The 124,335-nt window shown below is 36.8% G+C and overlaps 4 protein-coding genes and 3 non-coding genes across 8 annotated transcripts; 1 reads left to right on the plus strand and 6 right to left on the minus strand.

Moving 5' to 3' along the window:
* Window positions 1–29,390: 29,390 nt before the first annotated feature.
* On the minus strand, window positions 29,391–29,484 carry trnar-ucu. The gene is made up of 2 exons: window positions 29,447–29,484; window positions 29,391–29,426 (listed from the first exon to the last, which is right to left on the minus strand). It is a non-coding gene; the product is annotated as a tRNA-Arg (tRNA).
* A 7,859-nt stretch (window positions 29,485–37,343) lies between these two features.
* Window positions 37,344–37,437, minus strand: trnai-uau. The gene is made up of 2 exons: window positions 37,400–37,437; window positions 37,344–37,379 (listed from the first exon to the last, which is right to left on the minus strand). It is a non-coding gene; the product is annotated as a tRNA-Ile (tRNA).
* A 1,500-nt stretch (window positions 37,438–38,937) lies between these two features.
* Window positions 38,938–39,031, minus strand: trnak-uuu. Its single transcript has 2 exons — window positions 38,994–39,031; window positions 38,938–38,973 (listed from the first exon to the last, which is right to left on the minus strand). It is a non-coding gene; the product is annotated as a tRNA-Lys (tRNA).
* Window positions 39,032–50,729: 11,698 nt separating this feature from the next.
* Window positions 50,730–87,907, minus strand: LOC109078807 (GTPase-activating protein and VPS9 domain-containing protein 1-like). The gene is made up of 27 exons (XM_042763038.1): window positions 87,725–87,907; window positions 78,390–78,594; window positions 76,935–77,202; window positions 76,012–76,602; window positions 73,338–73,472; window positions 70,703–70,895; window positions 68,622–68,776; window positions 68,113–68,242; window positions 67,676–67,801; window positions 67,408–67,581; window positions 65,368–65,493; window positions 63,834–63,968; window positions 62,976–63,095; window positions 62,008–62,085; window positions 60,938–61,284; window positions 60,290–60,377; window positions 59,425–59,457; window positions 58,564–58,635; window positions 58,346–58,486; window positions 57,632–57,761; window positions 57,345–57,457; window positions 57,053–57,212; window positions 56,688–56,875; window positions 56,073–56,286; window positions 54,752–54,824; window positions 54,463–54,660; window positions 50,730–53,900 (listed from the first exon to the last, which is right to left on the minus strand). The coding sequence occupies exons 2-27, from the start codon at window positions 78,572–78,574 to the stop codon at window positions 53,760–53,762; spliced, it is 4,314 nt and encodes a 1,437-aa protein (XP_042618972.1). The 5' UTR covers window positions 78,575–78,594; window positions 87,725–87,907; the 3' UTR covers window positions 50,730–53,759.
* Window positions 87,908–92,014: 4,107 nt separating this feature from the next.
* Window positions 92,015–96,836, plus strand: LOC109107632 (4-hydroxyphenylpyruvate dioxygenase-like). Its single transcript, XM_042762506.1, has 14 exons — window positions 92,015–92,092; window positions 92,184–92,210; window positions 92,452–92,514; window positions 92,902–93,006; window positions 93,141–93,183; window positions 93,265–93,347; window positions 93,447–93,536; window positions 94,010–94,113; window positions 94,277–94,354; window positions 95,150–95,312; window positions 95,405–95,476; window positions 95,620–95,742; window positions 95,937–96,053; window positions 96,235–96,836. The coding sequence occupies exons 1-14, from the start codon at window positions 92,090–92,092 to the stop codon at window positions 96,343–96,345; spliced, it is 1,182 nt and encodes a 393-aa protein (XP_042618440.1). The 5' UTR covers window positions 92,015–92,089; the 3' UTR covers window positions 96,346–96,836.
* A 405-nt stretch (window positions 96,837–97,241) lies between these two features.
* On the minus strand, window positions 97,242–109,707 carry LOC109107633 (histone-lysine N-methyltransferase SETD1B-A-like). 2 transcript variants are annotated; one of them, XM_042762509.1, is made up of 18 exons: window positions 109,500–109,707; window positions 109,234–109,376; window positions 108,986–109,083; window positions 108,402–108,667; window positions 108,039–108,160; window positions 105,642–107,573; window positions 105,376–105,531; window positions 105,046–105,130; window positions 104,574–104,758; window positions 104,364–104,445; window positions 103,421–103,846; window positions 101,998–102,216; window positions 99,666–100,856; window positions 99,343–99,509; window positions 98,436–98,561; window positions 98,182–98,301; window positions 97,889–98,026; window positions 97,242–97,741 (listed from the first exon to the last, which is right to left on the minus strand). In XM_042762509.1, the coding sequence occupies exons 1-18, from the start codon at window positions 109,540–109,542 to the stop codon at window positions 97,568–97,570; spliced, it is 5,673 nt and encodes a 1,890-aa protein (XP_042618443.1). In that variant the 5' UTR covers window positions 109,543–109,707; the 3' UTR covers window positions 97,242–97,567. The 2 variants fall into 2 exon arrangements, with proteins under 2 accessions (XP_042618443.1, XP_042618441.1); XM_042762507.1 differs by lacking the exons at window positions 108,986–109,083; window positions 109,234–109,376; window positions 109,500–109,707 and having other exon boundaries at window positions 99,666–100,826; window positions 108,402–108,661.
* An 8,407-nt stretch (window positions 109,708–118,114) lies between these two features.
* Window positions 118,115–121,265, minus strand: LOC109107207 (rano class II histocompatibility antigen, A beta chain). Its single transcript, XM_019120486.2, has 5 exons — window positions 121,087–121,265; window positions 120,581–120,850; window positions 120,215–120,496; window positions 119,629–119,742; window positions 118,115–119,510 (listed from the first exon to the last, which is right to left on the minus strand). The coding sequence occupies exons 1-5, from the start codon at window positions 121,142–121,144 to the stop codon at window positions 119,440–119,442; spliced, it is 795 nt and encodes a 264-aa protein (XP_018976031.1). The 5' UTR covers window positions 121,145–121,265; the 3' UTR covers window positions 118,115–119,439.
* Between the last annotated feature and the right edge of the window lie 3,070 nt (window positions 121,266–124,335).

Below are 124,335 nucleotides of genomic sequence, written 5' to 3' on the forward strand. Positions count from 1 at the left end.
CAAATAAGTGCATGTAAAAAATTATAAAAATAAAAATAAAGTTAAAAAAGCAGCACAAGGCACATGGCAGATAGAGTGCAAAATAGTGAAGTGAACAAACAGTGCAGATAAAAAGACTGTAGTGCAAAAAAAGCTTATTCAGTCTCATTAAAGTGACAAAGGGCTCAGAGAGCAGTTATTTTATTTATAGAGGTATTTATAGAGCAGTTATTTTATATATAGAGGTAGTAGAATGACATCAGTTCTATGCTGAATGAGGTAGTAAGCAGACCAATGCTGCACAAAGTGACTGGTGCATGTCACTGTATGTTAGTGGGAGGGGGGAGTGGAAGGACCTGGGGATGTGGGATCTGGGAGGTTCAGTGGTGCCTGGGGCAGAAGATGGAAGGTGGGGGCAAGTTCAGCTTCCTGACAGCCTGATGAATGAAGCTGTCGTTCAGTCCGCTGGTCCTGGACTGGAGACTCTGCAGTCTCATCCCTGATGGCAGCAGACTAAAGAAGCAGTGTGACGGGTGAGTGGGATCACCTGCAATGCAGAGGGCTTTGCGAGTGAGACGGGTTCCGTAAATGTCATGGAGGGAGGGAAGAGAGACACCAATGATCTTCTTAACTGATCTCACTATGCATTGAAGGGTCTTCCAGCAGGACGTGTTGCAGTGATGCAGCTCGTTAGAATGCTCTCTATGGTGCCTCTATAGAAGGTGCACATGATGGGGGCCGGGCTCTAGCTCTTCTCAGTCTGTGGAGGAAGTAGAGACGCTGCTGTGCTTTCTTGGCCAGTGCTGGTATGTTTTCAGTCCAGGAGAGGTCCTCTGTGATGTGCACACCCAGGAACTTGGTGCTGCTCACTCTCTCAACAGTTGCACCGTTGATGGTCAGAGGAGCATGCTGAGTGTGCACTCTCCTCAAGTCAACAACAATCTCTTTCATCTTCTCCACATTCAGAGAGAGATTGTTGTCACAGCACCACCCAGCCAGGCGGCTCACCTCGCTCCTGTAGTTAGTCTCATCTCTGTTGCTAATGAGAGCCACCACAGTCGTGTCATCCACAAACTTAATAAAGAGGTTGGAGTTGTGTGACGGTGTGCAGTCGTGGGTCAGCAGAGTGAAGTGGAGGGGGCTCAGCACACATCCTTGGGGGGCCCCAGTGTTCAGTGTGATGGTGCTGGATGTGTTACTGCCGACCCGTACTGCCTGAGGTCTTCCAGTCAGAAAGTCCAACAGCCAGTTGCACAGCGAAGTGTAGAGTCCCAGCTGGACCAGTTTGTAAATGAGGTGTTGAGGTATGATTGTGTTGAATGCTCAACTGAAGTCTATGAACAGCATTCTGACTTATGAGTCCTTTTTGTCTATATGTGTGATTGCTGAGTGGAGGGCAGTTGCGATGGCATCATCGGTCGAGCGGTTGGACCGATATGCAAACTGGAAGCGGTCCAGGGACGGGGAGAGGGCAGACTTGATATGGTGTATGACTAGCCATTCAAAGCACTTCATGAGAATAGGAGTAAGTGCAACTGGACAGTAGTCATTGAAGCAGGATGGAGACAGCTTCTTCAGGACTGGAATGATGGTGGTAGCTTTGAAGCATGTGGAGACAACAGCCTGACTAAGCGAGGTGTTGAAAATGTCTGTTCCGTTGCACAGTCTCTCAGTACACGCCCAGGAATGTTGTGAGGACCCGGAGCTTTGCGTGCATTGATCCTGCTGAAGGATCTCCTAATGCTGTCTGGGGTCAGCATCATTACCTGGTCACCAGGAGGAGGTGGAGTCTTCTGTGCAGTGGTGCTGTTTTGTTCCTCAAAGCGAGCGAAGGCGGCATTCAGCTCGTTCAGCAGGGAGATGTTGCTGTCACAGGTCCGCAGTGGGGGCTTATAGTCAGAGGCGGACAGAGTACACAGCTTCATTACTTGAGTAAAAGTACAAATACCCCTTGCTAAATTTTACTCAAGTACAAGTAAAAGTACTACAGTCAGATGTTTACTTAAGTAAAAGTACTGAAGTACTTGTTTTTAAAAGTACTTGAGTATCAAGAGTACAAGAGTACATTTTCTAAATATTGCATTACTACTGCCACAGTGCTTACATTTATATACAGAAACGTCCTACATGGAGTTATGATGAAAAATTAAATTAACAACCTATAAATAAAAATCACCTATTAACAGTAATGTTAATACCTTGAAGAATGTAAAAGGAATTGAAAGTAAAATCAAGTCATTTTCATCTTTTTACCATGTTGCTTTATTTGACATTTCTCACTTGCGCACAATGGCAACGCTCTGACAAACCTCTGCTAAAACCTGAGTTTTAATGGAATTTTTGCACCACCATTTGAACCTGACTGTGTTAAACACACCACATACTCAAGAACATCAAAGAAAATGCTCAGCTTACATTAATGTGTAATATCAGAAAAGAAAATTCAGTTATGAATTGTGTGTACATGTGAGTTTCTCTGTTTTTTTTCAATCAATCAAATCAATAAACCTAAATCAGCAAAGAAGGCAATAGCAATGTTCTGACACACCTCTGAACCTGACCGTGTTATACACGCAGCATAAAAGAGAAAATAATAATTATTAAAGAAAATCAGCTAATCAGCTGTGTTTAGGTCAGCGTACAAAGAAGGAAAAATAAAATTCAGCTAATTTGAGTGACAGTATTAAGTCCCTTCCTCTCACAGACATACAGGCAAAGGCAGGAGAAAATACTTTCAGCTGAATAACACCATTCTCACACACACAATCTATATCTCACTGCTCTGTGTGTGTGTGTGTGTGTGTGTGTGTGTGTGTGTACTGTACTTCAATTCAAATCAAATGTCATGAAGTCTTTGGCGGATAGCTGAAGGTGATTGCTGATAGGCTGTGTCCCAATCAGTGGCGCCTGCACAATCCAAACACGTTTAAGAGGGAAACAACACATTTCCGAGATTTTTCTTTTTTTCTGTCGCACAAATTTTTTATTGGATAGGCGTTTCGTCCACACAGAATCCGGCGTTTCGGAAGAGTGAAACCGATGTTTTTTGAAAGAGAGTGGATACATTTGAAAACGCCGCCTTTGCGTTTTCGTCTGGACAGCAAATCCGTATATTTTCTGAAATGATGAAGTCATCAGCCCACGTCTCACCCTAATCAGACACCGCTACGTCACATAATAGCAACAAAAACATGAACAAACACTGAATGATTGTCTTTTTATTAACTAACATTAACACAGATTAATAAATGTATTGTTCCATGTTCGTTTGTGTACCACACGCAAGGTTAATGAGCATAGTCCAAGTCTTCTTCTCCGTTTTTAGTGTATCTCTGTGGCAGAACTACAGCGCCACATGCTGGTCTGGCATGTCGTTTTGCGGTTTCGGACTTCAATATAATCAATTCACAAACAAACAGTTTATCATTATTTCTCCAAGATAAAATAAAATCAATTTATAAAATTTGAAATTTTTATCATTTGTCACATAACTGTGATTTTTCTGAAAAAAAAAAAAAAATGTTCAAATTGGCTGACCATATCATGATTTCGGCTTAATTTTGATTATCAATTATTATCAATTTTGATTATTCGGACCCTTTCAGAATGAGCAGAAAGCAGCATTTCATTCCTGCCCACATGCAAAGATCGAACATTCAAGCCATTTATTAATTTTCTATCCCTGAGCGTAAAAACGAAACGTCAAGCAGAATTTTAGTTTTTTCATTAAAAAAAAAATAATAAAAACGATATGGATGATGCACGGACCGTAAATGTAAGGAAAAAGAATAACTCGTTCTATGGAGCCACTAAATATGGTTGATGCATGGCCTAAACATAGTTAGCCACTTGCTAGCGGTAGCCTGCTACACTAAAGTACATAAAATTTCACTTACCACACAAACAGACTAAGGATAGATGACTGATAAGACGAGGATGAATGATTTGCAGATCCTAAGCACCACTGACAAACATCTCATCTTATAAAATATGTGGTAAGCACTGCCCCTCCATAGTTTACACAGAGTAGCCTACATGTGATCGCAACTCTCGAGAGTGAAAAGCAAGCACGCATTCAAAAGTGATTTCAATGCCCTGCAAATTCCAGCAGCCACAATTTATATATAATTAACCAACTATATAATTGTGAGAGAAAGCATAAAATATTTTTCCTCCCATCTCCTATTTATTCCCTTTAGGGGTTTTGTGGTACACGTCATTTCCTTTCCAAACACGGTATTCGGATTCAGGCTTATTCCTATTCCTATTTCTGACCCTGATTTGGCTTCTTTTTATTACATTGGATAATTTACATTGCATGCATAAACTAGATAAAATACTGCTTTTGTCCAGTTAGATTCTTATTCCAAGATAAAAAAAAGTTCAGACAAAGACAATTATCATAATTCACCAGATACAACTGAATCCGAAACAACTTAGTGTTCATTGACAACAGAAAGCTGACACTGTATAAAATGATTTTGTTACTCTTAAGTGTTTGGCTGTAAGACTCACATCAGTTAGGGTGTCTTACACAAAGGAGCTTTTACGATTTGACTTTCAAGGGAAACTTTTGTGTCTCTCAATGCCACAGCATTATCATTTGTTTTCACCCCGTGAAGATGTCACTTCAGAAGCATGAGTGAGAACATGTGTACGCTTATGTGCATGTTCATAAACTATCCTGAGGATTGCGTCTGCATGTCCCTCACTCTGATTAACTGTGATTTTTAGACAGTTATTAAAAACAAAGATGCCTGCTAGACGTCACATATTCTCCCAGAACGCAGCTGACTCTTGCGAGTGCTCTCGCCTTCTTGCGGCCCCCGTCTGTTGTGCTGAAGAGACGGGGGCCACAGCCATCTGTTCCCTATCCTCCTTCTCTTTTTCCTTCTTTTCAGCCCCCATTCCAAAGGTCTTCTCCATCCATCCACCCCTCCTTCTCTCTCTTGCTCAAATTGTCTTTGCCTTCTCCTTGTAGGTCATGCAATATTCAAGCTCTCATATCTCAACCATCATGACTAAATGCCTCTTCTCTTTCGGTCCAGTGTCTGAATATGACCAAGAGTCTGCTTCCGCCCTCCAGAATAAACTGTTACATTGTTAATGGAAGAAAGGCTTGCTCTGTGTTAATTTGTCCATTTACACAAGACATTCTACACAACTACAGTAATATAGTTTACCCAACACTATGATTATGAAGCAAATTAAATTGTACATACAGAGCCAACTTTATGGGAGTGACATCTGCATTTGTGCCAGAGAACTGAGGGAAATAATGAACAAATCACTGATTTCAGGAAAACAAACTTTGAATTGACCATTTTAGTTGTTTAAGACAGATAAATGAACTCTATTACAGACTCAATCTTCTTATTAATTATTAATTAATATTAAAAGTTTTGAAAAAAAATGTTAAACACAATTTTTTAAAATACATATTAATTATAAAAATGTCTCTTTTTTGAAAGAAATTAATACTGTAATTTAGAAAGGATGCATTAACTTGATCAAAACTGATAGAAAAGACATTCATGATGTCTTTAATGTATAACGTATAATTTCTATTTCAAATAAATGTTTGTCTTTTAAACTTTTTATTTGTCAAATAATCTAAAATAAATCCACAAAAATAATAAGAATCAGAACCGTTTTCAACATTGAACATTATAGGAAATGATTCTTGAGCAGCAAATCATATTAGAATGATTTCTGAAGGATCATTTGACACTGAAGACTGGAGTAATTGCAGCTGAAAATTCAGCTTCACATCACAGGAATACATTGCATTCAACAGTTCTTTTAAACTGTAATAATATTTCACAATTCTTATTTAATTTTTGATCAAATAAACACAGCCTTTACCGACCCCAAACACATGGCTTAATGTGTTGGTAAATGGTAAATACATGGCTTTAATATCACTAGCTGAATTTTTCAGGTCTGAATTCAGTTAGAAATAACCAAATTTAGTGTGTAAAGAACAGAATTTATCACTCAGAAAAGAGTAGATATCCTATTTATTGCAGCTGCAGTGGGCCACACTGATACACTCATTCTCCCTCTTTTAATGAAATGGAGAGACCAGCAGTGCAGCATTAGGGCTATTCTAGACATGTGAGTGAGCCCCTGTGTCTGTGGTCCCCCACAACCGGGCTCCTCTCTCTGCCCAGGGGTCTGGGAAAGTAGGCCAGAGAACAGAGTATCACTACCACTGTCTATGAATGAGGTGAAATCTGTGCTTTGTCTTGCAACAGATCCAATGGTTGCTTCTATGGGTGTTTAAATTCATTGATTAGTGGATGAGTCAGTCTACAGGGGATTTCAAACTGATGTCCAAGAACCCCCAGGAGGCCATAAGAGAGGTACTAGGGGGTCCAAAAAAATAAATCTCCAAATATGTGTGTGTGTGTGTGTGTGTGTGTGTGTGTGTGTGTGTGTGTGTGTGTGTGTGTGTGTGTGTGTGTGTGTGTGTGTGTGTGTGTTGTTCAATTGTAATATTACAATTAAAAGCAAATAAATCAACATACAGTACTGTCAAATGCTATCCTTATTTTGTAATCATCATGAGCATAAGCTGCAGTCATCACCAAACATGTTTATTATGTCTACTTAACTAAATACATGATGTTAACTAGACACATAACCTGTATTTTCTCATAGTATACTACTGCAATGCATACTCTTTGACCAATAACAGAATATTTCATGATTGAAACACATTTTTTTAAGCTGCTTTGAAACAACACGTAGTGTCAGAAAAGCTATACAAATTTGTTGGCTTTAACTTAAAAGTCAAAATAAAATATATTTTATCTTAAAAACAACATGTTATCTTTATAATATTAAGGTTCTTGTTTTTCATACACAATATAAATATATAATCTATATGTACATAATTATGTACTTCTAGCTTTATAGTAACAGGGTCTCTTCAAGGTAAACTTATTATTACTTATTATTACTATATTATTAAACTTTAACAATCTTTATTTCTCCATTATATACGTTTTTTTTTTTTTTTTTTTTTTTTTTTTTTTTAAACTACATGATCATTCATTTTTAGTCAGAGTACATATTTATTTCTCAATGCAAATTGCTGTTCAGACAGAGTGCGTATTGTGTTTGAATGGGATAGATCACTGTACACTGATTAATTGTGCATCTGTGCTGTGTTGATTTTACGAATAACCAGGTGGATTAGAGAGGTCAGAAATGCCCTGGTAAACATTAAAATTTTATATTGCTACACATTTCTTATAGTAGAAAAGACAGTGAGCATACATACACTGGAGGCCAAAGTCTCACACGTGCATGTGAATATAAATTACTCATGCAGCTTTGCACAAACCGAATCCGAAAAGTATGCTGGGATGCTATTAATAATGAAGACGACAGGGCTCCATTTATTAAAATAGTGAAAAGTCATGTTTTCTCTGATGTGGCCTATTTAGGAATGAGCAGCACTGGGAATAATGTGGCCCACCAATTGCCAACTGTTCAGTCCCTGGCCCTGAGAGAGAACCAGTGAGGATGAGATGCTACAAAGAACCTCTGCACAATTCAGCACTCCAGAGGGATCTTAAATCTTAAGTGATGGGGAACTGTTTGAACACAAGTTCCTCGCAGACAGTACTTAGGTTTATCTGGACTACACGCTCTTTCTTTCTCTGAGCTTCTCTTTCTCTCTTTTTTTCCCTTTTAGTCTCTCCCTGTGTCATGCATGGATCTTACATTTTATTATCCATGAAAATATTCAGTATATTTTTATGCCTTATGCTATAAAGCGTAATGAAAGGGGAACACCCCACGGTGCATAAAATACTTGTTTTTTTCTTTTTTTCTTTTTTCCAGCCATACTGTAGACAGCTCTCTCACAAAAGGCCAAAGGCTTTGGATTTTATTTTTTGATTCCCACATTAACCTTCCATTAAAAATTATCTATGTTATCATCACCTCAAATTTGAGCTCATAAATTGCCATTTTATGAGCCATCTTAAAAGGGAGAATTATCCTGATGTTATAGTTTAAGCAACATATGTTCCAATTTACTGACATCTACCAGATTTGACGCGACACCAGCCATCCATACACATCAGTGTCATTTGGTGGCACTAAATTGCCCCGCAATAAGTCGCCCCGTGGAATTTTTTGGTGATCAGGCAGCACATGGAGCTAGAAATTAATAGCCTGCAGCCTTTACAGGGGAAACGGGGCCAAATCAGCTCCTCTCCAAAAAACTGCTCCCATTCTCACAGACTGTCCCGTATGGTGCACAGTTTCCTTGTGGCACTCTTTTTTTTTTTCAGCATTTAATCCTTTAACTTTCTCTAACAGTTAAAGGATTAAATGCTGAGACATTTTTATCTGGTTTGGATAGTCTTATTAAACATTTTATTATTTGGACTATCAAGTGATTAACCAAATTTTTATTTTAAACTAAATTTAACATTTATTTATTTGTTTATTTTTTTTTTTTTTTTTTTTTTTTTTTATTTATTTATTTTTTTTTTCTTGCTAAGTGTGTTTGGTTTGGTTTACATGCGATTCATTGTTATTGTGTTTTTATTATTATTATTATTATTAATTACACTGAATGAAAAAAAAATAAGTTGGCAGTTATTGTATTCTTTTGGTACATTTTTTTTTTCCTTTCTAAAAACCAAGAACATTAGATTTTCACTACCTAATTCATTAGTAAACCTTAAAAAAAAAAAAAAAAAAAAAAAAAAAAAAAAAAAAGAAGAAAAAGAAAAATGTTTTAATGGACTTCAGGGCCTCATCGTTTTGAATGAGACAAGACCCATAAAGTGGTAGTTTTGTACCCTTACTTTATTGCACATACAGTCATTCTGTTATAGTGATATTATAACGCATTGAATTCAAAATCTATTCCAGTTGGGTGACCTCAGACTAAAAAAGGTGAATGGGTCAAAGATTAGGGTCATTCTTATCCATTTCTCTGCTCTCATGCACACCCTGGGACGGGTTCATGAGTAGGAGAGAAACAGGCACCAAGCGGGAAATGAACCCTCACTGGACAGCTGAGGCAATAACCTGAATAAATGTTGTCTCCCAGTGCAATTAAACCCTCCCTGATTACACCTCTCTAGCTATCGATTGGAAACTTTCACTTAATAACCACTAGCATGGTCTCTTATGGTAACCCAAGGTCCAGGCTTCAAGAGCGGGACTGCTTGAGATTTATGTCCAATGGCTTAGTGACCCCTAAGGGAGTCTGTGTCATTTCTTTATTCCAATGTGTAGAGTGGGACTAACTCAGCTTTTTACACCATGTTATTAAGAGTAAGAAATCTGTCGACAACAGTATATTGTTTTGAGTACAAAGATATATTGTATTTCAGTAAAAGGTGTGCTGTTACATTATTAAAGACAGTGCATTACTGTTTATCCTTTTTAATAATGTAACTCAACACCCCAAACAACAATATATCTGTTGACATACATAACTAATGAATTTGATATATATTACTTGACACACATTGTATACATTGTATATTCCCAGGTAGTACAAATAAGGGCAAATCGAATCATATCAAATAAAGGCAAAAAGCAAAAAATAAATAATAAATTATTTTAAATAATAAATACAAATTATATATATACAGTATATATATATATATATATATATATATATATATATATATACACACACACACACACACATTAGGTTAATATGAGAAGACTGCAGTAACAGAGTATGGTTATAGTGATGGTATGGTAAACTTAACTGAATATGGTTAAAATGTGAGCAAAATAGCTGAAGTGCACACAGACTACAACCAACAGAATTAAGGATTGTGAAAAGGGCATGGCATAATCAAAAATTCATGCCATTTACACCCGTGAGGCAATTTTATTCAAAACAGTCAGTTTGCAATGTGTGTAAAGCTTCTTGAGTCAGGTCCAAACAGCAAGACTGGCTCCAAAAGCAACATTACCTCCATGTAAGAAAATTCACCCTTCACAGCCTGTGTCTTCCCACCATACACCTGTTTGGCTGAGCATGCCAACTCGGATCCCTGGTTCGCTCGCCGCTCACTCATGTGAGGAGAGCACAGGTTGTCCATGGTACTGCCCTCAGGCACTGCAATGTGTTCACAGCCTCGGCTGGGGAAAAGAGGCGAGGGATGAGAGGGCTAGGAAGAAAGGATTAGAGGAACAATGCTATGGCCTTCGTGTCTTGCTGGATGAGGACATTAAAGAAGGTGAATCTAACATTGAGCATTTCACAATATTCCATGCACATAGATGTAGGGGTCATGGTCTTTTAAAATTGTGTTCGTAGCACTATCTGGACAGAATTTGATTTCTAAAAGACTCTTGTGCTTAAAATCGCTTGACTCAGCTCGGTGGGATAAAAAAAGAAAGCAGGGTTTTGAGAAAGTTCTTCAAACTTGACAGTGTCTTAAAAATGTGGTGCTCTTAAAGACGCCACTAAAACAAATTTACACAGAAAAATTATTAAAACTCCATTCTCTCCAACGCAAAAATGCATTCTGTGTGAAACTTATCAGTGGCCCTATTAACCGTCTGCAAATGAAGCTGAATATGAGTTTTTAATGCACCTGTTACAGTTTATGGATAACAGCCACACAGTCTATGATAACAACCAGGGCAGGGAGAGAGTACAACAGATTCAAACTCATAGTGTTTCCAAGAGAAGGGCAGCTGGTCATGCTAGCAGAAGGTGATGAAGGAGAAAGTAAGTAAGAAAATCGTGAACAATAAACATGTTGGATTCCGCCATGTTTTAGGTCACGCTCAGTAAACACATTCAAATCACCACAAAAAAAGCAGACCGTTTTCTATATATATATATATATATATATATATATATATATATATATATATATATATATATATATATATATATATATATATAAAATGCTCAGTGGTTTGTCTGAGAGGCTGCAATTTTTCATTATTCAGTCTCCTTCATTACACAGTGGTACTGATGTATGCTAACTGCTAAAACACTTTGGTTAAAGTAGCAAAACCATGACTATTTTTTAAAGAGGAAAATACAGCTAGAGCTCAAACAGTGGATCATTTATCATTGTTATATATCGTCATACTGCTCAGTGTAAAGAATTAAGCCATTATAGAGGTAACAGAGCTTACTAGAAGCTGCTTTAAAACAATCTGTATTGTGAATGCTATGCAATCAAATGTCTTGAATGAACCATGGTGAAGATTCTTACTATTAGAGATGCCGAATAATGATGCAAGCGATCAAATAAATTAATGAATGAAACTTAATTCATACAAACAAGTGGATGTGTATCAACGAGCTGCCACAAGCTAATGTTTCCATATATGATTTGATTATTGATTATTAAAAAATAAGCTGTAATAATGCAGGCTGATGCCTTCAACAAAAGCATATACCATTGATTAACAAACTTGTCTTTAACGGCTTATAAGGTATCATTCAATATCAATTCCCATATGGAAAAACTTAATGTAATTTTTACTTCTGTTGCACTCTAACGGCTGATTTCAGCAATAAGGCCTAGAGTTTCATGGGATTCTTTCTTAGTTTCTTTCTTTTCATGGTAGAGTACATTATATATTGTGTAAATCCGTCTGGCATGGTCCTACCTGACAGCAAGCTCTGTGCTCTATATAATGGTTAATCTTCATAAAACATCAATGACTTCCTGTATTCCACACACACCAGTGATTTCACCATTAAGATCTGCTTTTATGACAAATACAGTGAGGCTGATGGGAGCTCATATATAACGCACTGACAGACAGGAGCGAGTTTGAATATTTTAAACTACTAACCTATAGACACATTAAAATGATAAAATATGTGAAGACTCATAGAGAAAATGAATATGTTGAATTAAACCAGACTTGTTGAGGATGCTCCTGTTCTTTTTTGAACCGTCCGAGGTGTTTTTCTTTGGCATGGCGGTGTAGCAGTGACTGCTGCATTTATCACAGGGATCTACGGAGAGTGGAAGACAATAGCTAATGAGAGCTTGCTCCCCGTTGGGCTGGAGCTCCAGACAATGCAACAACATCTGTGCTGGCGTGCTGAAGTGCCTCTTCCCCAGAGTCGCAGGACAAGAGGAGGGAGGCAGCAGCTCACCTGTCCTGTGCTTCCAGACACCCCTTTCCTCCCAACCCCCATCCTCCTCAATCCTTCTCCTTCTTCCCTTCATTCCTTCCCTCCATCAGCCTGCTGATCGAGGAGCCAAGCTTGTTGAGGGGACTCCCAGGTCAAATCCATAAAGCATCTTCCTCCAAGGTCACAGCTCACGCTTGTAACCTGAATCCCAGAAAAGAAACATTTAAAATGTCCAGAGTTTTGAGTTAGCACTGTGAGGAGAGAAGGATGGCCTACCCCAAGAGGGAGAACAAGAGAGAGGGAGAGAATGTGCAAACAAAAAAAAAATGAGAGAAGAAAACCAGGTGTGGACTTTGGTTTTAAGTGTTGTTTAATGAATGGGCCCCCACAGTGGTTTAACACATGAGCGAGGCTCTACATTTCCCCCTTTCCTCCAAGGAAATGCACTGGACATACAGTACACATGATTTAGGGACTGAGGAGTGCAAGCTGTTAATATGTCAAGTTCTCTCGCAGTTTGTGGATAACTCAGGAATCGCACTCGGACTGCCGCCTTGTGGATCGTCACAATCCAAAACACAAATTTTTGCCATTGCAAAGCCAAAACTTTTACCTCTGTGGAAAAACATGAGAGTTTATTTAGGATGCCTAAAGTTTTCTCTCTTTTCTGCCAAAGAAGGGATCACAGTATAAACCCTGACATGGTGATCAGGGCTTTTGAACCACCCTATATCCCAACTACCTACTGTTCAGAAGTTTGGGGTTGATAAGACTTTTTAATGTTTTTTAAAGAGGCCTCTTATGTTATCTAAAGTTGCATTTATTTGATCAAAAATACACTAAAATCAGTAATATGGGGAATATTATTAAAATTTATAAATAATTACAAAAGTTTTCTATTTTTATATACATTTCTTATTATAATCAATATACAATGAGTATGGGTCACCATACTTGGCCACATGTCATGTCAAGCCCACTATCACAGTCAAGATTATTAATACAAAAGCATTAATTAATTATCTATGTTGAGCCTTATTGCGGCCTAATGTTCTTATTCCAGAGGCCCATACAATCTCACAAACACCATATCCATATATTGTGAACATATAAACATTCACAAACTTTACCTGCACCACATCTCCCTCCTTCCACTCCAAGAGGCACATGCAGGCTGTGACCCCTGTAAAGGACGGAGAAGAAGTGGTTGGTAATTAAAATGCAATCTCCACCACTTCAACCCCCCAGAGCGGGGCACGCTGCAACAGCGGTGCCGCCCAGGAGCCCCAGGGCGTGAGGTGCCACCTGGCCAGCCGTGCCACCTGCGCCCATGTCCTCCCTTCATTAAAATGTGTATCTATACCACTCCTCCTGGCCCCCCACTCCACAACCCCATTCCTCCACCCATACAGGACTCTCGTCCGCTAAAGTGAGGCTTTATTAGAAGTAATGTGCTGCCTCAGAGACGCATGAGCAGGCCTGGAGCTGGGATGCCAGAGGAGAGGGTCCCCAGCCCTTGTACTGTCACTTTGAATAAAGGCGAATGGGCAAGCTGAGCGTGGAGATGAGCGTGGACGGGCACATGACAGCCGTGTTTTCCACTGGGCAGAGGGGAAAGCAAAGTATTTTTTCTGTACAATCTGCTCCCATGCACATGATGAGCTGTCGCATGCGCAGAATAAATGAGTGGATTGAGCACAGGATTGAACAAGTTTCGAATTTGATTGGTCAGTAACAAGGTGATAAAAGTTGATATCTGGCTACACAACAAATATGTTTTAATAAAAACAATAATCATGCACTTTTATGCTGCAGGGGTTGATTTTTATGACAATCAAGGGCCAGTTGCATAAATACAGGCATTATGCTAAGATTTAAGAACTAGTCTGTGAGCTAAAACTGAAATCGCATCATATTACCCCTTTAATCTTTGTTGATTTTTTTTTTTTTTTTTTTTCAGAAATAGTATGCTAAACATATTGTGTGTAATTAACATGTTTAAATAGTCTGACAACAGAGCATTGAACATGGCAAGTGCAGGCGGAGTTCCTTCAGATGTGCAGATAACTACTCTAAATTGTTTCATTTGTCTTATAGGATAGACTATCTGACCATTACATGTATGACAGCTTCTGATCAAAACAGACTCATGATTTGATGAAATCCTTACTGCTTTATTTATTCAGAGAACTAACTTATTGATATTTGTGAATTTTATTATTTCATTTGGTTAGTGTACAGTTAGTGCTGCTGTCGGAAAACAACTTTTGTTATGTAAGATTACAAGAAAATTAGGTCATGATAACAAGAATACAACTTATGTCGACATCATGAAAAAACAAAATTGTGATTACAAGAAAACAATAAAGAAAAATAATAACAATCAGTGGCATCTTAATGCTTCCATAGCAAAGTATTTCATCATCCAGGCCACACAGGAAAAAAGGGGCCAGAATTTTACCTTTTGGGGTACAACAGCTTGTCACTGGAGCAGTACTCTTAAAATGACATCTTTTTTACCCCTAATAGGTACATATTATTACCTTAGAGTAGTAATTTGTACCCTTAAGGTACTAATATGTAGGCCTACCTATTAGGGGTAAAAAAAGGAACAAAGGGTAACAAAGGGTTCTGTTCCAGTGACAAGCTGTTGTACCCCAACAGGTGTGATTTTGGGCACTTTTTTTCTGTACATAGCCTACACATTTTTGGAAAATTGGGACGCCATGTCATCCAGACTAAAGAGGAAAAGGACAACCCAAGTTGTTATCAGCACTCAGTTCAGAAGCCTACATCTCTGATGGTATGGGGTTGCATGAGTGTGTGTGGCATGGGCAGCGTACACATCTGGAAAGGCACCATCAATGCTGAAAGGTATATCCAAGTTCTAGAACAACATATGCTCCCATCCAGACGTCGTCTTTTTCAGGGAAGACCTTGCATTTTCCTACATGACAATGCCAGACCACATACTGCATCAATTACAACATCATGGCTGCGTAGAAGAAGGATCCCGGTACTGAAATGGCCAGCCTGCAGTCCAGATCTTTCACCCATAGAAAACATTTGGCACATCATAAAGAGGAAGATGCGACAAAGAAGACTTAACCTTTTGAGCGGTATGGTCCCACATATGGGATTCTAATTGCCGTGCCCCTGAGAGTATGGGCCCACATATGGGATTTAGAACGTTCAGTGACGTCACATAACTGTCAAATTCAAACTGCGTTTTCGCGCGTTGGCTGGCGCTGAGCCAGAGACAGACGTCCACTGCTCTTGTCATATTATCACAACTATGCAGTGTTCTTAACCACATAATGCATATTTTAGGTTTCAGACATTTAAATACACATAAGTACTAGTAAAACAATAAATTTAGAGTTTGAAAAATACACGCATATGTCTATGGAAGCAACAATAACAATCCATTCAAATTTAATTTTCAGACGTGTTTTATTCATATCAGATACACATCGAATAAGTAACTGTAAAGTTCACTCTATTCATCACCCAGTTCACCTGCCACTTATTACTTGTATTTCGGGAGAAATTGATGAATTCACGTGCTGTAAATCCGACTGACAGGACTCTCTGAACTGCAGCGCGAACAAACATGGCGGCGCCCGTCTCACATTACAGATCACGATCAAGATCATTTAGAAAGCTTTTTAAACGAAAAAACACACTCATTTACACATATTTGTGAATCGGAATATCAGATTGTTCATGACATGGTATGCAAGTTTGTGAATATTTTAAATAAAAAAAGGAAAAACGAAATAAATGCGATCCATCGTCTGTCACACAGTGTTATTGTAGAAGCGGTGTGTCACGTGACAAGCCTGACGCGTCGCCATGGAAACAGTAAGGGGAACGTTCTAAAATAACGGTCGTCTTAAAAAAACTCACTCTGGGGGGACCGGTGCAACATATAAAAAACACAAATTAAATGCCCAAAACCATTGAGCAACTAGAAGCCTGTATTAGACAAGAATGGGACAACATTCCTATTCCTAAGCTTGAGCAACTTGTCTCCTCAGTCCCCAGACGTTTGCAGACTGTTATAAAAAGAAGAGGGGATGCCACACAGTGGTAAACATGGCCTTGTCCCAACTTTTTTGAGATGTGTTGATGCCATGAAATTTAAAATCAACTTATTTTTCCCTTAAAATGGTACATTTTCTCAGTTTAAACATTTGATATGTCACCTTTGTTGTATTCTGAATAAAATATCATATAAAATATATATAAATATGCGTTCGGTTTTTATTCACAATTTGTACAGTGTCCCAACTTTTTTTGAATCAGGTTTGTATTAATAATAATAATAATAATAATAATAAAACAAATAATAATAATAATAATAATAAAATAAAACGGTGCAGTGGGACAAATCAGCGCCAGGCCACTGGGAATTCTCCTGGTGCTACCGATGGCTAGTCCGGGCCTGAGATGAGATTTGGCTTGCAGATTGTCTCTTTAAGCACAAATATTATTTTGGCATGCTCATTATGAATGTTGCCTGGTCTGCTTTTTACATGCGGTCAAGTGTTGCAACTAGTTGCGTTATGTCCAACTTGAAAATTCAGCATTCATCAGTAATGCACATTTGGGCCTAATTGGAGACAGCTGCAATGCATAATGCAATTATTGAAGAAGTTTCCACATTATAGTCCGAAAACGTGTCCATGTGGTCAAGTCGAGAGCGCCGGGGCAATGGAGAAGCTATGAGTGAGCTTGCGATGCTTAAAAGGGCATTTCAGTCAAGTCATTATCATTCCACCACACCAATTAGACACAAATAACCTCCATACAACTCTATTCTGAGAAAGGGCAATCTGTGGCATGCCATACTCTTGCACCATAGTCTAATCCACATTTCATGTGCACACTCACATCTTAACACCCACCAAGACACTATTGACTTCATTAGTGTTAAAAATGGCTAGCATTTTATAGGCAGATGTAGATTTTAGCATTATTAGCCCTCTGTAATGTTCTCCTAAAGGGCACATGAGGCAACCAATTAAACTAGAAACTCTGCAAGAGAACAGACAGGGGAACTCTGAAAGATAATATTTATCCCCCACACCCTCCGGAATGTGACTGTATTTTATTTCCTGAGGAATGAATAGCTCGCATTGGCCTTATCAGATGGAAAAATCAAAGAGGGTATATGGATTCTTCACTCACAAATAATACAATGCCCACTTCGCTGGGATTGCCTCAGATTGAATTGTGAGATTACACGGTAACCTGAGAAAGGACGCACATAATCTTTCCATTACCACACAGATGTCTTGCTAACATGGTCAATGCATTTGAAGTGTCTTTATTTTCTCACACATTGGGTCACTAACTGTGTGTACACATGTATTTGTATTTAAACTCGTGCAGGCATGTTTTAACACAGTGATTATGTTTCATTTGAATTTAAACTTGAGTGTTTCTTCACCTTCAGGCACTTTTATGCCCTAGGTGTTGATTTTTATTAAAATCATGGGCCAGTTGCATAAATACAGCCATTATGTTATGACTTCAGAACTAGTTTGACAAACTAGCAGTTAGCCAGTCATACTTTTCAGTCTTAAATTCTAAATTAAAAACAGTTTTAAAGAAAAAAATGAAATGAATAACTTGTTATACTGCTTTAAGCAGTTTATGATACAGATCTCATCTTTTTTGTTTACCAGGTCACTTTTTTGCTACTTTTAAACACCTTTTATGTATACTTTCAATCTTTCAATCATAATATGTTAAACTAAAATACTGAAATAAACACAAACCATTTCCGTATTCATTGTGCAAAAAAAGATTTTGAACATTTTTTTCAGAAATTATGCCTGTTGCACAGTCCTTTCGATAAACACTTGACCATCGGCAAAAATCTGGCAGTTGAACAATTTATGTGAATATACACCTGTTCATGTGAGGATATTTTGTACACAGATAGTAAAAACATTTATGCACAAATATTATTAAATGGAACCTCAGTTACATTTCTAAAGCAATGGTTCTCAACTAAGGGTAAAGGAGGCCTCAAGAGGACTTTATTTATGAAGACGACTTTATGAATGAATGAATGAATGAATGATAAGCTAAAACAACTAAAATTCAAGATATTACTTATTTTATTTCACCTCCTATTTTATTTAATTATTTAAAATATTTTATAATATAAAAATAGTTTCTAGTAATAATAATAATAATAATAATAATTATTATTATTATTATTATTATTGTTTTATTATTGTTGTTATATTTAGTATTATTATTATTATTTATTATTAGATAGTTTCATTACGTTTAAGTATTGTCATTAACAAAAATAAAGCCTTAATTCCTGGAATGTAATTTGTGCAAAAAAAAAAAAAAAAAAAAAACCATATATATATATAAATATATATATATATATATATATATATATATACATATACATCAGTCCTTCCACCTTTAGTCTTAATTTAAATGCATCCTAATATGATGGTAAAGTAAAACCTTTTAAATTAACACAGCCTGCCATGACAGTGGTCGGTGTGAAGACCTCAGAGAGTGAGATAAGCTAAACACAGCACCAGCGTGACGTGCAGAGGGATCCAGACACCTGCTTTCCTCCCCTGCTCTGCGGTCTCAGTACTGTTACAGTGCTGTCACTTCTCATTGACTGTGCTGGTTTCCATTGGGTGCCTCCACCTCAACAGTGGCATCACTGCTGATAGAAAACACAGCATGTGATTTGTGAACTCTCACCGTCTTTGTAATTTCATCAGGGTAATGGGATTATATTTCAAATCACCGCTCCTTTCTTCATTACACCTCTAAGCTCCTCTGACAGACCAAAAAAACTTAAATAAAATGTGTGCGTCAGCCCCGCTTGACTTCGCCCACTGCTCGCAGTTGATTAGACAAACAGCGCAGAACACGAAGGGGGGAATAATGTGCTCATTTATTCATTTTCCCGACGAGTCACAATAGATTTTTAACGACCAATGTCTGACCTCCCTTAGGTCCCCCGTGCTTAGGAGGGTTAATAAAACCCAACAGTCTGGAGCTGAGAAGAAGTGAGCGAGAGAGTGCTGAAGAACAGGAACAGACTGGGCTCCTGCAACAATATAAAGACAGCCACGTCGCAGGCCCCAAAACAAACTGCCACTCCTTCCTCCATCTTGTACACCACCACCCTAGAGAGATGGAGAGAAGACGAAGAGACAGAGGGATGAAGAGTTAGACTGCTTTTCCACTTAGATTCCAATTCCACTGGTCTCTGAGGGACAATTAAAGGCAGTATGGTAGAAGTGGAATCTTTTCTGCGAGCTCGCTGGCGTGCATGTTAAAAGTTTTTCTTTTGGTATCTGACACGGAGACTCTGTAGAGACAGGGTGGACGGGAGAGATAAGGGGAGAAGAGAAACTTGCATCTTAAAAACAACTGACATCAGACGCTTACCAGCAGAGGGTAATGAATGTTTAGCAGGACCAAAACCTGTTTGGTTTTTGGAGGTCTGAAAGAAGAAAAAAATTGCATTATTTACTTGAGTGCAATGTATTTTTTTTGTTTGTTTGTTTGTTAGTTTTTTTTTATACAATAATAATAATATATATATATATATAATAATTATTATTATTATTATTATATTTTTTTTTATACAATAATAATAATATATATATATATATAATAATTATTATTATTATTATTATTAAAACAAAGATTATTGGAGTACGTTTTACAAGAAAGTACTATTTTATGCTTCTAAACTTCATGTGTTAATTGTTTCTTTGAAATTATTTGTCAATTTTACTAGCAATTTCCGAGCAGTACCATTTTTTTTTTCTCTCCACTAATAGAAATGGCTGCAGGAGAAGCTAAACCATCAAGCTTGTGTCATCAAAACAACACATAACCAATTCGAAACATAGTACATAATACAGGGACTAGAATTAGAGAATCATTTTTGTGAATCTGTTCATGAATCTACCAAACAAATTGATTCACTAGACTGAATTAAACTGAATTAATCATCTAGGATGAACTAAAATGAATCTGACTTTCCATCACTACATATCCACCTTCTTATTAAGTAACCACAGAGTGTCGCATTGATGGATTCTAACTTCTATTTGGATGCTGTCCTGTTCCGGTAGGATACGAGACAGCTTTATGGAAGATATGAGCGCTATCTGTTTTCAATGTCATCTACCCACTCATTAAACTTTCACAGTTGAGTCACTGCAAAAAGACTGTCATGCTACATTGTAAAGTGATGAAACTATGGAGCAACATGCTTTTTAAATCTTTAATTTTCATAGGTTTAACAATACATTATCAGCTCAGAAAATATGTTACTAGAAACACCAGAGACTGGAAATGTAAAGCATCATTATGGTCAGGCAAGACTTCTGTGCTCAGGAAAAAGGTGGATAAGAGGAAGAATCATTTTGGATGAACCGATTCATTATAATAAACAGACACAACTGAAAATCACATTCTGACCAAACTAAATCTCAAAAAGCTTTTACATTTTTGCTTCCCTCAGCACTGCTCACACATATTCTGTGGAACGTTGCAAACACAGACAAGTGGAGTGATACAGTAGGATGTATCCATTAATCTTAATTCAATAAAATACATAAGATTATGTCTACTCATAAGAGAAAACAACAATACTATTATATATTATTTGATTGTGTGTAACTGTACACAGTTACTATTTGACTGTGTGTATGTGTAGTGTGTAGAAAAGAGTGAACTATTTAAATCTTGAAAAACACTCATATATGGGAAGAAACTGTAACTATGCTCAGGAGCTAGAAATGCATGTATGACAAACTATTGATCATCCTTTAGGAACTCATATGTGGTAAAAATAAAGTGCATATATGGAATTCTTTAAACAGCTCCGGGTGTATATAGGAGAGTTCAGAACAGATATTCTGGAGTGGTGCTTGCAAGAAATCATTTGACTTTTGTTAATAAATGTCTTTCTGGCTTCAAAACCTCTTCAGAACAATTATTTTGATCAAGAATTACTCCACAACAATACAACCAGTGAAAAGTACCAGTGTCCTTAGACTGTATTAGAACAGTTGGAACAAAACTCAGCCAATCCAATTTGAGGACCAGAACTAACTGTTCTATAATTATAATTAAATAATTATTTAAGATTGTCTTCTCTTTCTCTCTCATGCCGCCCCTATCTGATAGGGTGTCCTGCTATTATGAGGATCCCCTTGGGTGTTTAACAATCACATAATTTTTCCATGATAATGCTAAAGACTTTGAAATGGCTTGTGATGTTGACACACTGAACTTTAAAGGCCACTCAAGAAGCAAAGACCATTACCAAACTGGCATGAAGTGACACAGGGTGTCCATTTAAAAGACAGAACAGAAATTTTATCCTGGCACGTTTGGCATTTGAATGTATAAATGGGTTAATGCAGATGGCAATGTCCTCATAAATGTCCTGGCAAATTCCTGAATCCTGATTTTATCATGTCATACCTCCTCCATAATAGATCACAAAAATTAACATGCACAAAGCCATTCAAAGCCATTTGCTAGTGCACACACTTCTGCTTTCATATTTCTCACACTTTTCCATCCAAAATGACTAAGTTACATTGCTAGCATGTGCTACAGGTTGAGTGTGCTTAAATGTATTGAAAATATTCAAATCATGAAAGTATATATATATAATTTTTGTGCTTTCAAATAATATATTACTGAAATAAAAGGCAACTCAGGCGTACTTTTGAGTGCACATTTATGACAATTTTTCATAACACTTTTTAAAAAGTGCACTTTGTAATAATGTCTAAAGTTTTCATTTAAATTAATAATTAATTATTGTCTTAATAATCTTTGAAGGAAGTACACTTTTTTGACCAACATACTAGAGCACATGTACTGTTATTATATTATTATAAATTTAACTGTAGTGCATTAATTGATATTACATTTCTTTAAAAAGTTATGTTTTAATATTACAACATCATTACAGTATATATTAAATGTATATTTAAATACATAATTGTTTTAATGGAAATTATATATTTTATATTTTGCATGTCAATGTCAAAATATTATATTTTTTGTTTTGCATATTAAGTAAATTTTAGTTACCAGAAATGACCATATTAGCTACAATATTTCAAAGACAATAGAAGTAATTATGAAATTGCATATAAAAATGTACATAAAATCTTACTTAAGTGGATCAAAAAGCACTCTTAAGTTCAACTAATGGCATCTAATATAAATGAATACATATATTTGTATTTTTTATTTAATAGCAAATAACATGTAATTAACTGTTCAAAAACATTACATTCAATTTAACCTAAAGTATATTATTATTTTAAAGTAAAATATGTCCATAATAACTACTTTTTTTAAAAGCATGCTAAAGTGTCCTTATTTAACTATGAGTGGAACACTTGAGTGGAAAAAATTATATGATATCATATAATCTGCTATCGACTTATCTTTAAATACATGATAAATGCTAAAGTAAGTTTCATCATTGCATCATTGGCACAACGAGCCATCCCACCTTTAGATGTGCATGTAAGTCGAAAAACTAATGTGTTATGATGACTCCTTCAGAACACATTCATGACTTTAAAACAATGAGCACTCACCAGGCAGCCAAGCATATTCAGAGTGGAATATGAAATATATCCACAAAAAACACATTGGGGAAGTCATAGCCTAATGGTTAGGGAATTTGACTCCTAATCCTAAGGTTGTGGGTTCAAGTCTTGGGCCAGTAACACCATGACTGAGTGTGATGTGACCCATACTCAGAATCTGTGCTCTGCATTTAACCCATCGAAAGTGCACAAGCACACACACACACACACTCTCACTCTGTGAACACACACCCAGAGTGGGTAGTGGGCAGCCATTTATGCTGCTGCGCCCGGGGAGCAGTTGGGGGTTTGGTGCCTTGCTCAAGGGCACCTCAATCGTGGCATTGCCGGCCTGAGACTAGAACCCACAACCTTAGGAGTTCGAGTCTCTCTCTAACCACTAGGCCACAACATCCCCTGAGGTGCCCTTGAGCAAGGCACCGAACTCCCAACTGCTCCCCGGGCGCAGCAGCATAAATGGCTGCCCACTACCCACTCTGGGTGTGTGTTCACGGTGTGTGTGTTCACTGCTGTGTGAGTGCACTTTTGATGGGTTAAATGCAGAACTTGGTTCCGTACAGAACTAGCGGCTCCACGCTAGAGCCGGCTTTTTCTTAGCAACAAATTAAGTCCACCTCTGAGGGCTCCTACTGTGGTGGAGGTACTGTAGATGCTGCAACAGCAAAATCAAAAAAAAAAAGAGAAGAGAGAGAGAGGAAGGGAGAAAGAGTGAGAAATAGTTAGACTTGCTTTCGTCTTTCTTTAAACCAAGGAATAAAACTGACTCTAATGCTCCTGGTGTTTTATTATTTGTTTCAGACGTAAATGGATTTCTTTCCCAAATGAAAGTATCAGTGGTGGTCAACATTACACACCACTCCAAACAGTGAGGCTTGTTCAGCTCATGACACACTTTAATTATTATAATGGCATTATCCATATCCTTCAGTGTAACAAGGAAGAAAGGAACAGCGCTGAGCACAGTGGGCGTTAAGCGGAGGTTTTTAATCCCCTGCAGTTGAATTAAGTTTCTATCTAAAGAAGACTTTATTTGTGATGCTATCATCATCACTGCAACAAATTATTAAGCGGGATGCATCAGCAAATGTCATCACTCGTATACGTCGGGTGGTGACATTATCAGGGGCCTTATTGGATATAATTATGACTTTTGTGTTTGTTTGTTTTCGTTTAGTTCAAAAATTTTCTTACCCTGCTGAGCAAAGCAATGTTTTGCGCTGAAGTGCCATATGCAGCATGTCACTTCCCTTGAAATGTGATAGACAGACAGACAGACAGACAAATAGACAGACAGACATTTAAAAACAATATATCCATCTGGTAAAACTCTCCCAAATCTTTCTTGGAAGTCGCTGCTGTGAACCCGAGGGCCAAAAGAGGACAGTTGAAGCCATCCAGAAGTGATGTCTGGGCATTTGTGGCCAGTCTGACCTGACTCTAGTGACACGGAGGGATTGTTTGGATTGCAGTCCAATAGAGTCGTGTCTAGTGAGCGAGCAGACGATGCTAAAGCAGAGGCAGTCATTATTTTCTGTGCAATTAGAGGAAACCTGAAGTCGTTGATAACGAGCGCAAAAATGCCACATAATTAGAAATACACCACAAACAGCATTATTGTCAGGAGAACACAGCCATATAATGAAGCAATTATAAATGAGCAGCTGAGCTCCTGTCATTAATTTCGGCTTTTAAGGGTGCGAGAAGATGAGCAGAGGCTAAATGTTTAAGAGAGAGTGAGCACTGAGAGGGTGCTTAAGGGAGTCAATGCCTTAAAAACCACTTGAGGTTCCCCTCAACAGCCAGATTAAGCCTTAAGTGCCCTGTGGAAGACTCCTCTGAGCCCAAGTGTGACGGAAAGAGCTTTGAGCGTTAACTCCTAAGCCATTATGGCTGTCACAAGCATGGAGTTTATAAATGTTTGTGCACATGTTTCAAAGCACAAAACTAGGGAACTGACCTTGATGTAGAACCTCAGTCCTGAGCTAACCAACAATCAACCAAATCAACATTATTAAAAAGCGTTCCAGAGAGCCAGCAAAGGATTTGAATGATCTACACTCTTCAAAATCAAGGGTTCAATTTGGGTGTTTTTGCAGTAATGCCATTGAAGAACCATTCTGGGTTCCCCAAAAACCTTTCAGGTAACAGTTCTTATATGAACCAAAATTTTCTTAGTGTAAAGAACATTTAAATCATCTAAAGAACTTTATCCACTATAAAGAACTTTATATGCATTGGAAAGGTTCCATGGTTCCATCAATGCCAATAAAGACCCTTTATTTTTAAGTAATGTAATGTGTAATGTGCACTATCGATGGTAAAATGGGTGAGTTACACTCTTAAAATTTACAATAAAGGTTCTTTATTGGCATCTTTGCTTCCATGAAGAACCTTTAACATCCATGGGAACTTTCTATTTTATATAGGTTCTTTATAGTGGAAAAGGGATCTTTAGATCATTAAAATGTTCTTCCCACAAAAATTCTTTAAAGAATGAATCACTGAGATGTTCTTTGGGGAACCAAAAATGGTTCTTCTGTGTCATTGCTCTAATGGAAACTTTATTTCTGATTGTACGTTGCTAATCGTGATAGCCTGTAAACTTAAAGGCAGAGAGAAAGCTTAATTACAGCCTTACATAGACTTTTTCCTCACTTGGAGGAAAGAGAAAAACTGCTCATCCACAAAAATAACTTGAACGTATTGATCTCGCTTTGAAATGCACATGCTGCTCTCCTTAAACCCCTCTAATTAAAGTGGGGACGAATTTCATTAATTCCACCACTACAACCCAACCAGCGCAAACAGGCAGACATAACATTTTTTCTTCTTTGATTGCCCTCCTGCATCAAGACAATCATGATGAAATCCTAGGCCTCTACAGTAAAGAACAGCAAGCAAACTATGTGCTAAAGTGTTGTGCTGTAAACATGAATTCTTGTTCTCACACATGCACACACATCGCGGATTGAACTCCAAAGACGTTGGCGTCATCTAGCACACTTGGAAATACAATCTTATAAATAGTTAGATTGATTTTAAAAACGACAACGTAACCTTTCTAAGTGATAACAGGAATCTAATTTTCAACTGATCATTTATGTTAGGCTTTGAACTCCATTGCTACTGAAATGTCTTGCTTTCTAAAACCTTGCTACAGTTGAGGCTCAAAATCACAACTTCAACATTGCTCGGCTGCATACTGCCTTAAAAATACCAGGCACAGACCAATTGCGCCACTGGAGCTGTTGACTCAAACGCATATTACCAAAAACTATGGTCTTCAGTTAAACTGATCTTAAAAACTACACCATAACCTTTCTTCTAATTGATAACAGGAATAACATTTTCAGCTGATTGTTTATGTCTCTTGCTTTCTAAAACAATGCTCCAGGTGAGGTGCTCCATTGAATTTATTTAATACATGCGTTTCACAATTTGAGTTGAATTACTGAAATAAATTAACTTTTCCACGACATTCTAATTTATTGAGATGCACCTGTATTTTATGCTTTGAAATCCATTGCTACTGAAATGTCTCTCGCTTTCTAAAACCTTGCTTCAGGTGAGGCTAAAACTCATAACATGGGCATTGCTCTGCTATGTACTGCCTTAGAAACACCACACTAACTGGTTGCATCACTGAAGCCGTTGATTCAAATGCATAATACCAAACACTATGCTCTTTAGTTACGGTGCACTTTCAGATTAATCCATTAACTTTCCTCTAACTCAGTGGTTCTCAAACCTGTCCTGGAGTAACCCCTGCCCTGCACATTGTATTTCTCCCTCAATTATCACACCTGATTCAACTCATCAGCTCATAAGTGGAGACTGCAAGACCTGAAGTGGATGTGGGATGTGGGATATAGGGAGAAATACAAAACGTGCAGTGCTGGGGGTACTTCATGGAGAGGTTTGACAACCCCTTTAATGACGGGAAAATGGTCGATGCGCCTGGGCGCATGGTCTAAACAGGTTGTCCCTATTCTCTAAATAAGTAATGGGTGTTTTTTGGGCGTAACGTGCTGTTTAAACAACGCGGTGCAGGATGGGAAAATGAGAACTGTGTTGGGTTGAAACTAGCAAAAACATTTGCACTGCATTGCACTGGGTGTATGATAGGACCCTTAGAATCAGCTATAGAGTTGGTTTATTGTTTACATTCTTGCCCTTACGAATTAGTTTGGTGCAGCATTCTATATGTATATAGGTATATGCTTGGGCTGTTATAAATGTAAAAAAAAAGTCATTTATATATTGTAGAGTTGTTTGCAGTGGGGATAAATGAAACGCGATCTGTGAGGAAGTCACAATCGTGTTGCATTGTGATCTATGAAGTGGCCAGAAGTATCCAATTCAAGTTTATTTGAATATCGCTTTTTTACGATACAAATCGTTGCAAAGCAGCTTTGCAGAAAATTAAGTTTGTACAATATTTAGTAGAAGCTTATCAGTAGTGACTGTCAATTTATGTACATATGGCAGAAATGTATGGAAACATTTATTAAAGATGTAATCAAACACTATTAACAGCAATTATCTTATGATGCAATCAAACTTAAAACAAAATTTGGTGGTTCTGTATGTTGTTTCAGGGTTTGCATCATCTGAGGTCCTCTGAGGGGTTGGCATCATCTCATTTCAAGTGTTCTGGATTCAGGCTGAAGCTTGTGTAAATCCTAGTAACCACGGGATGTCAATCCCATGACAGAAACAGAGAAACAAATAGGGACATAATTAGCATAGCTGCTGTTCCAACAAAGTCAAATTCATTTGTTTACCCCAAGCTAATGAATAATAATGTGCATTTGATCAGATTTAACTGTAGTCCAAGATTATGAGATACATTATTTGAATGCCTGGCCAAAAAATGAATTTAAACAGAGAGAGTCTGTCTGAACCCCGAACGTTATCAGGAAGGCTATTCCAAAGTGTTGGAGCCAAATGTGAAGAAGCTCTACCTCCTTTAGTGGACTTTGCTATCCTAGGGTACTACCAAAAGTCCAGAGTTTTGCAACCTTAGGGACCGTGATTGATTGTTAGAAGACTAGTTAGGTATGCAGGAGTGTGCATATGAAGCAGACTCGCTCCCACGGTTCAAATCGAGGAGTCGAGGTTCTATCCATATAAACTTCACTCATTCACTTCACAAAGTGGAACGCACTTAAAAATGGCAGCGGTGATTCCCCAGAGGGAAGTGATTAGGGAATTCTGTGAGTGCGCGTTAGATTTCTAAAACCTTACCTTGCCTCAAGCTCATAATACCAAACATAGTACCATATCAGTCTTTAGTTACTGTGATCTTTCAAATTAATCCATGAACTTTCCTCTAACTGATTACAGCCATCTACTTTTCAACTGATCATTTATGTTGCGCTTCAAACTCCATTGTTACAGAAATGTATCTCGCTTTCTAAAACCTTACTCCAATTGAGGTTCGTACTCACAACCTCTGCATTGCTCTGCTGCATATTGTCTTAAAAGTACTAGTCGCTGACCAATTGCACCATTGGAGCTGATAACTCAAATGCATAATACCATACCAGTCTTTAATTACAACACCATTCAATTAAACCCACCAAACACCCCACAACTCATATTTCCTCAACCCCTGTACACCCCCCCAACACTGCACATTTTGTATGTCTTGTCTCCCTTATCTGACACACCCATTTCAGTTCCTGGAGTTTCTTTTAATGAGCTAATGAGTTGAATCAGGTTTGTTTGATTAGGGAGACACACAGAATGTGCAGTGGGGGGCGCTCAGGACCAGGGTTGAGAAACACTGCTCTAACTGATTAGAGCCATCTACTTTTCAACTGATCGTTTATGTTACGCTACAAAAGCCATTGCTAAAGAAATGTCTCTCGCATTCTAGAAACCTTGCACCAGGTGAGACTCGAACTTACAACCTCGGCATTGCTCTGCTGAATATTGTCTAATAAGTAGGGCTGGGATGATCAATCGATGCAGAATCGATTCGTGGATCGATTCTCAGGTTTTCAGAATGCATCGCAATTCCTCTGGAATCGATTCTGAGCTTTGATTTTAACAGCAGATGGCGCTCTAACCTACTTTTTATCTGAACACTCAAATGCTCATGAAGAAGAGTGCTAAAGAGCGCTTGTGCACTCGGCTGAGTCATGTAATTTCACCTCAGCTTAGAATGCTTTTATGACGCAAGATTAATGTAAACACAGCCCAATGTGTACACCTTTGTAATTCGCTTCAGCCTTTTCGAATTTCATGAATTATTATTTTAGGTTCAAGTGTGTGTAAGGATTTGGAAACAAGCACAGTATGGCTGTTTCTAAAGCATGCAATGCCACCTGATGTACAAAACTAAGCTCAGAATCAATTCAAGAAAGAATCGCGATGCATTCGGAAAATCTCAGAATCGATGCTGAATCATTTCTCGATTTGTGATGCATCGATTTATTTTCCCAGCCCTACTTATAAGTACCACGCTGACCGATTGCGCCACTGGAGCAATTGCCTCAAGCTCAAATTACCAAACATAATACCATACCAATCTTAAAAATAAAACCATTAACTTTCCTCTAACTGATTACAGACATCTACTTTCCAACTGATCGTTTATGTTACGCTTCAAACTCCATTGTTACAGAAATATATCTTGCTTTCTAAAACATTGCTCCAGGTGAGGCTCGAACTCACAACCTCGGCATTGCTCTGCTGAATACTGTCTTAGAAGTACCATGCGCTGACCAATTGCACCACTGGAGCTGTTGATACAAATGCGTAATTCCAAACATAATACAATACCAGTCTTTAGTTACGACGATCTTTAAAATTAATCCGTGGACTTTCCTCTAACTGATTACAGCCATCTAGTTTTCATCTGATCATTTACAAGTGCATCTCAATAAATTAGAATGTCATGGAAAAGTTAATTTATTTCAGTAATTCATCTTTAATTGTGAAACTCATGTATTAAATAAATTCAGTGCACACAGACTGAAGTAGTTTAAATCTTTGGTTCTCAACAAATTAGAATATGGTGACATGCCAATCAGCTCATCAAATCAAAACACCTGCAAAGGTTTCCTGAGCCTTCAAAATGATCTCTCAGTTTGGTTCACTAGGCTACACAATCATGGGGAAGACTGCTGATCTAACAGTTGTCCAGAAGACAATCACTGACACCCTTGACAAGGGGGGTAAGCCACAAACATTCATTGCCAAAGAAGATGGCTTTTCACAGAGTGCTGTATCCAAGCATGTTAACAGAAAGTTGAGTGGAAGGAAAAAGTGTGGAAGAAAAAGATGCACAACCAACAGAGAGAACCGCAGCCTTATGAGGATTGTCAAGCAAAATCAATTCAAGAATTTGAGTGAACTTCACAAGGAATGGACTGAGGCTGGGGTCAAGGCATCAAGAGCCACCACACACAGACGTGTCAAGGAATTTAGCTACAGTTGTCGTATTCCTCTTGTTAAGCCACTCCTGAACCACAGACAACATCAGAAGCGTCTTACCAGGGCTAAAGAGAACAAGAACTGGACTGTTGCCCAATGGTACAAAGTCCTCTTTTCAGATGAGAGCAAGTTTTGTATTTCATTTGGCAACCAAGGTCCTAGAGTCTGGAGGAAGGGTGGAGAAGTTCATAGCCCAAGTTGCTTTAAGTCCAGTGTTAAGTTTCCACAGTCTGTGATGATTTGGGGTGCAATGTCATCTGCTAGTGATGATTCAATGTGTTTTTTGAAAAAGTCACTGCACCCGTTTACCAAGAAATTTTGGAGCACTTCATGCTTCCCTCTGCTGACCAGCTTTTTGAAGATGCTGATTTCATTTTCCAGCAGGATTTGGCACCTGCCCACACTGCCAAAAAGCACCAAAAGTTGGTTAAATGACCTGGGTGTCGGTGTGCTTGACTGGCCAGCAAACTCACCAGACCTGAACCCCATAGAGAATCTATGGGGTATCGTCAAGAGGAAAATGAGAAATAAGAGACCATAAAATGCAAATGAGCCACTGTCAAAGAAACCAATGCTTCCATACCACCTCAGCAATGCCACAAACTGATCACCTCCATGCCACGTCGAATTGAGGCAGTAATTAAAGCAAAATGAGGCCCTACCAAGTATTGAGTACATATACAGTAAATGAATATACTGTCCAGAAGGCCAACAATTAACTAAAAATTTATTTAGTTTTTTTTTGGTCTTATGAAGTATTCTAATTTATTGAAATAGTGAATTGGTGGGTTTTTGTTAAATGTGAGCCAAAATCATCACAAATAAAAGAACCAAAGACTTAAACTACTTCAGTCTGTGTGCATTGAATTTATTTAATCCACGCGTTTCACAATTTGAGTTGAATTACTGAAATATTTTTTTTTTCCACAACATTCTAATTTATTGAGATGCACCTGTATTTTATGCTTTGAAATCCATTGTTACTGAAATGTCTCTAGCATTCTAAAACCTTGCACCAGGTGAGACTCGAACTTTCAACCTCGGCATTGTTCTGCTTCACACTATCTTATAAGAACCACACTGACCGATTGTGCTACTGGAGCAGTTGATGCAAACACATGATACCATACCAGTTATTAGTTGCTGTGATCTTTCAAATTAATCCACGAACTTTCCTCTAACTGATTACAGCCATCTACTTTCCAACTGATCGTTTATGTTACGCTTCAAACTCCATTGTTACAGAAATGTCTCTTGCTTTCTAAAACATTGCTCCAGGTGAGGCTCGAACTCACAACCTCGACATTGCTCTGCTGAATACTGTCTTATAAGTACCACGCGCTGACCGATTGCACCACTGGAACTCTTGATACAAAAGCGTAATTCCAAATATAATCCCATACCAGTCTTTAGTTACGATGATCTTTAAAATTAACCCATGAAATTTTCTCTAACTGATTACAGCCATCTACTTTTCAACTGATCGTTTATGTTACGCTTCAAATGCCATTGCTACTGAAATGTCTCTCGATTTCTAAAAATTTGCTACAGGTGAGGCTCGATCTCACAACCTCAGGATTGAACTGCTGAATATTGCCTTTTCAGCACCACACTGACCAACTGCGCTACAGGAGCAGTTGACTCAAGCACATGATACCATACCAGTCATTAGTTGTGGTGATCGTTCAAATTAATCCAAGAACTTTCCTCTAACTGATTACAGCCATCTACTTTTCAACTCATTGTTTATGTCACGCTTCAAACTCCATTGTTACTGAAATGTCTCTCACTTTCTAAAACCTTGCTTCAGGTGAGGCTCGAACTCACAACCTCAGCATTTCTCTGCTGCATGCTGTCTTATAAGTACCACATGCTGATCAATTGCGTCGCTGGAGCTGTTGACTCAAATGCATAATACCAAACATAATACCATACCAGTCTTTAGTTAAGATGATCTTTCAAATTAATCCATGAACTTTCCTCAAACTGATTATAGACATTTACTTTTCAACTGATTGTTTACTGGACAGGTCCTTCTCAAAAAATTAGCATATTGTGAAAAAGTTCATTATTTTCCATAATGTAATGATAAAAATTAAACTTTCATATATTTTACATTCATTGCACACCAACTGAAATATTTCAGGTCTTTTATTGTTTTAATACTGATGATTTTGGCATACAGCTCATGAAAAACCCAAAATTCCTATCTCAAAAAAAATTAGCATTTTTCATCCGACCAATAAAAGAAAAGTGTTTTTAATACAAAAAAAAGTCAACCTTCAAAATAATTATGTTCAGTTATGCACTCAATACTTGGTCGGGAATCCTTTTGCAGAAATGACTGCTTCAATGCGGCGTGGCATGGAGGCAATCAGCCCTGTGGCACTGCTGAGGTGTTATGGAGGCCCAGGATGCTTCGATAGCGGCCTTAAGCTCATCCAGAGTGTTGGGTCTTGCGTCTCTCAACTTTCTCTTCACAATATCCCACAGATTCTCTATGGGGTTCAGGTCAGGAGAGTTGGCAGGCCAATTGAGCACAGTAATACCATGGTCAGTAAACCATTTACCAGTTGGTTTTGGCACTGTGAGCAGGTGCCAGGTCGTGCTGAAAAACGAAATCTTCATCTCCATAAAGCTTTTCAGCAGATGGAAGCATGAAGTGCTCCAAAATCTCCTGATAGCTAGCTGCATTGACCCTGCCCTTGATAAAACACAGTGGACCAACACCAGCAGCTGACATGGCACCCCAGACCATCACTGACTGTGGGTACTTGACACTGGACTTCAGGCATTTTGGCATTTCCTTCTCCCCAGTCTTCCTCCAGACTCTGGCACCTTGATTTCCGAATGACATGCAAAATTTGCTTTCATCCGAAAAAAAAAAGTACTTTGGACCACTGAGCAACAGTCCAGTGCTGCTTCTCTGTAGCCCAGGTCAGGCGCTATCCTTCTTCTGCCGCTGTTTTCTGATTCAAAAGCACACGCCTGTGCACGGTGGCTCTGGATGTTTCTACTCCAGACTCAGTCCACTGCTTCCGCAGGTCCCCCAAGGTCTGGAATCGGTCCTTCTCCACAATCTTCCTCAGGGTCCGGTCACCTCTTCTCGTTGTGCAGCGTTTTTTGCCACACTTTTTCCTTCCCACAGACTTCCCACTGAGGTGCCTTGATACAGCACTCTGGGAACAGCCTATTCGTTCAGAAATTTCTTTCTGTGTCTTACCCTCTCGCTTGAGGGTGTTAATGATGGCCTTCTGGGTTAACCTCTTACCCATGATTGCGGTTTTGAGTAATGAACCAGGCTGGGAGTTTTTTTAAAAGCCTCAGGAATCTTTTGCAGGTGTTTAGAGTTAATTAGTTGATTCAGATGATTAGGTTAATAGCTCGTTTAGAGAACCTTTTCATGATATGCTAATTTTTTGAGATAGGAATTTTGGGTTTTCATGAGCTGTATGCCAAAATCATCAGTATTAAAACAATAAAAAGACCTGAAATATTTCAGTTGGTGTGCAATGAATGTAAAATATATGAAAGTTTAATTTTTATCATTACATTATGGAAAATAATGAACTTTTTCACAATATGCTAATTTTTTGAGAAGGACCTGTATGTTAAGCTTCAAATTCCACTGTTACTGAAATTTCTCTCGCTTTCTAAAACCTTGCTCCAGTTGAGGCTCGAACTCACAACCTCGGCATTGCTCTGCTGCTTATTGTCTTATAAGCACCACACACTGACCAATTGCACCACTGGAGATATAGGCTGAAACGTGTAATACCAAAGATAATACCATACCAGTCTTTAGTTAAGATGATCTTTCAAATTAACCCATGAACTGTTGTCTAACTGATTCCAGCCTTCTAATTTTCAACTGATCATTTATGTTACGCTTTGAACTCCATTGTTACTGAAATGTCTATCACATTCTAAAACCTTGCACCAGGTTACACTCGAACTCACAACTTCAGCATTGTTTTGCTTCAAATTGCCTTATAAGAACCACACACTGACTGATTGCACCACTGGAGATGTTGATTTGAATGCGTATTACCAAACATTATGGTCTTTAATTAGATTGATTTTAAAAACTTCACTGTGACCTTTCTTCTAGTGATAAAAGGAATCTAATTTTCATCTGACCATTTACGAGAGGCTTCTAACGCCATTGCTACTGAAATGTCTCTTGCTTTCTAAAACCTTGCTCCAGGTGAGGCTCGAATTCAAAAATTCTGCATTGCTCTGCTACGTATTGTCTTATTAGCACCGAAAGCTGACCAATTGCACTATTGGAGTATTTGACCCATGCGCATTATACCAAACATACTACCATACCAGTCTTTAGTTACTGTGATCTTTCAAATTAATCCTTGAACTTTCCTCTAACTGAATACAGCCATCTACTTTTCAACTCATTGTTTATGTTACGCTTCAAACTCCATTGTTACTGAAATGTCTCGCGCTTTCTAAAAACTTGCTCCAGGTGAGGCTCAAACTCACAACTTCGGCATTGCTCGGCTGCATACTGTCTTAAAAGTATCACACGCTGACCAATTGCACCACTGGAGCTGTGAACGCAAATGCATAATACCAAACCAGTCTTTATTTATGGTGATCCTTCAAATTAATCCATGAACTTTCCTCAAACTGATTACAGCCATCTACTTTTCAACTGATCGTTTATGTTACGCTTCAAACTCCATTGTTAACTGAAATGTATCTCGCTTTCTAAAACCTTGCTCCAGATGAGGCTCGAATTCAAAAACTCAGCATTGCTCTACTGCGTATTGTCTTATAAGTACCGAAAGCTGACCGATTGCACTACTGGAGCATTTGATCCAAGCGCATTATACCAAACATAATACAATACCAGTCTTTAGTTACTGTGATCTTTCAAATTAATCCATGAACTTTCCTCTAACTGATTACAGCAATTTACTTTATAACTGATCGCTTATGTTACACTTCAAACTCCATTGTTACTGACAATACATGTCAGTAACAATGGAGTTTGAAGCGTAACAGAAACGATCAGTTGCTTTCTAAAACCTTGCACCAGGTGAGACTTGAACTCACAACCTCCACATTTCTCCTCAAAATATTTTTATACACACAACACTCTCCCATATTGCTACAATAGAAAAATCCCCAAAATCTCAAAACAACACACAATATTCACAGATCTATCAAATAAATTAATTCATGAACTTTCCTCAAACTGATTAGAGCCATATACTTTTCAACTGATCGTTTATGTTACCCATCAAAAGCCATTGCTAAAGAAATGTCTCTCGCATTCTAGAAACCTTGCACCAGCTAATCAAATCAAAACACCTGCAAAGGTTTCCTGAGCCTTCAAAATGATCTCTCAGTTTGGTTCACTAGGCTACACAGTCATGGGGAAGACTGCTGATCTAACAGTTGTCCAGAAGACAATCACTGACACCCTTGACAAGGGGGGTAAGCCACAAACATTCATTGCCAAAGAAGATGGCTTTTCACAGAGTGCTGTATCCAAGCATGTTAACAGAAGTTGAGTGGAAGGAAAAAGTGTGGAAGAAAAAGATGCACTACCAACAGAGAGAACCGCAGCCTTATGAGGATTTTCAAGCAAAATCGATTCAAGAATTTTAGTGAACTTCACAAGGAATGGACTGAGGCGTAGGTCAAGGCATCAAAGAGCCACCACACACAGACGTGTCAAGGAATTTGGATACAGTTGTCGTATTCCTCTTGTTAAGCCACTCCTGAACCACAGACAACATCAGAGGCGTCTTACCAGGGCTAAGGTGAACAAGAACTGGACTGTTGCCCAGTGGTACAAAGTCCTCTTTTCAGATGAGAGCAAGTTTTGTATTTCATTTGGCAACCAAGGTCCTAGAGTCTGGAGGAAGGGTGGAGAAGTTCATAGCCCAAGTTGCTTTAAGTCCAGTGTTAAGTTTCCACAGTCTGTGATGATTTGGGGTGCAATGTCATCTGCTAGTGTTGATTCAATGTGTTTTTTTTGAAAAAGGTCACTGCAACCCGTTTACCAAGAAATTTTGGAGCACTTCATGCTTCCCTCTGCTGACCAGCTTTTTGAAGATGCTGATTTCATTTTCCAGCAGGATCTGGCACCTGCCCACACTGCCAAAAAGCACCAAAAGTTGGTTAAATGACCTGGGTGTCGGTCTGCTTGTCTGACCAGCAAACTCACCAGACCTGAACCCCATAGAGAATCTATGGGGTATCGTCAAGAGGAAAATGAGAAACAAGAGACCATAAAATGCAAATGAGCCACTGTCAAAGAAACCAATGCTTCCATACCACCTCACAATGCCACAAACTGATCACCTCCATGCCACGTCGAATTGAGGCAGTAATTAAAGCAAAATGAGGCCCTACCAAGTATTGAGTACATGTACAGTAATTGAATATACTGTCCAGAAGGCCAACAATTAACTAAAAATTTTTTTTATTTTTTTATTTTTGGTCTTATGAAGTATTCTAATTTATTGAAATAGTGAATTGGTGGGTTTTTGTTAAATGTGAGCCAAAATCATCACAAATAAAAGAACCAAAGACTTAAACTACTTCAGTCTGTGTGCATTGAATTTATTTAATCCACGCGTTTCACAATTTGAGTTGAATTACTGAAATATTTTTTTTTTCCACGACATTCTAATTTATTGAGATGCACCTGTATTTTATGCTTTGAAATCCATTGTTACTGAAATGTCTCTAGCATTCTAAAACCTTGCACCAGGTGAGACTCGAACTTTCAACCTCGGCATTGTTCTGCTTCACACTACCTTATAAGAACCACACACTGACCGATTGTGCTACTGGAGCAGTTGATGCAAGCACATGATACCATACCAGTTATTAGTTGCTGTGATCTTTCAAATTAATCCATGAACTTTCCTCTAACTGATTACAGCCATCTACTTTTCAACTGATCGTTTATGTTACGCTTCAAACTCCATTGTTACTGAAATGTCTCTTGCTTTCTAAAGCAATGCTCCAGGTGAGGTGCTCCATTGAATTTATTTGATACACGCGTTTCACAATTTGAGTTGAATTACTGAAATAAATTAACTTTTCCACGACATTCTAATTTATTGAGATGCACCTGTATTTTATGCTTTGAACTCCATTGTTACTGAATTGTCTCTTGCTTTCTAAAACAGTGCTCCAGGTGAGGCTCGAACTCACAACCTCGGCATTGCTCTGCTGAATACTGTCTTATAAGTACCGCGCGCTGACCGATTGCGCCACTGGAGCTGTTGATACAAATGCGTAATTCCAAATATAATGCCATACCAATCTTTAGTTACGATGATCTTTAAAATTAACCCATAAAATTTTCTCTAACTGATTACAGCCATCTACTTTTCAGCTGATCATTTATGTTACGCTTCAAATGCCATTGCTACTGAAATGTCTCTCGATTTCTAAAAATTTGCTACAGGTGAGGCTCAAACTCACAACTTCAGGATTGCTGTGCTGAATATTGCCTTTTTAGCACCACACTGACCGATTGCGCTACTGGAGCAGTTGACTCGAGCGCATGATACCATACCAGTCATTAGTTGTGGTGATCTTTCAAATTAATCCACAAACTTTCCTCTAACTGATTACAGCCATCTACTTTTCAACTCATTGTTTATGTCACGCTTCAAACTCCATTGTTACTGAAATGTCTCTTGCTTTCTAAAACCTTGCTCCAGGTGAGGCTCAAACTCACAACCTCGGCATTTCTCTGCTGCATGCTGTCGTATAAGTACCACATGCTGATCAATTGCATCGCTGGAGCTGTTGACTCAAATGCATAATACCAAACCAGTCTTTATATATGGTGATCTTTCAAATTAATCCATGAACTTTCCTCTAACTGATTATAGACATTTACTTTTCAACTGATTGTTTATGTTAAGCTTCAAACTCCATTGTTACTGAAATGTCTCTCGCTTTCTAAAACCTTGCTCCAGTTGAGGCTCGAACTCACAACCTCGGCATTGCTCTGCTGCTTATTGTCTTATAAGCACCACACACACTGACCAATTGCACCACTGGAGATATAGGCTGAAACGTGTAATACCAAAGATAATACCATACCAGTCTTTAGTTAAGATGATCTTTCAAATTAACCCATGAACTGTTGTCTAACTGATTCCAGCCTTCTAATTTTCAACTGATAATTTATGTTACGCTTTGAACTCCGTTACTGAAATGTCTATCACATTCTGAAACCTTGCACCAGGTTACACTCGAACTCACAACTTCGGCATTGTTTTGCTTCAAATTGCCTTATAAGAACCACACACTGACTGATTGCACCACTGGAGATGTTGATTTGAATGCGTATTACCAAACATTATGGTCTTTAATTAGATTGATTTTAAAAACTTCACTGTGACCTTTCTTCTAGTGATAAAAGGAATCTAATTTTCAACTGACCATTTATGTGAGGCTTCGAACTCTATTGCTACTGAAATGTCTCTCGTTTTCTAAAACCTTGCTCCAGGTGAGGCTCCAACTCAGCATTGCTCTGCTGCGTACTGTCTTATAAGCACCGAAAGCTGACCAATTGCACTATTGGAGTATTTGACCCATGCGCATTATACCAAAAATAATACCATACCAGTCATTAGTTACTGTGATCTTTCAAATTAATCCTTGAACTTTCCTCTAACTGAATACAGCCATCTACTTTTCAACTCATTGTTTATGTTACGTTTCAAACTCCATTGTTACTGAAATGTCTCGCGCTTTCTAAAAACTTGCTCCAGGTGAGGCTCAAACTCACAACTTCGGCATTGCTTGGCTGCATACTGTCTTAAAAGTACCACATGCTGACCAACTGCACCACTGGAGCTGTGAACGCAAATGCATAATACCAAACCAGTCTTTATATATGGTGATCTTTCAAATTAATCCATGAACTTTCCTCAAACTGATTACAGCCATCTACTTTTCAACTGATCGTTTATGTTACGCTTCAAACTCCATTGTTAACTGAAATGTATCTCGCTTTCTAAATCCTTGCTCCAGGTGAGGCTCGAATTCAAAAACTCAGCATTGCTCTACTGCGTATTGTCTTATAAGTACCGAAAGCTGACCGATTGCACTACTGGAGAATTTGATCCAAGCGCATTATACCAAACATAATACAATACCAGTCTTTAGTTACTGTGATCTTTCAAATTAATCCATGAACTTTCCTCTAACTGATTACAGCAATTTACTTTTTAACTGATCGCTTATGTTACACTTCAAACTCAATTGTTACTGAAATGTATCTTGCTTTCTAAAACATTGCTCCAGGTGAGGCTCAAACTCACAACCTCAGCATTGCTCTGCTGAATACTGTCTTATAAGCACCACACACTGACCTATTGCGCCACTGGAGCTGCTGACTCAGACATGTAATTCCAAACATAATACCTTACCAGTCTTTAGTTACAACGATCTTTAAAATTAATTCGTGAACTTTCCTCTAACTGATTACAGCCATCTAATTTTCAACTGATCATTTATATTATGCTTTGAACTCCATTGTTACTGAAATGTCTCTCGCATTCTAAAACCCTGCACAAGCTGAGGCTCAAACTCACAACCTCAGCATCGCTCTGCTGCATAATGCCCTATAAGGACCACACACTGACCGATGGCGCCACGGGACCTGTTGATTCAAAAGTGTATTACCAAACACTATCATCTTTAATTAGACTGATAGACTGATTGTGTAAATCCTAGTTACCATAGGATGTCAATCCCGTGGCAGGAGTGTGCATATGAAGCAGACTAGCTCCCTCGGTCCAAATGGAACGCACCCCTTGAACTTTCTTCTAACTGATTACGGACATCTGATTTTCAACCAGTCTTTTATTAGAATTAACTGGTGACCTCCAGTCATTTGTAATAATTGCAGAGGTTGTCTGTGATCTTAATCCCATGCGAATCAGCCATGCCTGTAATTTATAAAGTAAAAATTCCCTTGCAAATTACTTACCATATTTCGCCGAACACCGAGGTCCTGTGATAATATTAGTTCCGTGCGAATCGACATCTCCGTGATTTAGCCAGTATTTTGCGGGTCATAGACTATAAAATTTTTCAAGTTTTTTGTTTCATGTGCTGTAAAAGGTTGAAAAGGTTTTGAGGTTAATGTGTTACAAATAAATCAAGCATAAAGCTTGAGATGTTGTTTCAACCTGGTGAAATGTAAATGACACAGGGCACAAAACTATATTAGTTTATTTTTATTTTATTTTTTTTCTATTTTTTAAACCCATCTAATCCGACCAAAGAACGGGACTCTCAAAAAGCCTTGACATTGTGTCCAGAAGACAAGTCAGTAAATTCCAGTAAAATCAAAGGCTTAGCTTATCCCGTGTGAATGCACCACATGAAATTCAGATCACACAAGGTACCCAGATAATACAAATCCCATGCAAATAGGGCTTTAAATGGTAAGCCATGACTTCCTTTGCTACTGAAATGCCTCTCAATATTTAAAACTTGCTCCAGCTGAGGCTCAAACTCACAACCTCAGCTGTATACTGCCATACAAGTACCACACTGACCGACTGCATCACTGGAGCCATTTACCCAAATGCATAATTCCAAACATTATGCTCTATAGACTATGCACTATGGCCAGTTTAATGCCTCGCCTGAACGACGCTCCTTTTCACAGGTCTAATGCTTTATCAAATGTTTGATTCTTTTTACACTCTGAAGTGTGATTCCTTATGCTTAGGGTGACCATACGGGCCATTTTTATGGGACGCACCCTTGCCAGGATTTCTATATTGCCTAAAATATCCAGGTAAGGATATTAATAAAACCTTAATAAAACTAGCTCCACCAGGAAGGCAGGCCTTCCAGCTTCAAAAAGAAAACAAAGCCGAACTCATAATTTGAGGTAAGGTACTGATGACGACAGAATGCCAGGAATCCAGTTTAATGCCTATGCTGAAGGAAGCCCAAATCCACAGTCAAAATACTAGGACTTTATAACAAAACCAATCCACACAATCAAAACAACGAAAGATCACCCCCTGCTGGCCGGATTAAAAGTAGCTGCAGCTGCAAGCTACATTTTCACAAATGGTCTCCCACCAGTGCACTGACCAGGATCTGACCTGCTTAGCTTTAGTGAGGGACAAGACTCTGCCTACTGCATGCAGCAGCTGCATTCATAGTCGACGCCTTAATAGAGCTGCTCTAATAGAGGGGGAGTGCATCCTGACATCAGGATGTGCTACCCACTTAAACAATGCGGTCAAATTCATGATTAAGGTTGGGAATTAATGACAACAGAATGTCAGGAGGCCGGTTTAATGCCTGACCTGAACGATGCTCCTTTTTACAGGTGCCGGTCTAACACTTTATCAAGAGGTTACTTCTTTTTATGCTCTGAAGTCCGATTGCTTTTGCTAAGACTTTTGCATCCATACAAGTCAGGGAATGCACCTCCTGCAGGCCAGGCTAAAGCTAGCTCTAGCAGCAAGCTATTTATTTATTTTTTTCACAGCAGCCTACCAGCCATCAGAATGTGCTACCAGCTTCAAAAAGAAAGGCTGGTGCTACAGGCACACTACATCATTATTGTCTTGAGAATGCAGTGCTAAAGAAGGAAGCAATTAGGCTGAGGAAGCTGCAAGGTTTCCATTATTTTAGCATTTAATGACCAGGCGCTACGGCAGGGGCTTGATGCAGAAATGAGGGTCTCAGCTCTGAAATTATGCATTATCTGGCAGATCTTAGTGCACCCTCCTAAGACTCCCTCTCCTTCACCATGAATAAATTTACATGGGAATGCTTATTTATCTAATTTAGGCATTAAAATTAGAATATACAATACAAATCTACCCATGGAAGACAAGCATCTACTCGCTGTTTTGGTTTTAATGACCCAGTTTCATGTCTTCCTGCACTTTTTTTTTTTTCTTTTTTTTTCTAGTCATGGGGTGGGGGCGGGGCTGGGACAGACTTGTGGAAGTGAGAATCATGTCTTTCCTCCATTAGTTTAGATATGATTTTTGCAAAATGGAGGAATATTTTGAGGCCTATGTAGGAAGTCAGCCTCATATTAGTGGTAGAAATTATTTAAAAGTGAGAACACATTTACTAAAACAGCAAATGCTGAAGGAATGGTAACACTGATAATATGATGAACTAGTCTCTCCAAAAAGTCACAGCCCCTTTAGTCTGATCTAGGTGAGAAACTAATAAAAATTACAAAAGCACACAACAGAATTACTAAAACTTAAAAATGAAAATGAAAACTGAAAATATAAAAATAATAGTAATAAATACTATAATAGTATATACATAATATAAAAAACAACACTGGTGTGCATGTGTATAAATTACCTAAATGTATTGTCAAAGTTGGCATTATTATATTTTTACAAAAAAATAAAAACATAATTTTGCCCTAATACAACATCAGCTATGACTATAATATCACTAAAACCAATTTGTCTGATGTTGTCTGCTACTTTTCACAACCCAGACGTGTCGACATGGCCCTCGTCTGCACTGTCAGCTAGTCCTCTTCTATAAGCAGATTCCTGCATAAAAAGTTTTAGCCGTCTCTCACTGCTAAGAGATGTTCATCATTCTTGATCTGAGTCTGTCAGGCCCTGGTGTTTTAGTGCCTCTTGCTATTAGGCAGAATTGACAGGCCAAGAAGGTTGCAAATAGCAGAAATGCGTGAAATTAAGGAGGGCATCGTGTGTGTGTGTGTGTGTGTGTGTGTGTGTGTGTGTGTGTGTGTGTGTGTGTGTGTGTGTGTGTGTGTGTATGTGCATGATGGAAGAGAGCAAGTGAAGTGAGGCCATCATTTAATCTGCAGTTTATCAGTTTAGGCTGCACCTTGTTTCAATGGAGCAAAATTGTTGCTGCCTTCAGGAGAGATGAGATGGCATCTCATCTCTTCGATTGCAGCCTATCTCTCTCATTCGCTCTTTCTCTGCATGCACCTCTTAATGTAGTTTGACAGCATGGGGCCGGATGGAGTGGGAGAGAAATGGTGGAGAGGTATTTTTTATTGTTATTATTATTATTTCGGAAAACCCTCAATTAATAAATAGTGTTGTCATCCCCTCCATGTGCGAGAGAGAGAGAGAGAGAGAGAGAGAGAGAGAGAGAGATGCCTGTGGAGGCTTATGTGTCATATAGGGCTGAGGTCACACACTCAGGTCGGTTGCTTCGGGAACATACATGCACAAACATACACACACATCTCTTCTATACCACTGAGAACATTCATTTCAGGGCAATCAATGCTTAATTGGCATTTTTCCCATTAGGCCTCTCTATTAATGTCTTTTTAAATCAGATTTGTATGAGTTGTGAGCTAGTTCATGTTATATTTCCCATTTTAGAAGCCTAATCAAATTACCTCACTGGGCTTCTGTGGAATGGTATTTTTCTATATCCATGACAATATTCAATTTAAATGGCCTCCCTGCTAAATAGGTTGACAAGCATAGTGTATTAATCTTAGTGCAGTGTCTCCTGAAATGACATGCAATCTGCAACCCGCTTTGTTGCGTTTATGCAGCCAGATGTTTGCGAATGAAGTGTCCATCATGACGTGGAAAAAAAAGACACCCATGGTTTTGGTAAAAATCGCTATGAGTTGTCCGGTTTTGTTTTGCAGTACTTAGTACTACTTTTTTGAAAGAAATTATTAGCAAGGATTCATTATTGACAATTGGTCAAAAGTGACAGTAAAGACATCATGACATGAAAAAAAAATAATAATAATTCTTCTTTGCGATCCCACCCATGGTTTTGGTGTAAAACACTATCAGTTTCTTCTCCAGGTTTTTTCTTTTTTTTTTTTTTTTTAAGAAATGAATAATTTTACTCATCAATTATTAATTAAATTGATCAAAAGTGATACTAAAGACATTTATAATATTACAGAAGACTATGTGTTGTCCAGTTAGAAATTAATACTTTTATTCAGCAAGGATGCATTAAATTGATCAAAAGTAACAGTAAATATATTATTATTAATAATAATAATATTACGATTTGCATTTCAAATACTTTTGTGAATGAAGTGTCCATCATGATGTGAAAAAAAAAAATCCTCATAGCAATCCCACCTATGGTTTTGGTGTAAAACCCTATCACAGTTTGTTGTTGTCGTTTGTTTGTTTGTTTGTTTGTTTGTTTGTTTGTTTGTTTGTTTGTTTTTCTCAAAACAATGTAATAGAAAGCATGTAGGAACCTAAAGAAGGGATCTAAAGAACCTAACCTTTTGCAAAATGGAAAGGTTCCATGGATGTTGAAGGTTCTTTCATGGAACCATCAATCCCAATATAGAACCATTATTTTTAAAGTTGTATGTGTTATCCAGTTTTGATTAGCAGTCCTGCCCATAAGACAAAGTGCCGGGGCATTAATGGTCAGCAGGACACTGGATTGGACTAGACCAGACCATGGTGTCGCTATCACACAGCACTTTTTCAACAAGAGCCTCTTTAATACAGAGCAAATTCACCTTTGTTATCCTGCTGGGCTGACAAGCAGGGCAGGGAAGCCAGGACCAGCGCTGTTTAATGCTTGTGCCCTGTAAAACAGCATTGCACAGCAGAAAAGTCAGGCCTGTGTTAAATACCTGCAGGGCGTACTCCAGGCAACCAGGGGAGAAGAAGAGAGAAATGGAGGGAGTAAAAAAACTAGGGCATCTAAAAAAAGGAGAGATGGGGAACAGGAACTCTCACCTGGCAGGATTTGATGACACACATAAGTTGCAGGATGTAATTCAAACTAAGTTTCAGAATAGCAACGGATTGAAACACATCAACAAAACATTAAATTACTCACAGGTTTGTTACATGAAACATAAATCTTAGTAATAGTTTAGTGAGGTTCAAAATGTTAAATATATTTACCCTGTAGCATAGCTTTAATAGTATCAGGACTTTTAGACAAGGCTTTGGCAGTTATACTGTAGTAAACAAATACTTTCTGCTAAATAAATAAATAAATACTTGCCTGTTAACTTGTAGATTTTTTTTTTTTTTTTTATTTTAACACTGCAATTTTACTAAATAACCTGACAACTTGTGCTGCTCATAACAAATATAAACACTAAGGTTTGGGGTCAAAAAGATATTTTTCATATCAAAAATGATCAAAAGTGATAGTAAAGACAATTATAATATTGCGAAAAGTTTTCTATTTTAAATAAATGCTGTTTTCCCTCAGGAATAAATTACATTTTAAAATATATTAAAATAGAAGCTGGTTATTTTAAATTATAATATTGTAATAACTGTTATGCCCTTTGATAATACTGTTTACTATTTTACTGTATTTGTGGTCATATAAATACATCCTTGGTGAGCATAAAAAGGCATAAAATATCTAAAAAATAATTACACAATACAGTTTCATGGTTAGTAAATAATATTTAAGTAAAAAATGGTCATCAGTGGCATAAAGTTTTATAACCTACAAACTGTCACTTATTTTGCCATTACATAGTCTGTAAAATTTTGTTGCTTTGTTATAGTCCATTAAAACCATATTATATATATAATATATATATAATATATCTTCATCATGTACCGTCCCTTTCATTTCCTAGTTGCCTGCTCTCTGGCACCATTCCATCTGCAACTAAAATAAATCACACAGTAGTAGAGAGGTAAAGAGAAGTAGAGTTATGAGTAGAATTATATATAATAATGAGATAAACAATAGTTATATGATAAGATTAATTATTTTTAGTTTTTTAGTAGGCTACTGAAACAATAAAACAACAATTGTTTTAAGACCATCTACTATTGTAAGAAAAATACAAAAGCTTCCTATCAGTAATATGTCTCTGCTCTGAAGGTCTGTGCGACTCTGTTTTGAGATCAGATCTCTTCAGCCATGACAACTGTTTTTTTTTTCCCCCTCAAATGTGGATTAAACTCTTCTCCAATGAAGACGTGACTTGACATCCTCTGCTCACTGCGTGTCGGGAGTCGAGACAGCTCACTTTTGCATCGGGCACGTCGCCAGACAGCCTGCCCTGGGTCGGGTCCTCATAGGAGGGCCGCTGTGGCCAGAAACACATTTTCTTGTAACTTCTGTCACCTGTTGCTTGAGGGACAAGGCAGCATGACTGAGAGCAGTCACATCAGTGTAGAAGAAGCTACGGAGGCCCTATCTGATACCGGAAAACTGTGCACGTCGATTTAGTTTCTTTAGGCATATCAGTGGCACAGCTCAGAGCTCATTTCTCATATTAATGCTGACAGAAATCAGCAAAGCAGGCGTCAAGCATACATACTTAGGCCAGATCGCTCTCACTCGGAGGGAGCCATTGGCTACAGATGATGCATGTCTGATTGATCGTACTGGTGGACTTTAGAAACGTCTGAGATAAAATATATCAACATCTGAGAAAAGTATTCTATAGGTGAACACTAATATAAAGGGATCTTAAAGGGACAGTTCACCCCAAAAATCTTTTATCAGCCTCATGTCATTCCAAACCTGTATGAATGTCTCTCTGTGAAACACAAAATACGATATTTTGAAAAATGTTTTTCTGTCAAAACAACAAAAACACACACACAAAATCTCAAAATATGTTATTTTGTGTTTCACAGAATAAAGTACTATATTTTTGGAATGAGGGTGAGTAAATTTTTTATTTTATTTTATTTATTGAATAAATGAGGGTGATAAAAACAAATGTTATTTTTTGTTTTATTTACAGAATAAATCATAATATAACACTGAGTAAATTTTTTATTTTATTTTATTTATTGAATTATTGAAGCGCATTGGGGGTTTTGTTGTAAAAAATTGATAGCCTTTATGCACTGTAAGTCGCTTCCAAGTTTACTTCAAACAAAAACTATTTAATCAATTATCCAAGTTTACTTCAAAGGATATTTCAGATAATGCTTTTTGACCATACACTTACAGTCAAGATGGTCCAAAACAACCCTGCAGCCCTTTGACTTTTCTTAAAATATGATCTTTGTGTTCCACAGAAGAACGTTCTACATTCCTGGTCTCGTTGTGAATAATTTATCAGTGCATGTTATTCCAAAGTAAATAGTTTACTTATGCAGTTTATCTAATAAAATCTGAAAGGACTTTCCTTTTCTGATGACATCACTTAGGCCATGCAGGCTAATGGATAATAGTCAAATAGTCTTCTTTTAGCAAATTCTAAAATAGGTCTAGCTCAGTTCTGATACAAATCACCCTGTTTTACCATCAAATCAACAGTTTTATACAGTGATTCTCAGGAGGCCTCGGCAGAACTTTGTAACCTCTTTTATTTTTTGTTTTTATTATTAATATTTTATTATTATTTTTAAATCAGGGACATTACGCATTAATAATACATAAAATCAGCTAGATTTAGGATGGCTAATTTATAGTAATTTATAATTTTTATTACAGCCAAAGAACCAGAGGTTCATATCATTTCAGATAGGAAATATTGTACTGGAGTCCAAAAGATGGAGAACCACTGAGATAAAAAAATAAATAAATAATAATAATAATAATAATAATAATAATAATAATAATAATCAATCAATCAATCAAACAATCAATCAATCAATCAATCAATAAATAAATAAATAAATAAATCCCACTCTACATTTTTTCCTGATGGTCTGTTTCACTCTTAAATATGTCACATTACGTGAATGCCGAGCTGACTTTAAAAAGGTTATTCTCTCTTAACAGCAACAAAACAGGGCATAAAAACAATTCATACTGTACTATATTACAAGACAGTACTTAGAGGCTGAAACACCTAATATTCTTACAAGATCTTTAAAACGCCACATATTTTATGTTGATGTTATTAATCTTCCATAAGTCATATCATATAATAAGTTATCTACTGAAGAAAGCTGCATTAAAGACTCTGAAGACCCAGGTTTCCTTTTTTTTTTTTTTTTTTTTTTTTTGTTTGGATGCTGAAAGTCTCTCGTGTCCATGCTGCAGTCCCAGTGTGTGCAGGTTGAGCTGGGTTTCATTATTTACATCTCTGCAGATCCTCCTGAGCTCTAATCTGCACGTCTCGCAGGCTCCTCGGGGCTATTTCATTTAGCTTTAATATGTGCATTTGACATTTGTTCATTTTGCTTCCCCCTTTAATTTAATTGACATGCTGCTGCCTTGTTTTGTTTGTTCTCGCCTGTGTATGGATTGAGTTTTTTTTTTTTTTTCTCATCTTCTAATGTTTCCATAATGCTGCAGTTGTGTTAGAACTTTTATTGTGTGTGGACAGACAGAGAAGAATTTATGCAAGCATGCTTATGGGAATGTAAAAGTCAGTGACTTTTTCATTACATTACAACTGCATGCGGTACCTGTGGGCATCAGCAGAATTGTGTTACGCAATCTGATCGACTGAATTATAACTAGCTGAGATTATGAGAATGTCATTATTTTGGTTTTTGATTATGTGCACTGGTTAATATTTGCCTCTAAATTAGCAGTTATTAAATAGTGTAGACTGATGATAAACTCATTTCCTAAAAGCACTTTAAGAAAACGAGCAAAGAAAGAGTTGTGATTATCAGTTTAACATTTCAGCAGCATAGACTTAGTTCGTTTCTTAAACTTATTTGAGCAGCACAATTTTTTATTTCTACTTTTAGCTCATGTGAAGCTATTCAGGCGCCTAGACCATAAGTATTTCACGAAAGTACAGTTAAATAAGAGCCACAGGTTCCCACTTTTTATTTTAAAATAGTATAAAAGAATGCTAAAGAAAGAAGTTATGGATTATGTTCTTAAGAATTAATTTTCTTATAATTGAAATGTAAAACATGTTAAAATAAATGAAAAAACTTCATATCATAAAATTCTATTTATTATGTTCAACTGGGCTAAAATTTGCAAAATTTTACATTAATGTTTTTAAACATTTGGGAATTGTAATTTAAGCCATAACCCTGATTATGAGAACAAACTAATTAATAATAATAGGCCTAAATATGTAATTAATAATTATACTTAATAATTAGGCGTTTGTATCTGAACGTACCATCTTGCAGACGTTCTATTTGTAATTTGTATCAATACTTTGTCTAAATGATGCATTTTAAAGGAAGGTTTCACAAAATGGTGTGTGTTTTAGCTACAGTATCTGAACGTGTTCTTTGTTTCGGAGGCATCAGAAGCGCTGGTCGCAAATGGCGCGGCTGCCATCTGGCGGTCACTGCGAGAACGACACTCACTCGAACCCTGACCATTGACTGACAATATTCTATCAATCGCATATGACTCAGAGCAAACTAGCGCAGCCTCGTATTAGTACACGTGTTAATTAAACTTTCACACTCCGAGGCTGGAATAACACGATATAAATTTCAAATAAAACAGAAGTTGAAATTGTTCATAATTCAGCATTTCTGAATAAATACTGTATGTGATATATTGGGTATATTACATATATAAAGTAGCCTGTATTAAAGGTGGATGACCCACAAAGTGTATAGCTGCATGTGAATCACAAATTATGTGAATAAAGCAAGCCTTACATTAAATAATAATAATAATAATAATAATAATAATAATAAAACCTGACTGAGTAGTCTCTCTCTGTCTGTGTCTGTGTGTGTGTGTGTGTGTAGTCATGTGTGAGCCTCACTGGACTGATGATCTGTGATTTCAGTGCCATCTGGGCTTGACCCTCAGGCTGTTTAGATCTTCATGCAACAATCTGACATCAATATGTAACACAGTTGCATCAGACAAAACCCATTCCCAAATCCAGCATGCACAATCAAATCAGCAAACCCCCAAGAACCTTTGTTTACAAACGGATAACCGACAATAACACGGCCATACGACTGCCAAATGTGTTTAGATGTGGGGTGATGACCCCGTGTTGTATAATCAAAGTTTATTCATATCACTAGCCTGTTTCGCCAATAAGGCCTCCATCTCACACAGCGGGCTGCCCATATCCACCCGATCTCACCTAAACAAAAGCCATCTCATCTCCCAACCGAGTGAGTCATTTCAGGTTATTAATACAACTAATTACCCTTTTTCTGGCCAAATTTGAATTTAAATGAACAATTGGAGATATCACCAAGAGAAGCAAAGGCACCCCGCTGTGTTTTTTCCTCTGATGGAAAGATTACAATTAGAGCACTGGAGTGTTAAGGGCAGGAGAGAGAGAGCGAACGAGAGCCTATTACACAGAAAAAATCTCCAATTACAAATCCACTATACAGTTGTCAGTGGTAATTAAATGTGTGGCAAGTGCAGGGGCTTTGCTATTTGTTGCGGCCTCTGGTTCGTCATATTCAAGCCCAGAGACGTGCTCGATGTGAAGGAGACAGACATCAGTGTGTAGAGATGGAGAGAATGGCAGTTAAAGCAGGTTCTTCCTTGTTGATCAACCGTTCAGAGATTAATAGTTTGAGCATATCGATTTCGAATAAATTCTTTCCACCATCTGACCATGGCCACTTCAGGAGGTTATGGCCAGCGCAATTAAAACTAAATCTCTAGTTCTAGAAGCTAGAAGATAGACATCAGGACATTTAGTGTAAAAACACACGTTGCATGTTCACAGAAAGTCTTTATTATTATTTTTTAAAGAATTATGTACAGGTTTATATTAAATCCCAATACTGTAACACACAGAATGCCTTCCCAACAGGAACCCAAGTGAATAAGCTTACAAATGCAAGCCATTACCCATAATTCTCTTAGCATGCTCTTCAAAACAGTGGACCATCATGGTACGGTAAGGATTATAAAGGTCTTAAATACAGATTGAGTACAACGCAACATACTGTTCAGATATTAACCCAGTTCAATTCAGTTTAGTACCTCACAACCCTGTTTACACCAGTTAATCATTTCTGGAGTCTCTTTTGCTAAAACAGTGATCAAATGAATAGTAGTGTATTTTATTCAAACGCTCTCATTGGTTTAATTAAAATGATCCTATTGGAAATCTCAAAGATTATGCAATTCGTCTTAGGTTAGAATATTTGCACACTGAGGCCGTCACCTTTTATTTCTTCCAGTAAAATGCAGAAGACCAAAAACACCAGCCTTTCAATCTCAAGCAAACTGTCAGAGAGAAAAAAAAATTAAATCAAGATCTTTAAATATTTGCCACAGTTTACACAACCCTTAGGACAGGCTTTATACACAAAAATGTGAAATATTAAGATGTTCAATCAATAAACACCCGATTCCACATTGCAGAAAATGTTGAAAAGGCGAGAGAAAAAAAAATATAATTTAAAAAGGAACAAAACTAATATATTCTGTTATAACATTTATATAGAATATAAATGATCTATTATATAGAATATAAATGTTATATTATACAAACTTTCTGCAAATTAAGAGTCTTGTAGCTGATGCTCTTTGTATTTCAGTTTGTGCAAGAGAGAGATACGTGGTAGTAACCGGCAATACCGAATTCATGCACCATTCGAATCAGAAAGACAGAAAAAAAGTATATACAGAGCTCTAAAGGCTACAAAAGCTAGTGGAAATAAACACACTACAACATTTTATTCATCCCTTTATGTACACAGTTGGAGGTAGAACTAATTGTTCTAAGTGCATCTACTATATTTCAAACACCAAAATCAAAATCAACACCAAGCCCTCAGTGTTTGCTTTCAGATGTTTAAGAGCAACACTGAAAGACAGATTTGAAGCAGGAAACTCTGAAACCACATTAAATATTAAGGATACGTTTTGTTTGCCCATGTTCTACTTGTGTGCAAAGGTTAGTGGGAAGTTTGGATCTAATAAAGATTATTTAAGAATAACACAGAGCATGATATTAAATATTCCTGTTTAAATAATATACTGTGTTGTTATTCATTTGATATCAACAGCAAAAACTGTTATGAAGAATATGTGCTAGCTGTGACGGGGTTATGACACGAGGTAGCCTGTATCAATACATATATTATCCTCAACATCAATACACTAGCATTGATAATGATGCCACAGTGTTAAAATGTTCTTTGCTATCTAAGTTCAAAAAAACACTGTCAGAAAAAAAATCAAAAATGATACCTTAAGAGGTACAACAGCTTTTAAAGGGACCAGTTTGTACCTTATCCACCCCTAATAGTTGTGTATTAGTACTTTAGAGTACCAATATGTACATTTAAGGTACTACTATGAACCTTTTAGTGGTAAATATGGTGTCCCTCTGAGGGTACATCCCAGTGACAAGCAGTTGTACACCTAAAGGTACAATCATTGGAGTTTTTTTCCAGAGAATGAACCTCAAATTACACAAAAATATTCCTCCAAACTCATAGTTTAACTTGGGAACTGCATTATAAAAATAACAGTGATATAATCCTACAAAAGTAAAACTCTTGAAACAATACATGGAATTTAAAGACAAGAAAAGGTCAACAGCAAACTCAACAAAACCATACCATACTGTAAGACCCAGCAGCCAATTCTCCACCTATTCAACACAAACAACAATCCACATACTGAAAGACCAAATGTGGAGGGTGTTTCTACTTGGCAAGTTGTACTTTTTCTTTCAGGTTTGTTATTAATAGCATAGTGACGTTTAGCCAGGCTTGACTCCGACAGATCCGACTTCCTCACTTCAAGGAAGACGCAAAAAACCCGAAATGTGGCAGAAAATCCACCAAAACTAAAAGAACAAGTGTTACTGCAAATATCTGCAAGGCACTAATTTACAACTCTATCCGCTAATGTGAAGACAACCATTTTAGCAGCTCTCTGTGAGATTGAACATTTCTAGAACTTGTTTCCTCAACCGGACCGTGTGCATCTGCCCAACAACTAATTCATGGAACAGGTCAGTAAATAAAATAAAACATTAAATACAGGAGTTAAGTAATAAATACATTTTATTTTATATAAATATGTGGGCCCTTATTTCCAAATTGTCTGGGAAACGTAGGAAAGAATGAATGTACAATAATGACAACACCTGTTTACATTCATAGAACAAGCTGCCCTATTAAAATAATGGCATGTTTAATTTGATAAACTGTAACATTGATACATTGGCAGCATCTATAGTGATGCGTTCTTTGATATGACTCGGCGTGTGACTGTTAGCTTTGAACAGGGTGAGATTGCACGGTTTATACAAGGAGGATAGAATCATGGATTCCCCTCAGAAGCGTCCCGACACATAATCGATGCAGGTATATCCTGGTCCCTTTTTCATTTGATAGGTATGTTTTAACAGAGCTAATTACTTGCTAAATCTGTTTAATATAAAATTTGATTCTAAGCCCCAGCACCTCCCCAGTACTACAGAAAAAGACGTGGGTTATAAGCAAGATCAGTAGAGAGTGGCAATGTCGCCACCTGCCCCATTATTTGTTTTCATTCGTTTAATACCCCAGCGCATGTAAAACCTGTCATGATCATATCTAATGTTTAATCGATTTTAAACTTGAAGTGTTTTTGCCTCTATGTACAGCTATACAGACTGAGGCGATGCCACGCTGTGTGTTCTGAAGGCGATGAAGGGGAGAGTAGACATCCGCGCTGTCCTCTCTCTCTCTCTCGCTCTCTCTTTCCTACAGTCTGTCCATACAGGTGGCTGTTCTGCTTCACTTGCGATCGTCGATGGTTTTAATGAATTCCACGGCAGCAGTGAACTGCATCCACCAATAGCACTCCTCTCCGCTCAGTCTGCTGGCGTAGAAATTATTGATGTACTGAATGGTGGACAGAAGGCAGGGAGGGTTTGCCTGGAGGGAGGGAGAGAACGAGCGAGAGGGGGGAATTAACGTACGAGTTAACACCTGACCACCCACATTGTGCATGCTTACACATTCAAGTGCACTTACAAGTTTAGAAAATCTGGTGTGGGTGTGTGCATAACTAATGCAAATAGGTATGGGGTGGGGAAAAATGAAAAAACACTAAATGAATATTAGGCAAAAACAAATGAAGGTTAGGCATCTTTTTAAAGGACAAAGCAATGAATCCTGCTCTTATGAAACTGCAAGTTGCTTGTATTTGAAAGAATATGCAGTTTTTCATTACGTCTTAAAGCAGTTTAATAAAGTCATCATGTGTTACAGATGTACTGTAGTTGGGATTACAGAACAAGCTAAATTTATTTAATGAACTTCTAAAGAGATATTTTTATTAAATACCAAAGAATATTTGATTACTTATAAGACACCAATGCTTTTGGGCCTTAGTGCCAGCCAACTATCAGAAATGATCATTGTACTGTTACAGAATGCACAACACACTTAACACAATTATGAACATTAACACTCTAAGGGTTGTCTCTTAACTTACTTTAATCAGGACAAAGACGAGCACTGGGACAAAGTCATCAGCCCCGGGTACAGCGTCCTCATTGGCCAGGCTGAGCAGGTTCATAATTGTGGAGCACATGCGCAGGATGCACTGTACTTTATCTCTTGGGGTCTTATAGGCGTTGATTGTCCTGATCTCAGCCTGTGCTGAGGGCCATGGTGCCTCCTTCAAATAGACCTGCACAGATTCACACACACACAAATTCACAAATTGCTATTTTTCTGTCTTTGTTTCTTGCTATATTTTGAGACATATTGCAAATGGTTACCTCCGGGATCTGCAGGGCTTTGTGATTGGCTGTCACCACTTTGGACAGACGCTGAATGTGCTCCAGAAATAGCTTGAATAAAGGAGACATACCATTAACCACTTATACTATTTTCTTGTGCAAATAAACAAAAGCACAGCCATTTGAAATAGGGATGGGCGATATCTTATCGTTTGCGATATACTGGTAAAAATTCTCCCCATGATAAGAATTAGTCTTCTCGTGATGACAGAGATAAAACCTAGTTGTTGACATATTTCTGTGTGTGACCGTGCGGAGTGACATGGCAGAAAGCAGATGTGAAAATGATGAGGAGTTTATCGCTAAATGAGGAGCTGCCTCTACAATCTGGGACTGGTTTGGTCAAGGCTGAACAGTGTGACAAAAAAAAAAAATTGTATTACTGTGCAATGAATAAATGTACTACAGTAGTAAGTGTGCAATACAGTTTGTATGTGTCTGAGCCTGTTTACAAACTTGTTGTCCAACAAAGAGATTCACTGACATACTTTTACTCCAAATCCACTTCATAACATTGAGTCGAGTGTTTGAAATCAATTCTTTTTGTGACCAGATGTGGTTTTATATCACAGAATGAGGCAGAAATCGTAATATTTTATAGTATTCTATACAGTGATAAAGACTAAGTTGATTAGCATTGCATTATAAATATACTTTATTCTTTTAAAAATACCCAAGATGGCTTGAAAGACAAAGATAAACCATATATTGTCACAATTGTGTGTTTATTGTCTTCATTTTTGGTCAGTTTAAGTGTTTCTATCTTTTTACTCAGCTATACCGATAGCTGGATGTCTTTTTTATAGCTGGATGTCTTCTTTGTCCATATTAGGGATTTCCTGGAACATTGTAAGGTCTATTACAGTGATGCATATTTAAAGTTTCTGCACTAGGGGGGTAAAAAAAATAATACTTCTCTCTAAACAAACAGGAGTTTTTTTGAATATGAATTATTGTCATTGATAATGTGTTATCGCAATAAATACAAGAAAATATTGTGATATAGTTTTATATATTTAGTGTTTAATATTTAGTGTCAAAAAAAAAAAAAAATATATATATATATATACTAAACAGGATTTTGGACTAATAAAATATCATAGATAAACAGGATTTTGGACTAATGAGATTTCAGTGTGGGCGGGGCTAACCAGTGCTATGCAACAAAGACAGAAACCAATGGATGGACAACAGCTCAGACAGATTAGTATAGAGGAGGTTGCTTAATGCATCACATCTGGATAAGACACAATGTGGAAATTAACAGGAATAAGGAATAAGGTTTTATGCGTTTCCTTACTCATCTCTGTGGATGTCCCCATCCTGATTGGGGTAGAATGCCAGTTTGAAGATGCGGTTCATGACGCTGCGTTCGATGGCCATCTGGGCATCCTGGAGCTGCTCTTCACTGGCGTACTGCCAGATGGCATCATGGGCCATGGCTCCATACAGGTAACGCAGGAAATCCTCCACGGCTGCTGTCTTATCATCAGCTGCTGTGCAGCCCTGAAATGCTGCAGAACCACAGAGCGAGTCAGACTTAAATGCAGGGATTTCATGCTATCATTTCATACAAGCACTCAAATTTAGTTTAATTAAATGTACACATGGTAATTTTATTTTGCACTAAAAAATATATTTTTATTTTTGAACAGCTGCAGCTACTCCAGACATTTTATTTTGCCCATCTATATAAAATAAAATTTTATTTACAAATATCATATGTGCAAATTTACTGCTAAGTATTGAAGTGCTTTTACACTACTGTTCAAAAGTGTGGGGTCAGTAAGAATTGTTATTTATTTATTTATTAAATAGAGTTATTTAGCAAGGATTGCTAAAAGTGAATCAATCAAAAGTGATTTCTATTTCAAGTAAAACCTGTTCATTTGAACATTCAATTCATCATACAGACCTTTGATGAAGTCAAGCATCTTTGACTCCATGTGTTCCAGGAGCAGTCGGACACAGACGGTGGTAAAGTAGCGGTTGGCCACTTCTTTATCTCTCAACACTCTCTGCAGGAGTCGCTCCAGATGAGCCTGAGATGTCTGCAGGCCTTGCCTGCACCGCGTCAGATAGGCAATGTACGGAGCCCGTTTCCTAGTGCACAAAACCATCACAGTGCTCACTATGGAGTCATGGCCAAAAATATGTCAGCACAATCTTTTATTAAATGGTGATTCATAGTTGTGCGTGAGAGAAGTGAGTAAAAGAGAGAAACAATGTGACTAAGTTAGTGAGACATTAAGAGAGAAAATAAGAGAGTTACGTGTGTACCTGTAGTCCTCTGCCATGGCAGTGAGCAGTTTTCTGCAGGTGCGGGGGTCGAGGTGGCTGACGCAGCGCGTAGTCTCCTGGATCTGAGCCATCTGGTTCTTATCCTGCAGGTTAATGGCCTCCGCCAGCTGCACCTTCAGAAAGCACACAATCTCGTTGTCTGAGGAGAGAGAGGAGACAGGGGCCAGACATAAATGCACAGTGTTTTGAACCTCAAATCCTGTGAACCAGCTACTTTCACCCCATGTGTACAGAGCTATGAAAACTTTAGTTCAGATGAAAGGTAAGTAACCTTCAGGATCTGCATGGTCTGGGAGACCGTTACGTGTTGTTGCTGGTGGAATGATGGGAAATACAACCGAATCTGCAGAGCACAGCGCCAGGCGTAGCTTTTTCTTAATATCACTGCAGAGATACAACAGACAGATTATGCACACATAAGGTCAAAATTCAGTCATCATTCAATTTCTGTTAAATGTTCATTGCCATTTTGCTTCCTGAGATTTAGACTTTCAGTATGTACTGATTTTACTTTCAAGAGAAAGTAAGTGTGAGTTAGAGTTTGTTTGCCTGAGACACCTGAAGGAGAATGTTTTGTCCTGAGGTGGCGCTGTCTGACTGGCAGAGTCTGGAAGGTCATCTGCTGAGATGTTCTGCAGAGCTTCATCTTTAGGGGAGTCGTGCTCACTGTCTACTTCTCTACAAGGCTCTGTAAAAACAGTGACAAAACAGCAGATGACAAACGGTTTCATTGATAAATTTTGTCTAACAGATAAAAGTAGAAGCAACATAAGCAGTACTGGGGAAGCAATTAAAAAAAATGTAGTCAAGCTACTCTTTAAGTAGTTATAGGAAACTATTTCCTCACCCCAGTGCTATTCTAAGCACAAGATGCTAACAAAAGCTATTACACCTTCGTATTTAATAAAAAAAAAATAATAATAATAAAAAATAAAAAGATTTAACACATTTTTCTACAAAATAATGAGAGGAACTTCTGCACACTGAGTCGCTGTTGAATCTGTAAATTATTCTTGATGAACTGAAGTTTATATACAGATTCAACACTGAATACATATAAAGAATACAATAAAATAAATAATTTCATAAAATTCAACTTGGAGAAAAAAAAGACTAAACAATTCTGTGTATACATAAAAACTCCATAAAATATTATTTGTGATAAAAAATTTTCACTTTCACAAATTGTTAGAAGCATCATTACAATTAATTATTTACTCCATAATACTGAAGAAACATGTGTTTCTATGTTATAGTATGAATATTACAAACCTTGTCCAACATAAGTTCCAGCAAGTGCCCCATCACTATGAGTGGGTCGTTTCTCCATGATGTACTTGTACTTGTCCATTATTGCCTCTGCTGACTGGGTCTTAGAGCTCTGCCTGAGCGCTGAAGGCTCATCTGGTATACCTGAGATGCATACACACGTCATCAGCTTGGACAATAGCTGCAGTGAGTGTATGATAACAGTTAAAATGGAAGCAGACCTTGTGGTACCCTCTCCACTCCTTGCTCGTCTTTTTCAGGCTTGTCCCGCTTTCTGAGCCCTGAGATCGGCACTGTAAAAAATAACCGAAGCGGTTATTCTCACAAAATTCACACAAAGCTGCAGCCGTGCTCCTACAAGGCAGCAAACCTCAAAACACGGACCCTCTCCAGTCCACTGTACCAAATGGACGAACATGCTTTGAATGTATTTGCTCCACACAGCCACTACCAAATATTCAGTTAATGGGGAACTAAAACAGGAAGCATGTCACTACTAAGTGCAAACACACAGATGTGGACCTCTGTGCTGCAGAATGCCATGTGTATGTGCAAAAAAAAGAAAAGAAAAAGAAAAGAAAAAAACAGATTAGTTAAGAAGAACACAAAAAATACTCTAATACCAAAATACTAAAAAAAAGAATTCTACAACAAAAAAATAAAAACAATAAAAAAATCACATTCATTTAAATTAATAATAAAAAGTTATATGCTAGTAAACAAGCTTGTTCTTTTAATTTAATAATAAAAAAAAAAGTTTACATTAATTTTTATTATTTATTTTAGTTTTGACTTGACACCAAAGTATGTAGTATTTTTCTGTAGTTTTTGTATCCCTACAGCAAATTCTACATCTTTTTCAAGTGCATATGAGCAAAATCCTTTTATAGAGTTCAACCACTACAAAATAAATTATGGAAATCCAAGATGGCTGCATGAATAAAAAGATGAAGCTTGACTGTGACGCGACACAGCTCTAGCCATCACGCAGTGGTAAAGAAAGTCTACAGGAGCTAGCAAATATTCGGGCTGCTAGTCTATAGCCCTAAACTGAGTGGGAGAGAGCTTGAAGAGTGGGTTACCTGGGAGTTCACCCTCTGCAGTCCAATAGAACACTGTGTGAGGAACATAGACAGGAACAGACAGGGTTGGGCTTCACACACACAAACTTTTCGCCCAAGCCATGCTAATTGCTAATGAGCATTAGAAAGTTAGTAGACTGATTTGAGTTGCATTGGCTGTCCAAAAGGTTTTTTTTTTTTTTTAATTCATACTTTTAGTCTGCAAGGATGCATTAAATTGATCATACATGACATTAAAAACATTTATAATGTTACAATAGAATTAATTTTTTAATAAATGCTGTTCGATTGAACATTATATTCATCAAAGGATCGTGAAAAATGTATACGTTATACCCCAAACATTTAAACGTACATGGTAATTCCATACAAAACATCTTGTAAAATGTAAACATACTGTTACATACTGTAAAATGGTCAAACATCTAAAAGAAAAGAACAGTCAATAGAAAAGCCGTGATTTTTAAAATAAATAATGTCTGTCTTCTTAAAGAAGAAAATCAGAAATACAAATTCTTCTCCAATTAGAAATACTGCTTAACAAATGCAATAATTCAAATAAACATTTAAAGCTTTGTACATTTAAATAAGTCTCATAGTTGTAGGGATGCACATTAGAGCAGTGGCCATATCAGTATTAGCCAATAGAAATGTTTTTAATTTGATTGGTTCAGTTGAAATGATGGCAATAACAGAAGCAGATATTATCAGCACTTTTCCCCCATTGATACAGAATTTTTATTTCTATACCAGCTATTTCCATATTTAAATGCAATTTTCTAGTCATTGACCACTGATCCAGAGGATGATAGCAGACATGTACCCATTACAAAAGCCTTCAGGAAAGAGGAGTTGGGCTTCTCACCTTTAGGAATGGCAGGAACAAAGCGCTTCTTCCACCAGGGTCTGTTCCTATCAGACTTCTCATCATCGCTATCCTTTCTGTCCTCAGACTGCACACACACAAAAAACATGATTATTTAAAGTAGTTGCTCACTCAGACATTTACATCGTCAATTACTTAACCTCAAGTAACTCAAACCCTAAATGAAAAAAAAAATTACGATTTTTTTAATTTATATAAGAAAGAAAGAAAGTGTAAATCGATCAAAAGTTACACTAAAGAATGTATACGGTTACAAAACATATCTAATTTTAAAAATAAGCTGTTCTTTTGATCTTCAAATTCATTTAAAAAAAATACAATCATGGTTTTCACAAAAAACATTATGTAGCACAACTGTTTTCAACATTGATAATAATATGAAATATTATATTATATATTATTATTATAGCAGCAAATCAGCATATTAGAATGTTTTCTGAAGGATCATGTGTCACTGCAGACAATAGTAATGATGTTGAAAATTCAGCTTTGCCATCATAGGAATAACATTTTAAAATATAATAAAAGAAAAAACAGTTATTTTAAATTGTAATAATATTGATGCGGTAGTGCAAGTATAGATAAATAATACTGATTAGACAAGACTGATAAATCCATCTGTCTCACTTCTCCTTTGAGTGAATCCTTGCTGGGAGAGGAGGTGGGTCCTGTGGAATAAGCCCCAGCCGGGTCTCTTTCCTCCATCATGGTCCTGCGGTTCAGTCCGGGATCACTGTTGGGTCTGCGCCCAGCGCACACAACATCTGTGCTGCGGCTCCTGACCAGCCTTTCAGGGTAAGAGTGCCTCTGTTTGGGATGCTCCAGGTCACTCTGCACCAGGTGGGGGGCGAAGAGGGGTGGACGAGGCTCCTGGTAGCCTGTTATGCTGGCCTCTGGAATGGGCGGGTCAGGGGGAGGGTGAGGGGGCCGGGGATAGTGCACCTTGGGCCGCACAATGGTGCCAGTGGATGAACCTGCAAAGACATTTGCCCCAAATTTAGAGGGTCTTTGCTTTTGTATTTAAATCATGTCACTGGCTAAACTCTGTACCAGTGAGAAAAACATTTTTGCAAATTGATATTTGCAGCATAACCTCCAGTTCTTGACAAACAAAACTAGAGCCAGGGTCGTGGCATGACTTCTGTTTAACTGGCATTCATAAAAAAAGGTTGCATGTGCACTGTCAGCAGGAGTGTGTGTGTGTGTGCGAGAGAGCTTGAGAGAGCTGTCAGAGTCAGACAGACCTCAGGTGAAAGTAGGCCACCTGTTCCAAGGGTACAGCATCTCTACTGTGTGCGTTCCTATGCCAGCCCTGTGCCACTAGCTCAGTGGGGACAGGCCGCTGAGCCAAAACGCCTGCAGTGAGGTCTAGCAACCTGTCATCCCCTCACCTTGCCACACACACACGTATTCTCACAATGTCTCTCCGACACATTTATGCAACTTTCCATTGTAGATTTGTAGGCTTAGACAGACACAAATCAAATTTAGCCTTTAAACACCAACATAATAAAACCCTCCATTCTACTAGAATGGGCCATAATAGGACAGAAATCTGGCAAGCGCTTGCTTTATTTCACAGCGCACACACTGTTTAGTGGGCTCTTGTCATTAGGCACATTAATGGCACTTCTTTCTAGCTCTTACATGTGTAAGTACTGCATTCTACAGCAGTGCATGCTGGGAAGTAACATTACCTTCTCCAGAGGACAGAGGATCGAACATGGCCAGCAGTGAATCTGTTTGAGAGGGTGCACAGGATAGACTGTGAGCTCCTAGAGAGGTGAAAGAACGGAGGGGTGCATAAAGGGATAAAGTAAATGAGTGACAAAGGACGTGTTAGTCCCACACCAGAAATCCCAAGAAACATATTCAACAGCTGTGCAGGATAAGAATTAATAATGATAAAGATGCACCAAGTTATTACGTTTATATATTGTGCTGGTTTTTTTCACTTTTAAACAACTGATATGTCAGCATTATGCTCTCTGCTACCCCTTTCCCATAAACTGGTGTGAAAAATGAGTAGACATCCAATGGAAAAATACAGGTGCACTGATATTAAAATTCTGTCCGATAAAGAAGAGCCAGTTATCATGTAAAATGTTATGGCCATTGGTCAATAACATTAACCATTTTTTGTTTTTGAAAGAAGTCTCTAATGCTCACCAATGATGCATTTATTTGTATAAAATATAGTAAACCATTAATATTAGAAAAAAAAATATCAATATAAAATGTTTCCTAAACATATATAAAAACACTAATATGAGCTGATAACAGAAATGGTACTGAGACATTGTAAATGTTGTCTGTATTCAGACCCCAAATGTAAAGGTAGTGTAAATATAACAGAAATGGTACTGAGACATTGTAAATGTTGTCTGTATTAAGTTTCACAGATGATAACAGAAATGGTACTGAGACATTGTAAATGTTGTCTGTATTAAGTTTCACAGAAGTGGAATCATTTCCCAGCAAGGGATAACCATACTAACCACCTTGATGTCTTGAGAGCCACAGTGAGGCTCTACTCTACTTATATATTTACATCTTAAGGAGTAAAATGTTCTTAGTGCATCTCTGAGAACAATGCAGTGTGTGTGTGTGTGTGTGTGTGTATGTGTATGTGCGCCCAATCAGTCACTTGATTGTGTGTTTGTACCATGAGCAGAGTCCTCTCCATCTGGGCTGGTCACGGAGTCTTTGCCTCCAAAATCTGAGCTGCACTCTGAGCGTAGGTCTTCAATCTTATTGGGGATGTCCTCAGACGTGGCACTGATGCCTGCACAAACAATATGTAACAAATCAGCAAAGCCTCCAATTATAAATTACAGAAAGAAATATATTACCTATAGAGCTGTGAAGTAGTTTGGTTTGTCAAAGAGGAAACTTTGCCATGACATACTACCTCTGATACAAATGAACAAATGACAAAAAAAAAAAAAAAAAAACACTTTGTTCTGCTGCCTTAGCAAAACGAGTTTACAGTTTGACTGTGCATATATCTCTCAGATCTCCAGAATAGCTCAGCGAGTAAGCAAAAGTCTAGCGTGTAAGTGATGGAGTGGTGGCCATGCTGAATAGCCAATCTCATTTCAATCTCTTCATGGAAGCGGAAAACCATGTCAATGCTCCCTTGAGCACACAAAGAGGGCCGGAGAATCCCCAGGGAGGTCAGAGTAGGTGAACGAGAGATGGAAATGGTAAGATTGATCGGAGGAGGAATAAAACTCGATCCATCTGCCAAAGTCCTCAGGGTAAACTCCCCACAAGTAGTCTTTCGGGAGTTTGCCGTTGTCTTACATGGCTATTCGTCTTCATCAGCATGTCGGGGAAGAAGAGTCACTGAATAAATAACTCAGCGAAGCAGAGAATAACATTCAAATGTGACATGCAAGATGTTAAAACCTTTGGATTGTTGAACCCTGCAAGTTCACGTTTGCACAATTCCGCGATTCCAGATTGACAGCGGTTGCTCATTTGAATGCATTTAGACAATTAGGCTTTTGTGTATGTGTACCTGAAACGACACTGAGTCCCGGGGTGCTGGGTCGGGAGCTGACCTCTCTGACCTCGGTGTCATCTGAAGTGCTACCCACACCTGAACAGCTCTCCAGCTCCTGCAGTCGTTCTTCCTGCTTCAGGTCTGCAGCTTCTGCAACACAGATTCATTAACTGTAGAAAACAGCGTATCCAAACACACATAAATACACTCAGGGCATCGCCGTCGAGGGCTCTAATTTACGTGCTCATTTGTAATAATGCAGGTCTCAATTGGTCTTCGGGGTCCACTTTTCCACTGCCTAGAACTGAAACAAACCCCAGCAAAGGAAAAAACAATCACTTATTCTCTCTTTCTAATGTTTGTGATGCAAAACGGACAGGGAGACAAGACCACACACAGACTGCCGTATGCCTGCTACTGGCACAGTCTGGTTTTACATTATTTCTGATTCACAATTGCATGATTCAAAACATAATCAGCCCTGTTTACAGGAATATCATTAGGGTTGTCACAACAACCAAATTTCAGTAATGCATACCAATATCATTGAAATTTTAAAATTCTTGATACAACAACAAAAACTTAATATGATACTGCACACACTGGTCTAATTAAAAATTCAAACGTTAAATGTTAATTATGTTAATTTTCAAAATGCACTAAAACAATGGAATATATGTTATTAAAGTGTTTATTCAAGTAAATGGTCAGTAATAAAGAAAAATAGCAGTGAGTGATGTCAACTAATGTTATTATTATTATTATTATTATTATTAAGGCTGCATTAACACTTTAAATGTGACATCGAATGCTCATTTTCCACAAGCAGGTATGATTCTTTAGGGTCTTCATGACATGTCTGCAACATACTTTGGTTAAAATTCCTCAGTGGTCATTTACCTTTTCAAAAACAGTTATGTTCACAGTGACCTGTTTCTGTGAATGTCTCTTTAAATGCAAATGAGCTCTGCTCACCCCGCCCCTCTCTTCCGTGAAAGAGCAAAGGCGTTTTGCAGATATTCATAAGAAATATAAAGTGCGGGTCTTACTTCTTCTGGAGGTACAGCTGGATCACGTACAGTGGGTACTGATCCATCCTTGAGTTTCAACTTTTTAGCAAAATCTGCATTAAATTGTCACTCGTTCAGAAAGCAGTCTGAAGTAAAATGATTCAGGCAGTAATAGACAAATTAAGGTAGATTTGGGGGTGCATTCCCTACAAGAACAAAAGTAATCCACTGCATCTTCAGCAGCTCAGATGTCGGGAGTAAATGACCACTGCTATGTTCATTCTTACATTCAACAACAAAACACCTCAATCGCTTAGGAGACATTCTTGTCTACACCTGCTGCGGTGTCGAAACAATGTCAGACTGTTTACAGCTCACTCAGGACAGGTCTATGCTAAAACAGTCGTGGGAGGGGCCTGTGCAAAGTGATGTCACTTTGCCAATAATCTGTGGACGGCTTGCTCTGAGAAAGTGTTCATGGGGATTTAAAAACAAGTGCTGGGTGGATTTTTATCGTTATAGGGTGGTTCAACTCTCACCTGAGTCACTCGGCAGAACCTCCACACTCCACGCCTCACTCGTCGTCTCAGAGATGGTAGAACCGTACGGATCCAGAAGCACCGGCAGACACAGCATGCTGCCCAATGCGTTCTCCGCAGCAGCCCCTGAGGAGAACACACATAAGAAACACATGGGTATGAGGCGTCTGTGATCTAAAGCAGCAGGTAGGCAGACTGCGACAGGAATGGCCAAAGGTTAATTGCAGCCTCCCTCTTCACACAAAGACCAAGACAGGCATACACGGTATCATCAGTGTTATGACTTTGAGGTGTGGATCGAGCCGAGCATCACTCATAACCTCATTATTCTCTCAACCAGCATCCCACACAATGCCTCCTCTCTCTGCAACACTCTCAACAGGCGCTAACGCCTAACAAGGCAGAAGAATAGAGATGGAGAGCAGGAAAGGGAGGGGGAGAATAAACAGCTAGCATGGCGGGGTGGCGGGGTGTTTGCAAGCGTGTGGGGGCGTTTGATGGTCGGGTGGAAACAGAGATCATGAGCGCTCTGTATGAAACTCTCCACAGGTCACGTCTCCCCACATATGCACACATACATATGCGCACAAGGGCAGGTTTGGTGGGCCTGCAGGAGAGCTTTCCCCCGCTGGCCCTGTTTACAGTGAGTGAGGCAGGGGCTCTGGGCCGCCCGTCTTTCAGGTGCATGATTAAATGAGTGGCACCCACAGTAGTGAAACAATTAGAATTTCTGCCTCATTATCATGGTAATCTTATCAGTGGGATAATGAGGTATTAATGGATATTTAATGTGTATCTCATAACCCAATCCCTCTGAGAAAACACATAAGGAAATCGCTGTAAATTCACTTAATGATGGAAAAGTCCCCCAACGCCATATTCCGAGGAATGAAAAATGGAGGATGCAAATGAGAAGGAACCAAGGTCAATAAGACTGCAGGGACTGTGTGAATGTCAGAGAGAGGGAGGCGAGAAAGAGAGAGAACGTGGAAGACGAGGGAACAGAGTGAAAAGAAGGGCTGGACGGAGCAAGACCGACTGAAATACATGGAGAAGGATGGAATGTGATGGGATGAAATGAGAAGCAGTTTTAGGTTGTTCTGCACATTACTCTGTTCCTATACAGAAATTTCACACTTGACATTTTTGAGTCATTAATAAGCCTAACCCTATAGTTTTGTCTCAATTCAGGAAAGCATGACAAAGACAATTCATTTAGCCAAGTTTAAACAAATTATCCTATATTTTGAAAACTGGTTTTCAGATTTTGTCTAAATGTGCATTATTGCAATTATACAACAGTAATCTAATTTGAAAGTATAAAACAATTTATAGAAAATTGTTCCATTTTACCATAATAATAGCAATAATATACAGTTTTAAGTTTATTTATCACTATTCAATATTTTTAATGGCATGTACGTTTATTTACATATACGAAAATACATACATACACACACACACACACATACACACATACATATGTGTTTATTTACATATATGTAAATACACACACACACACACACACACACATATATATAAATATATATATAAATATATATATATATATATATATATATATATATATATATATATATATATATATATATATAAAAATGATTATATTATTATAATAATAAAATGTAACAATTTAAAAAAATTGCTAAAATGACAAATATTTGGTATATAAAAATATAATTATAGAATTGAATAACAGTAATAGAATCCAGAGAAGTGCAACTTTTCAGCAAACCACAAGGTGGCAGTAATGGGTTAGCTAGCCACTAGGCCAAAAGAAACCGTGTGATTTGTCAAACTTATCAAATGTGTAATTTGCACTTAAATGCAAAACAAAATGTTTGGAATCCAAAATCAAAATCAACTCTAAAACTAAACCTTAAATTTAAATTGCAAAGAGAGAAAAGTTACTGTTTATGGTTATATGAACTTTACACAATCTATAGGAAACTAACGCACTATAAAGTGCATAGCCTTATGACTGTAGCCATTACTGCAAGATTTGCAGAAATACACTCTTACCTGCTATCTCCTGTAGTCGGTCCTCATCCATGTTGGGATCAAAGTCACTGCCCAGGACATCAGTGCTCCAAGTTTCACTGACAGTCTCAGAAATGTCTCTGTCTTCTGTTAGTCCCATCATGTCCCGAATCTCGAACTTACGCAGCTTATCATCCAAATTATCCTGTGTAGTGGCTACATAAAGAACAAATCAGAGTAATAATCAAGCTACACCGCTCTAACGGAACATTGCTACAAGAAATCATATTGCATTAGCTGCTGGAGTCACCTTGTTCATGTTCCAGTAGCTGCAAGGCCTCTGCACCATTGCTACCAGACGGCCCTGGTCCTCCTTCTGACACAGACTCTACCTCCAAGTCCAAAGAAGAGACTGAATTGGAGCGGTTAGACGGCCCTGCAGACAGACCACATTTATTCATATTAACTAATGCACTACTGCTTTACTTAGTTACTTTGTTGATGTTTAGCCAACAGAACACTTACAAAACAAAACAGTTTCTGTCTATGTCTGGGTGGGTTGTGTGAAAACAAAATTCAATTTAATAAATAAATAAAAAAATAAAATAAAATAAAAGAGAAATAAACTACCAATCTTTTACATCTCAATTTATTATAAAAGATAATAATGGAAAAGAATGTGTCAGGTGGTTATGGAACAGTTTATGTACAACAGAGTCATCTGCTGGTTGTCTGGTGAAAACACACCCTCAGAAATGCCCTCCAGGTTGTCACTGCAGAGTGAGAAGCGCAGCGTTTTGTCAGGTTTGCCATGCAGTTTGGTGTCATCAGCTGGGGCGTCTCCTTGTCCACCATCTCCAAGATGCAGAGTCAGAACCTACACACAGACACAGCAGTCTCTTACCAATATCACTATACTAGTTTGGAAAATTGGAAAAACATTTATTTGAAAAACATGGTGGAAATATTTATTTGATCCCCTGCTGATTTTGTAAGTTTGCCCACTTACAAAAAAAAATGAAGGTTCTGTAATTTTTATGGTAGGTTTATTTTAACGTATAAAGACAGAATACCAACCAAAAAATCCAGAAAAACACATTATATAAAGGTTAGAAATTGATTTGCATTTCAGTGAGTGAAGTAAGTATTTGGTCCCCTACAAACCAGCAAGAATTCTGGCTCCCACAGACTGGATATGACACCAGACTCAATTAAAATAAACCTAACAGCATGACATATTGACTAAAGATCCTGACCTCATTTTCAGACATCATCCCAGGTATGGTCTGGAGTGAGGTTCCCAGCGAGATGACTAGCACTTCTTCAGGTGTGACCTCCTGCAGAGACTCCTGAGAGCTGGCTTCAGTCTCACCCTCCTGGGCCATGTTAGATCGGCTTCTGCTGCGAGAGCCTGCTGGGTGAGGAACAGTGGGAATGGAGACAAACTGTAAGGGTTAGAAGAACAGCAAGGCTGCTAAGTGTGTTAGCAAAAGCCTGCATGAGCACTAGCATTCACTCAAAAAACATCTTTGAATGGCAACAATAACATGCGAGTGAACATAAACTTTTAATGGAACTATGGCAAAATATATTTTACAGATAACATTTTAAAACAATGAACATATTTTGTTCCAGACTGCTTAAAGACAAATTGGACTGCCTCTTTTTATGGTGGATGAAGCCTTTTTTGCAAGATTCTAATGTCTAATGTATTCTAATGTAGAAAACAGCTAGCGTGGAATATGGTGGAAAAGGTGCAGGCACATCTTCCAAAATTTATGACACTCAGATGTCTTGCTTGTCTGAGCAACTTCAACTACATTTATATCGCCAGGGGCAAGTAATGCAGCCCAGATGTGCTACAGCGAGAAGCAAAATGCATAGCTGGGACACACACGGCAGACACAGCAATCGCTGGCAATGGCATGGGTGAAGCGGTGAGAAGCTGGACAGGGGTATTTGTACATGTCGGTCACGGCAGTCTGTCAGGGTTACCCACCAAATGGGGTTACTAATGGTATATGAGCGGACAGGGCAGTGGCAGAGGGCTCCCAACACGTTATGGCTGCCAGCTGTTGTCCTGATGTTCATTGGCAGCAAGGCAAGAAGAAAGGTGGAAGAGACAGAAGGGGGAAGTCAGAGAGTTGGTGGATAAGATAAACAGTGTGTAAAAGATCAGTAAATGAGTCTAAGAAACAAACAGTAGTTAATTAATAGAAAACCACTAACTAGTGTCCATGTCTGGGTGAGTTGTAAAGAAGAGATATTAGCTCTGTTTCAGCATCCTTATGACTCTATTCTTAAGCTGCCCATGAGCTAACAATGCTATGCTCTATGCTGAAAAAAAGGACAAAAACAGATGCTGAAAAACAACAACAATGCAGATAAAAATGGGTAAAAACAAATATTATAAAAAAAAAAAATTAAATATACATATATATATATATATATATATATTTATATTACTGAATTACTTTGATTCAACCTTTTTAATACTGAAAGAAATATGTTTTATATGATTTTAAATCAACATTTCTTTGACCTCATCAATCATCTCAGAATTATTTTTGTTGAATTAAAAATTATTAATTATTTAAAAAAATATATATATTATTATCATTATTATTATCATCATTCGAATGAATTCTAAAAAAAATTATTATTAATATATTATTATTTATCTAATAATAACATAGTAGTGTATTATCTTGCATAATCTTATAGTATAAATAATCTTATTTATTAGTAGCAGTTTATTTATTTATGTTTTAATGCCATATCAGCAACAATGGCTATATTCATGGCAACATCAACAGAAACATTTCAATACATTATTTTTTGGAATAGTATTAGTAGTAATATCTTATAACAATAATAATAGTAACAGTATTAAATTATTAGTGTCGTCCATTCTTAAATAAAATACTTTTATTATTATTATTATTATTATTTCTACTACAATGTCATCTATTTAAAAATCCCAAGTGTCCATCCTCAACCACACAATCATATGAACAACCAGTAACTACCAACACTGGTTCAAGTTTCACATCCGTAGAGCACAAAACTTACTTTCAATATGAACATCACTGAAAGCAATGAAACTTGGAGTTCAATAAGTGAGGCAGATGTTGATTTAATGCCCTTCTTGACTGACTCAGTAGGTTCATTCAGTAAATTCAATTTAATTCTTTTTGAACAATTTCAAAGAACCGGAACAAAGAGTCATTTCTTCTTGTATCAGATTACACTGGACTGTACTTTCTATAATCAGAGGGTTAGACTCCAAAGAATCTGCAGCAATCAACATGCAGTAAAGTTAATGTAGAAGGAATACCAATAGGGAGTCTGTTCTTCTTGTTGGCGGGTGTGGTAACTGGGGAGAGCTGGGGCGTGTTAGAGGGCGTGAGCTCCAGGCTGTTGCTCTTTGTCGTGCGGGACTGAGGTACATGGGCTAATAGGGTTTCCAGAGCAAGGTGGTCTTCTTCTCTGAGCTGATCTCCTGCAGTAACACTACGCACAAAGTCCACCTGAACAAAGAAATTAGGTTAAAGACATTTCTTTTTTTCCTTGGCACAAAGACACTATCAAACAATCACTCCAAGTTGATATCCTGTGAAATGAGGCTTGCAAAGATGTACAATAAGCTTTCTTTATGTCTTCAGGTAATTTTTTTTAACTCATTCTTAAGCAGTAATGGTAATTAAAGCAGGTGAGCCTCATTATTCAGCTATCATCATTAGTGAATTTCAAACAGTGAGTCTAATGCAATAACAACATAGGAGTTGGCTAATTGGCTCTGTAAATGACAGTGTGATGATGAACATCTTACTGCACATGCTGAGAAGAAAAACACAGGGAAACGGAGGGTTATTGGCTCTTGGCAGTGTTGGGCAGGAAGAGTTAAAGCAAGAGTTAAAGGTATGCAGTATGACTGTTACTGCTATATTAGTGGGATGGGTTTGGGCATGTTCTGTTGAGGTTTGTAAGAGGGTGAGGTAGACGAGTCATTTTTCATTGATCTGAATCTTCTGTAAAAGCTGAGTTGCTGAGTACAGTAAAAGCACTGAGATATGTTTTGATTAGGGCTGTCAAATGAATAAAGTTATTATTCGTGTTAAATTAATTATGTCACACTGTGATTAAATTAACTACAAGTTATTTCATATCAATATTACATAAAAGCTCTCAAATGAAGAAATGCAATGCTCTATCTTCTACGATAATCTAATGTCAATGTTTAGAAGTAAATAAACTGTTTGCTTTTTTTTCCATATCTTTAGCATAAGCCTGTCACAGGCCTACAGTCCACAGTAATCCATTGTGCAATCAATCTGTCTTAGAGCTGTTTCTCAATTCCAAGAACGCAAAGAATGGACTTGTGTTCTCGTGGAGACTGGTCTTGCCAAGCTTCCTTGGAAGAACGAACTCAGAAGGACGCGAGAACACACCCTTATATGAGTATTGAGATGTGATGCGTTCTTGCTTAACTGACCGCATGATCACAGCATAATCAGCGGCCAATGAACCATAAATATAACATAACATTACAAATAAATGTCATAACTTATTAAAACATTTCAAGCTATTATAGATAATATTTACATACCGTATAATTGTTTATCGTTTTATTTTATAGCGTTACATGTTTATCTATGACTATGTTAAGATTAATTTTAATATGCCAGTAAAAATACTGCAGACTTTCTCCGGGTCTTATAACTTTATTAAAATTAAGTAAAACAAAGCGATAAATGTTTACTTTCAAGAGTCGTCAAGCATTTGCAAGAGCGAGTTTAAAGCTTACAGGCTTCCGTACCCCGGCCGCATGCAGCGTCTTCTGTGATTTCTAACAACTCGATTCTCTCAAGTCTGCTCTCGATGCATCCTCGATATCAAGAACACATCCGGGCACTTTAATGCGTCCTCTGTACTTGCGTTCTTGAGAATTGGAATTGAACTTCGACGGTTAATGATGACGTATAGCGAGAACACAAGGGACGCAAGATCGCTAAAGAACGCATATTGAGAAACAGCCTTAGTCTTAGTGTTTTTGTGTACTTATTCACATGCAGGTCAGAGGACATGATTAAACATGTTAAATTTAGTATCACATTAAAGTTTCTATAATTGTACTAAATTACAATTTAATTGGACAGTCCTAGTTTACTGAAGGTAGACTAGTATGTGAATATGACAATGTTTAGGACATCCCACTCTCTGCTAAACTAAACAGATTCATTTGAATAGAACTGTACAGAAAATGATCAAGCTATAAACATTTCCATAAAGACTTAACATTTCAGGCAGGAAAAGGATGTGAAACTGCAAACAAATTCTTATACAAGTCATAGTGCAACTTATTACAAAACTACAGACCAATATTTTAGACGAATGTGATTTCATGATGACCACGTCAACAGCCAAAAGCTCATTTGTGACCCTGGACCACAAAACCAGTCTTAAGTCGCTGGGGTATATTTGTAGTAATAGCCAAAAAAAAAAAAAAAAAAAAAAAACATTGTATGGGTCACAATTATCGATTTTTCTTTTATGCCAAAAATCATTAGGATATTAAGTAAAGATCATGTTCCATTAATCTATTTTGTAAATTTCCTACCGTAAATATATCAAAACTTAATTTTTGATTAGTAATATGCATTGCTAAGGATTTAATTTGGAAAACTTTAAAAGCGATTTTCTCAGTATTTAGATTTTTTTGCACCCTCAGATTTCAGATATTCAAATGGTTGTATCTCGGCCAAATATTGTCCTATCATAACAAACCATACCTCAATGGAAATCTGATTTATTCAGATTTCAGATGCTGTACAAATCTCAATTTCGAAAAACTGACACTTAAGACTGGTTTTGTGGTCCAGGGTCACATTTGTACTTTTGATGACGTAATCATAAAAATCAGATGAAGTTGATTTCCTTCCATACATCTCTTTATTCACTGCATTACATACCACAGCTAAAAGCTGATTATGAGTCATGTAAACCACCGTCCGTGTGAGGCCCTCTAGTAAATTCATTGAAGACATAGGTGGAGTCTCGACAGCTCTTCCACCAATGACGACGTCCAAAAACGCAGAAACACACATCTAAAAAGACAAAAAAAAAGCTGCAATGACTCAATCCACAAAAAGAGTGTTGGGACATGTTAATGAACCATTTAACATTCCCTGGTCATGATTGGAATAGCATACTACCATTGTACTACTCATACTATTTCTGTAATATGCACAATGTACTTTGTGCAGTATATTAATATTCTGCATGTATGGAATACCCAGATGACATTTACTAAAATATTACTTAACTTTTAAAATAAAGGAGTATGTGCAATAACATATTACATTTTGTGGTCAATTTGTATTGAGAATCGTGAAATTTCACTGGAGTTGGACGCCAACATCTACTTATAAATATATAAACAAAAATATAAAGGAAAAAATAGATCAGAAAGACGATCAGAAACAAAGAAGCTTTATAATTCTGGGTTTGTTTCTTACCTTATCATCGAGAAATCTGCACGATCAACTGAAACAACCTAAAACATCAAATTAGAAGCTTTATAATGTATCTGGGTTTGTTTCTTACCATCTTTTTTTCCAATTACAGACCAATTTCTCTGCTTTGGAAAATTTTGGAAAAACTATTTGTGTGTAGGCTAGACAACTCATAGACAAACATAAACTATTGAGTGAACATCAGTATGGTTTTAGAGCAAATAGGTCAACTTCACATGATGGAAATGGTAGAAGAGATTTCCACTTCAATGGATAATAATGAATATACTTTGGGGGGATTCCTGGATTTAAAAAAAGCTTTTGACACCCATCATGGTCTATTAATGAGGAAACTGGAAAGATATGGTATAAGAGGCAAAGCCTATTTTTGGTTAAAAAAGTTACCTTGATGACAGATATCATTTGTCCAAATAAATGATGTTAGATCAGATTTATGAAAGTAACTTGTGGTGTTCCACAGACTCGGTGTTAGGCCCCATAATGTTTGTACTGTATATAAATGATATTTGTGAAGTGTCAAAAATATTAAAAATGGTTTGTTTGCTGATGACAAACTTATATTGTTCAGGGAAAAATTTAGAACAGCTTCTGAATACAGTGGAAATTGAATTGATGATCTTAAAAAAATGGTTTGATGATGATAATAGATTGTCATTGAATTAAGTAAAACAAAGTTCATAAATATTTGGTAATCGAAAGAGTATTAATAAAGTTAAAATTAGGATTAACAATGAGGAAATAGATAGAGTATATGAAAATAAATTTCTAGGTGTTATAATAGATCATAAATTAAGTTGGAAACCACATATTAATCATGTAAAAAGAAAAAATGTCACAATCCATTGCAATATTACATAAAACTAAACATATTCTGAATGAAAATTCATTATATATTTTGTATTGTGCGCTCATAGGTTCCATACATGATCTATTGTGTGGAGTTTGGGGACATGCATATAAAACCAATATAAATCCAATAATATGTTACAAAAAAGAAATAAGGATTATACATGTTGACTATCACGAGCCAACTAATCAATTGTTTAGTAACTTAAATGCTTTAAAATTTTTTGATTTAGTAAATTTCTACACTGTACAGACAATGTATAAAGTCTACAGTAATTTGCTTCCAAACTGTATCCAGAGGCTGTTTGAAATAAGAGAAAGTCAATGGAATAAGAGGAATGCATATGTTTAAAAAATAAGGTAAACTGAACTAATACAAAAAATAGATGCAATCTGTCAAAGGGGTAATCTATGGAATAATTTGCATACGGAATTAAAATTGTGTAATTCACTTTGTAAATTAAAATGTTTAAAAAACAAGGTGGTTAATGATTATTTAATTTAACGGGTATTATAATTTATTTTATTTATTTTTTTCTTTATATACTTTGTATATGTGTGCCTTGTATTAATCGCTACTAGTGAAAAAGTGCCGCTCATTTGATTGATAATTATGTACAAAGGGTAGGCTTAATAAGCAGAGGCTTCAGCCTACACCTTTTCGGTTATTATGTACAACTTTATTTATTTTTGTATGATTGATTGTTTAGTAGAACAAACCATTGACGGCAAAATTGCTTAAAATGTCACAGACAGACATAAACTACACTAAATATTTGTGTCAGAAAAAGTGTTGTATTAAATTATGGCTGGATGTCTTTCTATAGTGTCGCCTGTGCTGGCCATAAGAAGAAACAAACTTAATCACGGTACAATTTATGAATAAATGATTATTATAATTTAGTTATTTTAATGAATTAACATTTGACTCCCTGAACTGCAAGTCATAACTTTCATCCATGTTTAACTTCGGAAATAGAACTTGAAGTGAATAAAAATAAATAAATAAATAATAAAAAAATAAAACTGTACTCTGCTCTGTACACAACCCTCTATGTATGTTATGAAGTGGTTTGTGGAACTTAAAAATTAAAATGATAAAATTGCTGACTGGTTATTCATGCAAAACAAATGTAGGCTTAGCTCAGGTTACAGTAATAGTATTTAAATCAAAAAAATATTGTAATATAACCTTAAAGATGCAAACAAAAATAATCTCAACCATCAAAACAACATCATTACATATAATGGTAATGATGCAAACACCATTATTCTCTACCTGCATGAGGTTGAAACGTGCCACCTCGTTGATGGGTGCATCTGAGATGATGCCATACTGTTCAGGGTTGACGATGGCTGGACAGATGAAGCATGTGAGCAGCAAGTCGGTGCACATCGTCCTCACCTCCCCGACCTCTAACCTCTCCACACGTGCCAGCGTCTTATACATCTGAGACACAATCCAGCGCAGACTCTGTGGGAAGCAATAGGTGTTCTGTTTCAGGTAGCCGATAAAGGAATTGACCAGGGCCACCAGCTTGGCTTCGTTGGCCTCCACCGCTGCCTGAACTTTTCTGCGGTACTCATCTGTGCCTTTTTCCCCAAACAGGCGCTCCTGCTGGGCTGGGGTAAAGCGTTCTATCAGCTTGGCTGGATCTGTCTCTAGATGGTCCTCGTCCTCTACCAGCAACTGCATGATGGGCTCATGGAGGGTTGCAGTGAGGAAAAGCTTAGCTGAATACAGGCCCTCCGAGAAGAGTTTGAAGAGGATGCTGAAGGCACATGTACCTCGCCGTAACAGACGACGAGGGTTGTCACTTTCCTTTAGCTCAAATTCCACCAAATAACGTAGCACCTGGACAGAGTAGGACAGTACAAAAGAGAAGAGTTACATGTGGTATAAATATCAAATCCTTAAATCAAATAAAAAAATAACTATTCATATATATTTAGTTATTTATTTTTATTTTTTTTTTTTTATAATATAATTTTATTATTATAGAAAAAAAAAAAAAAAAAAAAAAAAAATATATATATATATATATATATATATATATATATATATATATATATATATATATATATATACTTGCATGATGCAGTTGCCATAGAGTTAAAAAATAATATACTGTAATAAATAATATAATACAAAAATATATATTTCTACCACATATATATCCTATGTACCTGCAGCAGGTAGCATTCATCCTCTTGCATGATGCAGTTGCCATAGAGTGAGGTGAAGACTGTGTGGATGACACCCTGCGTGTGTTCATGATTGAGTCTCTCTCCTGCCACCAGACAGGATGCCACCAATCGCGGGTTCTCCCTCAAGCGGCCCAAGAACTCCCCATAGATGCTCTCCTGAAAGCCCAGTGTCTTATAACCATCCACAAACTGTGTGTCCTCCAGAAACTTGGCATGCTGACAGCATTCCGCAGGAGAGGCCTCGGCACTGGAAAGGAAAGAGATGCATTTAGAGAAATGGACTGTAGAGAATCATGTGAATAAATCTGATCATGCTGGAGATGCACTGTGTGTGCACTTTGACGGGTTAAATGCACAGCACAAATTCCAAGTATGGGACACCATAATTGGCCACACGTCATGTCCTTTCCCTTTTTTTTTTCAGAATGAATGTGCAAATGTAATTCAGATAAAGAAATATCTGCTGGCTGGTTACTCCAACTATTCAATACAAGTTTATAAAATCCCCACTGAATATCAAAGTGGCTGTCCTGAATTAACTTGAACATTGTTTCAAGCAGTTCCTAGCATCAAAGACTACCAGAGGTTTAATCATTTTTAGTGTGCTAAATTTTTTTTAAATAAAATAAATAAAAAAAAGAGCTAGAACCAAACCATGTAGAAATCACTTAAAGCGGTTGTTCTCAATCAGGTGTCCAGAGCCAACAAGAGGGCCTCAGCAAAATTATAAGGGGGCCTCAAGATGATTTAAAAGACGACCAAATAATACTTTTAAAAATCCTTACTCAGTAAATCCCGAATGACTGAAAAAGTCATATAAATTCATTGGTTAAAATGAGTGGAAACCGTGAAAACATTAATCTCCTAAAACTTTTAGAATTCTGACTATTAATTTACAGAAAGTAGAAATGTTAGGTCTTTGAATATTGTTCTGAACAATGGGGGGGGGGGTGTAAAGGTTGAAAACTACTGCCATATTCAGCAAAAGCTTAACCAGAAGTCAAAATTTACTCACACTCGTGATGTTCCAAACCCATGACTTAATTTCTTTCATTCAACACAAAAATAGAACTTCCTCTCTCTTCCATACATTGAAAGTGAACAGGAATCCAGGATGTTATATGGGGGAAAAGTGAACATTCTTCAACATTTCTTTTTCAATGTAACACAAAGAAAGAAACTCACGTGGGTTTGGAGCAACATGAGGGTGAGTAAACGATGACAAAAACTATTTCTTTCAAGTCTAGAATGATAAAAGAAAGAATTAGTAAATCAGATGTCAGAACTTGCCAGAACACTTTCCCTAGTCTCTACCACCGAGATAATCCGCAATGTGTTCTTAGTGATTCTTCTGGTTCAGTTGATCAGGTAATGAGTCATGAAAGAAAATCACGAGGAGAGCCTGCTGGTTTTACTGGTCTGGAGTGCAGTCACCTGGTGAGGATGAGGCGGTCGAGGTTGATCCTTTGCTGTTTGGCGATCCAGGCTGCGCGACAGAGCCTCTCTGCTGTCTTTAGGACCTCGTTGTTGAGCCGCTGGATGAGTTGCTTCTCTGACGCCACATACAGCCGTTCCTGCTTCAGGTGGTGGGCCAGAGTGTGAATGTCTGGCTTCACCATCGTTCAGCTGAGCCACGGCGCTGAAGATGGACAACAGAACAAGCAAATTAGTGGCATTGCTGGAGTATTTACAACAGCATTATGTCAGCAGAGTATGATGTAAATACTAATATAAATTCAATACAAGAGAATATGAGCAACAAGAGCTGCATGGTATGATGCATGTCATTAATAACTAACAATAGTTAATAAATAATTATATAAATAAAATAATTGCAATTGCAGACATATCGGTTTTCTACAGAGTTCAGGGACAATGAATATTGATCAAAACACATTAGACTTCAGTTGGAACAGACAAAATAATTAATTAGATTTTTATTTTTTTTTTAAAGGCTGTGAATGATGGAAGTACAGTTAAAATTAAAATTATGCTGACTAGAATAAATCTGCTAGATATTTTGGACTGACCTCGAAAACAGTTTTCAAAGACAGTCCTTTCAATATGTCGTAGTATATACTGTCCTGTGACGTCTAATTTTCCCTAACTGTGTTTGAGAGTCTGAGGCTTTCTAGTGAACTAAAAGTCTGTATAAAGATCCATGTTATAATGCATGTCAAATGCCTTAAAAATTATGACAGACTCCGTACATTTTCATTCACGTCAAATAAAGCTATTTTGGCTAAGCTTCTCAGGCTAAACAGGCTGATTTTCCCTGTGGTCTCAGTTGTTCACTAGTTTACAAGTTTGGTTCCTTCTGAAGTGTAGTGTCACTAGTGTGGTAATATTTATAACAACACATACTCAACATCAAAACCACAAAATAAAATCAGGACAGCATATCTTTAGAATTACACATACTGTAGGATAAAAGCAAATGAGGCCTATTATGAAAGCAAAATCACTACACATAGAATCAATAAACAGAGCTGCTGAATAGCGCAAATCCATCTGTGTAAGACAAATAATCATGCCTAAACAGGAAGACCGCTCTATTTCCTCTGAGACCGGAGATAATATAGCAATTATAATACAAGGAACTTACCATACTATAAACACAAACATACAGCATAAAAAAATCACATGAATTTTATAAGGTACAAAGGGCATGCTGAAGTAAAGCATTTTTTAATTACTTCACCTTTTTACACAGAGTCAGCACACAGCTATGTCAACTACGCAATGTAGCATTTAACCTCATGAAACAGCTGTAAAAAGCTGCTTATTTGTTCTGTGCGCAAAACGTATGTCATTCACAAAATGACTAAAATCATTCTACTGGTAAACACAGGCAGCACTGAGTATTAAGGATTACACAGCAGTAATCCATTGCTAAATCATGCACTAATGCAATGACAATGACAATGCAAAGACCACATCAAATCTTTTAGACAGTATACCTCTTCAAGCACTTGTGAGAAATGAAAAGAGATGGAGCACGCCATTTGCTCTTGGTCAACAATGTATTTTAGGACTGTGCCCAGATCAAACTACATTTCCAACATCAAATATAAACTCCATAATACATAAGTGAGATATACAGTCGATATAATGTGAATAAACCCAAAATAATACAGTGAAGGATCAATCAGGGTAAAGTGTTCAAAACACAAAATTTAAACTGAATATATGAACAGATGGCATAAACTTCAGAGGGTGTGAAGAACAAAAACTGATCAGCTTGGTTGAGGAACACGGTGGATATTGCAGCTGTAACTCAATTACAAAGCCTGGACTACCCTGACCTGACAGACACTTTCTGCTTCATGAATGGCCAAAAAAAATTATATGCAAATCACATTAGTCGCCTTCGCTTTCTCACATAATGGAGGCACATAGACAAACAGAAAACACTTACAAAACCCCCAGTTTTTCTCTCTCTCTCTCTCTCTCTCTCTCTCACACACACACACACACAAGTATTAATATACACACGCAAACATTCAAACTAGAGAAAATGCAAAAAATGTGAATAATTTCTTGGACCGTTCCTCAGGCACAAAGAGGTCTTTCTAAAGCAACGTTACACAGGAGAATGTGGGACAAAGAGCAGGCCAGAAATGCCCTTGATGGAGCCCGGGCCCCTGCGCATCCGTACAGCAGCCCACAAACATAGAGCAGAATATCGCTATATCTTGTACCACTCAATCCTGAATTGGCTCAACCTCTTGTCATCCTGCCAAATAAAGCACATCACCGTGCTCACTGTTTTTTTTTTTTTGTTTTTTTTGTTTTTTTTGTGGTTGAATGCAGTGGTATGTGAAGATTTAGCCTTGGGCGCAGAGGAAAAGGCCAGCTACTCACTTACTTTCTTCTTCTATTCTGAGAAGTTTAAGGTAGTTGTAATGGCTTTCGTGCTTTATAAGCTTCAGTGTCAATAAGCTTATAAATACTGCAGGGATGAGCTAGGTCCCACTGAGTATAAGCTTTCAAAAGATAAACTATGAAACAAATCAAATAACTACTAGGCCTACTTTTCTACTTACCTAAACATTGCTTAGCCATCTGTTATCATATTCATGTACACTACCATTCAAAGTTAGGGGCTAGTAATTTTTTTTTTCTTACAAAGACATTTACAGATATTTAGACAAGGTACAAAAGACTTCTATTGTAAATTAATGTTGTCCTTTATAACTGACTTTATAATTTCAGGATATTAAATAAGAAAACAGTTATTTTAAATTGTAATATTTTTTGCAATGTTTCTGTTTTTACTGTATTTTTCATCAAATAAATTCAGCTTTGGTGAACATATAAAACTTAAAACAACAACAACAAAAACAACAACAACAACAGTATTAATCATAACAAACCCACACTTTTTAATGGTAGTGTATTAAAAGTAGTACTTATCATAATGATATGACATGGTTACATGTCCATAAATATTTTTAAGTGTAATTCAGCCACAGTTAAAACAGGACCATAATAGGACCACAAAGAAATAAATGGGACATTTTGAAATAACATACTGCTTTCCTTGATGGGAAGTTCAATGAGATCATTTTCTAGACACAGATTTTGCCAATCAAAAAGATCAACAGAACATCAATGGATTTAAAAAAAAAAAAAATTGAAATGTTTCACATCTCATACAAAAAGACAAGCTAAGTTATTAATCAGCAGTATTGTTTCTACTCTAAAACATCTCAGGGATGGTAAAAGCCACACTGCAATATACTGACTGCTAATATCAGAAGCAATAAATACACAATCAACTAAAACCGAGAGATCAGTGTACTTCCACTTTTTTCCAGATTTGAACTGCAACTGATGCTGTTTTTAGCAACACTGACAGAAAAACACACTTTCCTAAAGCATTGGGAACAGGAGGAAGGTCCTTTTTTCAGTTCCTTTATTCTGAAGAGCTGTGTTTGGATTAGTTCTGACAGCATTTGAGCAGGTAGAGCGGACTCACTCTGAGGGGGAAACGGAGAGAGAGATGGATGTGTGCTTAGTGTATTCTTATGCAAGAGAACAGAATGTCTTTTATTAAGTGTCTTCAAGCACATAGCCCAGGGGTTTAAAGTAGGGATGTGCAGATAACATTTTTAGGAGGCCAAGCACAACTACCAATACTTTCTTTTTGGTACTTGCTGATATTAATGATACAAGAAATTCAATACTGCTGATTCAAGTACAGTACAATGCTGTTATAGTTACTGTTGTTATTCGTTTCCCATAGGCTACCCGATTTTCTTCTTATTGAAATTATTGAAATTCCTTTCATTTGAATAATGAGCATGGCTGCATTGAGCAAGCCGACAGCACTCAAGTGCACACACAGATTTCTGATCACAAAACAGCAGTGTGCAATTAACACTGCATTAGACTTGTCTAAAAGCATCAGCCTTTCTCAAAGCTGTCTTGTGCTTTATTTTATTACAAGTGCAACGCAAATAATAATATTGTGAAATATTATTACCATTTATAATTACTGTTTTTTCTATTTTAATTAGGGATGCACGATAAATATCGGCATGATATTAATGCGCATCTCATCAGTAAAGCCGGTTCTGTAATCAGTGGTAAATCTCTACACGTGCGTGCTTTCACATGGAGCAGCATTTACTACACAGAGCCGTTGTTCACTGACACGATCATATTTTGCACAGCTTGACAGTGAACAACGGCTCTGTGTAGTAACTGCTGCTCGTGAAAGCACACGTGTAGAGATTTACTGCTGATTACAGAACCAGCTAATTTTTATATATTTTAAACTGTAATTAATTCTTGTGATGGCAAAGCTGAATTTTTTTCATTTCGGTGTCACATGATCCTTCAGAAATCATTCTAATATGCTGATTTGCTGCTCATTTATTATTATTACTGTTGAAAACAGTGCTGTGAACATGAAATTAAAATTGCTATTCTTTTATGCAACATTGCAGTGTTTCATATAAATACTTTAATACTATTTGTGGAAACCATGATACATTTTTAAAGATTTTTGATGAACAGAAAAAAAAGTAAAAGAACATATTTATATTTTAAATATAAATATTCTGTAACATTATGAATGCCTTTCCTGTCACGTTTGATCATTAATGTGCCCTTGCTGGAAAAAAAAAGCATTAACTTATTTGAATGGTTGTGTATCAAAATTTAATACAAACATTTAAAACTTTTGAGAAAACCTGAGCTCCTGAAATATAAGCATTACAAAGAGTATACAGTTGTATTTACTAAGTTGTAAATTCTTTATGCTTTATGTATTTGTTACGGCCAAGAAAAAAAAAATGAAATAATCTGTTTTAAGACAGACTGACCGGAAACACTCTGTGTGAGTTGCGTGTAACTCTCAGGTTAGGTGCCTTAACAAGGATCCGTTTTTCATTTCTTCTTCCTCTTTGTATCTGGTTGAGGCAGAGCTCTCAGTGCCCTTAAAACACAGCAGAGCTGGAGCTGTGTGGGATATGAATCACAGCTCGAATGCAACATCAAGCACTTATACATGTTTACAATGCACCAGACCTGACCACTCATGAGAGAAACTAACCACACACTCCATTTAGCAGTGAATGTCATCTAACTTTGTAATGGACAGCATTGTGGATGTACTAGTAACTGAGCAGATGAGAAATCCTGCGTGGAAAGATCAATGTTTCCTGGCCATTAGGAACACAAAGAGACAACATCTGAGGAATGAGGGCAGCTAATGTGACTAGCTGGGGATGTGATGAGGAGTGGGATGCTTTCTCTGTGGCCAGGCATCCCAACCACATTTCCATTTACAAATACATAAATGTGCATGCAAAGAGATAAAACTTGGCTATACTGAAAGCCCTTTCGGTCTGTTCAGATCTGCATTTTTCTGCTTCTACTGGCATCTGACTGACCACTGAAAATCCCATAACCAACACTAAGTCTTTCTGAGAAGTCTATTTCATTACACCAGCCAGGCTTACAGGAGAGTGTGGGAGTACTGCACGGAAATGTCTCCAAACCAGGATGCTTTCTGCTCTCTCTAGACAATGCGAAACAGTATCTCTGTGGTTTACAGAAATAGTGCACCAAACAAGTTTGAGGACCTCTGCAAAAATCCTGAGATTAAATAACAATCACATGCACAGCTTAGCATCGGTCATCTTTGAAATGTCACAACAAAGTCACTGAACATCTTGGGTCTAAGAAACACCTTTATGCCAATATATGGAGGCAATATGACACCTTTAGAAAAATTGACTACTGATGGAATAGCATAACTGCCAAAAACCAAATGACCAATCACAATTTTCTAAAAATAAATAAATAAATAAAAATAATAATAATAAATCTAATATGACTGAAGTAAACACACAGATGACATAAGCCTCCTGTGAATTACAATTTCAAGCTTCTCCCAGAAACCATCATCATACTTCTCGGGTTGTAGATATAGAGAAGTTGTTGACAGATCTGAAAAAAAGGCCAACAAATGATTCCTCAAAAAAATAAATACAACAAACAATCCTCTCACGTAAGACTATGTTTCAATATTTTTTTTTAAATTTGGCACACATTGAGTCCCTTTTACAATTTTTTTATTAATTTTTTAACATAGAAATGCTATATAAAGTTCAGGTTTTTAAAATACCAACAAGGCAACAGATACAGGAATAGATGTAATCTATCAAAATAGAGATACAAATAACACGACCACAACTGTTATCATCCAATATTAGATATTTAAATTAATAAACCAATATCAGATATTTAGTTGGCTGGATATTTAACTGTGGGTTATTGCTTCCAATAGTTCAATTCAGCGTTAATTTAAATGGATTGCAATATATTACGGCACCCATTTAACCTTTTAAGAACTTTTTAACTAATGGCTGCATGTGTGTTCAGACACACCAAAAAAAGGCACATTTCAGCAAAAAAAAAAAAATACAATTCTGTCATTTATTAAGCCTAAAGTCGTTCCAAACTGTATGACTTTCTTTCATTGGTAAAACATAAAATACATTTTGAGAAATGTCTGAGTGTTTTTTTTCCCCTCTTTGAAATTCAATAGTCATCAAAACTGTCTGGTTACCACCATTCTTCAAAATTTCCACAGAAAGCATAGTCATAAAGTCATAAATTATGACATAAAGACTTTTGAAAGCCATGGTTCATCCAAAAATTAAACTTAATCATTAATTTGTTGGTTATCAGCTATACCATGAAAATAATCTTGCTGTATCTGCATCTGTAAGAATTTTTAATAGGTGCATCCTTTTTAAAAGTCATCAGAAATAAAATGATTGCGTTCTGGAACAATTGCCCCATACTAAAACTAAACTACCGTGGAATCTCAAAAGAGGATGAATCACATTCTAGTATGCTTACAAGAACAAAATGTTCAAGAATTTCCCATTTACTAAGTTTTATGCGAAATACCAACAGCAGAGTGCCAAGAAAAATATGCCAAGGGCCACTCTGCCATTACTATATGTGTCAGCGCACTCTCTCGTGCACATCTTCGCACACACATACTATCAGGAGATTCACACTTCCTAACTCCTGACCCAGCTGGAAACACATCCTGCTTGACCTCAGCATCACCTCACAGCACGTCCCGGCAACAGTTTGTACACTGCCTCAGTCACATGAGACAAAACTGAAGTCTGTTAAAAATACAGAACATTCATTAAAGCTGAAATGGTTTAATGCCAACAAAACCAGGACATTTGGCTGAGGTAGGAGTAAACTGGCATCATGAAACTTCCTTACTAAGCTTTCACTATACTAGAAAGGAAAAGAAGGTGTAGTGAGTGTGACATGAGCAGAGCACCACTAAACAGTTACTGCATCAATTAAACTCCAGTATACTACTGAAAGAGCATCGCTGACCTAATGTCACAGCTTTGGCATGTGTTGAGGAGATGCCATGGGAGGAGCTTCATGCCCTCATTATGAGGCTACATGAGAACATCCGAACAGTTGGGGGATGAACCAGATCAGAAAAGCAGTCCATCCTGTGCCAACCACACAGCTGAGTGATTAGAAAACAAGAGCGCTCTAGGACTTGGCAGACTTCTAAGAGAAACAAGACTGGCTTCTCTGAGACTGTGTGTGTTTGAGCTAGAGAGCTCGTATGGATCACAGCTTCCCAAATTACCCAAAGCCCATTTCAATTTATTTTGTATTTGCTCGTATATATGTCCAATCAGAGCATTCCAGTGCTGATTTAGTCTAACACCAATGGGACTTTCAGAAAAAACAGCTTTCTGTGCATAAAATGGTGAGAAGCGAAGCTTAATGCTTTGGCTTATTTTGGAATAATTTTTATAGGTGGTTAAAGCCACAATGAAACAGAAGTAGCAATAAATCTTTTCTTCTGTATTGTGAGGTACATCTGAGTGAAACAGATTATCAAATAATAATAATAATAATAATAATAATAAAATAGGGATTCAATAAAATTGATTCTATCCATTAGTTGTTGATAGTATTTTGACACGTAGACGGTGCACTAAAAAATTAATGCAATGTTGCAGTAGACTGTGGAAGAGCAGGGTTAAAGTGGACTATATGAGTGGAGAAGCTCTGCAGATGTGACCTGAGAGAAGTTTGAGTTATGACTTTTTAATTAAACATCACAGCATTCAAAAAAGAAAAGAAAAAAAAGAAACATGTACAGATGAATTGTTCACAATAAAATCTATAATCAAAGACAAAATTAATGCTGTACAATAAATATCATGCCAACTTTAAGAAATACCCAAACTGGGCAATTTAAAACATTAACTCAATACTAACATTCTGCTTACTAAACAGTTGTATACAAGCAATACCAAACTCACCATTGTGCTGGTGGTCTGAATATCAGCTGGACTGTAATGATCTGCAGTTGAATCACATCAGCACTCCTGTTTTTAAATGTCCCTTCCTTTTTATCTTTATTTTATCATATATTCCTATTCCTAAATTATGGATTTTTCATTTTAGAACACACTAAATTTCCATTGTATGAAAATGTGTAAACTAGACCTACCTTTAGGAATAGTTATAGCATATTTCCAGACAATATATATATATATATATATATATATATATATATATATATATATATATATATATATATATATATAGATAGATAGATAGATAGATAGATATAGATAGATAGGGAAATAAGTGACCAGTATGCAAACCCTTGAATTTAGAGATTTGCAGCAAACAACTTACGCATGGCAAAGCACTTTTGACATCTATCACAGTAATGAACTGTTCGCACATATTTCTATCGCTATGGGAAATATCTAACGTCAGTCACATAACAGCCATTAGTATACATTGAGAGTTCCAGAACAAAATTGGCTGCAAATCCGAGTGCAATTCACGTTGAAAGGATATTATACAAACCACTAAGGGCATTAACATCTCAAATAACACAATGTATCTGGCATTATCAAACCAGCATGACTGTCAATGAGAAGTGCATGACAACAACAAAAGCTGCAAGAGTCGGTGTGTCAGCGGCCAACAGCGAAGAATCATCGTGTATTATAGCACAAGAATAACTGAAATACCTCGCTTAGTAGTGTATTGAAATCTACAGTCATGTAACAACATGCCAAGAAACCGAAATATGTTCCCAAGAGCTTAATTTGGCAACAAACGGGGTTAAAAACAAAAGGTGACAACATGACCGAGACAAGCAGGCCAACAATCAGCTAACGCTCAGTTCGCTAAAGTGTCACATGAAGCAGCCCGAGACAGACTTACAAAAGACTTACCGACTAATATGACGGCTGGTGTGAAGTACTGAATTCAGTCGCGACTAGTATGGGTGGGTTTTACAGTTTAGTTCTCGTTTCAGTCCTCCAAAGGTCCTAACTGCGAATGAACGAGATAAAAAGCCCTCCGTCGTGAGATTTTCTCCTCCCTTTAGCAACAGCCACAGCTGTCATCAAACGGGGACGCGCGCCATGCGCATGCGCTGTTCAACCCTGCGCAGACTTTTTTTTTTTTTTTTTTTTTTTTTTTTTTTTTTTTACTGCCAGTAACATCCTATTCGCTACAAATAAGAATATATAAAGTGTATATATATATATATATATATATATATATATATATATATATATATATATATATATATATATATATATATATACTTTATGTTATAAAGATTATATATTGTTCTCCCTATAGGGAAGAACCTGCGTAGACCTGCAGCGTATGGAACCTTTTGAATGTGTTCTTTCTACATTATATTTAACGTTTAAGGATTAATCAAGTACATTTAATTTTTGAACACTTGAAATTGGCAGAATCATTGTAGATATTACATTGATTTTACCAGCAGGTGTCGCTACCAGCATTTGTCATGATTGAATAATCCTTTGCTCTCTTTTGTGGAATGCTGTGGAGAATGCTTTGTGGGAAATCGAGTTGTAATTTCAGTTTTGGTTTGTAAATCTGTCAGATATGACTGCCTTTCTCATGATGTTACAATAATATTATATTTGCATTTTTAAATATTGCAGAGGGATGTACATGTGGCAAAAGATGCGTCAAGGAAAAGGAAAACATTAGATCAATGTTTTATTATGCAGTAATCTGACTATGTATAACAATATATATGCTTTTATATATGCTAATTATATCCTATGCCATGTCAATAATGACATGCATAAATCAAATGTAAAAAAAAAGGCTGAATTAATTGACAATATTTATAAAATCACCTTTTTGATTCAGCCTCTAAAATCAGAAACACAATAACCAAAATACAAAATAACATATTACCAATTAATCTTATTACAAACTGCACCTGCATTACTGTACATTTGATTAATACAGTTGGACAGAACAAATTAAAATACATAGGAAAGAGATATTTTTATTTAGTGAGATTTATATAACTATATATATATTTATTCAATAACAAAAATAATTTTGTGCAATGCGATTGTGAAATTATAGCACCTAGGTGATAAAACTATAAACAGATTGAGAAATTAATTTGTAGTTCATCCTGTATATTTTGTCATTATACATACTATTCACATATTATTGTATCTTTTTTTTTTTCTGAGTGTACTTTAATAGGATTTTTCTTGGAGGTCTTCAATAGTTTCATGGACAAACAACACAAAATAGCACAGAAGAGAACACTTCTGCTCCTCAGCTCTCTTTGCAGCTGTACATACTGAACAATCATATATTGCGATCTCTATTGTTGATTCTGAAAGTTGGTTCCTCCCCTGATGGCTTAAGATCTTTTCCTGTGAACAATAGTGTATGCTTCGATGGCATACCTCACTAGCATGTTGGCTTACCAATGCGAGTCCTGCTTTGTAAAGCCTTCTTGCCTTTCTGTGCAGGAGATAGAGCAGGAGGCAAATGCCCAGGCGGATGAACAGTCACCTTGTCTTTCCTCAGCAACATCTGAGCGCTGTTGCTGGTGGCGGTCTCAGCCCCCCAGCCCCCCAGCGGCTCTGAATTGGAGCGAGGCCCCAGGGACAGAGGCAGGCAAGTTTTAGGGGTGATAGTGGTCATTGTGCGGTTGAGTCTTCTAGATGTTCCCAGAGGAGGCATGCTGGGAGTTCTATGCTTCTTGGTCTCCATGGATTCGACTGTGTTTTTTCTTGGAAGTGCAGAGGGAGTTGTGTGAGCCAGCGCTTGTATTCTCAGTAAGTTAGTTAGGCGGGTCTCCAGGCCACAGAGCACCTGGTCTGTGTAGCTTTGCATCTCACGGCGAAGCTGAGCGAGCTCCTCTCTCAAATCCTTCTTTAATGACTCCAAGTTCAACAATATCTCCTCCAACAAGGCTACACATAACTCTTCTCCTCTGTCCTTACAATTTTCTCCTTTTTCTGTCATCTGCTCTTCTACAGCCTCTTTCTGGGCTACTGCGTTCTCCTCAGATGAGCTGATCTCAACTGTGGGTGCAGCTTCTTCTTGTTCTTTCTTGTTCTTCTCTAGTTCCCTGGTGATTTGGTTTACAACATCCAGTATGCCCATGTGCTGACCATCGAAACCAGCCTGCACCCTGATCTGACTCCTCACCAAAGAGAAGGCTGAATGGATTCTAGCCTGCTTGTCTTTTTCTGTAACTGCCTCAGCTGTTTCATTCTTCTCCTCCATTTCTTCATGAACAGCATGTTCCTCAGCTTCAACCTGCTTGTTTATCTCCTCCTTCTCTTTGTCATCTCTGTTTCTCCTCTTTTGCAACCACTTCTCCAGGATGGCTGGGTTTTCTGCTGTCTGCTCATTCATGGTGCTCAGCTCTGTTTGTTCCTTTTTCTTTACTTTTCTTTGCTCCTCATTCTTGTTTTATAATCATTTTATAGCTCGCCTCATGGTTTATCATCTCACTGTTTCTTCGTTCTCCTCTGATCTCTCTTATGACTTGTGTTGAGATCATGTCGAGCTAAGAGAGACCAACAGCGCTGTATTTCCCACAAGAACCGTAGCTGTCCAATCAGCATTGGCTACAGACTCACTAACTATTCTCAGGGGAAACATACCTCATGTGCATTAACACCTTTCCCCTAAACACTCACATATACTCATTTAAATGTCGGCTATTGCCAGTCTGCTGTATGTGTAAGGTGAAATGCCTGCTCTCAGTAGACTTGGACTTCTGAGAACACATAGTACATCAGATTTTCTCACTACATTTACAACAGACCAATTCACAGTAACAGTAGCACTTTGATCATTTGTTACAATTTTGTTTTTTTCCCAGATCATATAAATGTTGTTGTTTTTTCACACAGCGAACTGATGCACATATAACTTTATTAAAACCTCCTTGTAAGAAGTTGAATTTATAATAAAACATCTATCTATCTATCTATCTATCTATCTATCTATCTATCTATCTATCTATCTATCTATCTATCTATCTATCTATCTATCTATCTATCTATCTATCTATCTATCTATCTATCTATATTCCTGTGGCTTTGGATAAAAGTGTCTGCTAAATAAGTTATTGTAAATGCAAATAATTATATACAGTATAAGTTACATCACACCTGACATAACTGTCGTGAGTATCGACTGTGTTCTCAGCATCATCTAAAACACTGTTAATGAAGTCCCCAGTGGGTTAAAAGCATTCTGCAAACTATTAAAAATGGGGGAGTGGGGCTGCAACAGTAGACCTGATGTTTACTACTAGGAAGCATTTTCTAGTTGGAAGCAGAGTGACAGGGAAGAGTTTGAATTTTAAGCATCAGAATGACACTGCAGTTCTTTAGAATCATTTACATTAATAGTTACCATATTGAAATATCACACAAATGTCTATACATTTGCTAATTTTGAGGTACAACGTTATAATAACTTAAGTCATTAAATCACTATTTAATTAATGGTCTAATGAAATTGTATTTTACATTCAAATAGAAATGCAAACTATTTTAAATAAACTACAAGAATGAAAATATATTTCTAGGTGGAATTCAAGTTATTATTATTATGCAATGTTGGCAGTTTGGACATTAATATAAAGTTTAATTTAAATTTGATTTTAGAGAAGAAAAAAAAGTAGCCTATTAATCTTCGTGACATCAGAAATGGAAGTGCTGCATACTCACATGGAAAACTACAAGCGCAAGTCAACTAGCCAATAAGATTGAAGGAACCGTGTGCCTCCTCTTTTGCATTCAAACAAACAACCTCACAAAACGTAAAATAAATAAATAAATAATAATAATTATAATAAATAAATAAACGCATCATGTTTTATAAAACAGACAGAAATCTGAAGATCTATTATTCCATGCTGTATTAGACAGGTTTTGTATTTTTAGAGTAATACTTAGCTTACATAGCCTACATGGTCTTATTCCTTACAGACTGCAGATATAGAAAATAATAATAATAATAATAATAATAATAATAATAATAATATATTGAACTATATTATTAAACTGCAATGTTATATTATATAATTGTATACTAACTTTTATAGTAAAATAGTCGTTTATATCATGAGTAGAGCATCTTGATTGCTGCTCTCCTCTTCTCCGGAGCGCCGGTGGGCGGAGTCTCACATTCTACTAATTCACATCTGCTGCATCTGCACTCACCTCTCCTCATTTCTGCTACTGACCCAAGAAGAATCTACCTTCAAAAACCACTAAAAGATGGTAAGACACTTACCAAACTATAGTTTTATTTATTTTTATTAATTTATTTCATTACACTACATGCTTAAATGTATTGTTTATTTTTCTCTAGACATCCTACACTGACAAAGGTGAAAAGGTAGGTCATTATTTTTCATAGCTTGTCCCCTTTCTTCTAATATAGGCTACTAATATTTTACTGCTACCTGCATTTCGAACTTTTCTTGTGATTCTTATTCACGAGAAATTCACATAACTTGTAGGCAACATCATTACACTGTTCAGACTAGTCTGTAGATTTATTCTGCTACAAGACTATTTACTGGAATAGAAAGTATCCAACAATTAAGTAATTGCTGTAATTGTTTTAATGTCAACAGCACGAGCAGGGCAGGTTTGTCTGCTTTGACCACATCACTTTCTGGGTTGGAAATGCCAAACAGGTAATTCTTCAGCAAAATGTGTTTGTAGATTTTGCTCATTTCTGAATATTAGAGGAGGTGTCCTGTAGGGAGATGCTATTGGCTCTTTTTAGAGGGTGGGAGAAATAAGCACGCAGCTGCAGAAACCACCATCCTCCACTCACTAATTAGTTCCATATTGAGACTTTTTTGGGCACTCGCCAGTAGATAGTGTCATTACCATATATGTGTAGAAAAAGTTTAATATGTTTATATGGTTTCACTTTAAAATATCAGTTTGCGAATAGTTTGTATCATTTGTATGAATGTCCTAAATTTAAAATATATAGATACAGATAATGAATTTTCTCAAATCTCCCCATCTTGTCAATCTCTTTGTGTTCCTCTCGGTGATGTTTTGCATCCCAGGCAGCATCTTATTACTGTAACAAACTGGGTTTTGAGCCCCTGGCGTATCGTGGGCTGGAGACAGGCAGTCGTGATGTTGTGTCTCATGTGGTAAAGCAAGGAAAGGTGAGAGTCAGGTTGTGTCATTATTCCTGTCCAATCTTTTCATTCATTCAACATTCAGTGCATTCTGTACAAGCCTTGCCAAATTGATCTGCTTCAGGATGAGTTCTCTGATCAGTGTTTTCTATTTCCTGTAGATTATTTATGTCTTCACCTCTGCCTTGAATCCTGGTAATAATGGTAAGACTCATAAATGAATATTGCAGATTGTGATATTCGATTGTCTTCCATACTGTATAATCTGTCCTTTTCCTTGAACAGAGATGGGAGATCACCTGGTAAAACATGGAGATGGTGTTAAAGATGTAGCTTTCACTGTAGAGAACTGTGACTTCCTGGTAGAGGTAAATGCTGATGGTTTCCTCTCATGTTTTCTTTCTTAAAGGTGCTTTCTAGGCATCATTTGCAATAATCACTTATTGCTTTCTTAATTTTTCCTGCAGAAAGCGAGAGAACGAGGTGCTATCATCATTAAAGAGCCTCATGTTGTGGAGGATAAGTTTGGAAGGGTGAAGCTGGCAGTTCTGCAGACAGTATGTATAATTTCATGATTTTTTAAAAAACAAATACTTATATCCAGCAAGAATATTTTAAATGAATCAAAATTTACAGTATGTACTTATAATTTTATGACAGATTTCGATTTCAAATAAAAGCTGTTCTATTGAATTTTCTATTCATCAAGAATCTTGAAAAAGTATGATTTCCACAAAATTTTTTCTTGAGCACTAAATCAGCACATTAGAAAAATTTCTGTAGGATCATGTGACACTGAAGACTGGAGTAATGATGCTGAAAACTCAGCTTTGCAATCACAGAAAATAAATTACATTTTGAAATATATTAAAATGTTTAGAATATTGTTTTACTGTATATTTGATTGAATAAATGCAGCCAAAAACATTTTTAAAAATCTTACCAACCACAAACTTTTTCATGGTAGTGTGTGTATTTAAATCTAAATTCTCATACTTTCTCTCTGATTCTTCTTTCCTTATTGTTTTAGTATGGTGATACCACTCATACATTTGTAGAGCGGACAGGATATAATGGGCTCTTCCTCCCAGGATTCCATGCTCCTCTGTTCTGTGACCCTTCCTTGGAAAAACTGTGAGTGTTCAGATTGTATGATGGCATATAAATATGATTCAGTTGTGTTTGCTATTGTTCAATGGTAAATATGTGTTCACGTCTTCTCATATAAGAGGTCCAAATCTCAGATTGTTTTCTTCATTGTCATTTCTTTGTCTCTTAACATGATTTTCTTTCGCAGGCCAAGCGGGAAGCTGGACTTCATTGACCATGTGGTCGGAAATCAACCAGATAATGAGATGGTGCCAATAGTGGAGTGGTATACAACTTTTCTAAACACTGTATAAATATTAACAGGCAGACAGAATTAGACCTCTGTGCCAGGGTTGTTAAGACTGAAAAGCATAAAAGAAATCACAAAGGTATTCGCTTAGAACAGTGCAAGTCTTTGGGGGGAAACTCCCTATCCATCCCATCCAGTCAGAATACACCGAGAGCCCCTCCCCAGTGATCAGCAGTGTGTCTCCATGGTGAGGAAGGAGTAAAGACAAAGAGAAAAGATCAGAAGAGAGAATAGATGGAGACGGCAGATGGGATGGTTGAATTTCTGTGTCTGTGGTAGTGGACGACTGATTATTATGCAAGAAAATCCCATAGTAATTATGACTCAGCAAATGATTTTTAAAGGGTCTGAGACACCATCTGGAGACAGTTAGACACAACAGGGAGGGGAAAGGGAGGAAAAGAGGGTGGTGAGGGGTGGGAATAGCAGAATTATCTAAACCAGACCCCATCCCATCATGTCCAGCTCTATATACACTGCAAAAAAAAAAAAAAATTATAAATTACTTTTATAAGTTATTTTTTTTATACATTTCTTTTATAAGTTACTTTTTTTATTTTTTCCTAAAACAAGACTTCCCACAAAAATCTGAAAGGGTTATAAAAAATGCAGTGTAAAAAAAAAAAAAAAAAAAACCTTTAACGACTATCCTAGTCCATAAATGTATGGTTTCATTTTGCAGATGATTAGATGCCACTTGGTTTGTTGGTTTGCTAAGGTTTTTCACATGTGGATCACTGTGTTAAATTGATCTGTATGTGTTTGTGTGAAGTATCAGAGGAACCTGCTGTTCCACAGATTCTGGTCTGTAGATGACAAGCAGTTACAGACTGAATACAGCGCGCTGCGCTCCATAGTGGTGGCCAACTATGAAGAAACTGTGAAAATGCCAATTAATGAACCAGCTATGGGGAAGCGCAAGTCCCAGATCCAGGCATGTAATATACACATGACATCTTCTGTACTTACATTCATCTATCCAATGCATGCATCCATCTATTAACCTAAATAACGTTCCTCTTTTAGGAATATGTGGAGTACTATGGTAGCGCAGGGGTTCAACACATTGCTATGAACACCTCTGACATCATTACAGCAGTAAGTAAACCACAGACATAAAAGGTCTTACGACATTGACAGAGAAGGCAAAAGTGGTAGTGTGCAAAGTTTTAGGATGTTCTATGTGAATGCTTAAAAAGTTTACTTTGCATTTTAAATTGATGTCAAGAATATATTTTCAGATCCGTAACCTAAAGGAACGTGGTATGGAGTTCATGACGGTGCCTGACACTTACTACCAGCAGCTCAGGGAGAAGCTGAAGTCTTCCAAAGTCCAAATTGTTGAGGACATCAGCATATTGGAGGTAAGACTATATTTCCAGTTCAAGTAATCAAAAGTGTTTTATCAGCTATTAGAAGGAGCAATGCAGTCTACATTTTGAATTTGAACTTTGAAGAAAATACAGCAGTTATTGCCAGCTAATATTCCATACGAATGCTAATTTCTGTAGCAGGTCAGAAGCAGAATGTGAAAATAGTGTTGCACTGTTTTATACAGGAACTTAAAATCTTGGTGGATTATGATGACAATGGCTACCTACTCCAGATCTTCACCAAACCAGTACAGGACAGACCCACCGTGTTTCTGGAGGTCATCCAGAGACACAACCATCAAGTAAGCAATAATATAGCAATATATTTTTAATTGTTTCAGAGCAAGCATTCATCATATTTAAATATGCATTTAATTGGTTAGAAATTAAGACTTCAGAGATGTCTCCTAAATGTATAGACATGGAGCATTTCTTCCTATGTAGAGAAAATATAAATAACAGTGCATTCCTCTGTTGTTTCAGGGTTTTGGAGCTGGAAATTTTAAATCTCTGTTTCAGGCAATTGAAGCGGACCAGAACGCCAGAGGAAACCTCATCATACTTACACCTAATGGCACATCAGAGAAACTCTGACTGGGCTATTTCTATTCATAGTAAATGCATAGTGCACATATATTGAAATATGCACACTAATGTTTTACTTTGTAAATTTTTTGTTTGGCTTTCAAGCATGTGCCATTATAGTTTGTACCCAAGTGTTTTTTAACAGACTCTTCTGACCTTTAGTCTCATGAACATTTCCACCAGTTTCATTTCCATCATATCGCAAATGATATGTTTAACAGCATTCTGTGGTGGAAATAATATTATGATACAGTAGTGGAAATTATATTTTTTGGAATAAAATGTCTTCCCGAGGTTTATTTCATTGCTAACATTTTATGTATCTGATATTTTCACAAATTCTGTATGTGTGATTTTTACAAAATTATAGGTTAAGTGGAAATGAAGAACAATAAAAAGATTCCTCTCACGAACATAAGAACCTTTTCTTTGATTTCTTAACACAGCAAGTCTCATTTGTTGATTGTGCTGAAAAAAAAAAAAAAAAAAACGCCACAATTAAGGACAGTTGTAATTTGTGTCTTGTGTCTTTAAAAATCTTTATACTATGAATAAATAAAGATAAATAAAGACCAAACATGTATTTCTTCTCTAATGTCATTTCTAGCTCTCCTTTACATTTTGATCGAAATCTGGTGGTATGCTTGTCTTGTTATTACACAAGCAAAATACTAGAGGTTTAATAGACGCATTCAGAGAAATGCTTTTTTTTCATTATTATTATTATTTTAAGGAATGCATATTTTTAACTGTCCACCACCAAGTGTAATACTTAATAGTGTATTAAGAGTAAAGTTCCATGGTATTCAGAAATAAAAAATAAAAACACATTTATTTAGAAAAATACATATACTTTATTATTTTCATTGATATTTTACAATAAAACTCATGAAAGCATATTTAACTTTAATCCAAATAATTATGATGAAAATCACATTTTAGCAGTGAAATTAAAATCTGCCCTGAAGTTTTTGCTCTGGACATTTTCCAACTTTACACGTGCAGAATTTAGAAATCTGAGATTCTGGAAATATTTGCTCATTTATCTTCATGTCAAATTGTCATTTGCACCTGTGAAAAAAAATGACAAATGTCTGTGACGGTCAGGAATGTGTTACGCCTTTGTGAATTTATTTAAAACCCTTATTCCTAACAGAATTAAAAAAATAGGTTCATGTTGACTGAAACTTGTTTACTGCTAATACTTCAAGTGGGTAAGATGAGTCCTTCTCTAATTGAGGGTTCCTCTGCAGTTCTCCGCAGCACACAGGCAGGGGATCTTCTCATCCTCAATAGGGAATTTGTAATCATAAGTGATCTCTTCATTTACACCAATAGGTTGCCGAGAGTAGATGACTATTTTCTTTTGAGCTTCCACAGTAATGATTTTGGCATAGCAGTTTGGCTATGGAAGGAAAAACACAAAAACCAGTAGATATAGAATGTTAAAATGAAAATGAATAATAAACACTAAACAACAAAAGGTAACAATTATTTGGCATATTGAAAATTTATTATGACTTATTACTTAAAAACATAATTCTGGTCTTACATTGCAACTGTGATTGATGAATCTTGCAAGGTTACCACACTTGGTTGCATCAATGATAGTGTCCTGGTCGACCCGGAACAGATAACTGCTTCCAATACCCTCATTTTCATAGCGCCTTTCACGCATGTCTGCAATCACCTACAAGCAGAAATTGGGATATAATAAAAATATACAGGAATTTGTGAATTTGCAAGACATTTATAGCTTGAAAAAAAGACATTACTGATGTTTTAACTCAGAAAAGAGTGCTGAAATATCTAACTAAGTTCAGTTTTGTGTATTGTGTATCTCACCTGCCGAATGCTCTGGCCTACATATTCAATTATCATTTCATCTGCAGCAATGGGTTCCTCTGCAAACAGCCCCCAGTCATGAATACGACTCCTGCCAAAACGCAGCTTCTTCTTACGGAACTGTAAAGAGGGAAAATATTTACACTCCTGGTGAACCAAAAAATGAAGTAGCAAAATAGCGTTGTTGTGGAAGATTTTGGTGTTTCTGGTGATTCTAGCATTTGTTACGCTGTTGTTGCAACAGCTGGTCTTACCTTGAGTTGGTTGAATTTGAGGAGGTCGCTGTCACAGCTGAAGGAGGATAACAGGCGACGCTGTTCAGCTCGGAGCTCTGATCCTGATCTGGATGAAGGTGGAATCTGAGCTGGCATACTCTTCCCCTGCATAGATCAGCAAATAATCTCAAATTACTGTAAATTAATTTTAAAGGTACATTACGTCATGACTCATATTCATGAAAACATCTTGGTCTTGGGCATTATACTGACACCTGTTTATGACAGTAAATTGGTCAAATTGCACAACACACCTGGTCATGTCTCAACATGATAGAAAAAAGTTTTTTTCTAGGCCATAGGAATAATTGAGTTTTTTTTATATATATTTGTGATTTCTTTAGGAGTAAAACTTGAAGTAAAAAAAATACTTAGTGCACCTTTAAATCACACAGCGGAAAACGACGCAGAGAAATAACCGATAGTATTTTAAGTAATTTAATTTAGTAATTTAAGTTCTTTAAACATGTTTACAAATAATTGACAACTGTAGCAGAAAAATAAAAAAGGAAAATTTTCTTTCTAGTGTTACTTCAGAATGATTTTTAATATTACTATTATGTAATTTATTAATATTTTGATTTAGTTTTATATTTAGTTTTCATTGTTATTTAAATTTGAGCAAGTTTTAGTAATTTTATGTTCTATTCTCATTTTTTTCTTAGTTTTGGAGGTTTTTATATAGATTTAATTTATTTTTATTTCAGGTTTAGCAATTTTACTACTTTAACGGCAACTTATTTCATTTAGCTGCCAAGGCCTTTTTTTTTTTTAGTTTAAGTTTTTCATTTTCATGTTATACTTTATTTCATTTAGACTTTATTAAGTGACCGAAAACAACATTAAAAGGTTTTAGATAACAATAACAAAACAGTTTCTTTCTCACCTGGTTATCTACAATAAACTCTTCTGAAGCAGAAAGTTCATCCCTGAGATATCGGAGCTTTTCCCTCTTACTGATGAAGTAATAACCCTCACTGCGCGCACAACCTGTCATGTGATTCCTGATGCCATCCCGCCATCTTCTCAGCCTGTCGTCAGGAGAGCTGGTTGGTGCAGCAGAGTCAAGGAACAAACAACAGACCAATATACATATGGAAAATAGATTTGACAATATATTTTAACATGCGTGTCCACTGGTTTAAAAAAACAAACAAACAAACATTAACTACTTTGACTATGATGTGTATATTATGTGTTGAAGGATATGAGGATGTGGGACCCAGCGTGTGCTGTTCAACCAATCACATTCTTCATCCTCCACCACAAGCCTCTCATAGGTGGCCTTCAGGTGCTTGATCTCCTCCTCATTCACCCCTTTAGTCCACACAGCATGGAGGACTAACTTCTCTCTTCTCTCAGAACGTGGAGAGAAGACAGGATGACGTGTGGATGATGATTCTCTCCACCTTCTCCACACAAAAGACGACTCCTGCAGCCTTTGATTCTCATTCTGTTGACGTGTGTCCTCTAGTGAACGCTTCTCTCTGTAGGCTTCTGGTGGTCTTTGTTCAGTCCTTATATCTGAGACACAATTCAAAGGCCCCAAAACCTGATTTGCAAAAGATTTTTTTGTAACATTGTTCACTTGTAAGGCCGAATTAGTATTTATATTTGTATATTGTTTTGTCTGTTGTAATTCAGTCATCCGTCTTCTCATTTTAAGCCGGTCTCGACACCTTTTCAAGCGTGCTGTGTCTAAACAAGTTGTTCCACGTGAGGGTACATGATGGTCATGACTATTATTTATACTGAAATTATTAGTTTGTGCGTCTGACTGTGCAAAGGCAGAGTTGTGATGATGGAGTCCACTAGCCCACAGCTCTCTATGCAAAACATTTCTCTCTCTATGGTTTTGGACAGGTGGAGACGGAGACATGTCTCTCCCTGGTGTCCTTGGGATCCCGCTGTCAGCACATGGAGACAGAACGGGGTTACAGGGGCTTCCCGTTCTTAGTGAGGTCTCTTGCAGTAATCCCGATGGTATTATTCTCTCAAAGTGATAAATTTGGTGTGGACCATTGACCCTGCCTGGTGTTTTTGGTTTTTCCTCATACGTGGGGTATGACAAATGGAGAGGAGGACAGTGGTAAATGGGTGAGGAGGGAAGTTCCTGGATGCCTGTGGGAGAGGGAGGAGCTGGTAGGGGTGTAGGTGGTCCTGGAGGTAGAATATGATCCTCAGTCTCCTCCATTTCCAGACATCCACCAGGTGTGTGAGGCAGTTCCACCTCCTCAATAGTAGGAGGTGAGAATCTCCGTCCCAGCTCCATTTCAGGGTCACTGTCGGACAAAGATCCAGTGGGTGTGATGGGTCTGAGGTTCTCAGAATCCTCCAGTGTTTCTGTAATGACTCTCCGGTCCTCTGAATCTGTAGAATATTGAATAGTCTCCAAATCATCTGAAAGCAGAAAGATCCAGATTCTGCAACTAACAACTACTTGATAATCTGTTAGTTGATTATTTATTTGATTAGTCTAACACTACAAATATGCAAATGTAAGTCTATGTAATGCAATAATACTGTATAAAATGTATTAAATTATTATAAAATTGATTAAAATATAAAGGTTACAATATAAATAAAAAAAGTTTGAAACAGTTGAAATATCCAAACATTATAGTAATACAGAAAATGTAATATAAAAATATAACATTATATTGTTTTTAATATAAATTCATGTTATACATAATAATTAATTTATTATGGCACAAAAACCTGATTAACTAATAAAGAAAATAGCTACCGAATATTATAAATAATTTAAATCTAGAAGCTGCACTGATTGAGATACAGAAATTATAGTAATGGTCAGACAAATGTGGAATACTGGCAAAATCAGTTATTAAAAAAATAAAATGTTAAAATGGACATATATATATATATATATATATATATATATATGTAGTTGGCTAGGAATGAATAGCACGACCAAGGAACAGAGTCCACAGGGTATTTAATCATGAATCCAGGAGTAAATCAAACATTCAGCAACACAAATGCAAATCAACATCAATCTTCAACATTAAAGAACACAGGACTTAAGTACAGAAACGTAATTAGGGAAAACTGAAACCGGTGTAGAGCTAATTAATCAACAACCATGGAAAATAATAGACACAGGAAACACAGGAAATGTGGAAACAGAAACTGAACCAAAACAGAACAACCGTGACACACACACACACACACACACACACACACACACACACACATATATATATATATATATATATGCAGCTGTGTGTGCGTGTGTGTGTGCGTGCATGTGTCTACTTGTATACTTTTGTGTTTAGAAAACCATCTAGAAAACCAAAATCAAATTTCATAAATATGAGGTTTTCAGCTTGTTCACTGGGGGGTGATAAGGCAGTATTTTTCTTTTCTTTTCCTTTTATTCGCTTAATTTTGCTATTTTGAGTAAAGCTGCTATTGACAAATGTGTATCATAAAAAGTTCTGAAAGAAACTAAAAAAAAAAAAAAAAAAAACTGAAAAGATTTTGGAAATATGGAATGGATCAGTGGAAAGTAAACTCTTACCTGACAGTCCTCTGTATGTAGGAGACGGTGGGCTTGGCAGCTCTGACTCCTGATCTGAGAAGAATAACACCGGGTCTGGGAGCTTTAGTTTGTTTGTTAAACAGTGTTTAACTGGGTCCTGTAAGGTGTATTTAAGAGGCTCAGGTAGTTTCAGACCTTGCATATACACTCTTACGCTCAGTTCCTCCTCTGGGTCTTCTGTTCTAGCTGGATTCAAATCTACAAGAGCCAAACCACAAATTACATTCGTCAACACTGATCTGATGATTTAGACATTTCTTAATGTTTTGATACACAAGTTGAGGTCAAAAAACTAGCCCTGATACCACTGTGAGAAAATATTAAGAATTCTTAAAAACATCTGATATGCAGACAACTGAAACACAAACATTCTCCTTGTAATATAATGTAAAACATAAAAAAAACAGTTGTCTTTGGAAAATTTTTATTAATTATTGTCAAGTTTAAAACTTTGATTAAAGGGATAGCTGACCCAAAAATGTAAATTCTGCCATTAATTACTCACCCTCATGTCGTTCCAAACCCGCTCTTCAGAACACAAATTAAGATATTTTTTGATGAAAACCAAGAGCTTTCTGACCCTCCATAGACAGCAAGGGAACTACCACACTCAAGGTCCAGAAAGGTAGTAAGGACATCCTTAAAACAGTCCAGTTAATTTTATGAAGCTATGAGAATACTTTTTGTACTCAAAGAAAACAAAAATAACTACCAACTTCAAGGTCCAAAAACACAGTAAACAGATCATTAAAATAATCCATGTGATCATCAGTGGTGCAACCGTAATTTTATTAAGCTACGAGAATACTTTCTGTGAGCGAAGAAAACAAAAATAACGATTTTATTTAACAATTTCTTCTCTTCCAGTTAGTCTCTGCAGCCATTTACAAGTGTACCATGATGCATGCATGTACATTCATCTACTTGTAAACAAGGCGCTGCGTGTTCTACATCAGCCACACCACACACAGACAATAAAGTTATAAAAGTGAAATAATACCTGAGCAGACACATGAACAGACAATAAAGTCATTATTTTTGTTTTCTTCACGCACAAAAAGTATTCTCGTAGCATCAGAAAATTAAGGCTGAATCACTGATGTCACATGGACTGTTCTAATGATGTCCTTACTACCTTTCTGGACCTTGAGTGTGGTAGTTCCCTTGCTGTCTATGGAGGGTCAGAAAGCTCTTGGATTTCATCAAAAATATCACAATTTGTGTTAAAAAGATGAACGAAAGTCTTATGGGTTTGGAACAACATGAGGGTGAGTAATTAATGACAGAATTTTTATTTTTGGGTGAACTATCCCTTTAAGTTATCTATCATCTCTAAAAAACAACAAAAATACATTTTGGTTGATTTGTGCTTTATGTGAAAACCAAAAATCAATGAACTTACCAAATAATTCATGGTCGATATCACTTTCTACTGAATCTGGTGCACACGGGGTCACAGGGGGGTCGAGATCTTCTTCCCAGTGTGTGAATGATGAGTCAACAGGCGTGTGAATCATCTCTTGGTTTTCATTATCATCCTCATCTGAAGATATCCATATAGTCTCTTCTATTTTTCTGTCCTCATGTGGAATTTCAGAAAAAGAATTTTCACAATCCAACTGATCATCCTCCCCAGAAGACAAAGAGTCTGAGGAATTGTCGCTCCTGTCATCCGAGGAGTCAAAGACAGATCTTCTAGAGGAAACTGAGGAGTCAATAACAGATGGAGAAGAAGCTGGGGAGTCAGAGACAGTTCTGGGAGAGGATAAGGAGTCGTATCCTTGGCTTTTAGAAGCAGATGAGTTGGAACTTGTGTGGCTGATAGTATCTGAAAGGTATAAAGAAACATAATAAAGTTGTCATACAAGATGCCATCCAAAGTTTGGATTCAGAAAGATTATTCAATGTTTTTGAAGTCTCTTATGCTCACCAAAACTTCATGATTTAAAATAACTGTTTTCTATTTTAATATATTTTAAAGTGTAATTTATTCTAATATTAGTGTAATTATTATTATAATATATTGATTTGCTGCTCAAGAAACATTTCTTATTATCATTGTTGAAAACAGTTGTGCTGCTTAATGTTTTGTGGGAATTTTTTTATTTATTTTAGTATTTTGGCATTTATTAAATTTGTTTGAAACATTATAAACAGATTTACTGTTTCTTTTAATCATTGCAATGCATCCTGAATAAAAGTATTGATTTCTTTTAAAATAATTTACTGTTCCCATACTTTTGAATGGTAGTGTTTGTATATGAATTGAATGTTGTACTATATATTATATATAATTAAATACATATAATTACTTTATTTAACAACTGACAGATATCAGTGAATACCTGTATCTGAGTGATCTTCATCCTCTATGATAACACAAGGACCACTCTTCTTATCGTCATCAATTTTCATCTCATCACCCTCCTGAAAAAAACAATGACACTATCAAACCTGTGAATGATCCTCTCAAAGTCTTCCAAGCAAACATCGCGATTTCAGCTTAATATAACTTTTATACGAGTGCATCTTTAGTTATAAAAGTGAAATAATACCTGAGCAGACACATGAACGTCCTCAGATTTGGGATTCTCTGCTCTGTCAGAATTCTCTTCATCTTCTTCTTCCTCACTATCTAATGCCAGAGGCCTGGAATGCCTGCGTTTCCCCATGGTGTCTTCACTAGCACTTTTGGTTGTGTCCTCTTCAACATTAAGTGGGGCTGTTTGCTGCTCTGATTCTTTGAAATAAATGTTGACCGTATTTTGTCAGTCTGTAAGATTACTTCAAATGCAATTAGGATGCAAATTGAAGACAGATGCAAAAGGGCAATTTCGACTTCATACAGTACATGCCTGAACAATATTACAAAACTATGGGGAGAATGTTTACACCTCAGAGTAAAAGAAAAAAAACTGTGTAATAAAGGCAAGATAAAGGTATTACGTTGCATTTTGAATTTACAATTGGAAGACACAGTATAAAGTCATAGTTAAGTTAGAGTGAAACCGCTAATTCCAAACTGACCTTCATCCTCAGAGTGCTCAAGACCAAGAGGACAGATCCTTTTGACATCATTGGAGGCTTTTCTTAATGGATCCTTCCTCTTTAACTGAGCATGGACACATTTCATAATTTAAAATCACAACACAATCCTACTAAAAACCTAAAATGAATTTCTTTGTTTTACATTACTGTTTGACAAGATTGACAGGTTTGTGAAACAAAACTAGCCCAGACTAAAAAACAAACTGTTTGGTTTAATTTTATGAAAGTGCATACTGAAGTGCATAATACATACTAAATCAGTTATTGTATTGTATATTTTTTAATTTATATGAAGTGCCAAGTTTGTACCTTAAAAGATGGTAGTTTGATGCCACCATGCAGACTTATTTTTCCTGTGCCCAATACAGAGCCTTCGACCCCTGCATTCCCCATTCTTAGGTGCTGCTCCATCGCTCTGAGCATTGTATCTTTATTTCCTTCCGATTTAACAGTTGGGTTGGACACCTGGATGTGCGCAAAATGATATATATGAAAACAATATTGAAATGTTACTGGAAATATAGACTGACACTACACAGTTTATCACTACACCTGAACTAAGAATCAAATCCCACCTTAGCCACCTGTTCTTTGTCATCCCACCACTGGTCAAACGCTTTGAATGCCACAATCTCAATCATCTTGCGATGTATGTCTTTTTTTACGATAGCCCGCAGCTCTGAAGCAACAACAGCTAGAACTCGATCCACTGTTGCCTTATGGGGCGATTCTTTCATAGGGACATAACCTGGTGGAGGTACTGAGGGGTCAAACCTGGGCATGGGGGTAGGAAGACAGGGTGGTCTATACATCAGTATGGCAGATGAACACCCAGCGGAAGGGTAAGGTGGGCGTTGAGTCATGAAATTAAAGGGTGGAGGGAGGAAGGGTGGTGAGAATGAGGTTTGCCCTTGTGTTATTCTAGTAGGAATGGGAAGAGGTACTTGGCTACCCTGCCAGTTGGGTGGCCTACAGATTTTCTGGATCTTTGGAGGAGGGAAGAATGAACAAGAAGAACTTGGCAGAGTGTATCCAGGTAACAATGGAGCCCTAGGTGGAGGAGGACCCATTTTTGAAGGTAAATTAGGAGATGGAAGGGAAGGGTAGAGAGCAGATGGTGGAATTAGGATTGGAGGTGGGGGTATTTCAGGTATGGGAGGGGGTAAAGAGCTCCTGTTGCTGCAGATCACTGGTATACTACACGGCTGATCTGAAGTATCTTCACCTTCGTTTGGGTTGACCCTGGGCTCCCTGGCTGATTGAAGTTCATGGTCGTCTTTTGCCACATCACAGAGCTGAATAAGACTCACATCCTCAATGCCAGATAAACTTTCTCTTGGATGAGAGCCATTATTGCACGCAATAGATGATGTTTGGTCATGGTTTAGGACAACATCTGTGGAACAAGAAGGAGAGGGGATGGGAGCTTTCGGAGAAGGTTGAGGATGATAGTCTGGATCATGCTCTTCAGTAGCTGAAGTCTCTGAGTCTGAACTCTCTTGGTTCAGAAGGGGCAGAACTGGACTTCCAGCACTAAGAAGCATCTGGATACGAGAGTCCAGGCTGTCAGGCTTTGATTCTGGAGCAGGAGATTCAGGAGAAGAACACTGCACTATTGGCTCTGAAAGATCAGTTGTGGTTTCAGAGGAAGGACACGGTTTCTGGGTATATGAGTGAGAAGATTGAGCTTGTGGTTGACAATGATTTTGGTTCACCTCTTGAGTTGTCTTGCAAGGTACTTGAGTGCTACTGAAAGTATTTTCTGACGTATTTGCATTTATCTGCATATCAGGATGAATGTGATGAACACTGAGGCCCTTGACTAAGCCAGTAAAGTTTTGGCGTGTGAAATTATCTGAAAGTGATGGTGTGGTTGGAGCTTCCTGAAATTTACCAAAAGGCAGTTGATTGGCCACAGGTCCAGAGCGGTAATGGCCTCCCCTATATACAGGTCTATGGATATAGTGGTGCTGTGGCCTACGGTTGTATGCGTTTTGGTACTTGCTCTCAAGAGGTCTGACCCGGTGTCCTCCACGAACATGATTGTTAAGGTGAGAATAGCATCCTGGAGTTTTTTGCCTATTTGAGAAGCTGCCATTTTGAGAGGGAGCTCCACCTAGCATCCAAAAGTTTTTCACAGCACTTTGAATAATGCCAGTTTTTTTGCAGGCTGCTTGAGTCACATGACCAGGCTGAAGCTGTGAGATGTTTGGGATGGACTGTTGAATAAAAGGAATACCGGAGGCAGTATTTATCAGAGTAGACTCATTTGGGGTCCTCTCACACTGAGATGGTGTGCCTGGCCTACTGTGGGTCAGAGAAGGGGTGTAAGGGGTATCTTGGTATTGAGGGGTCTGCCAGAAGCTACTAGGTGTGTCCTGGCGCATGCTTGAGTAGGCAGTATCCGTGGATAATGGAGTAGAACAATCCAGCGAAGGGGAGCCATTACATATTGAGGATGATGATGATGATAATGTGTATGACAACTTCTTCAGTGGTTCATACTCCTGAAAGATTGAAAGAGACTTGCAAGTTAACTTAAAAAATAAATAAAAAATAAAAAAAAATAATTGCAATGCTAAAAGCTCCTGCTGTACTGTTTGGGAGAATCTCTAACTGTTGCACGTCTCATGTGATGTTATACAGCAAAGTATAACTCAAGTAAGTGGAGAGTTCCAAGCATGAAGATATTACATATCATAATATATTATGCATGATAACATTGTAATATAATGTAAAGTCATCCCCCATACAGTTATGGGAGATGGATTTAAGCAATTACATATTTAAGCTATTAAACTATTTAACATCACTAAAGGAAATTAGAAATAAAAGTTTTTAATGACCAATGATGAGAAATAAATAATCAAATATTCCTGCTGACAGTTGAGGTAACAACAGATTTTTAGGGGGCTGAGAAAGCGGGTAAAAACAACAAAAAAAACAAGCAATGCCTATGGTCTTGTACTCACAGTTAAAGAGTCAGTGAATGAGGATGGTGACTGGGGTCCCCAGGCATCTTCTCCAACAGGGAGAGTAAAAGGTGTATATAAACCACTAACAAGCATCTGGAAGTATCGGTTCCTCTTCACACCTAAAACCAGTCAATGAAGATCATGAATCATGTAATGCATACAAAACAAAATACACAGAATATATACAATATATATACATACAGTAGTTACAAGTGATTCAGTCTTGAGCTGAGTTATGGCAATTGCAACAGATTGCATAGACATGTTTATGAAATCTTTTATTTAGAAGATATTGATATTATAGAAATATCAGAGGTATTATAGAAAAACTGAGAAGTAAGAGTACAGAAATGTATTTACCTTTGGGATCAAACTCCACATGGATGTTGTTTCCCATCACAGAAGTGTTGTGCAGATTTTTTACTGCATTATTTGCTGCATTTACAGATTCAAAAACAACCTTTGCTATTCCTAAATGCTTCTTATTCTTTGGATTGTATAAAACTTTCAAATCTTGAACCTCTCCGAAATGTTTACACATTTCAGATAGGAATCCATCTCTAATGTTGTCATTAAGCCTCGCAAATGTCAACTCCTTTGGCGCTCCAACATAATTCTCATCAACCAAAAAAAAAAAAAAATTTATTAGAGTTTTATTGACATATGGCATTATTTTTGTTGTTCTGTTTTGAATGTGAAGAATCAACAGGAAATTGTAATTGCTCAGACAGCATACATGAACATCAGTTTGATACTAATGAGAAATTACAATTAATTTGATAACGCTTCAGATGACATGAGGAAAAATGTTTGGGAAACTTGTTTGGGATCTCAGAGACCTCAGGAATAAAACAACTCAGTTTTATTTAATTGAATTTTATTGAACATTGGTTATATATTTATTACTTTTAAAAACATGCCTTTAATGTAACCTGGTACTAACCTTAAAATTGGGAAGTGGGAAATCTGCTTCATTGAATTTTGTCCAAAAACGTGCAATTCTGGGATCTCGTACAACATCCACAGGGAAACATTCAGGATGCTGGCAGACAACGATTTAGTAAGCTTTTGTACAATGCAGAATACAACTAAAATGTGTAGATCTCATCAAGTTGGATAACTAATCATTATGTTAACCTCTATATAAATATTAGTCGCTATTATTGTTTTGCTTGAACCCAGATGTACTCACCGCTGCGCTGAAGTGCTGTCCATCATAGCGGTACAGTTTCTGGCCTCCGCCGATCAAAACCGGATCAATAATCAGTTTGAAACAACTCCAGTTTGGAGTTGCGCCTTCCAGGGGATCACAACTATCGGTTTTTACTAATGCATCTAAAATGGAGAATCACAACACACGATGAAAAGTAACGTTTTTACACGACGGAAGCTCTGAGTCATGAATACATATGTAACTTAGGCCTACAACATATATTTTGATACAGGTTTATTTCTCACCGTTATCTTTCTGTTGACCCTCCTTTTCGACGCTTTCGTACATGATTCGCAGTCATTGTACAATGTTATTAAAATGCTCTTCATAGGACGCTGATTAAAACGCTATTTCCTGTAAATATCACGAGGCTGTTGTCAGGAGTACATTGTAGGTCGTACGTGTCTCCCAAGAGGAGCAGCGCATCACTGCTGCACAACAGGTGGGAGGAACCTGCCGCCACACCCGCGCTGTCACCAGGACAGAGAGGAGACTGTTCAGAAGACACAATCTTGCTGTTAGGCCAATTAAATATTATAGATAACCAACTCAAAATATAACTTTTAAAATATTAACAACAATTTCTGCTAGTGTAAAATATGTCAATAAAAAAACACACTAACATATAATAATAATAGTCTAATAATAATAATAATAATAATATCAAGTATTCTTATTCTTGTTCCCTATTCTAAAATTAAAGTTGTTTTGAAATATAATTATCTCTACAATGTGTAATTTATTTAATTAAGTACAAAGAATGCTGTTGTGAAAATTACTCAACAAATGTATGTCTACAGTATAAACTACCCTAATCTATGTTGTGGGTCTAGTATGGAGCAAATAGGTATTGCAATAGCCTGAATGCTCAGACGTGATATTTCTAAATTTAAAGTATAACAGTGAAAGTTTTAAATAGCCTAAATGTTGCAGTATATATTGAAAAAATTACTAAATCAGCTGATTATTTCAGTTCTGTCATTTAACATCCATTAACCTGTGGTTGAACTGTTTTACAACTTACCTCACTCCTGGATCTCCCCTATCAATTAGAAAAAGATCTCCTGGGATGGGGAAATGTGGGTACTTTCCACTTTTGTTGTGCCTGTATGAAGGTACACACCTGCATCCAGAGACAGGTCTACTAATGACTGGCATGTAGTGCAGTTAGGGGTAGTGTCGTACTGCGTTAACGGAGAGATCTTGTGTTCCATATCCTGTAAAATGTGGGCCAATTCTTTTATCCCACATTTTTACATCAGCATCCAAAATCGAGCTGAAGCACATTAGCATAATTTATCTGAATTACAGTGGTAACAAAAAGTTACGTCTGGGCTTTAGTGAAAGTGACATACAGCTAAGTATGGTGACCCATACTCAGAATTCGTGCTCTGCATTTAACCCATCCAAAGTGCACACACACACTGCAGTGAACACACACACAGAGCTGTGGGTAGCCATTTATGCTGCGGTGCCCGGGGAGCAGTTGGGGGTTCTGTGCCTTGCTCAAAGGCACCTCAGTCGTGGTATTGCCGGCCCGAGACTCGAACCCACAACCTTAGAATTAGGAGTGAAACTCTCTAACCACTAGGCCACGACTTCCCCCAAATTAATTAAGTCTTCCGCCGAATTCAGTCAAATTCTTAATTTGAATCAGTCAGTTAGATTAATAAGTCATTTGGGCTGTTACCAAGCTAATTAAATCAGTACTGACAAAATTTATATTTGCAATGCAAAGAAAAAATAGAAGCTGCATTAGAAGGGGGATTTAGATGCATTTACACACTGTTTAACGCAGGACCTGAATGTATGCAGTTACAAATGCATTAATACCGTTTTGATATTTTAAATTATTTAAAAAAAAAAATAATCGAAAAGATACTTTAAATGTGAAATTAAAACTCAGTAGGTGGCAGCAAGTCACTGTTAATAAGCGAGTCATTGCGACTGAACTGAATCATTTAAAGGGTTAATTCATTCAGGAACAAAACTTCGTACAGTATATGTATTTATTCGCTGTTAGAATAACAGTAGAAAGGAAAGTTATACAGTTATACATTTCTAACGTTTTTATTAAATTGTAATCACGTTAAATACAAATCCAGTCCCATTAAAATCATTTTTTAGCCTACATGACACCCATGTAAATATGCGAATAAATTATATAGCCTACCTATAGAAAGTGACATTATCACTAACATTGATCTATCGCGAGTTTAAGCACTCTCAAAAAAACTATTTATAATCACTGAAGCTGTATACACTGTGAAACGAATCTCTTACATCTCTGCATTTTTGTTTATGATGAGAGAATTTGCAGGGAGTCTGGAATTCAGTCAGCGAACTCAACAAAACTGATGAGTTTGAACGATGACTCATCTGAACGCCACTGATTGGGCATTGCATTCCTAAGCTCAACGGAATTGTGTGTGATTGGTTAAAATGCGCAACACTGTAAAAACGCCTAAAATTAAATAGGGTGCAACATGAGCGGATCTTAATTTAATGCCGCAATCGACACTGTCATATTCATTTTTTTTTAGCAACAGACGTAATTGATTTAATTTGTTTGTGCAGGGGCATTTTTGCCCCAAGTCCCCGTGGCCAGGGGAAGGCCTTACACACACTCCTCCGTTGGCAAGTGACGTCTATGCCTGCATCCCAATGTGCATTATATCCATCCTAAATTCTATGTGATATTAGTAATTTTCAATACTATTTAGGGCAGATAGGCTGGATAGTATGCACATTGGGATGCAGGGAAAGTGTGCACGTGTCTGCAGCTGAATACAGTAAAATTAATAACGTCATCAGAATCGCCATATTGATATGCAAATCAGGTGTTAAGTAATTAAAATGCGCTAATTTGCATGCATTTGACACAAGGCATTGCAGATTAATAGTATAAACAAAATAAATAAAGCACATCACCACAGAACTTCCCCAATTATTAGTTAATGACTTACAGTACATCAAGAGTATTTTCCCTTGAAATGTTAAATTGCTAAATGCAATTGTGAAATGCTAAAGAACACCATGGTCTCTTTGTGAACTGATTATTTTGTAGACATCTGTTGAAAAATGAAACAACATGAAACAATTGGGTGAGTGTGAGGGAATTAAAATAAATTGGTAAGTCAGAGTTGTGGTAATATATTTAACATTTGTTTATAAAAACAAAAATTAAAATAAATATGAGAAGTGCCCTTTTTTCCACTTGAGCCCCTTGTGCCCATCAAAATGTCTGAGCATGTCCCTGGGGCTTCAATAACACACACACACACGCACACGCACACACACACACACACACACACACACACACACACACATCATAAATGTTTGTGTATGAAAACACTGCACAATTATTTTCTGTAAATGTCTTTTTATGGCTGTTGTCCTGCTTTTAAATATCGTCTTATGTAAGCATGTCTTATATATGCTTAATGAAATTAATATATATATATATATATATATATATATATATATATATATATATATATATATATATATATATATATATAAACAACCTTCCGTTCCGATTGAGAACCAGCCAACGTGTGTAGACAGGACTTTTATTTTGGCCTGGCATAATGACGTCATAAGGCTGCGCCGCTCTTATCTGGCTCAACCATAGACAGTAAAAGAAATGGACACAGCGACCCCATTGGAACTCAATTGAGACAAGTGAAGCCCATTTTTTAGCGATTTTTAGCACTTCCGTTTCTGACGCGCAGACTCAAACTAAGCTTGATGACGTCAGCAAACCTGTCTGACAGATGTAAACCTTCTAGTAGCTGTGCGTGCAAACTGCCATCGTTAATCTTGCAGAGACGGCGAGCTTGAGCGGGGAGTTCTTTGGCCTTAGTGAGCAGGAGTAAGTATTCTGATTAATTATTTTGTATAGTATTTTAAAATGTAACGCCAGTACGCTTCTCTCTTGACGTCTCCCCGATTGCCTGCGAGCTTCTCCTCCTGTCTGTATGGTAATTTCTCTACTGCGCGACAGAGAGTCGAGTGGTTATGACGCAATCGTTAGCCTATTTTTACAAAAACTGTTTCTACGGGGCCATAATGTAACATAGAAGGTAATGGAGCCCTTTATACATTGACGTGTATCTTTAGAAATAAATAATGGACAAATGGAGTCTTTAAACGCCTCAGATGTAAAGTTATTCACTGTCAAAGTGATGGCAAAATGAATGGGAGTCAATGGGATGCTAACGCAAGTGAAGTTCTGCTACAAGATGGCGGCACGCGGCCGACTTCAACTTCCGGTCGACTTCCTTCCCCCCTGGGCTCAACAGAGGTTTGTATTTTTGAACGTTTACATTACATTTACATTTAGTCATTTTGCAGACGCTTTTATCCAAAGCGACTTACAATTGGGGGATACATAAAGCGATTCGTCTTGAAGAGGCAAACAGTCACAGGAAGTGCTTGTAATACCAATTTTTAGACATTGTTCAAATAACTACAAGCTAGAAAGAGAAGGAATAACGTTACATCTATTTTAAAGATTTTAAATCTATCTTAAAGTTTAAATCTATTTATAGTAATATGAAATACATTAATTGTTATGTTAAGTGTTTGTCCTTCTGCTGCCGTACAGTTACGTTTTCAGACCATAAATAAAATATGAAACCAAAGTTGTTGTTTTTTTTATTGCTATTTTCATTTAAACCCAAAAAATGTAAATTCTGTCATCATTTTCTCACACTCTTCGTCGTTACAAACATCGTCGTTATGTGGAACTTAAAAGGTGTTTTTGCATTTGTATTGATTTGGTCTGAAAATGTATCGCCAAAGATGTATGCGTGTTAATTTGTCTGCAATTAAGTCGTCTGGATTTATATTTCTTCTATTAGTTGTTTTTCTCATTTTAAACATGACAATGTCCAAAAAAACTGCTGGTGAAACAAACAACTGAGATCCCTTCTTTATTAAAGAAGAAAGTGAAAACATGAGCATTTCAGAGCCATCCCGAATGAAACGTGAAGATCTGAGGAACAAACAGGTTGGTTCTCAAATGTGAGCTATGTAAAAAAAAAATAATAATAATAATAATAATGAATTTACTCAAATGAAATGAGTTTTTTACTAAAATGTCAACATCAAAACGAATGACAATTTTGAATAATGTTGGTCAAGTAAAGATGGTCATTTAAAGAAAATTATCTAAAAAAACTGTTGGTCATGTAAAGATTGTACAACTTTCAGTTGTGATCAGTGTGGAAAGAGTTTCATACGTAAAGACACCCTTAATTTGCACATGAGAATTCACTCTAGAGAGAATCATTTTATATGTCATCAGTGTGAAAAAAGATTCATGTCTTTAGAAGACCTTAACAAGCATGTGATAATTCACTCTGGAGAAAGGCCCTTCAAGTGTCATCGATGTTGAAAGGGGCTCCTAATAAATAGGGACCTCAAGAGACACATGATAACTCATACTGAGAGAAGCTTTTTAAGTGTTGTCAGTGTGGAAAGTGTTTTGTACATAAAGGACACCTTAATGATCACATGAGAATCCACACAAGAGAGAACAATTTGAAATGCTGTCAATGTGAAATGAGTTTCACAGACAAGAAAAACCTTAAAATGCATGAAAATACTCACACCAAAGAGAGGCCTTTCACTTGCCCTCACTGTGGGAAGAGTTTCATACATAAAGGACACCTTAAAAGTCACATGAAAAGTCATGAAAGAGACAATGATTTCAAGTGCCAACTGTGTGGAGAGAGTTTCACAGACAAGAAACATCTTAAATGGCATGTAAATTTTCACAGAGGAAATAAGCCTTTCGTGTGCCATCACTGTGGAAGGATTTGTACATGCAAAGCAAACCTTAAGGTCCACATGCAAATTCACACACAAGAGAAAAGCCTTCCTCCTGCCCTCATTGTGAAAAGAGTTTCACACATAGAGGGAACCTTCAGATTCACACAAGAGTTCACACTGGAGACAGGCCTTACATGTGTCCTCACTGTGAGAAGAGTTTCATGTATCCAGGACAGCTGAAAAGTCATTTGCAAACTCATTCTGGAGAGAAATTGCTGTGCTTTGAATGTGGCAAGAAGTTTACAAAAAAGACCAATTTCAAAAATCATCTGCATATTCACTCAGGTATAAGTGCGTTTAATTGTGATCAATGTAATAAAAAAATTATTTTGCCATCACACTTAGAGATACACCTGAAAAGTCACACAGACAAGAGACCCTATTTGTGTTCTTTGTGTAGAACAAGATTTAAATGGCTGTGCAATTTAAGATCGCACTAGACATATCATATCCATAAACCTATTTCCAAAGCAAGCTGCTTGAAACAGAAGGAACAAAGTGTCTTTATTGGCAGTCACTTGATGGTGCCTTAATTGCTTAAGTCACTGCTCTTGATCAGTTTAGTGTCATGTTTCGGAGCTATAAAATGACATCGCTAGACATTTCTGATACTGGCCCTGTCCCAAATGGCACACTTCATGTGCACTTGCGGACTTACATTGGCCGCCGTGCGGGTGTGTTGTTAAGTCCACGAGACCGTAAGGTGTCCCATTTAGCTTTCAGAAGGGTGCTCACGAGTGCCTCTTTACGGCCGCTATGCAACCTCTGATGAATAGCCTGTAAACCATTCTGTTGTATTCATTTTTTATTTGTTAAGCCGACTTGGCTTCATTTTCCTCTCGCAAATTCCCAATCTTTAAAGTTAACATCAAACACATATAAGATTTTAAGCATGGGTGGATTTGGAGCCTGTCAATCAACATTACAGTGCCACCCTTGAGCTGAATTACACAAGGACACTAGACATCTTCCAAAAGTGTGTCTGTGTGTTTTCAGTGATTAAAATGTACATGCAAGCAGTTAGTCACAATTATCTATTAAATATATAACGTAAGATAGCCCCACCTCAATTCATTGCTGCCATTGGTACTCATGAGTGACTTTTAAATACAGACCCGTAATGTCCATTTTTTTGAGAAAGTACAAAAAAATATTGTCCAAATTCATCTTCATGCCTTATCCCAATTCAATGTGGTAAGCCTATAATATTAGTTCATATGTTGCACTGTTGAGTCATACTTTGTGGAAAATTCCTTTCCCACATTATTTGTGCATGTTATCATTTTGGTAAACACATGTCCAGTTATTATGTGTATAATGCATGTTGCTACAATAAACAGTGTTGTTTGAACTAGCCAGATAACTATGTGAATGATAAAAAAAATGTCTAATACTACTATTCATATTGTACCTTTTTTCAGTGCCTTTTAAAGCAGCATGTGGGAATCTGACTCTGCCTTTCAATTATCTCTTTGAAGGCAGAGTTCAAATTTAATTTCTGTCACATGACCTTTTCCTATAAGCAGAGCTGATCCCAGGTGGTTCTGCATTCAGAATGAGTTGCAAGTGTTTGTAAACTCCTTTTAAAAGAATTTGAGAGGTTTGCACTGGTTCCCTTGAGATGCTGACAGAGCTAGATTGTGGCTGCAGGTGGTGGGTTGGACATCAGTTCCTGAGACATCAAGAATGTTTGTGTGTAACAAGTCTTTTTCACTGGAGAGCTTTTACAGACTCATGTGGTCTGTAAATGAAGTGGAGGTCAATAGAGTCTGTAAATGGAGGTTATCTCTGGAGAGAAGACGCTGAACGAAGTCCCAAATATCTTTTCATCCCTTCAGGGCAACCATGTAAGTGTCTTAAAAACCATAAACTTGTCTAACTTGCTGACATCTGTTGTTTAAAGATGAATAAGATTAATCAGTTCGATTATTAACAATGAGTTAATCATAGACCTGTTTGAATAAACAATATGTTTTTTTTCTTTCAGTTTAACTTCAGCTGCTAGCTAGAAATACTGGAATTTTGAGCTGAAGGAGGAAGTCTAAATATTGTCATTGGTGAGATGAATTTATCGTGATGTCACACAAGCAGCAGCCACATTTCCGGGTTTTCCACACAGATTAGAAATGGCTATTCAGAGCAAATGCAATTCTAATCAAAGTTAAAGTTATGTTAAGCATATAATTGTTACATTTTTTGTTAAATAAATGTTATTAGAATGTGATACTTGCATTTTATAGTAAATGAACTTTATTCAACAATTATATTTTGTTGGAAATGTAGCAGATTGTTCATTAATTCTGGTGAAATTAACATTTCAAATAAAATGTATTGTGATTTTACTTATGATTTAAGAAAATGTTAAAATGTCTGTAGTTTAAAATGTGATTTATATATCAAGCAATGGTTTGAAATTATCTTGTGATAAGAATCTTCATTAGAATCAGCTGACAGATCTTAATGTTATTTTTTATTCTATAAATGTAACTCGTCTGGTGTTTTCACATGTTTATGTCTTGATTGTCAGCATAAATTAATCACATCTTTTTGGAAAGGGTATATTACAAATAAGCATATTTTTAATAAGACAGACTTGAAATTTTTCAAGTTAGTTGGGATTTATTTAGGGGTGGGGTTAGGTATGAACCTTGCCTTTATAGAAAAACCACATACATTTCACATTTTCAAAATGTGATCACATGTAAACAACATGTGCAGCATAATTAAAGTGCCTGTAATAATTACAACAACAAATCATTTTATTTGAAGACATGATTATGTAGATGCCCTTTAATGGTTTAGGTGATGTAATCCACCACACCACCTGACCTCTTTGTCTGCCAATAGAATAGAAAGTCATGCCCAGTGTGTTCCCCGAAGCGCCATCTTCTGATGCAGCATCTCATTCCCTATTCAGGGAACGTGGCTGCATATGCAAACGAGATATTTGACAAAAGACTCTGATAGCAGCAAAAAAGAATTAAAATAATAACAATAATAATAATTTTAAAAAATGCACTGAAATTACACAAAGTTTTATTTATGTGTTTTATAAATGAAGCTGTGGTCTTGTTACTAAGTTCAGAATTTCCACCATGAATCAACAAATTATGTTTTATTAACAAAGTTCAGATAATTACCCTAATAAACACGAGAGGAACTCATTCAACCCAATCAACAAGATAAGAGTTATACACAACAGACTAACCTCTGTTCCTTGACAGTTTTCTAGCATCCCTCCACCACCCCATTTCCTCACTTCTAACTATTCCTATCTCAGCCGGGGGGTACTCTGGGTTTGGGCCAGATTCTGAGCTTGAAGCCCTCCCCTCGGACAGCATGCCAAATATGCATAACCTTTACTCTATTTATTACATGTAACTGTGAACTTGTGAAACATAGGCAAATCTGTAAATTAAACCGTAGTAATAACTGAATTGATTTTTAATGGTCTAATCTGTCAGCTCTTTCATCACAGGCAAAACATCATTAGCCTATTTTGTGATTTCACATATATTGTGATTTCATATTTCAAAAAAAAATTATTTTCTTAATAACTATATAAGATTTATATAAGATAAGATATAGTCTATGGGGGATATGCAACTGGACTTCTTTATGTATGACAGAGATCTGAAATTTATTCTGTTGTACTGACGGACTGTTAATCTATCGATCTTAATATCAACTCACTGTCATATATACAATTTTATAATGTATTGTAATTTACAGTATGTCAAATAAAAAATGTAACATTGTCCTCATATCATTGATAAAACATTGTATTACAAATATTTATAATGTAAATTTAGATTGTTAAAAGACCTGAATATCAGACTTTGTCTGTTTGAACATCTAAAATAACTACATTTGCATATAACCTTGAATACTATAACTGCATTCTCTTTTTTTCTCAGCTGTCATTGGTGGTCCACATTGAAACAAATATTTAAAATAGAGCTGCTGTGCTTTTTCTCCACAATAGTTGCCAGTTGAGATAATCCGTAAATTAGCCTATCTGTCGATTTATTTTCACTGAGATGTCTATGACAGAGCATGCACTCCAGATTAATAAATAGATGTAGATTAATTTTCATTTACCTTTACAAAAAGGAATGAGTGCAATTAGAACAATCCACAGAGGAAAAATTCTCCCTCTTTGATCAATCACTTGCAGTTAATAAACTGAAATTAATCAGCTAGTTACTTTATAGTTAATAAACTAAATTCGATCAATAAAACTTGCAGTTGAACTGGTTCTTTTTGGTAATCCTTTTGTCTCTGAAGATCTTATGGAGGGTTTCCGTCTTTCATATGCTGATACACAGTTAATTACACAATGTTCATCTACTGCTCTTCAGCATTTCTGATTGTCTGCAGAGGTTCAGAGCATTGACTTCCAGCTGATATGATGAGTGCTAGTAAATGAAAGATTATGAAAATGAGATCATGAGCATTTTACCACATAACAGCTGAAAAAACATGAGATTTATAATGCATATATCGCATTTTTTTTTAACTGTGTGTCTCATTTACCTGTGTGTTTTCTTTTATAGTAGATCAGTCCTCCAACAGCCATAATCACCCCCAACACCACCCCTGCAGCTCCAGTTATGAGCTTATTCCTGTCAGACTTTGACAGCGATAAATCTGCAAAGTAAAATAAAATTGTGCAAAAATATTCCATGGTTTGTTATGCAATACACAAAATTATTCCGCTAAGTCTAGAAGATGCCATGAGATAAAATTGCCATTGATAACCAACAACTCAGTGAGTAGGAATTGTAGGAGTCCTACTAAAATGAAAGTCCAACAGCAGCAATGAGCAATAATAAAAATATGTTGGCCTGAACAAGATTCCTCTGTGGTTGGTTAAATTGTTTAGGCTATGCAACAAAAAAAATTTCCTTTTTAATCTTCTGAAACTAATAAGCAATATCTTCTGTACATCTTCAAACTAATATCTTCCGTAGGAGGCAAAGTTTGTTTCCAGAGTCTTTGTAGTGCTGTGTGACTTTGGCTATTGTTACAGTAAGATGAAAAAAATAAGGGAACAAGTAGACAGTAGAAGCTATAGTTTGGTTTCTGTGGTCATATTTTGCAATATCAGCTCTGTTCTTACCTAAGTCATAGATCATGGGTTTATGGGAGCTGGCATGCTCCACCACACAGGAGACTTTCTCTCCAGGTTTAGGGAAGTATTCCAGGTGGGAGTGGATCTGGTAGTACCAGTCTCCATCAGCCAGCTCCTCAGTGGACGTCACATCAGTTGTCACCTCTTTATCATCTCTCATCCACGTCAGTTTGATGGGTTTGGGAAAGAAGTCATAGGCACTGCAGATCAACATGGCTGGATGTTTACCACTGGCTTGTCTTACTGATCGGACTGTGACTTCTGGTTTTACTGTAGACATGATGAGGATCATTTTTGTGTTTCACATTGATTCATGCGTGTTTCAAAAAGTTTTTAGTGTTTAATGCATCTCACCTGTTTTTTCTACCTCAGGGAGGTATAGCTGCCCAAAGTGCTTGCAGTCGGCAATAGCTTTTTCAGCCTCCATGTGTAGCCACTCAGGTTTTTTATTAAAATCATCTGCCCATTTTATTGCATATTCAGTGTAAGCAGTGACTTTATTCTCAGTACTGTTGAATCTCAGCAGTTCTTTTTTGCCATAATTGATTGAGTAGATAAGCTCAACATTTTGTAGAGAACCAAGTACACGGCAGAGAACTAGGATGTATCCATAATGTCCATGAACTAAGAAAAAAAAGTAGCCAACAAACCATTAGAAAGTTCTAGAATCATATATCTCCTGATACATTATATTTAAGTAGAGATATTTATATTTCAACTGATTTTTCAACTGTTATATTTCAACTGATTTTTAGTATAGCCTTATGATTTTTAAAATGCATTTTTATTATACAGATTTTCTTATTGCAGTATGAACAGTAGAACTATTTCATTATTATTAAAAACATACTATATCTTACCTGTTTCAAACAAAATGGGCAGCAACAAGGCCAGGCGTATCACACGATCATACTGCATTGTGCATTCAGTGTTGTTTTACTGGCATAGAGATGGAATGAGCTTGACTGCAGTTACAGTAAATGCCAGCCCAATTTGGTATCTCAACTCATCAAACTGGAAAATCAACTTTCTGACTGACCCACAAAACAACATGTGATTAAGTAACGTAGACTGGAACATTTTTCACAAGAGCTCAACTGAAAGAAAAAAAAGCAGAAATGAAAGTTCAGTGGGGATTTGCTGGCAAATAGACATTGTTTATAAACTCATTGTTCATTTATTTGACTCCCAGTAGTTTTGTCATTTGGGTTTCTCAGGAGATTTCAAGTCACTCTCTCACCCCAAAAAGTTTCAGATATACAAGTTTCTAAAATGCGGAATGTTTCTGTTGTTGCCCCAATACTTTATACCTTTTGTTTGTTTCTTTCCTTTCCTTTTTTTCTTTTTTTGCTGATAGGGAGCTGTCTGATTACTCTTTTTTGGAAAAAAAGTTACATTATATGCATTATCAACAAGACTGGGTGTGTAAATGTTCATTCTTGAAGTACATTCTGTGAATAAAAATGGACTCTCTACAGTAGGCCTAACTGACAAAACCATCAATGGATCAGAGTAGAATAATATTTTTCTTTAATATACTATTTGATTACAGTAAAATATATCTAAATTCATTGCATTTATATTGATTCATTCAGGTGAATATGCTCTGCATATGATATTATCGAATTTTCTAATCCCATTGTGTGACTGAACACTTAGGGCCCTATCATACACCGGCGCAATGCAGCACCAGGCGCAAAACAAGTATTTTTGCTCGTTTTAGCCCAACACAGTTTTAATTTTTATGTCCTGCACCACGTTGTTTAAATAGCAAATGCATGTGTGCCCATTTGTGCACCCATGGGCGTGCTGGTCTGAAAACAAGGTGTGTTCAGGCACATTGCTGGTGCATTGTTATTTTGAGGCAACTGAAATAGACTGCGTCATTGACCAACAAAAAACGTATTATTTTTTTTATTTTTTTTTTTTTTTCGTGAGTCAAGCGCAGAAGATAATACCTCACTCCTGGACCATAGCTTTTTCTCAGCCTGGGTAGTAGGTTGGGAGGCTTCCCCTGTTTTCAGGGTATCTCCAAAGAGGCAGTCCCACTGAACCCCTCATGCTAAGTATGTGCTTCTAACATATTTGCATCGGTAAAATCCAATTATTTATATATAATTACTAGTGGATGTGCTATACCTTTATTATTTAGAAACTGACCAATAATCTGGGACCAATATTTTATATGTAGATTAGGGGTGTGACGAGACACTTTTCCCACTAGACCAGACGAGACAGGAAACTAGGTTCACGAGAATGAGACAAGATTTTTTGACTTTTTTAAAAAGACATCCTCAATGACATATATAGGGGAAAATAGTCTTTTATTCAACCGAAAAACACAAAATGCAAAAAATGCAGGAGCATTTTAATATCAACTCATGCTTTATGAAATTAAACTTCTATTATATATCTGTATAATATAATATATCTATTATATGCAGCAATAAACAACATGTAAACTAGAGCTGCACGATTCTGGATAAACTGAGAATCATGTTTATATATATATATATAATATATATATAATATATATATATAATATATATATATACATATATATACAGTACAACTTATTACAACTTAAAATAATAGTTTTCTATTTGAATATACTTAAAAAAATAATTTATTCCTGTGATGCAATGCTGAATTTTCAGCATCATTACTCCAGCCTTCAGTGTCACATGTAACATCCAGTCTATCACATGATCATTTAGAAATCATTCTAATATTCTGATTTATTATGAGTGTTGGAAACAGTTTCTGCTGTCTAATATATTTGATGAATAAAAGGACTGCATTTATTCAAAATAAAAAAAAATGTCTAATAATATATATTCTAATAATATATTTTCTTTACTATCACTTTTTATCAATTTAACACATCCTTGCTGAATAAAAGTATTGATTTTATTTAAAAAAAAACCCAAAGAAAAAAAAATACTGACCAGTAGTGTATATTGTTATTACAAAATATTTATATTTTAAAAAACATAGCTTCTTTTTTTTTACTTTTTATATCAAAGTATCCTAGAAAAGTATCATATGTTCTGAAAAAATATTAAGCAGCAGAACAGTTTCCAACTTTGATAATGAATCATCATATTAGAATGATTTCTAAAGGATCATGTGATAATGATCCTAAAAATTCAGCTTTGCATCACAGAAATAAATGATAATTTAAAGTATAATACATTTAAAAACAATTATTTTAAATTGTAACAATATATCACAATATAAAAAATTTTTTCTGTATTTTTGATCAAAATAAATGCAGGCTTGATGAGCAGAAGAAACTTCTTTCAAAAAACATTAACACAAACTAAACAAAAATACACATTTACAATACAAAAAATATACATATATATATATATATATATATATATATAAATTGGAGATCACGATTATCTCACAATTCTGAAGAAAAAAAGATTAAAAACTAAACAAAAAAATTTACTAATGGTTTTGACAAAATGCTTATTGCTTTTAATACAGTGTTTTTAACTTTTAATTTAGTTATGATTTTAGATTGTAATGTTCTAATGTTCTGCTATTTGTTCTGCTAACTAGCTGTAATAAAACCAGAGAGAAAAGCTGCATAGCTAGAAACTTAAAAAAAAGAAAAAAAAAGTCAAATAATAGTATGTGAGAGAGTCAGAGTTTGATCTTGGCCTGTTAAATTTGCTTTATGGAACCAAATCATTTGACAATGAGTCAGACTAACCGAAATAAGCCTGGCTTATTTGGTAAACTTGTTTTATGAAACAGACCTCGAGACACTGGACGTGATCATATTTTTTCCATTGCATCGCATCGCATTGTGTTGAATCAAATCAAATCGAAATCGGATTGCTCTGCATCATATTAGGGTTGAATCACATCGCATTGCATCAGTTACTGCTTTATATGTATTTTTAATATATCATATCATTGGCTAATGGCTATATAGAGATGCACATCCCTACTAGGCTGGGTTCCTCAAGTATACACTGAGTCTTTGCCTTGGAAGATAGCTAGCTGAGAATAGCCAGCTCAGTACTGCCCCATTGTCAGGGTTTTACGTAGTAGTCTTAGAGCCACTTGCCTAGATTGTGTTTTCTCCCTTGTTA

This window comes from Cyprinus carpio, chromosome A8, assembly GCF_018340385.1.
Source record: "Cyprinus carpio isolate SPL01 chromosome A8, ASM1834038v1, whole genome shotgun sequence".
NCBI lineage: Eukaryota > Metazoa > Chordata > Actinopteri > Cypriniformes > Cyprinidae > Cyprinus > Cyprinus carpio.

Coding starts and splice junctions, on each gene's coding strand:
- LOC109078807 (XM_042763038.1), bottom strand. CDS start 78,574: ATGGTGAAGCCAGACATTCACACTCTGGCCCACCACCTGAAGCAGGAA. Junction 73,473..76,011: donor TGCAGGTAGAGAATAATGGT/GTTTGCATCATT, acceptor TTGTCTTTTTAG/ATGTGTGTTTCTGCGTTTTT. Junction 65,494..67,407: donor CCGACTACAGGAGATAGCAG/GTAAGAGTGTAT, acceptor TGTTCTCCTCAG/GGGCTGCTGCGGAGAACGCA.
- LOC109107632 (XM_042762506.1), top strand. Junction 92,211..92,451: donor ACACTGACAAAGGTGAAAAG/GTAGGTCATTAT, acceptor TAATGTCAACAG/CACGAGCAGGGCAGGTTTGT. Junction 95,743..95,936: donor AGGACATCAGCATATTGGAG/GTAAGACTATAT, acceptor TGTTTTATACAG/GAACTTAAAATCTTGGTGGA.
- LOC109107633 (XM_042762509.1), bottom strand. CDS start 109,542: ATGTACGAAAGCGTCGAAAAGGAGGGTCAACAGAAAGATAACG. Junction 109,084..109,233: donor GACAGCACTTCAGCGCAGCG/GTGAGTACATCT, acceptor GTTGTCTGCCAG/CATCCTGAATGTTTCCCTGT. Junction 98,562..99,342: donor AGTTTATTGTAGATAACCAG/GTGAGAAAGAAA, acceptor TGATCTATGCAG/GGGAAGAGTATGCCAGCTCA.
- LOC109107207 (XM_019120486.2), bottom strand. CDS start 121,144: ATGCAGTATGATCGTGTGATACGCCTGGCCTTGTTGCTGCCCATTTTG. Junction 119,743..120,214: donor ACCCATGATCTATGACTTAG/GTAAGAACAGAG, acceptor TTTACTTTGCAG/ATTTATCGCTGTCAAAGTCT. Junction 119,511..119,628: donor CTATAAAAGAAAACACACAG/GTAAATGAGACA, acceptor TTCATTTACTAG/CACTCATCATATCAGCTGGA.